Source organism: Impatiens glandulifera, chromosome 3, assembly GCF_907164915.1.
Source record: "Impatiens glandulifera chromosome 3, dImpGla2.1, whole genome shotgun sequence".
Taxonomy (NCBI): Eukaryota; Viridiplantae; Streptophyta; class Magnoliopsida; order Ericales; family Balsaminaceae; genus Impatiens; species Impatiens glandulifera.
The window spans coordinates 17334484-17449124 of record NC_061864.1 but is presented as its reverse complement, the minus strand read 5'-3'; the positions used below and the strand labels follow the sequence as shown (position 1 = coordinate 17449124).

General features: G+C 30.7%; 14 protein-coding genes, 1 long non-coding RNA gene and 1 other non-coding gene across 17 annotated transcripts in view; 12 read left to right on the top strand and 4 right to left on the bottom strand.

The window, feature by feature from the left end:
* Positions 1-7189: 7189 nt before the first annotated feature.
* On the top strand, positions 7190-8479 carry LOC124932454. Its single transcript, XM_047473084.1, has 2 exons — positions 7190-7808; positions 7939-8479. The coding sequence occupies exons 1-2, from the start codon at positions 7331-7333 to the stop codon at positions 8313-8315; spliced, it is 855 nt and encodes a 284-aa protein (XP_047329040.1). The 5' UTR covers positions 7190-7330; the 3' UTR covers positions 8316-8479.
* Positions 8480-9171: 692 nt separating this feature from the next.
* On the top strand, positions 9172-10259 carry LOC124930678 (vacuolar protein sorting-associated protein 28 homolog 2-like). Its single transcript, XM_047471013.1, has 2 exons — positions 9172-9240; positions 9436-10259. Exon 2 carries the CDS (start codon positions 9438-9440, stop codon positions 10065-10067), a length of 630 nt encoding a protein of 209 aa, XP_047326969.1. The 5' UTR covers positions 9172-9240; positions 9436-9437; the 3' UTR covers positions 10068-10259.
* LOC124930677 (anaphase-promoting complex subunit 4) lies at positions 9705-17345 on the bottom strand. The gene is made up of 19 exons (XM_047471012.1): positions 17137-17345; positions 16888-16999; positions 16195-16286; positions 15761-15844; positions 14977-15204; positions 14821-14901; positions 14475-14620; positions 13440-13600; positions 13253-13353; positions 13062-13136; positions 12782-12961; positions 12319-12401; positions 12143-12241; positions 11786-11890; positions 11469-11607; positions 10941-11162; positions 10708-10860; positions 10554-10635; positions 9705-10374 (listed from the first exon to the last, which is right to left on the bottom strand). Exons 1-19 carry the CDS (start codon positions 17203-17205, stop codon positions 10280-10282), a joined length of 2307 nt encoding a protein of 768 aa, XP_047326968.1. The 5' UTR covers positions 17206-17345; the 3' UTR covers positions 9705-10279.
* Positions 17346-18547: 1202 nt separating this feature from the next.
* Positions 18548-22033, top strand: LOC124932639 (bifunctional riboflavin kinase/FMN phosphatase-like). The gene is made up of 10 exons (XM_047473298.1): positions 18548-18912; positions 19025-19211; positions 19463-19593; positions 20179-20248; positions 20339-20404; positions 20681-20835; positions 20931-21026; positions 21117-21268; positions 21355-21438; positions 21768-22033. Exons 1-10 carry the CDS (start codon positions 18846-18848, stop codon positions 21891-21893), a joined length of 1134 nt encoding a protein of 377 aa, XP_047329254.1. The 5' UTR covers positions 18548-18845; the 3' UTR covers positions 21894-22033.
* A 3801-nt stretch (positions 22034-25834) lies between these two features.
* On the top strand, positions 25835-26661 carry LOC124932755 (F-box protein At1g61340-like). Its single transcript, XM_047473432.1, has 3 exons — positions 25835-26060; positions 26145-26219; positions 26317-26661. The coding sequence occupies exons 1-3, from the start codon at positions 25863-25865 to the stop codon at positions 26506-26508; spliced, it is 465 nt and encodes a 154-aa protein (XP_047329388.1). The 5' UTR covers positions 25835-25862; the 3' UTR covers positions 26509-26661.
* A 6466-nt stretch (positions 26662-33127) lies between these two features.
* On the bottom strand, positions 33128-46487 carry LOC124930996. The gene is made up of 5 exons (XR_007098687.1): positions 46354-46487; positions 46133-46249; positions 45949-46049; positions 35594-35639; positions 33128-33364 (listed from the first exon to the last, which is right to left on the bottom strand). It is a non-coding gene; the product is annotated as an uncharacterized LOC124930996 (long non-coding RNA).
* On the top strand, positions 36760-40349 carry LOC124930995 (external alternative NAD(P)H-ubiquinone oxidoreductase B2, mitochondrial-like). Its single transcript, XM_047471376.1, has 10 exons — positions 36760-37049; positions 37733-38012; positions 38102-38305; positions 38397-38647; positions 38732-38948; positions 39040-39144; positions 39218-39490; positions 39599-39720; positions 39795-39914; positions 40000-40349. The coding sequence occupies exons 1-10, from the start codon at positions 36961-36963 to the stop codon at positions 40085-40087; spliced, it is 1749 nt and encodes a 582-aa protein (XP_047327332.1). The 5' UTR covers positions 36760-36960; the 3' UTR covers positions 40088-40349.
* A 1146-nt stretch (positions 46488-47633) lies between the features above and the next one.
* On the top strand, positions 47634-52115 carry LOC124932170 (protein AUXIN SIGNALING F-BOX 3-like). Its single transcript, XM_047472785.1, has 3 exons — positions 47634-48447; positions 49715-50210; positions 50726-52115. Exons 1-3 carry the CDS (start codon positions 47900-47902, stop codon positions 51497-51499), a joined length of 1818 nt encoding a protein of 605 aa, XP_047328741.1. The 5' UTR covers positions 47634-47899; the 3' UTR covers positions 51500-52115.
* A 944-nt stretch (positions 52116-53059) lies between these two features.
* On the top strand, positions 53060-54817 carry LOC124929878 (sugar carrier protein C-like). The gene is made up of 3 exons (XM_047470261.1): positions 53060-53521; positions 53608-54237; positions 54332-54817. Exons 1-3 carry the CDS (start codon positions 53060-53062, stop codon positions 54815-54817), a joined length of 1578 nt encoding a protein of 525 aa, XP_047326217.1.
* Positions 54818-55512: 695 nt separating this feature from the next.
* On the bottom strand, positions 55513-55584 carry TRNAT-UGU. The gene has a single exon. It is a non-coding gene; the product is annotated as a tRNA-Thr (tRNA).
* Positions 55585-58635: 3051 nt separating this feature from the next.
* Positions 58636-60676, bottom strand: LOC124930811 (vesicle-associated protein 4-2). Its single transcript, XM_047471171.1, has 7 exons — positions 60115-60676; positions 59819-59889; positions 59636-59717; positions 59445-59566; positions 59267-59344; positions 59036-59155; positions 58636-58950 (listed from the first exon to the last, which is right to left on the bottom strand). Exons 1-7 carry the CDS (start codon positions 60371-60373, stop codon positions 58885-58887), a joined length of 798 nt encoding a protein of 265 aa, XP_047327127.1. The 5' UTR covers positions 60374-60676; the 3' UTR covers positions 58636-58884.
* An 8460-nt stretch (positions 60677-69136) lies between these two features.
* Positions 69137-73263, top strand: LOC124929584 (putative PAP-specific phosphatase, mitochondrial). 2 transcript variants are annotated; one of them, XM_047469989.1, is made up of 9 exons: positions 69137-69401; positions 69508-69604; positions 69779-69878; positions 70280-70479; positions 71003-71062; positions 71423-71793; positions 72092-72170; positions 72247-72297; positions 72913-73263. In XM_047469989.1, the coding sequence occupies exons 1-9, from the start codon at positions 69283-69285 to the stop codon at positions 73042-73044; spliced, it is 1209 nt and encodes a 402-aa protein (XP_047325945.1). In that variant the 5' UTR covers positions 69137-69282; the 3' UTR covers positions 73045-73263. The 2 variants fall into 2 exon arrangements, with proteins under 2 accessions (XP_047325945.1, XP_047325944.1); XM_047469988.1 differs by having other exon boundaries at positions 69138-69401; positions 70274-70479; positions 72913-73261.
* Positions 73264-84289: 11026 nt separating this feature from the next.
* LOC124932310 (probable serine/threonine-protein kinase abkC) lies at positions 84290-87734 on the top strand. Its single transcript, XM_047472928.1, has 5 exons — positions 84290-84469; positions 84740-85994; positions 86246-86515; positions 86621-86776; positions 87391-87734. Exons 1-5 carry the CDS (start codon positions 84462-84464, stop codon positions 87508-87510), a joined length of 1809 nt encoding a protein of 602 aa, XP_047328884.1. The 5' UTR covers positions 84290-84461; the 3' UTR covers positions 87511-87734.
* A 599-nt stretch (positions 87735-88333) lies between these two features.
* LOC124928885 (subtilisin-like protease SBT2.6) lies at positions 88334-92715 on the top strand. The gene is made up of 11 exons (XM_047469134.1): positions 88334-88584; positions 88659-88894; positions 88982-89126; positions 89220-89614; positions 89685-89780; positions 90065-90137; positions 90349-90634; positions 90722-91053; positions 91139-91406; positions 91503-91784; positions 92059-92715. The coding sequence occupies exons 2-11, from the start codon at positions 88713-88715 to the stop codon at positions 92478-92480; spliced, it is 2481 nt and encodes an 826-aa protein (XP_047325090.1). The 5' UTR covers positions 88334-88584; positions 88659-88712; the 3' UTR covers positions 92481-92715.
* Positions 92716-99284: 6569 nt separating this feature from the next.
* On the top strand, positions 99285-105818 carry LOC124931704 (oxysterol-binding protein-related protein 4C-like). The gene is made up of 4 exons (XM_047472230.1): positions 99285-99355; positions 101536-101700; positions 104622-105353; positions 105440-105818. The coding sequence occupies exons 1-4, from the start codon at positions 99311-99313 to the stop codon at positions 105722-105724; spliced, it is 1227 nt and encodes a 408-aa protein (XP_047328186.1). The 5' UTR covers positions 99285-99310; the 3' UTR covers positions 105725-105818.
* An 8621-nt stretch (positions 105819-114439) lies between these two features.
* LOC124929877 (zinc finger BED domain-containing protein RICESLEEPER 2-like) overlaps positions 114440-114641 on the top strand; it is a 1065-nt gene continuing 863 nt past the window's right edge. Inside the window, exon 1 of the mRNA XM_047470260.1 lies at positions 114440-114641. This exon is cut by the window's right edge and continues 863 nt beyond it. Coding sequence (XP_047326216.1) covers positions 114440-114641 — 202 coding nt within the window.

The following is a 114641-nucleotide window of genomic DNA, read 5'->3' as shown; positions in this document are numbered from 1 at the left end:
TTAATTATTTTAACTCTATATTTCGTTTTTTATATATATTTTTTTATATTCACATTAATTATTAATTATTTTAGAATTGTTTGATCCCAATAATTGAATATAACAATCAAAATTCTTTCAACAAAAAAAATCTTTTAACACAAAAATAAATTAATTAAGAATTGATAATAATAAAAACTTATTCATCAAACACTAAAAGAGTAATAATCAAATATTAGACAAAACAATTTTTTACTACTAATATAAGTCGTGAATAAAAATTAAATAAAAAATTATTAATTTCATTTTTATTTATATTAAACTAAATAAGAAAAAACTCTTTTACATTTTTATTATATTAAATAAAATAAAAAAAACCTTCAAAAAAATATTACAGTAAAACATAAAACTCATAAATAATTGTTAAATTTTTTTAAAAAAAAATAGAATTTAAGAAATATAAGAAATAAAAATTAATAAAAAAAAAGATAAAATATAAAAGTGAAATTAATATTAAAATAATAAAAATTTAATAATAAAATAAATTACCTTGTTTAATTAATGAAAAAGAAAGAGAGAAAATATATTAATATTTAATTAATAAATATATAAATTTAAAAATAAAAGTTAACCATGGTTATTAAATTAAATAGGCTAAATGAGCCAATTTTAGATAATACATATGTTTAAATGATCTTTTATTAGTTTAAGTGAGCTAGTTGTACAAGTATACGTCTAGTCTAATTGAACTTTTTTCCATATATATATATATATATATATATATTCTGTCAAAACTAATATTATTTCTGTATATATATATATTTTTTTTTTCACTCAAGTTTTTCTTAATATATTTATATATATATATATATATATATATATTATACATATTTTTATTTATACATGCCCAATTACGATTTGTGGCTTGAACCATGGAGCGTTTTTACCATATGTGGCTCGAGTTTTGAGTTTTTTTTACTAAAATATTTTTACTTTTAGGTTCGTCTATTTTAATTGATGTGACAATAAAATATTTTTTAAATGTCAAACACATCATTATTTGTCAATAGCTTCTCCCTTCTCCAAGATATTTTTTTCTTTAATTCCTTTCTTTTCATTAATCTGTTTCTTTGATCATCTCAAAAAATTCTTTATTAGACCATCAATAATTCAGGTATTTAAATTTTAGTTTGATTTAAGTTTAAATTTTTCGTTTGTTAATGTCGTTTGTTTTGATTTAGGGTATAGATTAAAGTTTTTTCTATTTATTCATTTATAGATTGGTTTGAAATCTAAAATGTTATCATCATCTTTCTCCGTTTTAGACAATTAGTTCGGCTGAAATTATATTCTTTGTTTGAGTATATACTCCACTAAATCTGTTTGATTGGGTTTCATCTTTAGTAAATAATATATCTAAAATTTAGATAATAATTTTTATATGTATAGATTAGAAAATAATAGTATATGTGTTTTCCTTTAGAATATTATTATTTTACAATCATTAATAATACAGTTAGTTTATTTAGTGTTTACAAGTGGTGGTAAAGAAAGTGATTATGAGGACTCGATGATGACTTAATATCTCATCAAGTAAAGAGACGATAATCTTCTCATTTAAAAGTCAACACTTCTGTTCAGAATAAACGATTGGATAAACAGTTGTAGACCAATAATTAGGGTTGATGAATGTTTTTTGAAGACTGCGTTTAAAAGGAAACTACTTTCTACTATTGGTTGAGATGCAAATGATCATATGTTCTTGATAGCATGGGTTGTGGTGGAAGGAGAGAGTCAAACAAGCTGGGAATAGTTTTTCAAACTTCTAATTGAGGATCTACATTTAGAAGAAGGAGATAACATTAACATCATTTCAGACATGCAAAAAGTATGTTATAAATTAAAATTTGATTTCAATGTAAAATTTGATACGTAAATTTGATCACATAGTTTATAAGAATAGTTGCTGAATTATTTGATTTCATTTTGTTATGGATTAATAAGAGAAGTTGCTGAATTATTACCAAATGCAGAGCATAGATTTTGTTATCGCCATTGGTATACAAATTGGGCAAGAGGAGGAAATATGGGTAAAGACTTGAAATTATTGTCTTGGAGGTGTGCTCGATCCACATATCTAGTACAATTTGATGGTAATTTAAGAGTACTCGAACAAACCAAACAAGAAGTCGGTACTTCTGCGATCCAAATTACTAAGAGAAGATGGCCAAAGACATACCTCAAAGAGTATCCAAAGTGTGACATGGTAGACAACAACATTTGTGAAACATTTAATTCATCGATATTTCCAAGTAGATCAATGTCTATCATTAACATGTTGGAGCACATCCGATTAATGATAATGAAAAGGGTTTGTCGCTTAAAAAAAGAAATGGAAATGAATTGGATGGGAGACGTTTCTCCCGTAGCAATGTAGAGACTCGAACTTGCAAAAGCAATGTATCATAGGTGCACATTGGACTTTAACGGAGAATTCAAATATGAGATCACTAAGGGAATACATAAACATGTCATATACATTAGGGAAAAAAGTTGCACATATAGACTGTGGCAATTCACATGTATACCTTATGCACTCGTTGATTGTCCTATATACCATTATGGTGGAAATCTAAAAGATTATAGCTCGAATTGGTATAAGAGAATAGCGTTCAAGAAGGCATGTGGAAATGTTATTAAACAATTAAGAGAATTTTGGAAACCCTATTGTGACATATTACCTTTGATTTTACCTCCTAATGTTCAAAAGAGAAGGGATAGAAAAAAAAATTAACAGAAGGAGAGGCATTGAGGAACCAAAAACAAGTAGATCTAGAGGGAGAGTTGGTCGAATCATGATTTGTAGCAAATGTGGTCAAGAAGGACACAATAAAAGAAGTTGTAGAGAAATTATGAGCGGTGAAATTGCTTCTCAACCGCCAATTAGAGGTATAATTTTATTTTATAGTGTTTATTCTTCATTCTTTATAATATATTTCATTTTTGTGTAGAATCAGAAATGATGGTAGATCCAAGTGAAGGTCCAATTAGTGCTGCATCTTGAGCACCTCCTCGAGCACCTCCCCGAGCACCTCCCCGAGCACCTATCCGAGCACCTCCCCGAACACCTATCCGAGCACCTATCCGAGCACCTCCCCGAACACCTCCTCGAATGTTTTGTTATTTTGGTTGATGTCAAAGATTTTATTTTACTTTATTGCTGAAGTAATTGAAATTTTTGTGGAAATTTTATGGTTTTAGAGTTAATTGATATTAAGTGTAAGTTGTTATGGTTTTATTAGTTTTATGGTTTTTGTATGGCAACAATTAATGTTGTTTTGTGGCTAAGAATTGGGTTTATATAAGTCTATTTCATTGATGTTGAAATAATGGATGTTTATAAAATTTTACGTCAATCTACTATTATTTCAATCTTAACCAGCTTTATGAATAGCATGATGCGAATAAATTGCTAAAAAAAACTTAAAAAACTTCTTACAATTATTTTTTGAATTTTGAAGGGTTGATATTCTAACTTATAATTTTGAACGGCAACAAGATTTTTCACAAAAGAATCAATATGAATTCTAAACATATATTAAAGGCACTAATTAGTTCATTTAACAAACTAATAATTAGTCACTATTGTCCATGCTCAAGTTTAAAGTTCAAATAGTAACAGAGAAATTACGTTATGCAAAAATAAAAGATAACCATTAATGACTTTCTTCCAAACTAATTGCTCATTTTCTTTTTCTTTCTGAGCTTAATTTTTACCATCCTCAACACACTCATTTTCTAACTCTGGTTCTTCAACTCTTTCAATTCTTGGAAAAGTTGAAGTGTCCGTCCAATTAAGTCATTGTTCCAATCAGTCAAAAAAATCGACAAACTCCTCCATTATGTAATTTACAGGAAAAAAAAACTATAATCAAAATTAATGAAAAATTAAACATATATAATCTGAAATATAATTACTTATATAAATTATCTCATAATTAAGACAACAATTGAATCTTCAACCAAGTTTAGGTTTTTTTTTTAAGTATGTCCAAATTGAACAAATTTCACCACATTGACAATAAACACTAGATAAACCTACATAATATTCTTGAGAAAAAGACATAATATTTTTTTATAATCTAAAAAATTAAACAATTTTAATTAGAGGATAATAAGGATAAAAATTAATGATATGTAAAAATAACTTAATGTAATATCCATTATCTATTAATTTTACAGTAAATATAAACAAAACTTAAATAATATACAAGAACATGAAATAACTTATTGTAATATTCATTAGTGATAGTATATTCTGATTCTTAATTAAAAACTAGGTAAAACAAAAGTTATTATGTCCATAAGTTGTGAAAAATAACTTAATGAAATAATGAAATAATCATTATCCATTAATATTAGGAAATGTAAACACTGAATAAACTAACTATAATATGAATGAATAATGATATTCTATACACATCTACTATTACTTTCTAATCCATATATATGAAAATCATTATCTAAACTTCAAATTTATTAATTACTAAAGATGAACACAATCAAACCTAATTAGTGGAATTTTATATATACTCAAACAAAGAATATAATTTCAGCAGAAATGATTGTCTAAAGAAATATGATAAGAACATTGTAGATTTTAAACCAATCTAAAAAGGAACAAATAAAAAAACCATAATCTAAACCCTAAATTTAACATATCTCAATCTAAACCATTAACGAACGAAGAATTTAAACCTAAATTAAACCAAAATCTAAATACATGTATCTTTGATGGATCAAAGAAACAGACGAATGAAAAAGAAATGAATTGAAGAAAAAGAAGAAAAAGAAGAAAGTACTTAAAAAATATTTTATTGACACATCAATTAAAATAGACGTATCCGTTTAGTAAAAACCCTATATAGTCAAAATTTTAAAAATTCGAACCTCGTATGACACAAATCAAAGTTCGAGCCTCATACTATAAAAACGCCTAATTTCGAGCCTCAAATGTAAATAGACCATATATATTATCTCTCAATATATTTTTACATTTCCTCGTTCATATTAATTTTTATATTTATATATTATCTTTTTATATTTTTTCTCACATATTTCAAATAAATAAATAAATATATATATATATATATATATATATATATATAATAACATCACAGATTCACAATATATATATATTTATAAATTATTCACACATTTACAAACTTAAGTCAAATAGAATATATAACTTAATTAAGATCTCATCCTCATTATTTATAATAATAATAATGTCCACAAAAATATATAAAGAAAAATCATATATTTTTTATTCTTCTCTTATATGGGTTGGTCTATTATGTAAAATAATTTAAACAACTATGCATTTTTAATACTATCATTTTATTTTGACAAATAAAATATAATATTTTAGCACTGTGATGTAAGCTTATGGAAAGAATGAGTTGCGTCTTTGTTTTCACTTAGACTATCCATAGCAGGGTATCAAATTTTTTTTCATTTAATACTTTGTCACGTCAGCTTAACACCTATTTTAACACCCACTTTATAGCATATTCTACGCATAGTGTTATTCAAGGTATCAAAATTAATTTTTTACTTTCTCTCACTTCCACATCATTTATACATAATTTCATTTTTTTAACCATAAACAAGGATGATAATATGGTGGAAAATTTCAAAAAAAAATTATATCCAAATGACATAAACCAAGTCTCTATTTATAGATCTCGAAAAATAAAAAATAATGATATATATATATATATTTTTTTTTTTGGATCAATTATTATGTAAAAATGTATTTTAAAAAAAAAAAAAAAACAAAAAAGTAACCACCGGCGCTGCCACTTGGCATGCTGTGATTGGGCCACATCAAATTTGGTCCATATCAAAATTGATACCCATATTTTAACACTTAATTTTGATGCTTTGCTGCACCATTTAATATTATTTTAACACCCATTTGATACCTTATTTGACACCCTAAGGTGGATAGTCTAAAACCCAAGTTTTCATAGCACAACAAAATTATTTAAATCCAAACAAAATCACTTCGAAAAAGAAAACAATTCTAATATTTTTAATGCTAAAAATAACATTATATTCCTATTATTATTATTATTTTTTATTTATGTAAATAGTTGACTATAAATTAAATTTAATTGTTATTTTTAATTGATTATTTTTTTTTAAAAATTGTTTATTAAAATTAATGACTCGTACATATTTGGATTCATATCTAGAATATATTTTTAAATAAAATATTGCTAACTTTTAATGTTAGACATAAAAAAATATTTTGTTAAGAATATATATATTTTTAAAAACATAAATTTACAATAAAAGTAATTTATAAAATCTTACAAGGGAAAAAAAATCTTTTTTAAAAAATTAAATATTTTAGTTTGATTATTTATATTAAAAAAATAATAGAGATAATGGATATTTTTTTTAATATTAGAAAACTAATATAAATCCCACTTCAATAAATTTAAAGTGCTTTTATGAAAATATTTTATTATTTAAAAAAAAACTTTTGTTACTTTTTAACTACCCTAAAATATTAAAATATTGACATATAGTATAAAGTTCCTAAAGTAAGAAAAAAGAAAACTTATAATCAAGTGGACCAAGTTAAATACTTATTTTATACACTTTTTTTTTTTTTTTTAATTTGATATAAAAAATTATCCAATTGTATATCTAAATTATTAATGATATGTGAATAATATAATAAAATAAATCATTTTATTTTTTTTTGAAAAGAAATGAAACGTATTACAAGTGTTAAAAGAGGGAATTATAATAAAATAACTTATATATTTTAAAATGAACTAAAAATATTATGATTAACTTTTTTTTCTTTTTTTTAATTTGCTAATCAGATATAGTTAAGTAAATTTTATCATTTTAGAAAGTGATTAGGATTACCTCCTCTGGGCACCGGCCGGCGGCGTCGGACTTTGTTTGACCCTATTAAGGGTGCTGACTGCCAGCAAAGCAAAGCAAAGTGGGTCAAGTAGAAAGCAGCCGTCCAAAGGTTGACTGTCAAAATGAAAAAGGAAGAACATTCAATAAAAGAAGGAAGTATTGGTTGTTGCCCATTGATAAAGCAACCTATGTAATTAAGATTCTCATACCTAAAAGGATTTTTAATGGAAGAAGCAAAGTGCAAAGAGGCTTAAATCCAGGATACCAACTTCCTTCTTTTCCCACTGTCAATTATACCCATCTCATCTCTCTTTCTATTTATACAGAAGAAAGCTCATGCATATCAAGTTTTTCACCTTCATAAACCATCTCAATTCTTAGCCTGTAAAAGCTTCTATCAATTATGGCTGTTCATACCACCACCTGGCTTTCCTCTCTAAAACTTCTCTTCATGTCTACTGGTGTACTGTCTATAGCTATGTTTATGAATTTCTCTTTTCCAATCATTCTAGACTTTATGATCTACCAGTTACCTTCTATTTGGTCGTTTATGGCTTCCTGGTTGAGGCCTCCGTATCTATATGTAATCATCAACGGTATCATTATCTCCATAGCCGCCTCTTCTTTCTTCCATCACAAGGACAGCAGCCAGATCCAGTCGGATTCGTCCGATCATCTCTCGGAGAACATATTGAAGTCTTCTCCGTCATTGACAGAGACTGAATTCGTTATCTCGAAGTCGAATTGGACGACGCTTATGAGAACGAACTCGCCGCCGGAGATCCAGAATTCAGAGGAGGAGGAAATGATTGTAACGCCGGAGAGGCCGATGGCTTTGTCGAGATTCAGCAATCGGAAACCTGTAAGAACCAATCAGGAAGGTATAACTAACTGATAGCAGAGAAATCGTTCGATCTGATTTTCATTTTGCAATTAATTAGTAAAGAAAGGGATTACAAAACTGGATTATCTATCTATCTATCTATCTATAACCTTGATTGATTGATACAGGTGGGAGGGGACTGAAAGTGGCGAAGCAGAGGAAGCATGAGACGCTGGAGAACACATGGAAGACGATAACCGACGGTCGTCATATGCCATTGACGAGGCATTTTAAGAATAACAGCCTTCAATGCTCCACCAACCTCGATGAATCTGTAAAGGACATGATGGTGAAGAAATCGGCGACGGTTATTGACCGAACGAGTAACTGTAACTCGCCGTCGATCATAAGGACGGGAAGGATACGAAAGGAGCCATCGGTAGGTCACGATGAGCTTAACCGGCGAGTGGAAGCATTCATAATGAAATTCAACGAGGATATGAGATTGGAGAGAGAGGAGTCTCTCCGGCAGTATAAGGAGATGATCAACCGTGGGGCAAGCTAGTAGAGGGATATGCCTCTGGAGTTCATCTTTCATTTTTTTTTTTATGAAGAAAGAAATAGAACCCCCATTGATTTGATTCAATTCAATTCCTTTGAAATTGTTATTAGTTCTAGGTAATTTTGCTTAAACTTACATTTACAAAAATAATGATTTCTGTTTAGCTTCATACTCTCAACCAAACATGAAAAAAAATCATGTAATTTTCTTTGATAAAGGTTTGTGTTTGTCAATTTTTTATTTTTATATGTTGAAAGATATAGATGTCGGTCGATCGAGTTGAGTTCAAGTTAGGTGTAATTAATCGAGTTGAGTATGGTCGATCGAGTTGAGTTCGAGTTAGGTGTAATTAATTGAGTTGAGTATGATTTAGGCCGAGTTCGAATTAAATACAAATAAACATGTTTAGGTTCAAGTTATAAATTTTAATCTGAATTACTAAACCTTTCATGTTTCATATTGTTCAACCCAACCCAAACAGTTACCACTCAATTTTAACTATCAAATCAAATTATAAATAACTTTTCTTAGAATATGTATATGATTTGGTGACAAATTTATTTTTAATAAAATAATCAAATATAGATTAACAATTTAAAAGATGAGATCTATTCGGTAAACTCATTAATCATTTTTTAAGATCTTCAAACTTGTTAATATTATATTTTATGTTACGAGATATTTTGCTCTTAATCTTGTAGTGTTTTGGTGACAAGATGAACACTATTGTTTTTGTCGATGCGATAAAACAACTATCCATTGGAAATTTAGGAGTAATTTGATCTTGAATGATAAGTTGAAGAGTCTATTTGATCTTCTCTCATTATTTATCTTATAAGATTTGCTGTGTTGTGAAGTCCAAGCTCGTCATCATCTCTCTCTCGAGCACCTTCCCAAATCAATAATTCAAAGCCTCTCTTACCTTCCTGTAAGTCTTCATCTCTCTCTCTCTCTCTCTCTCTCTCTCTCTCTTCTGCTATGTAATATTATCAGTGAATTCTGCGTTCCCTTGATGTACAAATTATGATTGTTCTTACTTATTGATCCTTCCGCCGATCGTATTGACCTAACTGTTTGAATTCGTTTACCTATTAACCCCCGATCGTAATCTCTTCTTCTGTAGAAATGGAGGTCAAGCTATGGAACGATAAGCGGGAGAGAGACATGTACGAAAGCTTCGCAGATCTATTTGCAATCATCAAGGCAACAGAGAAGCTTGAAAAGGCATACGTGCGTGACACAGTTTCCTCAGCCGATTACGAACCAGAATGTCAAAAGCTAATCGCTCAATTCAAAACACTCTCTTCTACCCTAAAAGACATCATACCTAGCGTCGAACGATTCCACGATACTTACAAGATGGATTGCCCCGCAGCCTTGAACCGCCTCCTCATTTCAGGTGTCCCCGCCACCGTCGAGCATAGGGTCGCTGCCGCCATGTCTGCAACTACCTCCGCCCCTGTTGTCGCCGAATGCGTGCAGAACTTTATAACTTCCATGGATTCGTTGAAGCTCAACATGCTTGCTGTTGATCAAATCCATCCTTTGCTGTCTGACCTCTCGGCTTCGCTCAACAAGCTTACGATCTTGCCTCCTGATTTCGAAGGGAAAATTAAGATGAAAGAGTGGATTGGAAGGTTGTCCAAGATGGGAGCAGCAGATGAGCTGACTGAGCAGCAGTCCCGGCAGCTTCACTTTGACCTAGAATCATCCTATAACTCTTTCATGGCAGCATTGCCATCTGCTGGGTCTTAACCCACCCCCCATTATCAATGTAAGCAAAGCTTGTAGGAAGGATTTGTATTTGAAAATAACAATTATTTTGATGAACTTTTCCCTTGAAGCTATTATAAAAACAATCAAATCTTTTACAAGACTGAACTTATGGCTCAATAAATAAAACCAAGTTTAAATAAAACCATTTTGAACCATTTACCACATACCAGTGATTGATAAAGAAAGAATGTTTATTCCTCATCTGATATTTCTTCTTCATCTTCCTCCAAGATAAATACCAAAGCTCGTTTTCTAATGCCAAACACACAAGCCACTCCTCTTGATGCTGCAAAAGGGTCAAAAGCAGTTCAACAACCCATTCTCATATGCCCATTTGGAAACACTTTCCAATTGAGCATTATAATATGCAGAATTGAAGTTTAAAAAACCTTTCTTTCTTGCATCTAGTTTTAAAATTGCAATCTTTCTCTTTTGTCAACTGGGTTGGCAACTAAAATCACTTACCACTAACCGCCAATGGAGCAATAACTGAATGAGGAATACTTCGAACTTTCTCATTATCCAGCTCCAGGTACATAGTTGTGTCCTAAAAAATGAATGGAATGCATTAAATCAAGAAAGAATACTTGTTCTATAAACTTGAAGAGTAAGATTGTACCTTTAATTCAGACACAGTCCAAAATTGTGTGATAGTAGATCTTAATAAAGGCTGAAAAGGAAGCTCAGTCATTTGCATAATCACCATAAACCCATTACCCGAGCATTCAGAATTGTCATTCATCTCATTCAACAGAAGAACAACTTGGCTGTCCTGTTTTACAGAACACAAATTCGTGTTAGAATTGTCAAATCCATAATTTCAATTATTTTAGGTTAAAAGTGGATACTTACCTTGTATAGGCAGATGTCAACACAATCATAGTAGTCAGGAAAAGACAACAAGATGGCTTCAAGAGAAGAATTATTCTCTTGACAGTCATTTTGCGTGAATCCCCTAATGATTCCGATGCAATTTGAGATGTTTGACATTGAATCATCTGGTATTCTGAAAGAGATGTAATCTGTCGCCCTTTGTTGACATGAAGGATAGCTTGAAATGGCTTCCGAAGATTCCTATATCGGCAAACATGCAATTTATGTCAAATGAAGACTGTCAACATAAATCATGGAATAATAAGTAGCAGGTTCTGAATCCAGGAAAAAGAAGCAAATGAACCTGTTTCAAAACTAATCTTCTGTTACTATCTGTGTTATGATCACAATCTCAATATAATCATCAAAGTTTTAAATGAAAGTACTGTTTTTTTGACCGTTTGGTATAAAAGATATTTATAATGATATCATCTATTTTTTGGCAAACATGACAAATTTAAAATGTTAACCTGAAAACTATGTATAACAAAACAGCCCAATATGTACCTGGTAGTGTGATATGGATACAGGAAAGCTGGAGTGCAATGAATCTGGAGAAGATGAAATGGGAAAGAGAGGCAGAAATTCTTTGAACTGTAACTTTTTCGAAATCATGGAGAAAGGCATCTCGAATGCCTCCTTGAAGCTGAAAAGTGAATAAGTGTTATGTGACAGCAATAAACCCAAAAGAACTGACAATCAACTCTGGAATATAGGAGCTCAAAAAATTGAAATGGCAAAAATAGTCCAAGTTCATGAAAACTCCATTGTTTTTGTTAGAAATATCCCGAATTAGTATTTTTAACATGAGGTTGTGTAATTACCATGATTCCATCTGCATAAATTCCTTAGCCAGCGTTCTTTGAAGGAAGTTGGTATCAGAGAATCCTCCGAATACGACAAGCTCTTTCAGTCTTTCCACTGTTTCTCTGAAGAATTGACCAACATTAATCTTTAAGCTTGCTTATATTAAGAATGGTATACTCTTACACTGTCCCCACTTGGATAAAAAAATTCTGGAAGAGATTATGTTTGGAAACTAAACGTAGTCAAATATTAAGAATTTATTGGTTATTTTTCATCTAGATTTGGATACAATTTGGATAAAAAAAAGTGTTTTCAAATGGGTCCAAAGTGTTCATGTGATTGTAAGCTTGTCAAGGATGATAATAATAACTTACGAATCAACTTCAATATTGTAATCAGCCCCGGACGAATCAATCAGTTGCTTTACAGGATCTTGGTCATAGAGGAACTTCAAAAATATTATGACTAATTCACTGCAAAATAAATAAGAGAACATAAGTTTGAAATAAGGTAATCAATAAAAGGCACAGAGAAGCAATAAAAGGCAGACCTACTGAAAGTGGGTAACTGATCAGTTGCTTCAGACATCAATATCTTTATACACTTCCGAAGCCAGCTGAAGAAATTTGAGAACTGAAATAAATGAAGGACATTAAGTTCAGTTGTGACATGAAAAAGAAAAAATGAGGTAAGAGCATACAAAGAATTGTATTCCTGTTTATTTAAACAAAATATTCAGAACATCCTCATAGCCATCTAAGAGCTTGTTTATTAGGTTATGTTGGATTATTTTCAAAAAATTCAATCAACAATCACTTCTTCAATCATTAACTAAATTTTAAAAATACCCTTATTTTATTTTTTTGTATAACATTTAAAATATTAAGAATATGTTAGTCAATTATCAAAATCATCCACTTTTACATCAAACTATGTCAGTCTAACAACCAACCATTCAAAGGATATCAGATCTAGTTAAAGATCAAAATAATGTCAGTATGAGCAAAACATACCTCTTGTGTCACAGAGGTTAAAACTCCCAAAAATCTTTCCACTTGAATGAGCAACAAACCAGCTTTCTCTGTAGCATTACTGATTAACTGTTCATCCAAGCCAATAGCTTGGAAACGTGCTCTCCATTTTGAAAACCCTCTAAGTTCTCCCATTCTAAACCCGATAATTTCTGTAGCAGGCTTGTTAAAAGAAAACGATATCTTAGATGTAACTCAAATGAAATTTATATAATTAAGACTTGAAATAAAAATGTAACCAATGGAAAGTTGATACACTCACATGTAGGTGTTCTAGGACAATAAGCTGAAGCTCTTTTCCAGCACCACATAGACTCTTTGACACACGTTTGAGACCCTATCAACAGATAAGCATATCTGATGAACACAGACCATTCCAATTTCTTTTCATAAACAAAAAAAAAAAAGAAGGAAAAAAAGAAGAGAGAAGATATCTCATATATCAGATTGTACCGGATCACCAAGAGTATTTACTAGAAATTGATGAACTGGTGGGCTTGTTCGTGCACCACCTAAAAGGCTCAGAAACTCCTCCTGAGGAGTTGAGTCTAATCCTGTAGATAAAAGATGGATCCATGTAACTAACGGAAACAGAGCAGAAAATGTAACTGCTAAAATCCCAATGGTGACAATAATTTACCATGGTCACTAATCAATTTAGGTAGGGAATCAAATTTATTATGAAATGTCTGCATGGCATCAGACCATTGCTTGAACATGACTGACAGTGATGCTCTAATAACTTCAGTTAGATCCTCAATACTGGAAGCCTGTTGAGCTACCTGGTGAAGCTCGTTTTTCCTGCATCAGAAAAAAGTTATGTTATATTTCTTATGAATGAACTGGAAATGCCACAATAGTTGCAATTGGGGTGAAGTTGAAAGTGACTAAGGGAGCGTTTGATTAGAAACTGAAAATTGAATGTTGAATACTGAATTTTAAATGTCAAATTAGTTAAGTGTTTAAAAAGTAAATGTTAAATAAACCAAATAAAAATATATATGAATTTTAAGTATTTGATATTAAAGTTGATTTGATAAAACGTAATGCTAATATCGGAAAACTACTTAAAGACTAATTACATTTTTTTTTTAAAAAGTTAACTTTTCTTATAAAGAGCGCAAGATGCGTTCAAACGTACCTTAAAGACTAATTACCTTATAATAACGTAATTTGATTAATTACCTTTGTTAAGTTTGTGTCTTTTGCATGCCCTTACTATTATCGAGTTAAGTCAACCAGATTTTTATCCAAAAATATTTAGGCTTAATTGAGCTAAATCTAAATAATTAAATGATTTTAGATAACAGTTATAAAAAATAAACTTAATTCAAATAAGTACTAAATTATTTAGATTAAGTGATAAATTGTGTTATCAAATATTTTCCAAGTAAATGAAGCATGCTCAAGACATTAAGACTACAAGAGGGACATGCAGAGGAAAAGCTACAAATTTTAAAGGGTGAGAAGCAAATACATGAGTCTGGATGAAAAACAATTAAACTGAAGACATGGAAAAGCATATGAAATAACTTAAAGCAAAGACTGTTTAAATAAGAATTAAAAATCACCTTTCTGTTGGTGGATCACAGAAAGCAAGAAGAAGAAAATTGAAGAGTTAGATATGAACAAAGATAAACTAAACATATTACTTTATATCATAAACAAATATTACCTCTTCTTGAATATTGAAGTGTCAATCACCAAGCAGCATAAGCCAAAATTATTTACAGGCAGTCTTTTGCTTGATTCAATGCCATCTCTGGATAGCTCACCTGAGCACATGACTATCAAATGGCACAAGTCTTTTGCCAAAGTCACCTGTGAAGGAATAGTTCTTTACCCCAGATTTAATACATTGAAGGAAAAAAAACTCTTAACAGCCATAACATAAGATATGTGATGATTCTCAATGTGGTGATAATGAATGATACTTGATAAATAAGTGGCTATGACATCTTTTTAAATTATAAGCATTCAATGAACAAACAAATCTCGGTTTTAGTAAAGACAAACATTACCTTATTGATTGAACCATTCAGAAGTTGGTAACTGGCGTTATCATCCACACGAGGATTGCAAAGAGAAAACTGATGGATATTCTGAAATAAAACCCAATAGTTAAATTTCCACACCCATATTCATCACCTAAAATAACTTGACCCAAATTAACTTACAACTTTTCCTATAGGAAATATGCCGAATAAACTAAAACAAATACTTCCATCTTTATCCCCACTGCATAAGATGTTAAACCGTTGATGAGTAGAATCCAATATCTCCCAGTGTGATCGTTCGTCATTATCTTCACCCAGTGCAATTCCAGGCACCCGAGGAGCCCTTGGAGCAGGCGGGAAAAAACGAGATGTTCTATCTTCATATGCAGAAAAGCTACTACAGTCATCCTGCATTACAAAAAATTATCACAACCATCTAAATGTTTCCTTCAACATATCCCTCTCCCTAGTAAATAATAATAAGTAACAATAGTAACATCAATTAAAATAAAATCTATTAATTCACTACATAACTACAATACAACAGATCCCACAAGTGCAGTAAGAATATGGAGACCTGAAATAGGCTAAATAGGGTGACCTAGCTGAGGGATAAATGTAATGAATGAAATATTAATAGAGTTTATATTCTCTCTTGGCTATGGAGGCTCTCCATGCTACTCATCTAAGAGCTTAGATCATTCCCTTCTCATCTTCTTCTCCAATATACTCTTACCTATTACAAAACCCTAACTCTAAACCTAAGTAGTGTAACAGATTGATGATGGGATAAGTGGTTATATGGATTAAATCTAAATAATCCTTCATCAAACAAACCTTTAGAGAGTGGAAGAGCCAGCTCAAATAGATTTCATACATAAGCATCACTCCTGTGCTTGTATAAGAATTATAAAAATTAAAATACATATTTCAGTCAAAACAAACACAAAATATGAAAAAATACCTCATTTTGTGTGCTATCTTCCTCCCAGTTAAGAGACACAACAGCAGAAGTATGGGACTTACTGCTTCGCAAGAGTTTGCCATTCTGTAAGAACAAATAAACAATATAAGAACAGAATATGAGGCACATCAAATAGGGCAGAAAAATAAATAACTCCCTTAGATTTCAATTAAGCAACATAAACATGCCATTGTATCTGAAAGCATAGTGCAACACATTTTAGCAATTCCAGATTAATTTTTTTTTGGAAAAATAATACAACAGATCAAATTATTACCCAAAGATTGAGCGAGTGCTGGATCTTCAGCCCTCAATTTAGTGTTTAGAAAATGCTCGAAAAATATAGAACTTTTCAAATTAAAGCACAATAGTTTGACAATGTCTCGTCTGCTTTTATTTCTCTAAAATTATTATCATTTCATGAGGCAACATACTTCAACATCATGTAATGAAATGGTCCCATCTTCTAACCCCGCCGCTATTGCTTTACCATCAGGCCTCCAGCATAAAGATGTTATACATTTTCCTAAAAAGCATCAAGAACAAATTCATATGAATATGCATAACAGCAATATTACAGAAGAATATAAATAATTTCAAATGATACAAGTCCTTTTTTGATAATAAAATAGGAACTATAATTACAAAACAGAAATGATCAACTTCACAAGTTTCAATACTTCCACTTCAGTTGCATCTATAGTTTACATTTGATGTTAACATTTCTAATCAAGATTAGATCTTGATGGAGTTTGCATTGACAATCAAAGAAAACAATTGATGATGACTTACTATGGCACACATAAGGAACATCAAAATAAAAAATCATCCAGGGAAGTTTATAGCACAAATATTAGAATTAACAATTATAACAGGTGGTCAGACATCACTTTAATTGAACAAACGTTATCCCTCAAATTACACCATTGTTTCTTTCCTATTGGAAAGTGACAGTCAATTCATCAAACATCTTGCATGCGAAAACTATAATATCATCTTTTCCATAGATATAATCAATAATTAAAGGCCAAAAGTCCAAAACTTGTTTGCTAAAACAAACTCGGACTGTCCTGAACAGAATGATATATTCTTAACATAAACTAACGTGAATAAGTAGGATCAGACACCTGGAGATATAGTCCACAGTCGCTGCCAATTGAAACGGTGCAGAATAATCTTGGAATCTTCCGTGGCCATGGCCAGTAAATCCTTCTCCGGGTTCCATTCTGCTATTTTAATCTGTCGGCAAAATGAAGTTTAGAGAAAACTATGAGAAAATGTACAATTTCACAAGTTAGTAAAACACTTGTATATCTTGCTAAGCCAATTGTTTCAAAATGGTCTATCTATGTATATATGTAAAGAGGCAGAGAAACCTGAAATGGAATAGGTTTGTCAAATTGAAGCTGGAACGGAACCACTCGTTGATCTTCGTCTGTGTCCATAAGAGGGTTTGAAGGCAGTCGAGAGAAAATCAGCACTCCTAGGCAAGATCAGCAGTGAAGCCAAGCCACCGGTAGAATTTTTCAATTTTCAGCAAGAACTGACTTCACATATCATTCAATTTACAGTTTCAGATCATTTTTCTTCTTTCTTTTTTAATAAAATTGGCTTTTATTATTCCAAAGTAAGGACATCAGTAAACATTCATCTCAACTTCACATGATTTTCTCAGCTTCTACTCAACCAAATGCATTGCAATCATCCTAAATTAGTTAGAACAACACATCGTCCATTTTCAACAGGATAACCTTTGAACTTTCCAAATTATTCGGAATAACTAATTATATTGAAAAGCAACAAATAGATCTAAGGTAATCTAATCAAAAAATCAAAATCAACAAACCTGGAAAGAAGGATAACGGGTCGGCGCTGGTCTAATGCGGAAGACGAAGTACTCCAGTCTCCAAATAACTTAGAATCGTCCTCCTTGTCGAGTCGTCCAGAAGAATATACAATAGAGAAGAAGAAACTAAAGAAGAACGCAGAAGAGAAAAGGAAAGAGAGTGAAGAAAGAAGCGCGAATAACACTTATTTAACTAAGGGTTTTACCATAAATTATTTTGTATACAAGTAAGCCGACTAAATTGTGTTCATTCTTTATCACCTCCAAAAAAAATATTATCTTTTCTTTTATTATCTTTAATAGCATTTGAACCCGACTAAATTGTTCAATAACGAATAGAAATAGTTCAAATCAAACTCAATTACCAAAACCAAAAACATTAAGCTTTATTTATACTAAGTTATATTTGTTTTATTTATACTAAGTTATATTTGTCGGTTCAACGTTATTGAGAAGACCCATATATTTCGATTAAAAAAATAATTAAACATTTCATCCTTATCGGATTGATGTCGCAAATCAGATGCGAAATTTTTTAAGTGAAAGTGAACGAATAATTTATTGTGGGAATAACCAAGATTAGCCGGAGGTTAGTGGGACCCATATACGGATTGGTTGTCGTCGGGGAGGTGATTTTTAAGGTAGAAGCAAGCTTTTCTAAATTCTTTTCTAGTTTTGATTACATGTTCGGAAACGAATGTTATTTTGATCATAATGCTATGCTAAATTTAATGTTTTAAATTATGAAATTATAAAAGTTCAATAAAAATAAATTAAAAGGTTAAAAAATAAAACAATAGACAATATTTAAATTAAAAAATATATATTAAGTAATAATTTAAATATTTGTATAAAATTTAGGAAGAAAAATATTAGTTACACATTTACAAAATGTTTAGTGATTTTGAAAGTTAAAAGATTTATTAGATATTTGACCAAACTTGGAGGAAAAGAAAGAAGATGAAGAGATAAAACTGGGTTTGGGAGCCGATGGAGCAAATGAAGATAGCTTACCAGCAGCGGCCAACCAGAGTTTGAAGTTTCTGGCTCAAAACCCATCCACGACGGTTGTCTCCGTTGAAGTTTTCCGGCGCCGGTATCCTGCTGTTTCCAGTTCAATATCACACAAATCTGTCTGTCTCAATCCCTCTCCGTCAGTAGTAGAAGAGATCATTTTACTTATATCGCCACCCATCTATATTTAGTTGAATTGCATCATCTCAACGATTCTCCCCTTATATGGAGGTTTCTTTGAAGATAGCATCATGTGTCATTTTTGACTTGGATGATACTCTTTTGAATACAGGTAAAAATGATTTCTTTAAGGAGTCAATTGAGATGTCTAGTTATTAATCACGATTCTATGAATAGCTCATTTGTGCTAGTATTCATAATACCATAGTTTCATCATTTTACAGATGGCATTGTGACTGAAGTTTTAAAGGTTTACTTGGCTAAGTATGGGAAGAATTGGGATGGGAGAGGAGCTCTTAAAGTTGTAGGAAAGACACCTTTGGAAGCTGCAGCCGCCATTGTTGAGGATTATCAACTTCCTTTATCCACTGATGAATTTGTTTCAGAAATTAGCCCAATGTTCCCTCAACAGTAACCAAACCAAACCTCTACTCTTACTTCAGTTCATCGTTTATTTTTATGAGAAAAGATAAACATTTGTTTAAATCTGATCAAATCCAAATTATGCACTGTTTGAGGCTGAAAGCTTCAAACTGTATTTACTAATGTATATATTTGCTTTGTCTAAAATGTTATGTTCATTCATTTATGTTTGGTGACTTAAGTAGTATTGAAATCTTTTGCTTTTTATTTAGAAGTCTGTTATTCCTCCTTCATTGTAGATGGAAAAATATCAAAGCTCTTCCAGGTGCAGATCGGTTAATCAAACATTTAAGGGGTAACAATGTGAAAATGGCATTGGCATCAAACTCCCCAAGGGCTGACATTGAAAATAAGATCTCCAGACATCATGGTAATCTATTCCAATAATTTAGCCTTTTAAGGATTCTCATAGAGTTCACTTGTTGGATGCTGACATTGTTTTCTTGCTGTTCCTGATGGATTTCGGCCTCTTCTTTACAAATGTACAGTTTTAATCAATTTCACTTTTATATTATAGTGGTAAGACATACTTCACTTCTTTAGTAGTCAACAGATCTGTCTAAAGCTTAGGCTACATAGCCAAACCCCTTTTGACCTAAAATCTCCAACACTTCGGGATTGTCTAATGTATTGTTATTTGAGTTGAGAAAGTAGACATTTGGGTAAAATGATCCAAAATCCCCTTGGTATTTGATATTTTAAAATGTTTTAAAGAAAAAAAAAAATGGGGGTATTTTGATATATGATGATTTGGTGGAAGAATTGATGGATGTTTGATTATCTGGATTTAATCCAAATAGCCCACGTCAAACAAGCCTTTGGAGATCCTAGATTTATTTTAAATTTTATTTTTGTATCTTCAAAAGTTTCATTAAACTAGTGAAATATTTAATACTGATGCATTTCACTTACAGTTAAGACTAACAAAATAATTCCAACTACTTGTCCAACTTAGGATGGAAAGAATCGTTTTCTACCATTATTGGTGGTGATGAAGTTGCATCTGGAAAGCCATCACCTGAAATGTGAGATACAACTTGATTTGACCTATTCTATTTTATATGTATGTATTTCTCATCAATGAATCTTATATACCTTTATTCTTGTTGTTTAAGGTTCACTGAAGCAGCTAAAAGACTGAATTTTGATCCTTCAAAGTGCCTCGTAATTGAAGATTCAATGTAAACTACCCTTAAAAGTTAAAACATTTGAATTATTTATGTTCAATTTCTACATTTAAAGCGTTTGGTTGGCAATTTTCAAGATGATAATTAACACAAAAAAAAAGTTTATTATATTGACCCTATTTGGTTTCAATTTCCTGTTCTTTTCCCCCTGAATGGATCATCATTATTGATTGACATGATATTGACCCTATTTGGTTTTGTTGGAATTGGTTGCTTAGAATCTCAACTACATGCATTCTATGGTGCCCTAATTTTCTGTAATGCTATTAGACCAGGTGTAACTGCTGGTAAAGCTGCTGGAATGAACGTGGTTGCTGTTCCATCTCTTCCAAAGCAGACCAATCTTTTCACTGCAGCAGATGAAGTGATCAATTCTCTTCTAGACTTGCATCCTGAGAAGTGGGGTCTACCTCCTTTTGAAGATTGTAAAGTCTATAGATTCATGAAAACTACATCTCATCAGATTTCTATTTGTCGTCTTTCTCGATCTTACTTGAAACATTTTCGCTGCCAATACCAGGGGTTGAAGCCACTCTGCCATTAGAACCTTGGCATATATATGGTCCTGTTATTAAAGGATATGGTCGTGGCTCAAAGGTTCTTGGAATTCCTACAGGTTCAATTAAGTTAATTGTTTATAGGATCGGATTTCTTTGAAATTAATAATCACTTAAAATTTAATTTCCATATTCTTTATATGTTTCAGCTAATTTGTCGACAGAGGGCTTCTCTGACGTGCTGTCAGAGCATCCCTCGGGTGTATACTTTGGTTGGGCTGGATTGTCGGGGCGAGGAATTTACAAGATGGTGATGAGTATCGGCTGGAACCCTTATTTTAACAATTCTGAAAAGACAATTGTGAGTCTTATATTTGATTTATGAAAATCATATTATACTCGTATCTTTTAAAAACATTATAATAGTGAAAACTGGACGAATTTCAGGAGCCATGGTTGCTTCATGAATTCAACGAGGATTTCTATGGCGAGGAATTAAGACTTGTGATTGTCGGTTATATACGACCAGAGGTAATATAACTACCGCTCTCTCTCTCTCTCTCGGTTTAACAAAATGGCTATAATGCCCATTTCCCTAAACAAACAAAATTATCTGCAACTCAATCATAGATTATGGGATGATCAAAGATTTGACCTTTATGAACTTTGTCTGTAACTCACTAAAGTCCCGGTTCATTCCACCCACCCAATGTAGCTCTTAGGGTACCCCAATCCAGTTCTAGCAACTTTGATTAAAAGGATTCTTAAAGAAAGAACTATCTTTCCATTTCTTTCTCTTTTTTCGCTTGTGTTCGATTTACTAAACGCTATATCTGAATTATTATTTTTATTATGGACAGGCCAATTTCCCATCACTTGAGAGCCTGATTGAGAAAATTCATGAAGATGGGAGAATTGCAGATAGAGCCCTAGGACTTCCATTGTACTCCAAATACAAGGAAGATCCATTTTTTTATGTTACTTGATAATGATCAGCTATAATATCATAATTGTGATGTTATTGATTGCTTTAGTTCCTAACTGGAAACTGAGAAGAAGCAATCTTTCATGTGAATAACACACCAAATCCTTCATTTTATTAATATACCCAGAATTAACGATAATATATTTAAGTTATGTCTCAAAATGTTATCTTATCTTGATGCATATCTGAATGAGATATTGACCGTGTCACTTCTTTTATCAAAGTAGAAATACAAATTTGTGTTGTGGTCTAATGGTTATAGTATAAGACTCATCCTTAGAAATACATTTATTTGAAAAACAAAAACTAGTTTATGATCTAATAGAATGGTCTCATTGTGTTTCTCATTCTTGCTTAATTTTGATTAAGTTGTTGGTTTTTCTTGGTTTGCTTAATACAAGGTTGGGTTAGGGTTGTTTTTTAAATAAAGTTGTAATTTGTATCCCTATGTAAATAAATTTTATTTATTTATTTTGAGATAAAAAATAATTATGTTTGGATAAATGGAGTTGAGGGATGTTATTGTTTCATTTGGTAATAAAAATTCTGGTTGGAATATGTCCACATTTAAAGAGACATTTTTATATGTTAAAACTTTCAAATTTAAAATTGAATGATGTGATAATTATGTGATTGACCTTTAAATAAATATATATTTATTTTAAAAAATGCAATCTAAAAAAAGATTAAGTTCAATAGAGTTGTTGAAGACATTAAAGTTATGAACATGTTGAATATTATATAAGGCTTGTTTGATGTGGATTATTAGGATTAAATCATAATTCATAAATCATATTTATTTTTCAAATGATAATTGACATCCTTAAGCATATTGTGATATGCTCTCTACAACAAGAATGAAAAAAAAAATCCACATAAATTAAAGTCAATTCAAGTCATTATCATGTACAATATTATTATATTAGCAACAAATCAATGGCTAGGAATACATGTCAACATCTTACAATTGGAGGTCATTGAGCTAGGCTCGATTTTCTTGTTTTTTAGGTCGTGGCAGGATCAAGAGACTTTTTTATAAGGGTCAAACACAAAATTACAAATTAAAAATTAAAAAAAAAGATATTGAACTTATAAATTAAATTAGAAACTAGTTTAATTTTTTGGTACTCAGGTAAGTGCATCTTATTTATAAGATATAATGTATTCGTATAATGTATAATAAGCAGGTATAAATTTAGGAATTAGAGTTGATGTGTTTAAAATAAAATTATGGATAAAATAAATGGATATGATGTATTTTTGTTATTTTTAAATTACATAAATAAATAATGAATTAAATTAAAAAAAAACAAAAATAAAATTATGAAGTTAAGTGTCAAGGTTTAGGATTTTATATTTAGAGAATATTAACGAGTCTGAATTTATAACATTTTTAAGATTTTACAAATTTATAAATAATTTCGATTTTACAATTTTATATTATTTTACATTAAAAAAACAAATTTATTTTACAAATTAAAAAAAGTTATTATTTATTCAAATAAACTAGTATAATTAATTTTATAAATATAATTATTTTATAGTGTAATTTACTTATTATTAATTTTTAATTAATTTTATATATATAAATATAGTTTTTTAAATTGGTTAGATATAAAATAATTAATTATATATAAACATAATAATATCTAATTAATATTTTTCAAATTAAACTTTTATAATTTTAAGTAAACTCTAAATTTTAGAAGTTTACAACTATTTAACGATTTTAAGTAAACTCTCGATTGTTAGTGATTTAGTCAGATCATATATTTTTTATTTTTTTCGGGATGAACTGAAACTTACTTAGCCAATAGCCAATCAATAGATTCTTAATTATTATTATTTTTGTATAGACGATAACTTATTCATTATAACTATTTTTGCATTTTATTACCAATTCGTGTAAGTAAATTATGCATAAAATTGTTAAACTTAATTAGTGTTGGTCTAGTCTATTTTCCTATTTTTTGTTAGTTAACACTTAGCAAATAGTTAACTTTTTTTTACTTAATTTTTTTCTTAAGAATTATCTTTATTATTTGATCAACTATCTTAATGGGGTTATTATTTATATATAATTTATTATTAAATATCACAACTATTTTTTATTTAATTAGATTAGTCATCATGATAAGAGACTTACAATAAGAATAAAGTATGATGATAAAAATATTTCATCATTTATGAGTGATCAAGAAGATAACTTGGGTAATTTATATTTTTAAGAAAAATATAAAGTTGGACCTAACTAAGATAACACAATATCTCATTATACATTACCTTAATGCATTTTTAGTATTGATTGTGGATCTCATCCATTATATTATTATTTTGCCTATAATTATGTGAGAGCTTGAATAATATTTTTATATATTTTTCAAGAAAAATATTGGTTATTTAGTTTGTATGGGTATTTGATGTTTTAGAATGGTTGTTTATATTGTTTTCTATTAATTTTTACTTTTTTTTTTGTGACTAGCATCTAATGAATTATATAGTATTTAGTTACATTTATTTTTAGATTTTTAATAAATAAAAAAATAGTTATAATAATCTAGAGAGTAACTAAAGTGTAAAAGTATTTGACTAAATGAATTTAAATAGTGTTGATTTATTAAATTTAAAAATATAGAAAAAAAATACAATAATCTTTATATAAAGAAAAAACCGTCAAACAAAACTTTTATTTTTTAAAGGTGAAGCAGCCAAGTCAGCCGCCAGTCACTGCGCAATACTTTTATATTTAATTTGTGGCTATTAATAAAGGATATCACCGTCCAAATGTTTTTAATTTTTAATACATTAGAAACAAATGACAATGTTGTTTGTCATTTGAAAATTAATATATATAAATGACAGTGTTTTTTTTGCCTGTCAGATTCTAAAAACACACATTGACAGCGTGTCTATCAACAAAATGACCCTCAAATAAAATAAAATAAAATTTATGTTTAGAATTAATAATTAAGTATTAAAATTATTCCATTGAAATAATTTAAGAAATAAAAATAGGTCTTAAAAGATAAAATATTAAGTTTTTGATCCTAAGGTGTCATGTCTTAGGGTTATTTTAACCTTCTATATTATAAATAAAAATAAATTTAAATATTTAATATATAAATTTGGATAAAATTAATATTAAGAAAATACTTTGATGATATTATACTTATAATTTAATTTCAGTTAAATTATTTAAACAATAATAATTTAATAAATTTAGTTTAAATAAAACACCACTAATTAAATGTTTAAACTCTCAGAGCACATTTGATTTTAGGTTTTATCTAAAAAAAAATAGGTTGTTTGAGATTTTTGTAATATAAAATTTTAAATAATTTTTTATATTTAAATTTAGTAAAAGTGAAGTAAGAATATTTTAATATATTTATTGATAAATTAAATAATTTAATTATTAAAATGATAAAATTATAATAAATAATTATTTTTAAATTAATAAAATCAAAATAACCCAAAATCAAAACATCTCTTATAGCCGCTCAAGTAGATCATTTAATAGAAAAAAATTATAATAATATTTTAAAAATAAATAATAAATGGTATTATTAAGTTTACTTCTAATATACGTAAGGAGTAGGTCATTTAATATAAAAGTATTAGACTGAAGCATGCTTTTTCCTTGTTTATTTACCTGTTTCTTAATTAAATTATTTTTTAAATAAGGAATTTAATTAATTAATTTTTTCTTTCTTTTCAAGAAAACTCCAGCGCTTTCGTGTTGTATTCCATTTTTTCCCTCTAAAAACCAAATTTTCAAAGCTTTCTTATTATTTCCTTATACATAACTCTCTCTCTCTCTCTCTCTAGTTAGTTAAAACTGAAAAGCGGTTCTCTGTATCTCTTCGTTTAACTGCAACCGTTGGATTTCTCAACCTCCTTCTTCTTCTTTCTCTCTCTGTTTTACGATTGATTGATTGAGGTTCTCTGTGATTCAGATTTGAGAAGTGATATGGCTGTATCTGGTAATGAAGGATTAGGGCTTGGATTAGGGTTTATAAGTTACACTAGATCGATGAGTGGTAAGAGGATTGCTATTTCTATCAATAATGAAACGGAATCGACGCCATTGTTGAAGAAACAGTGTAGTCAGAAAATGGATCTCAATTTCCTAAGATCTCAGCTCGAAGCTCTGCCTCACGATATCCTGGTTAGTACTCTACTATTGTTAATTACTCTGAATGTATGAAGCTTCGCTTCTCTTCTCTTATCAAATTTGGACTTCATTTTGCAGATGAAGATTCTGTGCGGCGTTGATCATGATGACTTGAAGCAGCTTTTTCATGTATCGAAAACTATTCGCGAAGTGGTAAGTTGTTGATTGATTTATGGAGTGATTTGATTTGTTCTCTGATTGAAATGAAATGTTAATGATGATGTTGTTTGGATTTGGATTTGGATTGTAGACATTGATTGCTAGGAAGATTCATTTCGAGTATAGTACGCCGAGGAAGATATTAGGTTTTCGTGATTTTGATCAGATTGGAGATTTGGAAGATGATTATGAAGCTCCGAATGCTCCGAAACGGATTAGGAATGGGCGGGCGATGATGAACGAGAAGAAATTGGCGGATATATCAGTGGCATTGTTTGCTTGATTATGTTATTCGTTTGAAGGTAAGAAGGAGTAGGAATTAGGTTTTTGATTTTCCTCTTCAACCTTTTCTCATTGAAGAAGAAGAAGAAAGCTAATAGTTTGCTTACCTGTGCTTCCTGTATTCTCTTCTGTAAAAGAAGAACGACCCTATTTTGTATATACATTTTTGTGCATTTCCCACTATTAGTTAATAAAATACACAATATATTGTTTGTTTCTTTCTTTCTTCTCACTTTTATTAATCATAGTTATAATGTATTATTGTGTTTTTTATCTGTAATTTTTGTGTTTATTTGGTTTTCAATGAATTTTTCTTTCTAAAAAGATATGGGAATCTTATTATTGAGCAACCATCCATTTATTTTAATGGATACAGAACAATTTGATACATTTTTTTAAGATTTAGAAAATATTAAAGGTGTTGTAAAAATGGGTTGTTGAATTTGTGTTTGTTTGACTAATGTAATTAAGAATATGCTTAATTGTAATTTGGTCTGAAATCTGAACTAAATTGATCTCAATGACTAATGTTTTATGAAATTTATAAACAAACGGGTTCGGTTGCGATTATGTGACGGTCAAATCGTTAATCTAAACAACCAGTCATGTTTAAAATTTAAAAAATATACATAATTTTTTATTATTTTCAATACTTTTGTGTAATGTCGTCTAAACTGAATTGATCTCAATGATTAATGTTTTATGAAATTCATAAACAAAACTAAACAGGTCGGTTGTCGATTATGTGGCGAACTAACCGTCCATTCCTGATTAAAATTTAAAAAATATACATATTTTTTTACAACTTTAATATTTTTCTTAATAACTAAGTTTTCATCTATGAAACTACAATATGCACAATTGAATATTTGTTTTCAAAGTAAATTTTAAATATAAAGGTTTTAGTAACTATAAGATCGATCGAACCAATTTACTAACGGATCAAAAATTTGTTTTGATTGTGCATTTCGATATACAAACATAAAAAAAAAAAAAAAAAACACTAAACACCAACATATTGAATGATGGTTGATAAGAGAGTTAATTTTGTAAGAGAATAAACTTTAATTTAAAAAGAAAATATTACAATTTATTTTAAATTTTAATATCCATATATAAACCCGGTTCATTTGTCCCTACCAAATAGGACCGTGTTTACTTCTAATCGCTGGTCATGATTTGTTTCCATTCAATTGAACATGTCTTTTATACTGTTGGTATGTTTTGCCTCTTTATTGGTTTGAATTCTCTTTAAAAAAATCATTTTTATTTTTAAATTTGAATTATAAATATAATGGTAAAATAACATTTTGTTAAGTATTAACTAATATTTTATTTTATAAAATTGATTAAATAATTTATAATAAAAATCAGAATATATGATTTACAATTTCAAATTTCACTTTGAATTCGAATTATATTGCCAAATCAAAGTTTGACTATGACCTTTGTCAAATATTGGCCCATGGAAACATTTTTGCATACTTTAGAAATATTAAATTATTATTTTTTTAAATAGACCTACTTTATTAATTATCGTTTATGTTGTATGTTAAAAAAAATTCTAAAATAGTTAGATTGGCCCATTGGTTTTGTTTATATTTATTTTGTTTAATTTTTTTATTCAATAAAATGTATTATATAGATTGCTATAATATGGTACCCTATATTAAAATAATATTACTATATTATTATTTTTATTTTTATCTAAATTCTAAGATTTTAATTTTTATTAATTTTTTTAAAGTTAGAACTAATTATTTAATATATAGATTTCTATAATATCAATTATCATATTAGTATTAATATAATATTATTACTATATTATTATATTATTATTATTATCTAAATTATATTTTTTTATTCATTTTCTTAAAGTTGAATTAATTATTTAATCAAATATATTAGGTAGATTGATATAATATTATTACCATATTAGTATTAATTATTAGTTATCTATATTTACCTAATTAATCTTTTATTTGATTTCACCAATCATGTAATCATGTAGTTAGTTGAGAGACCTAATGCAAATTTAAATTTTATAATTCTTACAAAATTAATTTTTTAACAATTATATATTTTTATTAAAAACATATTAAATATATAACAATATTAATTAGTATAAAAAATATATTTAAAATATTAATATATTAAGTTATAAACGAAAAAATACATCATAATAATTTCAGTTTTCAAGGCAAAATTCTAAATATTTTTTTTTCAATTAATATCTTTAAATATTTCAATTTTTTAATTATTTTAATAGCATTGTCTTTAAATTACTAACCATTTTAAATAATGTATCATCATTAATGTAGGTTCATTTGTTAGTTGTGTTTAATTTTTTTTAAAATTTAATATAATTATTTCTCTTCACTAACATTTATAAATTTTCAATGAATAAAAATCTAAAGAGTTATTCATATAGTTCAAATTGCTCAAACCGAGATCTCGAAGTAAGGTAAATAAATTTAAAGATATTAAAATGTAACCTTAAATATGATTTTAACATTATTTCTTTATAAGATATAAAATGGTAGTGATATAAAAAATTTAAAATATAAATATATATACATAGAATAAGTATAATATTAAAGATAAAAAATATTATAAAATATAATAAAAAAGACATAATATTTTATGATAAAATATATATTTTATAATATATAATTAATAATATAAATTTTATAATATATAATTAATAATATTATATACTAAAAATTTTGATGTGAAAAGTAAAGTTCAGCAGTTTGGTAATACCACCAATGGATACTATTACTAGACCCATTAGTTTTAATATCCCAAGTTCCCAACTTAATTTTTAGTAGACTTCAAAGACTTGATTGATATTTTGCTTTTATTTTAGTTTCATTTTGCAATTTAACAAGGTTTATGATTATACTTCAGTTGCAATTTATTTAATCAAAGTATTATCGCCAAATCATAAATAAAATCATAAATAATAGGTGACTGTTCACCCAAGGCAGCCAAAAAAAACTTTAAAATCACTTAAAAAATTATACTCTTTAAAATCGAGAGTTTAAATAAGATTGTTAAATAGCTAAGTATATTTTAGGATTTACATACAATTTTAAAAGTTTAATTTAAAAAATATTATTTATATATAATTATTATTTTATACTTAACTAATTTTAAAAATTATATATTTAAATATAAAACTAATTAAAAAATATTAATAAGTAAATAACACTAAAAAATATTTTAAAATTTTAATTATATTAATTTATTTCTTTGAATATATATTTTTTAATTTATAAATATAACTTTAAAAAAATATATAAAATAGTATAGTATTGTAAAATCTAAATTATATTTAAACTTGTAAAATTTTATTATTTTAAATTTTAAATTATAAATTTTATCTATTTAAGAATCTACATAAAATTATTGTTTAAAATCATAAAATTTAACATTTTAAGAGTTAATTCAAAACTTTAGTCCAAAGATAAAAAAATAAAATAATAATAATAATAAGAAATGGGCACGAATAATCATGTATACAGTATATATAAGAATTTAAAAAAAAATTATATTAATGTATAGTCAAGAATTACAAATTTTATTTATTATTATCAATTGTTATAAGTGGTTTTATTTTATGGAATACATGTATACTCATTTGTTTATTAGTTTAAAATATATATTATCCATATTTTGAAATCTTACATTTAAACTCAATTTATTAATTTTGCATCAGAGGTTAATGATATATAGTAATATATATTATCAAGATATTATTAAAAATATTATAATATTATCATAATTTAATACCAATAAAATAAATTTAAGATTTTATTTCTATTTAAAAAAAAAATCAATACAAGATTTTTAGCATTTCTAAATTCTAACAAAATAATATTCTTATAATATGAATCCCCTTAATTTGGTGGAATTATTAACATAATTTATTATTTAAATATATTTTATTTTCCTTCTAAAAATGAAGACGTAAGATTGGTGTGCTCAATTATAGGGGCTAAACTAGCCTAATTGATCCAAACCCAAATTAAATAGTTTTAATATATGATTGTATTGACAATGATTTTGTATTACAAATAAATAATTCTACAAATTATATTTGAACTAATTGAACCATTATTTTTGGGTATTCTTTTTATTAAGTGTAACAGGTATTTTCTTATATATATATTTCTTATGTATTAATTTGTTTGATTAAAAATTATATTTATATTTATATTTACATTTATTTTTATTTGATTTTATTCTTACATCGTCAGCACGGTTAACTTTTTTTTTTACTCTACACAGAGTCACAAAATACATATTTGTGTCCTAACAATTATTATTTTTTAATTAAAAATTAAATTCATTTATTTTTATTTTTATAAAAATTTAAACATAAAAAATTCATATTCCTTTTTGTCCTCTCTACCCTCTATATTTTTTTCATAATCAAAACACCAACAATACTCATATCACTTAATTAAGCTATCTCTTTAAAATAAAATTTTTAATTGGTTCCTTTTCAGTACCAACGAGTAGACGAAAATGAGAGGTTGCTGGAAAACTCTTTCACCAACTAATAGTTTGCTTTTCTAATATTTATTGAATAATCATGTATAATATTTCATATAATTTTTATATTTAATTAACTAGTACATAATAAAATAACAATGATTTTAAGTATAATAATACATAATTAAAGAACTCCAAATGCTAGAGCTAATTATAACCCTACAAATTATGAAAGTTTATGAAATTTTGATTTTGAAAAAATAGCATAGAGATATGTCAGATAAGTATTGTTAGTATTTTATTATGAAAAAACAAGGAAGTCAAAAAAATTGAGGTTTATGTTAATTTTTTTTTAAAATATTTTTTCAATAATAATAATATTTTGTTGATAATTAAAAAAATATGTGTTTAATTGTAAGGATGTGCAATTATTATGCACGATAAACTCAAATAAAAATAAAAATATAAAAAATTATATAATCAAGTTAATGGAGTAGAGAGAAATATTTTAAACAAAAATATATTGTACGGACAAAACTGCGAATTAGGGTTAAAATGAAAGAAGAAGTGACGACTTCAAATATTTTATATAAAGAATTATTACGTCTTACACCGAGAATAAAATTCACTCTTATTTTGTTAGGAATAAACGTATATACATTGTCTTCTTTCATTTTAAAAGTACGGTGACAAGTGAAATAATCTAAGTTAAACAAATCATTTAATGTCAAGACGCAGTAATAAGTGAAATGGACCAAGATAAACGAATCATTTTATGTCAAAACTCATGTTATCCTTTTTTATTGCCACAAATTAAATACTTTATAATAAAATTCCTTAAAAACTATCTTTAGTTACTACTCAGTCTTTTTTTAGAACAAATTTTTTATTGTTGGGTTCAGTTTGGGTAACAAAGAAGTTTACTCTTTTTTTTGGTTATGTTCAATTCAAATTAATATATTCTCAAACAAAATAAAAAATAATAATAATAAAAAAATTAAAGAATAAATAAAAAATTAGCGAATAGATAAAAAAATCTTATACTTAGGATATAGAGATCATCTCCTTCCAATTAATAAAATCATATCTATTTAAAATTAAATACATTTATCTAATTTTTTCCCTATATTATATATATATATATAATATTTCTTTACCATATGTATCATCTAAAATATTATTTATATTAATTCAAAAGTTTAAGTTATCCTATTATAAAATAAACCTAATGAATTCTCGTTAATTGAATTTAACATTAAATATTAATTATGAAAACTTACATTAATACAAATGACATGTTTTTTATAATTAATATTTAATGCTAAATTCAATTAATAAAATTTATTAGGTTGATAACTGAAACTCTTTAAATAATATTTAATAATACTCAATTAATATAAATAATTTTTTTTTGTATATAATATATGGTAAGAAATATAATATATATATATATAAATAAAATAAGGGAAGATAAAAATTAATTAAAAAATAAAATAAAAAAAAGAGAAAAAAAATATTTGTTGACATGGATAATTTTGGTGAACTTAAATTTTAATTATTATTATTATTATTATTATTATATAAAATCCAGCTAAAGAAGTAAAAATTTGAATTTAAATTAATAATTTAAGTTTTAATTAAAAAATATTGGGGTATTCTTGGTATTTTAGAGTTTTTATTTAATTATTTTGAACAAAGTTTAGAAATTGTGGATGATCTTAACCTATAAACATCTAACTTTTGTTCGAAATTTCCATTTTTCACTATAATCTAGATATATATTACGTTTTAAAAACTTATATATATCAAAGTTTTCAAATAAATTTAAGTATATATATATATATCTTAGATTCACAAATTTATAATATTCTAATTTAATAGTAAGAAGAAATGATTATGAATTAGAAGTTGTGATAAAACTATTAATCACTTCATTTTCTGAAACTTGATTTGTCTCCATAGATCATTCTAACTCAAATCCCTTTAACCTAAACCATCTAGAACTTCGCCTAACATGCTCACACATCATAAATTGTTTATAAACATTAAAATTAGAAAAATCTATCATGATTACTCAACAACAACCCATTGTGTACTTTCAAAATTTCAATGTTAACACATATTCTATCTCATTTAAAACTTCATCTAATCATAGTATCTAATAATCATTCGTCACAACAAACACAATCAATATAAAATATCTTCACCAAATTCTTAATTCATATCAAATCACCAAACATATAATCTATGTCATTAATCGTAAAGAAAAACTATTAATTACCTGGACAACTTGTCGGAGATAGCTAGCTAGGTTGCTTCTTGTGATTCCGTCGACCCAAAGATCAATATAGGCAAAGCTATGAACAAAAAGTTGGTATAAATTAATCAATTAGAAAAAAACTTATAATGTCAGAACCCTAATGCATAAATTCAAATAGAAGATCATCCATACTAAAAGCTGAAGACTTAAACTGAAGAAGTTTCATTAAAAGAAATGTCACCTGTCATCATTTAAATAAATATTTAATTAATAACTGTAATTAAGTAATAAAAACAAATAGTAAATAAATGTGTATATGGTTAAATTCTCCTAATATAAATAGAAGAAGATTATAACTTTTGGAGATATCTTTTGATTAACACTTTATCTTTCTTCTAATAAATCATATTGAACCTTTATTCTTGACATTTTTATATTCTCTTGTCTTCTTCCCTGCCCATTCTGTTATTTCTTTATCATCTTTTTCTCTACCCATACTGTATTCTATTCTTATTTGAGTTACTTATAGTTTGCTGGTATCGTGAACTGGTGGGTCACGACAATTGGTATCAGAGTTAAACAATCCTCGGCAAAATCTGTTTACAAAATGACAAGATCACAAGCCATGTATGCACGAATCATAGTCAAATGTTTGTGATAGAAGGTCTTGATGAATTAGAAGATAAACTAAGGAATGAGGAAGTTTCAGATGAAGAAGTGGTTGCAGAAGAGGGAGAGCTATCAGTACAAACCCTAAATGGAACAGCTAACAACTCTACACTCAAGATTCTGGGACAACTCAAGAAGAGAAAAATCTCAATTCTAATCGATAGTGGCAGTACACACTCATTTATTGATGAAGACACGGCTAGACAATTGGGTTGTGATCTCAAAGAGACAAATCCACTGACAGTCACTATTGTAGATGGGGGAATTCTACATAATCGACATAGTATTCCTAACTTAACTTGGAATATGCAGGATTATGAGTTTTCACTCACTATTAGAACACTCAAGTTGGGGGTTGTGACATGGTGTTAGGTGTTGATTGGATGAAGAAATTTGGACCAGTCAGCCTAGACTATAATAAAAGGTGTATGAAAACAAAAATAAACGGACTGAAAATTCGACTATAGGGCACTACGGAAAATGGTCTTTCAGGCTTATGAGCAGTGAGACGATGCGTAAAAGTATCAGGAAAGGTTGGGATGTTTTATATGACAATTATATCACATGGAGGCAATTAACTCAACAAAACAGATTAATATGCAAAAGGGGGAAAACATAGTTGAAAGAATACCTCGCTTAATCCAACAATATCAATCCGTATTTGAAGAACCCAGCCAACTACCTCCTATTCGAGCTACAGATCATGCAATAAACCTCAAAGTTGGTGTTGTTCCCCCAAATCAAAGGCCGCATCGCTATCCATTTATTCAAAAGGGAGAGATTGAAGCTCTAGTGGCAGAAATGAAAAAAATCAGGTTTTATTAGAAGTAGTACCAGCTCCTTTGCTTCACCAGTAATATTAGTCAAAAAGAAAGATGGAACTTGACGATTTTGTGTGGATTATAGACAATTAAATGAAATTACTATCAAGGACAAATACCCCATACTTGCAGTTGATGAATTACTGGATGAACTCAATGGAGTCACGGTGTTCACAAAGCTAGACCTGAGAGCGGGATATCATCAGATAAGAGTACGAAAAGAAGACATACACAAAACAACTTTTAAAACTCACTTGGGACTATATGAATTCAGAGTTATGCCATTCGGTCTGCTGAGTTACTTATCGGAGATACTCATTCTGTATTCTATTCCTATTTGAGTTACTTACAATTTGCTGGTATCGTGAACTGGTGGGTCACGACATATAATATAGATAAAATATATCCAACTAATTAATTTTAATCTGCCAATTATATAAAGATAAATATGAAGGACAAAAGCTCACAAAAGGATATTGTCAATTATTTCTCTATATAAATTTCAATAATCTGTATTATGGGGAAATGGGTTATAATCATGTGGGAAATGAGATAATAATCCAGATCAGTTCTTTGGAGAACAACAAAACCCTAAATCCAGCAGCAACAGAACACAGAACATAAATATATAATCCCTAAATCCTCAACAAAATCAAGCAAAGGGAGTTTCTAATCCCTTAATCCAGCAACAACCAAATGAAATATAGTTTCTAATCCCTAAATTCAGCAACAACAAATCAAATATATATAGTTTCTAATCTAGCAGCAACAAATTATCAAATATATATAGTTTCTAATCCAGCAGCAGAATAGACTACGCAAAGGGAATATATTACCTTGTTGCTTCTTCTTCTTCTTGGGCGTCTAAAGGGAGTTTGTATTCTAATCCAGCAGCAGAATAGAAAGAAAGAAAAAATAGGAGTTGCTTAGGGCAAAATTAAAAATATGCTCTCGATAATTTTAATAACTATTCAGAGTAGGCTTTGAATTTTGGACTACCCTAATTACCTGATACAAATAAAAGTTCATTTATTATTAATTTTTTTCTCTAACTTTAATATTAAAAATTGATAAAAAAATTATTTTTTAAGTTTGTATCCACTATTTTAAAGTATTTTATGTTTAAAAACATAAATTTATTTAAATATTTTATATATTTTATTAAATGAGCCGTAAGCAGAGGATGGTCGAACTTATCCAATTGCAGGCTTCTAATCAAACACTTTAAATTGAAACAGAAATTCATAATATTTGGGTAGTTTATACTATAGATTTCTAAATTAAAACAAAATAATAATAAGTGTGTCATCATTAATTAATACATAAACACATTTTAATGAGTTTGTTAATCCCATAATCATACATACCTCTAAAAACTAGATGTTGAAAAAAAAAAGTAGTTAAAATTAATTTATCAAAATAATTAAGGCCTTATTCGGATTGGGGTTTTTTAAAAACCTAGAGGGAGAAAAAAATAATGATGGGTGATGATTTTGAAGAAATGATGATTATTTTAGGTAAAAAGACTTAAAAGATATTGATATATGTGAATAAAATAAAAAATAATAATTTAAAATAGAGGGTATTTTAGTATTTTGGTTAATGAAATGAGTGATGTGATTGTTAAATGATTGATTGAAAAATTGGTTTTTGTTGAGTTTTTTTTAAAATCCAATGAGAAAAAGCCTAAAATAAAAAAAAGGCCAATGTTTAGTGGGGATATATATTAATAAGTTTTCAATGGCGGCTTGCTTTAATAAAGTATAGTTTGACGTGGCAGTTTGTTTGTTGGACTTGAAGGGGTAATTGCTGAGCTGGACATTTGATGATTGGGACACGCGTCACACGGCAGTTGGGGGTTGATGACGTATGACTTACGCCATCTCTCCTTCTTCTTCTTCCCTAGTGTTTTCTTCTGCATACTCCAAAGTCCAGATTGTAGTAGAAGAAATCATCAGTTTCTTCTCTTTTGCAATTTCAACTTAGGCGGAAGAAGTTACGTACAGTTGTAAGTAAGTAAGTAAGCACTCGCCACTCTCTCTCTTAAATTACTTTTATTATAGCATATAGGTATAGCACCAGTAATCGGTGCTAGCGGTAGAAGAAGCAGTGGTGGCGTTGACTCTTAAATTTACTTTTATAGCATATATCTCCCTGGTCAGATCTAACTTTGAGGCGGTGGCGTTGACTCTATTGACAGACCATGCGTACTTTTACTTTCTACGATAGAATCTCTCGATCATTTCATCAACATTCATCTCTCTCTAAGCTACTTGTCGTCCTCACCGTCAGGTAATACTCAACTCCACTTTTTATTATGAATTATGTTCCAGATCATCGTTTTCTTCGTTTGTTTGTTTGTTTGAGAATTTGATGATGTTACTGCTGAGCGAGCGGAATTTGACATTTCTCATGGATGATAGGTGATGTTGACTAGTAGTTGGATGTTGTCAAGTTCTGAATATTTGTTCTTCTCTTTAATTACTTACTTGATAGAGAGAGTCTCTATGTTTCATTTAGGCTAACGATTCCTTTGCTATGATTTGGAACGAATAGTTTGATGATTGTTGCTGGTTGGTTCTTGGAACTCAATGATGTTAATAGCTAGCTAGGAGTTGTAAATGTGCGATTGGCATGAATAATCAATTTGTAAATCTACTGTCTCTGTTTACACGCCAAGCTTATTTATGATCCAATGTACAATTATGGATAGAACATATTTCCAGCACTACTAGGGTTATGATTTGTTTTGTTGGAAGATTGTATATAGAGTTGCTACTCATGTTCTTGATCTGAAGCTTTTGCCATATGGAGACTGTTGCTAAATCGAGTGTAGTTGTTCTGACAACAGAAGCTAGTGGGGATCATTTCTAGACATTTCAGAAGATTTTAGATAATTTTATTTGAACCATATAAAGTGTATAGCTGTTTTCTTGTATTGAACTCTCAAGCTATCTGAATTTGTTTGTGAACAGTGGTGGAGGCATTGCTGCTTATGCAGAGCCCAAATCACCTGGAGTAAACCTCATCAATACCACAGAGGGAGATGGAGATGGCAAGAAAAAGAAGGTTGTGGTACTTGGAACTGGCTGGGCTGGAATTAGTTTCTTGAAGAATTTGAAAAATCCATCATATGATGTCCAGGTGATTTCACCTAGAAATTATTTTGCATTCACCCCTTTGTTGCCTAGCGTCACGTGTGGCACAGTGGAACCTCGCAGCGTTGTAGAACCAATTCGGAAGATTGTTAAAAAGGTAAGAAGCTACGGATCAGGAACTATGAAAATAGTATTATTTCTTGGGGTGGTTGGTTTCAATAAGGGAACTTTATATCCTCCTTCCAGAAAAATTTGGACGTTGTATTCTCAGAAGCTGAATGCATTGGCATTGATGCACAAAATAAAAAGGTATACTGCCGGTCTAACCTTGACAGCAATTTAAACGGGGAAGAATTCGCTGTGGACTATGATTTCCTTGTGATAGCTGTGGGAGCACGTGTTAACACATTCAATACACCCGGTGTTGTTGAACATTGCCATTTCTTGAAGGTGATTCATACTAAAATATTGTCCAGTTAATCCAAGCATATAATTTAATTGATGTATATATACATTGTTGAATGCACATCTATCTGTTCAGGAAGTTGAAGATGCTCAGAGGATCCGAAAGACAGTTATTGAAAAATTTGAAGAGGCTAGCCTGCCTAGTTTGAGCGATGAAGAAAGGAAGACGATTCTTCATTTTGTGGTTGTTGGTGGTGGACCGACTGGTGTAGAGTTTGCAGCAGAACTTCATGATTTTGTTAAAGAAGACTTAACCAAATTGTACCCTAAGGTCAAGGATATTGTAAAGATAACACTTCTCGAGGCAGCAGATCATATTCTTAACATGTAAGATATACAATTTTGAATGACTTGTGTGATACACAATTGCAATTTCTTTCACATTCTTATGGGTACCAAGTGTTTTGGCAGGTTTGATAAGAGAATAACTGCATTTGCAGAAGAGAAGTTTCACAGAGATGGTATAGATCTAAAAACAGGGTCAATGGTTGTTAAAGTGTCTGATAAAGAAATATCTACGAAAGAAAGGAATGGGGAAATCTCTTCAATGCCATATGGAATGGTAGTGTGGTCAACTGGTATTGGAACTCGGCCTCTCATAATGAATTTCATGAAGCAAATTGGTCAGGTGTGTATTCTATCTATTTTTGTATGTCCAACAAAAGTTGTTAATCTACTAAACACCACCCTGTTTGTATTTTTTTGGTTGTTAAAAGCAGACAAACAGACGGGCCTTGGCAACAGATGAATGGCTGCGTGTTGAGGGATGTGACAATATATACGCAGTTGGAGATTGTGCGACGATTAATCAGCGAAAAGTCATGGTATACTTTCATTTGTATTGTTAGATGTTGTTTTGATTGGTATTATTGTTAATAAGAAATGGGTAAAATTCAGGAAGATATAGGTGCAATATTCAGCAAAGCAGACAAGGACAAATCAGGAACACTAACAGTAAAAGAGTTCAAGGAAGTGATTGATGATATATGTGAAAGATACCCTCAAGTTGAGCTTTACTTGAAGAGTAAAGATATGGGAGGTATAGTTGACCTTCTGAAGGAATCCAATGGGGATGTAAAGAAGGAAGCCATTGAACTGAGTATAGAAGAATTTAAGAGTGCTCTCTCCCAGGTCGACTCCCAGATGAAAAATCTTCCAGCTACAGCTCAGGTTTTGCTTTCTTTCTTTCTTTCTTTCTTTCTTAATAACAATCAATTATTATTATTATTATTATTTATTTTTATGTTTTGAAAAATGAAGATGGATAATGTACTGTAGGTGGCTGCTCAACAAGGATTATACCTGGCGAAATGTTTTAATCGCATGGAGGAGTGCGAGAGAGATCCAGAAGGACCAATTCGGTTCAGGGGAGAAGGTCGCCATAGGTTTCGTCCATTCAGGTGGGTGGGTGGGTGCTTGCTTAATTTAAAATCAATAAATAATTGGTTTAGAAGATGCTTAATTAATTATATAGGTACAAGCATCTTGGGCAATTTGCTCCTCTGGGAGGAGAACAAACAGCTGCACAACTTCCAGGAGATTGGGTCTCAATTGGGCATAGCACTCAGTGGCTTTGGTATTCTGTGTATGCAAGGTATATACGTAGGTAGTCTCTCATCACTATTTTCCCCAATTACTGTACTTAAACTAGTCACATTTTCTTTTTTATCTCGTTTCAGCAAGCAAGTAAGCTGGCGTACAAGAGCATTGGTGATATCAGACTGGATGAGACGTTTCATATTTGGAAGGGATTCAAGTGGAATCTAATTACCTAAAGGGGTGGTGGTGGTGGTGGTTTGATATTACTATTATTATTGTATCACACACATTATTGACGTGTGTTCCTCCCTCGCAGGTACATGTTTTCTTGACCTAATTATACTAATACTACTACTACTCTAATAATAATTGAGTCATGTGTAGATGATATGCATAAAGCTGTCATCATACATATGTGCTAGTAGTCATGTCTTGTCGAATAATAATAGCTTTGCTTGCTCCCACTTTTATCATTTTTTCAGGTGGTTAATCATGCAGCACAAAGTTAGAATTTACAAAATATAAAACAGATTTACACCTCTTTTGTTTTTATCCCTACTTACTATAAGAGATCATTTACTCAAATCTCCTTTTAGGTGAGAGAGCTATTCTTCATCATTTATTCAAAAAGAAAAGAAGCAAATAGAAAGTAATGATGATGTCTTATAATTTCTTATCCTTATCAAGGCCACTTTCGTTCCCCAATAGCATGAGGGAATTATGAATTATCCAGAATATTAATTTTGGCTTTTGAAATGTGATCAAACTTTTACGTACCCTTTTTGATATACATTCCCATCATCCATTTAATTAATTATGAATTTTGTAGTAAGAGAGGGGTAAGACCCAATATGCCACGTGTCGGATCCCTAAAATTCCCCCTCCTCCTCCGAACCTGCCAAACTCATGATCTCTATCTATCAATCTATTCAATAAATAAAAATCAAAGTAATAATGGAGTGAGTGGGGACCTGAGGTGGTGGTGAGCAAAAGATGGTTGGGAGAACATGGGGCTTCTTATTTTCTGGAGACAACGAGTTTCATTTCTAATCTAATCACAATCACTTCTTGTACTCCCCCCACACCCCCAATATATTTAACATTATTCTTTATTATAAAATAAATAAATATATGTTAATCAGAGAGGTGATTTATGAGAATGAAAATGGAGTTATGTCCCTTAATGATCAATACACTGGCATTCTAACATTTTGAAGTGAGTTATTTTGGCTATTTTAATTATAAATTTCATTAACAAACAAGATATAGTTCAAAATATATATGTTTTATTTTATATATAAATACAGCTCATACACAAATTAATTAACTAATCATGTTGAACTTAACATCATTCTCTTTATTGGCCTTCAACATATATATATATATATATATACTTTAATTTGAAGGGATTGAGCTATTTTTGATGACATGCAAAATATGTCCTTAAAATATTATTTATTAATTTCATTAATAAATAAGAGAATATATATAACTAAAATACGATACGAATGAGTACGAGAGTCATAATATTGTGAGCAGGTAAAAACACGACACATAAAAATAGTCGAACATGAAAGTATATATACTATGTTGCATTAAAATATATTAGTGAGAATTCAACCGAGACTTTTAATATATTAGGCAAGAGTCTTGTCAAACTATGTGTGAGATTTCCAAAATCAGTAAAACCTCTATAAATTAATATAATTATTATATATCGATAAATTAATAATTTAAAAAGAGCTTTTATCTTAAAATTTCAAGTTCTACTAGTTTTAATGTATATTAGTTAGAGATGAAACTAAAATAAATTACAAAAACAAGTTTCAAGTCACATTCTATTAATGTATTATTTTTGAATAAGTAAAAAGTTAGTTTATGGTTAAAAAAGTTGCTATCATGTACCAACGTAGTACATTATGATTAAAATCACATTAACTATAACTTCTAAATTATTTAGAAGGTGTTCAAAAATTAACCATAACCAATCAAAAAAAAATGTTATGGAAGTATAAGAGAGATCACCAATGATGCATTCAACAAGATTTGGTGTAGTTGGTTTGACAAAACTTTTCAATCAATTATAAAAACTACTAAAATGCTTTTATCAGTAAAGAAATATTAGTTTTAGTCTTTATCTTTTATCATTTGGTTCCAAAGCTAAAACCAACCAAACATGAACAATTTGAAAAAGAAAAAAAAATCAAGAAAGGATATCCAGAAATTCAATTGAGAAATGAGAGAAGAGAAGAGTTGTTCAAAGTATTCCTCAATTCGATATTATGATTACTCAATAAACTTAAGGGAAATCTATTGCGATCTAAAAGAGCTTGTGGACTTTCGTGCAAGTTGGACTAATAGAAGAAACTCGGACTGAGCTCAAATTGAACTCCAAGGGTGATCACTTGTCACTATTAAAAGATTTCTCACTATGTATTTATTTGTCATCCAAAAGTGTGATATTTGGATGGTTGAACTCTTTATTTTCCTGAGTTCAGATAAGATTAAATTGATAAAAAAAACACAATAATCGGGCATCCAGATTTTGTGGCTTTCAATAGTCTTAATATCCAAATTGGAACCAATTGGTACTAATTTAAATTAAGGGAGCTTTCACGTAAAGCAACTAATTGGTATTAATGCTTCATAAACGCACCAAAAGATAGCGCAGTTTTTCGTGGTGTTTTATTGGAGTATACTAATTAGTGTTTAAACCAATCGATGAAAATGGTCTCCATGTACCTTTTTTTACTAATAAAATGATATAGTAAATTTGGTTGGAACAAGATAGTACATTGATGATGATATAAGTATGATGATGATGGTTATGGTTAGTTCATTAAGAAGTATTCTAGGTAGATGAGACATAACATTTGGGATGATATATATGTCACATGTATAGTTTTTTATTTATTTTGTTGATTAGACACTCATCATAAACTACAAACAAATTATAGAGAGTTTGAAATAATTAATTATGACAAGGTTTGATGTTTGTAGTTATCTTATTAATAGATATATGAAACTTCTCAATAAAATTGATTTGAATGTTGCGAGAGAATATTAAGATATATCAAGTTATTTTTGGAATTATATATTATAAGGTATTGAGAAAAATGAATTTTATGGATATATTAATAGTGGCTATGTCAAATACATAGAAGATAGAAATAGTACATAATACTATGTGTTTTAAATGGATAATGATGCTATTGCTTGGTCATCTAAAAACAAGCTATTGTTACTTTATTTTAACTGAGCCTTCTTCCAGCAACAACAAGTGCTTGTCAAGTGATCTAAATGAAGAAAATTTTGCAAACTTTTAATTACTCATTTAAGAAGTATTATTCTTTATTGTGATAATGTTTATATTAAGAATGTTATCTTACACCATAGAAACAGGCATATACATTTACGTTATCACATTCATTCGAGATTTGTATAATATATATATATATATATATATATATATATATATATATATATATATATATATATATATATATATATATATATATATATATATAATTTTTTTATCCAATTGAATGACAAAGATTCAGAAAGTGGATAGTTTAAAAAAATTAAAAAAGATGATACGAAAAGGAGTTGTTAATTATTTTTTTATTTAAAGTTTTAATAGATTATTTATTTATATATATATAAAGTAATTTAGAAAATATGCAAATAATTGAAGAGGAAACAAGCTCCAATAATTAACGTAAAACACGGACCAAGCTTTGTCTTTGTGAATGACAGAATGAGACATGAAGCAGTGGTAGTTGTCGAAGTGATAACTAATCGTGTGGAGCTTTCCGTTTTAGACTAACACATATCCATAGATTTGAGTTTGACCCGTTTGGGCTGCTCCAAAAAATTGAAATCCAGACTTCCTAAGCTTGTAGATTCTTCTAGCTAGAATGGCCTTTTGTTTTGACCATTTTTCTTGTCTCCCTTAACTTCTCTTATTATTTGGTGGGTGGGTGCTTATACTTAATGATACTACGTGACAGTATTCTTATACAAGTTTTAACTTTTACAAAAAAGTATATATATTATTATGTACTTACCCTTTCATTTATGCTAGCTCGTTTAGATAAATCTTATTAATGGAAAATAATTTATATATGGAGGGACCTCTAATGTATATTATTCTCAACAAATATTCAAGTTTAATGTAATAAATGGACACTTTAAGTTGTTGCCAATACAAGTACTCCCCATCATATCTAATATGTCATGAGTCTTGACTACCCAAAAATTATAGAATTTGTTTTTCTAATTATTTTTAAGAAAAACTAACAATGCTCAAAGTAGTTATAGGGATTTTTAGTCTAAATCAAATCAAGAAAATTATTTTTTCACTTAAACTACCTAAATTATCAAGACTCAATTAGCATGCCAAAAAATTGGAGGACCAAAATTTTAGCCTAACTTGCTAAGCTTGTGGGTAACATATCCATGAGTGATGAGTGTATACTTACTTGTAGGGCGTAGAAATTAATATATTCAAAGTCATGGTTAGAATATTCAAACTTAGACCACTATGTCCATAAAACAAAACTCTTTAGAATTGTTCCTTTTAGCCAAGTACTTCAATACAAGATGGGTACATAGGGTTAGGTTCCTTTCAACTTGGCTTTTGCTTTGTCATACAAAATAGAACTAAAATTCATTTGTATAGTATTTTTTTGGTATGTGAACATGGGTTAGGTTCCTTTCAACTCGGCTAGCTTTTGCTTTGTCATCCAAAATAGAACTAAAATCCATTTGTACAGTATTTTTGGGTATGGGAACATAAAAATGATTCGGACTGAGTTTCGCTCTATTATACAGAGTGATTCTTCGCTTTCCGTTATTCAAATGTTGTAAACCTCTTAAATGCATGTCTAGACCACATTATTGTGTCAATGACAATTGGGAAGGGAGTGATCAACACTCACTAGCAAAACCTTGTGCATCCCTCCCTTGACAACATGGAGTAACCATATGACATAAACATTCACATAACGGGGGAGAGGGTGCAATATTTAGACGATTTACATGTTGTATCAAGTTTTTTTGTGGATAATTTTTTGGCAAGAGAAGGTAGGAGAGGTTCCTCTAAAGGGGTTCTAACTCCTAAGAAGGATCATAACATGATAATCTAGTGAAAGATTGGCATGCATAGTTATTTTCAATAAATGATAATGATTTCATCAACTGCCAAATAAATTATTTTAAAATTTTTAGGAGATGAAAAAAGAACGATGTAAAAACTGCTAAGTTAAAACTTGACAATGAGTAATAAAGATTTTTAGCAGTATTTATCATGAAAGAAATGTCAATCCAAATGAATTATCCTTTCTATCAAGATAAATCTTTTTAATAAAATGATATTTTAATAAAATAAAAAGTTATGATGAAAAAAGACATAATGAGAAAGGCTCAATGCTAATAAAGTCCAATTTCATGTTGAGGAGATGAGAAAAAGACATAATGGGAAAGGTTCAATGCTAATAAAGTCCAATTTCAAGTTGAGCTAACATTTTGATCTCCTTAATTTTTTTCTAAACTATCCCAAAATAGATTGATGCCCAAGAAATCAATTAAAGAGAAACATCAACCCTTGGCAATTTGAGAGGCCATGGGTTGGTTGTGTGTAAGTAGATTAAAGAAAGGATGTCAGATGATACTGTACAGCAGTTTTCTTGAATTTGGTTACAAGAACATGGGACTGCCACGAGTGGATCTGAAGAACTATTGATCCATCCAGCTGGAGGCATTATACTAGTAGTGGGGTGGGGGGAAATATTTTAATTAGGTTTTAGTGAGTAATGATCACTAATAAGTATCTAATCTTAGTTTAATGGTGAGATTCGGGATCATTAGCTGTCATGAATTAGATGCCTTCTTAGTTCTTACTCATGGTGGTGATTCGAGCCAGCACACTCGACTGAGTGAATCACGTGTTCCTCATTTCTCTTTCATACAAACTAAATCTAGCTAGCTAGGGTTTAGACATCAAATTTCGCAGGCAAGCATTGAATCGAATACTATTAGACGAATTAAGCAAATTAATTAACACAAGGCCAGAAATCATACATACATACCTCTGTAATTTTGTTCGATTCATCTCTGAACCAGTTTATACGCATCTGATGACTTTTGATAGATTCCGAAATCACACGATCTTGCAGGACTGTAACATAATCTGCGTTTCAGGAAAAGCATTAGGAAATTGAAACGCCGTATGAATTCGCACTTTTCAACCGTTTCAGGAAAAGATGTTCTTACCTAGACCGGAGAAATCGCCTTCTTCAGATTCCTAGAATCATGCATCCGTAGGTTTGCCTGGCTTCACGTCTGTTGACTGAGTTTCGAAATGCCGTAATCTTCCAGGCAAAACAGAATCTGTATTTCATGAAAATCATAAGGAAATCGAAACGCCGTATCATGAATTCGCAATTTGCAACCGTTCATTTGGAGAAAACGTAGCAGTGGGAGAATATTCTTACCGAATGGAATCAGTCAATTCCGATACCGATGGAATTCGCCTTCGTCAGATTCGACTGCTTTGAATATGGAGAGAATTTTCTCCCTCACCCGATTCCCATTTGGCTCCTCCTTGGCGGTTGCCATTTTCAGTCCATAAAAGTTTATGTATTTTTCAATAATTATATTTTTTAAATATATTCAAATTTATTTACCCAATTAAATCAAATTATAGCAAAATAACAAACGATTACAAGAACAAATAAGAAAACATTCTTTAAGGTCATTTTTTTTTAAAGAACATATATATTAAAAATAAAAAAAAAAATCTTTAAACACAATAATCAAGGATTACATATAAAGAAAATAATAAATAAATAAAAGTACAAAATAAATTATAGAGCTCGTAAATACTAAAGAAAAACGACAAACTACCCAACTCTCCTGATTTATCTAAATTAATCTCAGTAAACGTCATAATAAATATTATGAACTAAAATCATTAAAAGTTTGACGATTTATCTCCAACCAAATAATTTACTAAAAAATAATTGAGATGATAACCTAAATATGTAGGTTTATCAAATTAGCCGTATCAATTCAAAATTTCTAACAACTACTCAAAAAACTCGAACATCACTTGATAAATCTTAGTAATACTAAAAAAAAACTTTAAAATAAGACTAATTGTTTTAATGAAAAAATAATTGAGTTGTTAATTCAACATATTTGTGACACATACGACTAGCCATAATATAACATTTAAAAAAAATATATATTTATGTAAATATATATATTTAAAATAAGAGAAATTATAAATATATTTAAATATTTTTTTTCTCTTACAAATAATTCAATATCAACAAATTTCTAATTGAATTCGGCCAATCTAATATTTTCGGAATCATCCAACAAAATTTTAAGCAAAATTGACTAATTGAGGTAAATACGAAAATATAAAAATAGTTGAAGGACCTAATTTTCATTTGAGCGAAATTTCTTTTTATAATAGATATAGATCCTAGATGGAGAAAGGAAAAAAAAAAGAGCAGTAATCATGTGTTGAAGGGCACATGATGCACAAAGCACCCCCCACTGGGGGACTAACTGTTTGGGGGTTACATGTGAAAGGATAGCACGTGGCAGATTTTTAGAGGCGTGCGCAAATCACACTAGTGGGGAGGTTAGTTGTTCACTGACATTTCTGTCAGCTTCATCTGTTGTGGTGGGACCACATTATTATTTAAAAATTACTATTTTATTTATTATTATTTACCGCTATAAGACTCCAAGCCCTGCCCTATCCTCTGGCTCTTCGGGCACCTGAAGATAGAGAGAGAAAGAGAGTTTTCTGATTCGTCCATGGCTTCCAGAGCTCTTAAAGCTCGTCTAAGGTCAGAATCAGATAGTCAGATGTAGATTCGCCGCGTCATCATCATCATCCTTAAGTGTTTCAAGCTTTCACTGTTTCAACAATGGCGGATCTCTGTTCACTCTGTTCACAGTTATAGCTTCGTTTTGTAAGTGAACTGTTTTTTGTTTGTTTGAAGATTCACATTTCTAGTTACAATGAGATTTGATTCAGTTATGGATCGAAAGAGAAGCAAGGATTGTGTGAGCTCTATTGAATCATCCGATTCCAATTCCGTTTCCGATTCAACTCGTTCTGCTCCATTTCCTGATGAAGTACTGGAACGAGTTCTCTCTCTAGTGAAGTCACACAAGGACCGGAGCTCCGTCTCGCTCGTATGTAAGGACTGGTACAACGCTGAGAGATGGAGTCGTACGCACGTGTTCATAGGTAACTGTTACTCTGTCTCGCCGGAAATTGTAGTCAGGAGGTTTCCGAAAATCCGTAGCGTGACTATAAAAGGAAAACCTAGATTCTCGGATTTCAATCTAGTGCCTAAGAATTGGGGTGCTGAAATTCATCCTTGGCTTGTACTTTTTGCTTCGGCTTATCCTTTTCTAGAGGAGCTTAGGTTGAAGAGGATGACCGTGACTGATACAAGCTTGGAGTTCATTGGTACGAATTTTCCAAATTTCAAGGCTCTTTCTCTTTTCAGCTGTGACGGATTCAGTACAGAGGGTCTAGCCTCCATTGCCAAACATTGCAAGTAAGAATCTCGAATCTAGTTTTGATTCTCTTATTATTCCAGTTAATTTGAAAGGAATATTCACCTTCTAGCGATAGAAAATCAGCCAAATTTTGTTCTGTTCATTATGTTGGAGAAAAGAACAAATTCATCTTGATGATTTAACAGTATTACTTACTACCTCTGGTGGAAAATTGAAGTGCTTCTGCTTTATATTCATCATCCCCCACTTGTTTTCTTGATGTGACATCTCACCTGTCATTTTAAATGATAGACTAGCCTATTCTTCCCCACTCCCAAAATTTTATTGGATTCCTATTTGATTATTTTGAAAGGATTAGATTAACCAATGACAATTCTCCAATAGTTTCTCTCTATGGATTTGCAAGAACAACAGTGAAAAAGTCAGCTGTATAACTGGATTCTTGATTTGAAGAAATAAATTGATTAGGTTCAATGTCAATAGAAGTGTTTGTTTGATTGATTAATATTCCTCATAATTACAATTCAATTGGGTCAACTTAGATCAAAATTTCAAGAATCTTTCTTATGAGATCAAATGTCTTTATAAATAAAGTAAGAAAAGTTATAAATCCTCTGAGATAATAAGATCTTTGAAGTTTCTATTCCGAAAACACTATTAAATAACATATTCATTAATAAATTAGATTACTTTGCTATTAACTTTTTAGCCACTGCATTATGCTATACAGATGGCAGTGCAAATATTTTATTTACTAATTATTGCCTTTTAAGTGCTTGAAGGATTTTAAAATTCTATGTTTATGCTTGTAGATTGCTTCAAGAAATGTATCTTCCATTTAAAAATGGCTACTACTTTTAGGAGGTTGATTTTTTTTTTTTCTTTGAAAAGTGTTTGAATTATTTTCAATAAATCACAGCCCTGTGGAGATTACTGATACAGTGAGTCAAACACATAAACCATTATAAACTAAAATCATGACATAAATTGTCACAAGTTCATCAAAATCATTAAAACTCAAAATATAAAATCGATTCATGATTCTAATATCATATTCAAATTGACCCAGCTTAGTTATTTTTTCAGTCCTGTTCTTCTCACAACTCTTTTCAGATCCCTCAATAACTTTCTCAATCTGATTAAGAACTCTTTTAGGAGGTTATTTGATATGGGTTTAATTCAAAATGACCAAATATTCTTAATATTTATTATTATGAAAAAAATGTTTGATGATGACAAGCCCGCCCAAGATCTGGGTCATTCCATCAAATTTCTGGTTTTAATTACAGTTTATTTATTCGACAGGAACTTGACTGAACTAGACATACCAGAGAATGGGATGGAAGATTTAAAGGGTGCTTGGTTAAGCTGTTTTCCCGAAAACTTTGCATCATTAGAAGTACTGAACTTTGCTAGCTTGCACAGTGATGTCTGCTTTAATGATCTAGAGAAACTTGTGGGTCGTTGCAAATCATTGAAGGTATTGAAGGTCAATAGTCATGTGAGTCTTGATCAATTGAAGAGGCTTCTAGATCTGGCTCCACAATTGACTGAACTTGGAACTGGTAGTCTCTTGCAAGAATCAACCATCCATCAGCTTCCAGAGCTTGAACGTACATTTGCAAAATGTACCAACTTACATACACTGTCATGTCTATGGGAAGCTTCTCCTGTCTTCCTTCAAGTTCTATACCCTGCTTGCTGGAACTTGACGTTTTTGAATTTAAGTTATGCAACTGTTCGTGGTGGTGAAGAACTAGCTAAGTTTCTTGCACACTGTCCAAGATTAAAGCGACTCTGGGTAAGTTTTCTTTTTTCTTGAATTTATTATTGTTCATCTTATAAGTTAGCCTGCTAATTTGTTAGTCATCAATTTCATAACAAAAATTGAGCATGCCTTGCATATTTGGTCAAAATAATGTAAATATAATGACAAATATACCACTAGAAAGTTATTGAAACAATACAACAATCAGGTCTGAGACATCCAATGTGCCCAATTACAAAGGTGGTGGGAAAAATTCAAAAGGTGTTACATCTTGGGGTAGGAATGTAATTTAGGGATTTAACAATCAATTGATATTCCAACTTATATAAGAAAAGTCACCCTCTTATGAATGATAATAGATTTAAGGCATCGAGATTTTTTAGAAAAAAGATCAAATATCTTAGATTCGATTCTGACTATTGGTGTTAGATGGACCGTGTGTAAGTTCTTGTTATATTCCTCAATATCATTTTAATTGAAATTCCTTCTATTTGTGGCTAAACTGAAAAATTATATTTATTCTTTTTTTTTTGTGTGTGTGTGTGTAGCTACTCGATAGTGTTGGAGATGTCGGGCTGGAAGCAGTAGGATCCCATTGCCCTTTACTCGAAGAGCTTCGTGTTTTTCCAGCCGAACCATTCGAAGACAACCAATTTCATGGCGTCACCGAATCAGGCTTCGTCTCTGTTTCTCGCGGTTGTCCCAAACTTCACTACGTTCTCTATTTCTGCCAAAGAATGACAAATGCAGCTGTCTCAACCGTAGTAAAAAACTGCCCCAACTTCACCCATTTCCGTCTATGCATTATGAATCCACACCAACCCGACCACGTAACAAACAAACCGATGGACGAAGCGTTCGGTGCGGTTGTGAAGACGTGCAAGAGCCTGGTGAGACTATCTGTCTCTGGTCTTCTAACTGATCGAACGTTCGAATATATAGGAAAGTATGCTAAGAACTTGGAGACTCTATCGGTTGCTTTTGCGGGTAGTAGCGACTGGGGAATGAAGTATGTGCTCTCTGGATGCCCGCGATTGAGGAAGCTCGAGATTAGAGACAGTCCTTTTGGGAATGCAGCTTTACTTTCGGGTCTGGAGAAATATGAATCGATGAGATCTTTGTGGATGTCGGCTTGTAATGTTACCATGAAAGGATGCAAGTTGTTGGCTAGCGAGATGCCTAGATTGAACGTCGAGGTTATGAAGGAGGATGAACGAGAGTTGTCGAAGAGCGATGATGGTGATCAGGCCGATAAAGTTTATGTTTATCGGAGTGTTGCCGGAAGGAGAAGTGATGCTCCTCCATTTGTCCTCACTCTTTGAAAAACTACTTGTGTGAAGTCGGTACAGTAAGATTCTATATTTTTATTAACTTCTTAATATCAAAGTTTATTATCTCGAGAAAGCTAGCATAACAGTTTATCATCGTGATCTTAATTCAATAATATTGTTTTCAATAAAATTGAACTTGAGATTTCAACCAACTTGTTGGTATGGTGAGAGGTCTCAAGTTCAATTTTACTTAAAACAAATGTTTTAGAGCTTACCCGACGCCATATATGAACTCTAAGTTTTAGTTTCGATTCTCATTAAGAATATATTATTACAATGATTGTTTTTATAAAAACAAGTAAAATACTATGGAAAATAATGAAATAAAAGTATTTTTGATTATGATTAGATGAACAAAGTGATTAAATTGTCTTTTGCAGGTTTTTTTCTTAAGGATGAAATCCAAATGGATGGATGAAGAATCTTAAAGATGGTGATAATAGAAATTGGATGTCAAATTTTCTTTAAGGGAATGGCTGTGATTGTCTTTATTTCTTTTTTGGGCATGTAATTTTGATGCTCAATTAGACAATACCTTTCATTTTAAAGGCAATTATGCCCTTTTCTTTTCGTGTAGTAATAAAGGATAATTATGTATTTTTCTAAACTTGTCTTATTTTTTAGATCAATAATTAGTACTTGTCTAATATGCATATTAATTATTGAAAAACAAAAATCATTGGCTCATAATCCTATACTTGTATTTGGGTCTGGTTCGGTTTTATGTTATTTAAATAAAAAAATAAAAAAATCAAACAACATCTCAGCCCTTGGATAAGATGGGATGTAAGTTTTTCTAAAATAAAAACAAAAACAAATGTTTTCTGTAATTATTTTCATTTTGTTGCAAAAATATTATTAAAATTTAGAAATGCTTATTTTACTAATTTTTATTTATTAAAACGGTAAAATTAATTTCATTACACAGTACTGAGTATTGACCATAAGTGTAAGATCACTCCTCATATAGTGGGACAAAATTACAAATAAGACTGAGCTTATCCTGTAAAAAAATTGAAATAATCAAAAATTAAAATAAAAGAAGATAAGAATAATTTAAAGAAATAACGAGTCTTATGTGACATGTTGTGGATGAAAATTTTACCATTTAAAAAAAAATCATTTGGGAAGAGAATCATGACCATTCATTATATAATTATTTATATATTTAAAAAAACAGAAAAATTAAAAGTAATAATTCCTTTTTTATCTCAAAAGATGTAGTAAAAGAAGAAAAGGTAAAAGGTAAACATTTTTTGCTGTTAAAAGATAATATAATTAGTCATGCTAAATTTTATCATCCCTATCTTATCTTGTAATATATAAATATTTAAAATAAAATTAGTCAAACTAAGAATAGTTAGTTAGAGCGAAACTCTCTCTTTAATTTAACTCTGTAATTACAAATTTGCACGCCATTTATTTCTCAAAAGAAGTTAGATTTTCCTAAAAATTAAACTATAAATACTAATCTTAATTGATCCAACTATCCCACATTCATTTATCTCTCTTTCTCTTCATCTCTTTCTTAGGTAACATCTATCATCAACAATGGCGGCCGGTGGTATTGCTCCTGGTTTAGCCACCGGAAAAGCTTATCCGGGAAGACTGACCGCATATGTCTTCATGGCTTGCATGATCGCCGGAATGGGTGGTCTTATTTTCGGTTACGATATCGGTATTTCTGGTGGTGTGACATCCATGGATTCTTTCTTGAAGGAATTCTTTCCTCATGTTTATGAGAAGGAAAAGAGCACGGCTGTATCAGTTGATCAGTATTGTAAATTTGATAGTCATACGTTGACTTTGTTCACTTCTTCTCTTTACTTGGCGGCACTTGTCGCGTCCCTTACGGCCTCGACGGTTACCAGGAGAATGGGTCGGAAGTTTTCCATGCAATTGGGAGGAATACTATTCTTAATTGGTGCTGTTATCAATGGTTTGGCTATTAGAATATGGATGCTTATTGTTGGTCGTATTTTACTTGGTCTTGGTATTGGTTTTGCCAATCAGGTAATTACTCTAAATAAGTTTTTGTGTTTTATATGATGTGTCTTTGTATATAGAAACCCTAATATTGTTCAATTGATTGATTGTAGTCTGTGCCATTATACCTGTCGGAAATGGCGCCATACAAGTCTAGGGGGGCGTTGAACACTGTTTTTCAACTGTCGATCACGGTTGGTATTTTGATCGCCAACGTTCTCAACTACTTCTTTGCACAAATCAAGGGCGGTTGGGGATGGAGGTTGAGTCTCGGAGGTGCGGTGTTCCCGGCTTTGATAATCATCCTCGGATCGTGTTGCCTACCCGAAACAGCCAACTCCATGATCGAGCGTGGACAATTAGATCAGGCTAGAGTCCAGCTCAGAAGAATCCGAGGTGTGGATAATGTGGACGATGAATTCAATGACCTAGTGGCTGCTAGTGAAGCTTCCAAGAAGGTGCACCATCCATGGGCGAATCTTCTAAAGCGGAAATATAGACCTCATCTTGTCGTGGCCATCCTCATTCCTACTTTCCAACAACTTACCGGAATCAATGTCTACATGTTTTACGCGCCTGTTTTGTTCAAGACAATCGGATTCGGAAGCAACGCCTCCCTCATGTCGGCGGTTATCACTGGAGGAGTAAATGTCGTCGCTACCCTTGTTTCGGTTTATGGTGTCGATAAGTGGGGACGAAGATTCTTGTTCCTCGAAGGTGGTGTACAAATGCTTATTTGTCAGGTAAGTAATATCAAATTGTTTGTTTTTATTTTTTGTACTTTGTACGTAAGAAGAATATTTTGATTCATACAACCAACCATGCATGTGCATGCAGATCATTGTCTCGGCTTGTATCGGATTGAAGTTTGGATTCGACGGAAACCCCGGTGTACTAGAGAAATGGTACGCCGTAGTGGTGGTTCTCTTCATTTGCATCTACGTCGCAGCTTATGCATGGTCTTGGGGTCCACTCGGTTGGCTAGTTCCAAGTGAGATCTTTCCACTCGAGATTAGGTCAGCGGCTCAAAGTCTCAATGTTTCGCTCAACATGTTTTTCACCTTCGTCATTGCTCAAATATTCCTAAGTCTATTGTGTCGCATCAAGTTCTTGCTCTTCATTGTCTTTGCGGTTATCGTGTTGATTATGACCGTTTGGGTATACTACTTCATTCCCGAGACCAAGAACATACCTATTGAGGAGATGCCCATTGTGTGGAGGAACCATTGGTACTGGAAACAATTCATGACGGAGGAAGTTGCTAAAACTGGTGAACCGAATGCTTCGGAGATTGAGATGTATGATCCTGTCAAATACACTTGATTCGATAGTGTGTTTTTAGATTTTTATCTGTTTGATTTTTTATTATCGTCAATTAGGATTTCGCTTTTGTTTATTTAGATAGGCTAGCTTAGCTTATCGTGGTTATGGTCATTGAAAAACAACAAATAAAAAGGTATTATAGTTAGGCAGGCAGCTTAGCTTATTCCTAGTTTATGGCCTTTGAAAAACAATAAATAAAAGATGTTATGCATTGGTTTTAATTCTCTTCATATGTTTCCTCTTAGTTTGTTTTTGTTTGTGGGTAACCCTTTGATTATGTCACAAATGTAGCTTTTACTATTTCCTATCATTATTGTGTCTTTTTTTATACTTTTGTGTTTTTGTTGATATGGTGTATCTCAAAAAATAATTCTAAGTTTAAAATCAAAATAATGAGGACATCAACTTGTAACTTAAATTTCTTAGTAGCTAACATAATTCATTGGTCACCTTTTTAAAAGAGCAAATAACCAAAACCCTTTTATAACATACATCATGAACATCACCCATTAATTACAAACCTAAAATTAAGGGTATTTGTTGCGTCCAATTTACTTTTATGTTACAAAAAACAAAAAACTAATTGTACACTCTTATCCTAATTAAAAATAACAAAAATATAAACCTTACATTAATAAACAATATTGTGAAAGGGATAAATAAAAACATTTAAAGAGTAAAAAATAAAATATATATGCCCCCATGCAGGATCGAACTACAGACCTCCAGTTTACAAGACTGGCGCTCTACCACTGAGCTATAGGGGCTAATTTGATATTAAATATTTTATATTTTAATTAAACCAATGTAACGTAATTCATTGCACAAATTTGGCTTTATTGCAAGGTTAACCTAATCCATTCACAATCCTTTTTAGAAATAGCATTAGATCATTAACTTATTTAGAAAAAAAAAAAGATTTACATAAATTTTAAAAATATATTGTTCAAACCCAAATCCGAACAATCTTGGGTTTCTTACTAGCCTAGCATCATTAGCCATAGGAGAATTCTTTACAAACTTCTTGATGTGTTTATGTAATTTTTTTAGATAAAATTACATATATATTATAGTATTAAAAACTAATTTGTGTAGTTGGTTAAAGAATTTAAGATTGAATCTTATATCTCAAATTTTAATTCTAGAAAATATGTTATCCTAGGCCACCACTTAAATGGCCTTGACTATAACCGGATTCCAAGAATTTTTTATTTTTTTAAATTTGGAAAGGTTATAATATCTCACATTTCAACTTAAAATATTTATAGTTAGAATTGAACATGTGATTTTGCTCTCATATTATTCTTCTCATTTGAAAACATTTAAAATTATGGTTATTTTGTTTCGTCCAATTTTATATTAGAAGACAACTAAATATGTGTTAGAAATAATTGCATGGGCTTATCATAGTAAAATATTAATACAAAATAACATGTTTATAGTGGTGTTACATTGTAACAATCGTGATGGTTGAGAATTGTACAAGATGTCCTCAAAGTAATTTAATGATTCCATCATCATTGTTCCACTTATTAAGGATTGGATTTCAGTTATCCATGGGCATCAATCAATTTAGTTAGCTCTTTAACCTTAAATTAAAACATAATTAAATAATTTTATAAGGATTTATTTTCAGATTATTGATTAATCATCCATCATATGTATGACCCCCTTTAAATTAAATTAATATTATTATGCTTACATAGTCATCGATACGAAAATTATTATTTATCATGCAAACAATTTCGAATGAAACGAAGTTCAATGTGTTATATTATCAATACTAGTGGAAATTCCTATAAAAAAGCCAAATTGCTCATGGTTTTCGGATTTGTATAGAATCTCCTAATTATATTGAGCATATTCTCTTGTATGTTAGATTGAACACATTTATATATAAGTCCTTATACCCACTTTTGACCTTAATAATTATTGGTGTATCTTAATTATAATAGATCTCTATTGATCTTTTTATTTCTTAAAACAAATTGAACAACTTGTATAAATAACGAATTACGACAATCATTAATGTAATTCGTAAACAAGGAACAATTCACGAAACACGACACTATATCGAGCTCTTATTCATTATAGTGCAACATAACTTTTTTTCGTGAAAATCATTCGGCACCGCCTTCAACACATAGCCATTGACCCACAAAGAGTTTGTCGCAGTTCATGTTAGGGTTTATGGCATCAAATGCGGCGGTTGTCAATTTCGCAGCTTGTGCGATGGAAAAACATGTGTCACCTTCATTCACACTAACCACCGAGAAGCAATCTACAGTCTTCGCCGAGGGGATAGACTCATGCTTCCACACTGTAAATTAATAAATAAGTCTATGTCTATTCTATAAAATTGAATTGAAATTTAAGTTCATAACTAAGACATTCGAATAAATCAAATAAAAATATCTAAATTTTAAGTATTTGATATGTATATTGATTCAATAAAATTGCTATTAATGTAAAAAAAACTTGTTTTATATCCGTTTGTACATTTTTTATAAGATTGTATTAACGAGGGTGAAACATGCAAGTAATAATAATAATTAGGCATAAAATAAATTAGGGTTACAAACCAGATGTTGGTATGGCAGCATTGGTCATGATGATAATATTGATGAGAAAAAGAGAGACAATAAAGGCCATGGCTGTTAATTTGTTTCCGACCGCCATTGTTGTCTTAACAAGTTCTTGCTGTGTGAGCTCTCTGCATTTCTACATTTCTATTTATAATGCAATTTCTTCGAGTGAAAGACAACATATAAGACAAACTCGTTTTAAATAGGAATCGAACTTGAAATGTTTGATATTTTATGTATTACATATTAGAAATATTATTTGATTTGTGAAATTTACAATGCTAGAATGAACACATTGTATGCACGTCAGTCACTATCAGTAATCCATATATGATTTGTAGTGAATTACAATGTTTAACAATGAATTATTAATTATGTTATGAACAATGAAAAAAAATTGAGGTTAAATTTGATACTATTCAAATTAATTAAACAATTATGATTGTATATATAAAGATGTTACTAATTAATAAGCAATAAGCAATAACCAAGATTTGGATGACAGTTGAATATAAAAAAAATGTGTATATATGAATGGATATAACTAATGTAGGTATTGATTTGTAAAATGTTATTGTAGATTTGTTTTGTGTATGATTTTTTTTTTTTAAATGTTAGTAAGATTGTGTGGTAAACCGTTGCAAAAGAATTAAAAACTTTCGATGTAAAATCCGTCTATAAATTTGCTTATTTTTGCCAAATTGGTTATTGAATACTTAGTAAATTCTTCGTTTTCAATCAATTTCTTCCTCTATTTAAAATACCATTTTACTCTTACCAATTTTTTTAAATTTTAAATTATTAAACTCTATTACCCAGTGGCACGCTCCGTAATTTTTAACAACAGGAGGGACTTAAATGTCCTAAAATTCATTCTACCCAAATAAACTGATTTTTCTGACACTTTAACCAAAATAATCCAAATAACCCTATTTAGGACAAGCCCTAAGAATCGATTACGAAACTTTGATCTATTAGTAAAAAAAGAATAAGAACAAGCATGAGCCCTAACAAAATTTAAACTTATATCTTCTTAGGCTAAGACATTTTTGAAAGGAGGATCACAGTTAATTTAAGAAACAATTAAATTTCTATTTAGTAAAAATGCAGTTGAATTTTGGACAATTATTCAAATAATTTTCTAAATCAGGAAAGAACATACCAAATGATAGCCAATTCTAAGTACAAATAAACAACCAATGATTAAGATTACCTCATATAGAACCTGGCTTATAAATGGTGTAATGAAAATCCAATTTTGACCAACAAACCAATAATGTACCACATTGTACAACCATCAAAATAAATATTTTAACAAAAAAAAAACTCAATTTTTCCTCTTTTACAGTAGAGAATAGAAGTTTCAAACTATTTGAATTGGGACATCCTTGGATTTTTACTTCAAACGATGAAGAGTACAAATGAATCATCCATTAAGTTAGACAAACATACAGCAAACAAACAAACAAACAAACCTTGTACTTAAACGGAATCTACTACTCCTTCGACCACCTGTTGTTTCGCAAGATACCGTTCCCTTCGTTCTTTCTACAAAAAGAAGAACATAATTCGTTTAAAAAAATGACTCGCGAAAAAATAAATTTAACAGGTATTTCGTAAACTACAAACTTACCCATTCATCTATTACCAGCCCTTCTCCAATAATCTTAGGACCTGTATCTTCTGGTGGCTTCTTTCGCGTTTCTAGCTCTGCCTCAGCATCTGCCAACTGCCGTTTCAGTTTTTCCATAGCCTAAAAGAGATTGAAAACACTTTCTGAATTTGTGTTTGGATCGAAATAAGAAACTATCTACAATAAATTTGTATGTCAGTTGTCTCATCTGAATCTGAATGTACTACTCACAGGATTAGGCCGCTCAGGGTCTAGGAAAATAACTCGAAGAATTTGCTCAACCGCGACGTCATCCTTATGTTCATCAAACTGCATCATGAATATAGAAATAAAACCAAAAAAGCCAAAAAAACAGAATGGTTTGGTGATGAACAAAAACAATAATATATGACTTCAGATATGCACTTACAAGTTCAGGTGCATAATCCATTGCTCCTCCTTTCACCTTTAAAGACATTATCTTAAACTTCACCTTACTCTTCTGACCAACTGGTTTTTCATTGTTTTCAGGAGGCTCAACAAATTTGAACACTAAAATAGCCAAAAGAGAGATCGATTATATAACCGTATGAACGCATCTGACATGTAAAATCGACATACCAGTAGCGATTAGACTCTCTCCAGGAACAAGAATTGCTCCGGGTGGACGCATGAAACAACTTTTAGGTGCAGTTGTTTGAAACTAGAAAAACACAAAACAAAACAAAACAAAACAAAACAGAGATATCAATCAATTCACCATATCCATCAATGTCAAAACAATACAAGATCAAACTTCAATACCTTGAATGCAACATGTGATTTGCTAGTGTTTTTAATCCTAATTGCACTTTGAACTTGCTTCCCAGGTTCATCTAATCAAACATGTTGAGTAATGACATAAGATTCTAAGAAAAACAAATGGAATTCAAGATAATCTCATTCATCTACCATTGATCCATGTTTCTACCAAATGAAAAGGTGAAATGTGTTAAACTAGATCGACATTATCAGTACTGAAATTACTAAAATTAATCTGAATTTTGTAGATGCAATTCATCTTTTGAAAACCTAAATTAACAAGGGTAAACGATACATACATGGAAAGTAGAGCTTATTAGCCGGATCCAAACTGAGACGACGACGTTTGGGAAGAAGAGATTTGGCGACGGAAGATACCGAGTTAGAAGAACTTCCTTGCGAGTTCGATCCTTCGAAATGAGAGCTACCCTGTTGATTATGGTGGTGAGATGAAACCACCGAAGCACGGCCGCCACCGCTGCCACCGCCGCCGGCGTTTCTGAATCGCAGCTTCAATAAACCCCAACCCTTTTTATCTTTCTCATCAACCATCGCCATCAAATCTCTTGTCTAATCTCCGTTCATCAGCTTCCCTTGATCTGTTTGGTCGCTGTGGATTTCAGGGGACGGATCCTACGAAGGGGATTAAGGTGAATTCAATTGGGTTCTTTAAAGAGGTTTCGGGCAAAGCAAAGGAAAGGAAAGAAGAGAACTTTTCTCGATCAATATCGCAATTGGGTCAAAGAAGATGACACGGTTTCACTTCCACCCGTCCGTCCGAGTCCATTACTAATAGCACAAGTGTTAGAATTCTATCAGTGGTCTCATTAATGGCGCAAGATCTTAATACCTATTACAGTGAGAACCCTTTAATAAAGTAAGTAGAACAAAGTTGAAAAAGGGAAAACCTTTAATCACAAAACACACTAATATTCACACAATCCTATGCTCTAAAAACCAGTAAATAATGTTTTTTAAGATGCAACAAAAACATTACCTATCACACTTCTCATCACAAAGACATCAAATGTCACAATATATCTCTATCTTTATCTTGTCCTTTCAAACTTACATTTTATCTTGTTTGAAACAAACAAACAAGATAGTTAATATTTTGTGTGTCGTAAAATTATCGATTAATGTATATTCCTATCTTTTTGGGCACAAATTATTCATAACATTAACCCACGTCATTTTACCATGTAACTTATTTTCAAATGGTCAATACAAATCTTATCTTCAACTATTTAACGCAATATTTAGTTGTCCTCTTCTTTGAAGTAACTACACAAATAATTTTTTTTTTAAATGTAGAACTCTTTTTGAATGTTACCCTACAAGAGTGAAATTCAATTATTTAAGAAAAAATGTAAAAATTATGATAATATTTTGTCAATAATCATAGAGATTTGAATTATTTAAATAATCAAAATTAATTAAATATCATTTTATTTTCCTCTCATCCATCACATCATTTAATTAATTAACTAAAATATTATAATACTCTTTATTTTAAATTATTATTTATTATTGGACAAATTACTTGTGTGACTCTCTAATTATTTTGACCGCTTACTTTTAACTTTTAAATTATTTTTTAAAACAAATCGCCTCTTAAATTTTCAGAGAGGGTCACCAATGTTCTTTCTGTCATTTTTTTCGTTAAACATAACAACCCTTCTAACTAAAAGTCCCTTTAACTATTCTAATCGTTGAATTTTGACTCTCCAACTATTATAATCGTTGATTTTTAACCCTTAAATTATTTATTTACACTAATCACCCTCAAAACTATCAAAATGTTCACTCGTGACACTAGTGAAAATGTGGTCTTTATCGAAAAATTATACCGATAGATATATATATATTACCGATTTTGACAAAAAAAATCTTTCGTTAATAAGAATTTTTCCTTTTTAAGTCAATTTTAGTGACAATACCGAGAGATAATAGATCATTTCTCGGTATTTTACACGAGAAAAATACTAAGAGATAATAAAATAATTTTTGATATTTTCTCTCAAGAAAATATCGAGAGATTTTCAAATAACATTCAGTATTTTCTCTTGAGGGGAAATAACGAGAGAATCTAAAAGTACCAAGAGATAATAGATCATTTCTCGATATTTTACACGAGAAAAATACTAAGAGATAATAAAATAATTTTTGATATTTTCTCTCAAGAAAATATCGAGAGATTTTCAAATAACATTCAGTATTTTCTCTTGAGGGGAAATAACGAGAGAATCTAAAAGTACCGAGAGATTCCTCTTGGGCAATATCGAGAGATTTTCGAATAACCTTCGGTATTTTCTTTTAGGGGCAATACCGAAATCTTTTCGAATAACCTTCGGTGTTTTCTCTTGGGGGCAATACCGAGAGATTTTCGAATAACCTTCGTTATTTCCTATTGGGAGAAATACCGAGAGATTTATGAATCTCTCGAGAAACACCTAATTTTTTTTACTAAAAGTCTTTATACCGACGAATGCTGACAATTTTCTAATATTTTGGTATCGAGTTATACCGACAGATATATGGTCAATAACGACAATTTTTACTCCTGGTAATGACCCTTTTTCATTAGGGTGACTCTTTTATATTTTTTTTATGAATGATGTGTAATATATTTTACAAATAGAATATGTAATTTATGGGCAAATTTAGAGATAATTTGCGATAGTGTAGTTATTAATATATATTTTTTACAAGTAATGTCAAATTACTCGAGTGAACCTCAAATTATTTTTTAAAATATTTTGTCTTTCAAACTTTCAGAGATAATCTTAAAATTTTAAAAAAGGGTCACAAATTATCATTTTATCACTTTTTTCATCTTATTAATAATTAGAGGGCTAAAAGTAAATAATCAGAATAGTTAGAGGATCACCCAAGTACTTTATTTTTATATAATAATAGTTTTAAGTATTTTTATCAAAAAAAAAAAAATCATCTTCTTAAAATCATCACTAATCAATTATAATTTTCCCAACAAAGCCAAAATTTGAAAATACATATAAAAAAACCTAAAAGAGAAAATATATAAAAGTACAATCATTGAAATAAAAAACACAAATAAAAATGCCAATATAAAACACATTGCTCATCTTAATATAAGCAAATATCAAAATCTACACTAATTTTTGAATTGGATAAATATCTATTTAAGAAATCTCAACAAAATTGTATACATAACTTTATAACATTTTTATAATTTAAAAAAGTTATATAGTTTAAAAATAATAATTAATTATATATATAACTAATATACTAAGACATTTTGATAATAAAAATAGAAAAATTAACAACATTTAAAGTTGGTATTTTTTTAATTAAAATATTAAATAATTTATAAACAATCACATATTTATTTTTAAATTTTTTTATGAAAAATTAATTCTTATTAAATCAAATAAGGAATTACGTATTTACATCAATTTGTAAATAATAGAAAATAACATTTAAAAAATCAAATTGAAACGTTATATAATATAAATTTACAAAGATTAAGATTCTAATGAAAGTAATCTATCAATTACCCAATTCCTTTTGGGTAACTCTAAAGACAAACTAATTTGGATTTGGTAACAATGAGTGATGAAAGAGGGCAAGCCAAGCAAATCAATTAAGCCGTGTCAGAAAATAGAATTATAAGCTGTAATAAAATTGATCTTTATCCAATGTCTCTATCAAATGATAACTAACTATTTACAAATATGGTCAAAATAACGAGAAATTCATAGAAATTATTATAAGATATATATAAAAGTGTCTCCATATAAAACAAAATTCAAAAAACTCCTTAAAAGACAAATAAAAAAGAACTCTATAACACTATTTCTTTTGCTACAAAGAAAATAAATAATTACGGACTCGAGAAATGATCACCAGCACAATTGGAGGATTTGAGCAGTAGACGACCCCATCAAAATTGAAAATATTATTCGGATCACACAAATCCGAGATGACAAATCCGATCTGGCTAAATAGATTGTCGTACCAATACAATAAAAACTCAAATTTAAATGATGAAAAAATAAAGTCATCTTCTGATCTAAAAAAATTTAGGATCATGACCGTATCACTTACTATTCAAATGTTTTAGAGTATTTTTTCTGGATAGAGAAAATTGTAACTTATAACTCTCAAACTTCTTTAACACTATTTTGGTTGTGATGTATAATATAAATTGAAGCTAACTATTTAGCTATCTTTATAATTAATTACACTATTAATATATGATATTTTTGTCGCCTGACAGACTCGAACTCAGGAATTTATGGTTAGTATCCATATTTTATTGTCAGTAGGTTAGAAAAGAGAATTCATTAATGTATTTATTAAAATTTTACCAATCGAATTTATAAATTTTAAAATAATTATTTGAATAAATAAGTTTAAAATAATTAAAATTAAGACCAAAATATTATTAAACAAATTAATTGAAATAATTATTGTAGTAATTAAACCCCAATTAATTAAAATAATGTCCAATAAAAATAAATAAAATAATTTGAGACAAAAATGTGTATTCATTTTTTCTCAAATTAATTTCAAGGGTTAAAATAAATTAAAATAAATAATTTAAAATAAATGTGGTATCCATTTTATCCAAAATAAATTATTTATAAACCCAAAAAATAAAAATAAAAATAAATAGACAAAATAAATATTATGTCTATTTAAAATATTTTATGTATTTTGTAAGTTAAAAATAAAATAAAAATAATTAAAGAAAAATAAGTTTCAAACAAGCTCGAAGCTGAAAAATTGATCATAATCTGCTGCATCTGAAATTATAAGAATTTAGTGCAGCAGACCTAATTAGCCCGAAACGATGTCGTTTCAGCTCTGATTTTTCTTCTTCCTCGCAGCGAACAACCATGATGATCGGCCAAAACTTTTTTATTTTTCAAAAATGGAACTTGACCGATACTCAACAAAAACGACTGATTTGAAAGTTGAAATGATCACCCTAACTTGGTGATCATTTCACCTGCGATCATAGGTTTCATCATCGCCTATATTGATCAATCAGATGAAGATTAGACAAAAGTCATTAATGATTAATCGATCAACCGGTCTTGTGAGAATATAAATAACTCCCTCTATGCAAACCAAAGGTAATGATCACAATCTTAAGCCCTCAATCGATCTCATAAATCCACCATTAAAAATTTCAAACTTTTCTTGAAAATTTTGAAACTTTGCATAAGGTTGTAAAACATGGATCTAGGCATTCTTAAAGTTTCTAAAAGAGTTCTCCAACACAAAGTAAGCTTCCAATCATATTGTAATTCAATTTACGAGTTCAAATTGAAATTTTTATATTTCAGGTCGACCAGTTTCATATACTATTGTTTGTTTAATTTCTTGATTGGAAAAGGATAATGAGATCATTTATAAGCTTTCTATCGAAACTAATTTGAATCAATCGATTCAAATCAAAAGTACCGAGTTTCTAAACAATAATCCTAAACCCTTCTCAACACGTTTTAAGGATGTTAAGAGCACATCCTGACCAATTCCAAGCAATCCTAATCATGTTTGATAAAAAATAGTCAGTATTCATGTTTTGGTTTCATTCAATCCTATGAGGTATAAGAAAGTTATTGACAAACTCCTTACACTTTATTAAACCTTAAAAAAAATCAAAAACACGTTTTTGCTTTAAAACTGTTTGACTTGAATGAAACATCATCTTGATCGAGTGATGTATCTAGATGATGTTATAAATGATCATTGGGACTAGACAAAGCTCCTCATACCTTTTGATTGAAGGATTATGGGCCTAGTCAAAATATCAAACGTGTAGTTTGATGTTCTTAACGTCCGATTAAGGGCCTAACCTAAGTTTGATTTTCAACCTAGATTACAATCCCGACATGATTTTCGACCGAGAAAGCAAGCCTGACATGATTTTCGACCAAGGATTTTTAGCCCAAGACCGAGAGCGTCCCTCACCTCGACCAATGACTCTCTACACCTGACTGAGGATTCCTAACCCAGGATCGAGAGCTTCTCGCACCTCGACCGAGAACTAATTTCCGTTTTAGAAGATCGATATGCGTATAAATAAAGTTTACCTTCCTAATATTACATGAGTTTCGACATGGAAATTAAGCTGACAGATCCGTTTAAAGGACTAATTATTGTTTTAGAATATCTTTGCACACGTTAATTTTATAATATTTGTGTGATTTTTCTTCACAAATATAATATTTTTGTCGCTGCTTAAATTTCATATTATCATTTCATGAATCATTTTAAAAAATAACTCTAAAGCTTACATAATAATATATAATAATAATATATAATAATAATAATAATATGCTTATATAATAAATTCTTCCATAACTATTATCAAAGGCGAGGCATGTTTGAAATAAATGGTGCGAATAAACTAGTGGTGTGAATAATCTGAATCAAATTAAGAAAATAAAAAATGAGTTAAACCCAATAACTGAAAAGGAAAACAATTCAGTATTGAGATGACAAATAGGATGGATTCGGTCATTCCGTCACAAATAAAAAAGCAAACAATTTTTTTTATAAAATTATAGGAACAGATCGATTATATTATATTGTAATATAATAAAAAAAAACTTAAAAAAAAAATATATTCCAAATTTATATTAGTATAAATATATATATATATATATTAATAAAATTATATATTTAAATGTGTTTATGATTATTTCGATAAAAAAAAATGATACAAATATCATCTATGAAGTGAACTAGCAACTAGCTATGAGATGGATTAAAATTATCTAATTATATTGGTATACATGTCTAATTGTCTGTAAAGCTGAATCAAATTAACAAATAAAAAAACAACAAAAGAGTTGCACCAAATAACTGAAAAAAGAAAGATATATATAATACATGTCTAATTGTCTATAAAGCTGAATCAAATTAACAAAATAAAAAATAACACAATGAACAAATGTGTTAAACGAAACAACTGTAAAAAAAAAAGAAACGATGTGTATATACGAAAAAACAATTAAAAAAAAAAAAAAGGAAGAAGATGTGAACTAGCTAGTTAGGTCCCCAACAGCTCAAGTACAAGACCGTCCTAAGAGAGTCCTCCGCCTGCCTGAGTTTGTCAGTCTTGGCCTTTTGAAAGGCCGCCGCCGATTCGATCGAACCGGAGAACCTCCGTGCCGGCGCCTTGGAAGATGCGGCCGAGTCCTTTATCGTCTTCAAGGTGGTGGAGTCGCCGCCCCTCGCCGCCGCCTGATCCTTCATCCCCCTGGCCTCAACAAAAACCCGATTAATATATCTCAAGCTCATCTACTGATTTACAATTCGCCGCAAACAATTTATAATATATTTATATATACCAAGGCCGGTGTCATGATATTATATATATAGAGTAATTTAAGGAGAGAGAGATATATTTTCATTTCTTTCTGTGGAAATTGTTGAAAACAAGCGGCTGCTCAGGGGATGACCGGAAGGAAACCGGAGGTTGCTTAATTACAAGGGACGAAAGCGGTATTTACCGGTTGTGAGTTAGGGTTTATTAGATAAGGACAAAACCCTGTCCTTTTTATAACACCTCATTTGATCTTAACTATTTTTTAGTTTTTTATTTTATTTAATAACTATAATATTTATTTAAAATGTATCAACTAAAACATCGTTATTTAATATATATTTTTAATAATTTATCTTAAACCAATCTCAAATATATTCTTGAAAGAAAAAATAAGATTAAAAAGTCCTGAGAGATAATGTTAATTTTTTTAATAATTATTATTTTCTTTGTTAACTTATATATATTTTGATCTTATCCTTTCAGCAATTATTTTATATTATTTTTATTAATGTTCTAGAAAGTATTAATGTGTTCATTTTTCTTAGTTTGAAATATTCTCTTGTAACTTTTTTAAAAAATAATTGAAGTTCATTTAGATTGATTTTTATAGTTTTTCAATTATTATTGATTCATGTTAAATTGTTAAATTATTAAATTACTTTTGTAAGGATTTAAAAAAAAATCAATCCTTCATTATTTGTTGGAAATGCTTATTAAAACACTAAGTTACTTGTACTAATAACTTGTTTGATGGGTATTTGTAATCATTTTCAATCATCTACAATCCTATCATAATATTATTTTTCAAAAAGTAAATAATTCAAATAATTAACTAAATTACTTATATATATTTTTTAACTTTATTAATTATGAGTATAAAGATAAAATGATAAATGAATTTAAATATTATATTTTTTTAATCAAACATCAACATAAAATACTTTGAATAATCAAAAGTTTTTTCTTTTTCTATTTTGTTAAATTTAAAAATAAAAAAATTATATAATTATGTATATGAAACTTATATTCGAGCCTAGTCATTTTTAGATCCATAGATAGGTTGGGGATGTAGTCCAATATTCAATTGGTCTATTATTTGAATAAATTTAGTTTGATTTATTTAAATTAAATCAATGGGTACTCGTATACCCGATATCCGTGGATATCCGATAATTGAGTTTGGGTATTTTAAACCGGGTACGGGGTTGGGCATAGGGAGAGAAAAAAGTATCCGATTGAGTTTGGGGATGAGGAGTGTGCGAAACCCAAACTCGATACCCGTTTAAATTAATAACAATTTTTTTATTAAGAATTAATGCGACCCTTCAAATAAACAAACATTATTTTTAATATATCATCTATTTTGATTTTATCCACACTTTCTTCCAACTTTATTTTTTTTTATATTTCTAAAATAGTTAGTACTCTATTTATTACTCTTTAATTCTCATTTTCAATTTTTCTTTAAATAATAAAAATATATTTCTCACTCGATTCCATTCATCTTCGTTCTCTATTTTTTTTTTCAAACTTAGCTTTAACATTTTTTTTCAACTCTACGATAAAGTTTTTATCCTCTTCAATATTTATAACATAAAGATGATTTATAACATAAAATGATGTAAAAATAATGTTTTTATTTGTTTTTTTAAATATTTTAATTTATTAATAAAGTTATATTTCTTACTTTTTTTTTTTTTTTTTTTTTTTAACTTATATAACCTTATAAAAAATTAATCGGGTAAATGGGTATTTGTCAGGAATCGTGTACAGCGAATCGAAGATAGGGATATAAAGAGATACCTGTCGGAATCGAGTTTGGGAATGGATACTCCACTATCAGATAGTTAGAAACCCATCCACAAACACGATTATTATTTTCAATGGTGTATTTTTTTCACAACCCATGTCTGACCCGACCTGATTTAAATTACCCGAATCCTATTAACCATTGCCATCCAGCCATCCTATACAATACTCTTGTACTGACTGTTAATTACCCGAAACTTGCACTTAGCAAACGAGAACGAAAGGAAAGCCTTCGCCACCCAAACCACACCTATAGGCTCCATCACAGGAATTGGGATAGAGAATTTATTCTCAACTCCCAACATACTCGATCATTTTGGCGCCAATCGCCATGGATATCCTGAACTTAACCTCTCGATTCTCAGTAGGTGGTAACTTCATTCATCGTAATCACATTTCCTCCACTTCTGTTCGCTCTCATCCTAGTCTCTTCTCCGGCTTTATCGTTAGGTATGTCATTACCTGTAACCTGATCGATTCGTCTATTCATCTTCTAAGCTAGAGATTTTTCTTAAATGCATTTGTTATCTACTATACATTTTCTAATCATTTTCAGATCGAGTCTTCCGTTTCCAGAAGAGAAGGCGAAGTACCACAGAGAGCTAAAGTCTGCTGTAGATGTCGTGGAGAGAGCTTGTCATCTCTGCGTCGATGTAATTCCCTCCGCTTCATTTCACTTCCTTATTGTTTTCGCATTTTGTTTTAGCTCGCCACTTTGGAAAATTTCACAGTGAGAAGTCAAAAATCGCATATGTTATTTAGTTGAGCATCTCTATGCCTGACGATAATTTTGAAGCTAACATATCACGTCTTATCTCCATTGTCAGGTTCAGAAATCATTGTTCTCCAGTGGCGGAATTCTCGAGAAGAATGACAACACACCGGTCACTGTGGCTGATTTTGGAGTTCAGGCACTTATCAGTTTGGGTGAGAATTTAGGATCATTGACTATGCTACTTGAACAAATTTCCCTAGATTACTCGGAACCTACTGTGAATTGTGATGAGAAAGGCAAGGGCGGCACTAAAGCCCTACCCTGAACTGCTAATAGACCGATTACTTTGATTGAATCTCCATGTTTGCTCCATAATGCACTTATACTTTTGGATTCATTATCATTCATCACATACTGTGTTTTATCTGACTTCTGCTTTAAATACATGTTTCTATACATGAAGGGCTATCACTGTCAAGCATCTGACACATCAGTAATTCATTAAGATGACTAGATTGTTCTCTCTCATTAATCTTTATTATATTTATCGTTCTCTAGCATGAAGTTTAGTTTTTGAGATGTGTATTTTTTTCCCCATTTGTGACAGAGTTAGGCAAGTTATTCCCTTCAATTCCTTTGGTGGCTGAAGAGGATTCTGCATTCTTGCGGGCAAACAATTTAGGGAACTCTGTAATGAATGTTGTTTCTGATAAAACGATCATAAAAGACTTGACAGAATCAGATGTACTGGAAGCAATTGATAGAGGTGGGAAAGATGCATTTGTATTTGGAACAAAACCAGCTACTTATTGGGTAAGATACTAAGATGGTTTTTTTAAATGAACCAAATTGGTACAGTTGGAACATTCTGGACAATTGCTAATACTCTGCTGATAAAATAAATTATAGTCATAACAATTAAATCACCTCCAATGAGAAAATTGTTCTGAACTATTCAACTGTGTGATTCTTGTTTTGTGTGTGTTTATTCTTTCATGTAGATTTGCAATATACCCTAGAACAGGCCTCTATATCTTCTAATTATGATCTCTAAATAATTTGATAAACTACAGTCAAGTTGAAGAAAATTATCCTTGTTTTATTTTTTCATATTTATAGCTTGTGGAAACCATTTTTAAGGTTCATACTTAATTTCTTATAGTTGTACTTTTTATTCATGAACATAACAAAAAAACCAATAATCTACATCCTAAGTGACTACACGAGGGCTTTAAATATGATGTTGTTATAATCAACTAAAACACAAGCATGTACTTGGCTTGAGCTTCGTATTGACAGAATCTTGTGGCTGCCAATGGGCTTATTAATTATGCAGGTGCTGGATCCAATTGATGGAACAAAAGGATTTGTAATGGGTGGTGATGCTTTATATGTGGTATGGTTTACTTCCAACCTCTTAGACTAGATTGTCATATTGCTGGTATACTTGGATGCTTTTTTATCAGAGCACATAGGATTTCACTTTAATTTCATTATTCCACATCTACTCCAAATTGCATATCTGCTGCATAGGATGATGATATTATGTGGCTTCATATAATAAGCTGGCTGTCCTTTTTTCCATCATGAAGTTGATCATCATATTATAGTATTTTACTTACGAACGGACAAGTTTAAAATAATGACTTGATGCTTCTCTTCTATTAGGAAGCTCTTACACTCTATGCTTCCATTTTTATCTTACTTCGTCACTTTACATTCATCTAAATCTGTTTTTGGGCCCAAAAACATTTAGGTAGGTTTGGCTCTTGTAGTTGATGGCGAGGTTGTGGGAGGAATCATGGGTTGCCCAAACTGGCAGGACGAAAATATCAGCAATTCAGAAACTGGACTGCTATCTGAACGAGGGATTGTTATGGTTGCTCATGTTGGCTGTGGAACATGGAGAAAAAAACTATTTGGTATGGGAAGGAGTGCTACTGAAGCTCCTAGCTATTGGTCCAGATGCTATGTTGACAAGTATTCCTTAATCCATCAGGCACACTTTTGTACTTCCGATAATCAAACATGGGAATCGTTACCTCTAACCGCTTCACTGGATGCTACTACTAATCCTGAGAGTACAAATGAAAATAAAGTTCTCTTTCTTACTGCCTGCTGCGGAAGGTTTGTTTTTCCTCATCTTTACCATTAAAGTAGTTGTAGACCACTAACTGTAACTTGAATCCAGTAAATGAAACTTGAAATATCTAGTTTGATTATTGGATTCGGAAAGTTTATTTAGACCCTAAATGCATGGTGGTGAAGTCTATATATTAACTTCATTCAGTTGAAAGATTACTATGAACTACAGTTATATAGGTTAGAAACAGTGGATAGATAAAAAAAAATGAAAGGAGAATCACCCTTAAGATTTGTTTCTGTCTTATGTATGTTATTGATTCTTTGAATTGAACCTCTGTAGCTTGTTTAAATACTTAATGGTGGCATCTGGTAGAGCAACTGTATTTATTATGCGTGCAAGGGCACAAGTTGTCATAAAGGTTTGATTCTATTTATTTCCTTTGGCTTACACAGTTGCGACCCAAACTTTAACTTTTTCCATGTAACTGAAAACAGTCTTGGGATCATGCTGTTGGGATGATATGTGTCCATGAAGCAGGGGGAAAGGTATCCATTTACTCATCTGCAGTATTTTTGGACATTTTGTTCATTTTTTCTTTTTATAGGATGTCTCTGTGTTAAGTGTGTTCGATCTGTTTCAATGTGATATTAGGTGCATTTATAAAAATGAAAATTAAGTGTTCAATGTTGAATACTGGATTCTAAGTGGCGAATGAGTTAAGTCTTAATAAAAATGTTGAATAAACCAAATGATTTAAGTACATTGTAATTTGATTTGAAAATATATGGAACTAATGTTGGAAAATTACTCAAGTCTATTTTACCTTATAATAACGTAATTTGATTAATTTTCAGCGATTAAAGTTGTCTTTTGCATGCTCTTACTGTATTACCTAGTTTAGTCATTCATAACTTACGAATTAAGTCTGATTTTTAAGCTTAATTTGATATGAATCTAAATAATTAAGTGATTTTAAATAATAATAATAATATTATTATATTAAGAGGTCTCTTATATTAATTTAATTTAATTCAAATAAGAATTTAATCATTTGGATTGCGTGATAAGTTGTGTTATTATCAAACATCACTGACTTAATCTATTGGTGGGAGCATGTATTATTCACATGTAGTTAACTTGAGGTTTTGACCTGTTTTAAGGTGACTGACTGGAGAGGTGGGCAAATTGATCTGGCTGCTGATGAAGTTGAAAGAAGAATTTTATACCCTGGTGGTGGCTTTCTTGCGACAAATGGGTTGTTACATAGCGAAGTTCTCCAGATGATCTCTTGATTCACTAATCCAATTTGATTATTCTATTTGTACAATTCTTTACCCAGGTTTAGATTCTATATAACTTTTGGCTTGGGTGTTTCAGAAGTTATTTGAATGGGAGGGTTTTGAAAGCTTATTACTATTTATGTAAACTAGTTGTACTGTGTAAAGCTTTATGAGAAATATATAGACTCTATATATACACATATATAAACTCTTCAATAATATGATCTGAGTTCGATTCGACAAATATGAGATGCTAATTGATTGTTTTAACATCCAGATACTACTGTTTTTGCTGTCTTTTGTTACAGCAGATGGTGAATCTTTCCAAGTAGTCAGAAATGGTACTGTCAAAGTCCTGATATTGAGTTTTCAGGTACACACTAATTTTTACTTGATGATGTTAGTAGTTATATATTCTAGAATAACAGAGAGTTAGTTTGTTAACTGTGGGAGTTACTTATTTTGTTTAGAACTGATATATAAAACAGATTAGGTTTGTAATCATTATGACCCCATTTCAATACAATTTAAGATTAGGTTATGATACCATGAGAAGATTTGAAGAAGAAGAAGATGTAGAAAATTGAAATTGTATTGAATTGGGTCACAGTGATTATAAGTCTATTCTGGTTTAAATAGCAGTTCTAAACCCTAAACAATAAAAGTAATTGCTACAGTTTAAACGTTGAATACCACATCTATCTCTTCTTGTTTATCTGCATGATGTGCATAACACATACTGATTCTTGCAAAAAGTTGCATTTATACAGAACAAAAGTAAAGCTTTTGTGTTCATCTTGAAGATCAACATTCAAGAGGATTTGCATGTGCAGTGATAGATTGGAAGTAAAACACACAAATTTACCTTGGCAAGTTCTCACATTCATCAAGGCCAGGTACTGAATTACCTTTCATTGCCAGGGAATAAAAGGGATTACTACTATACTTTTTCTGTGAATTTTGTTTCATGGTGTTTAAAATCTTGTTTGGAATCTTTAAGCTTTTTGCATTCTGATCAAAACCTGATGTCTCTGGGAAGGATTTTTATGTGCCTTAATTTAGGATATTTTTTTTTTTAACTTTTAGGCCTTGCCTGTTGTTTGACTAGGAGCCTGGTTAAAATTGTAATTTTATTATTTTTTTTTATCTATTTTACATAATATAGATTTAGATCAACCTATCATCTTAAGTAGTTGGGTACTTTATTTTTATAAATCTTATTACTATTTGAAAACATTTTTAGATTTGGGTCTGATTCTAAGTCTAGATGGTTTGAGTCTAGATGAGAAAACATCAATAAATTTATAAATATACATTTAATTAAGTTGTGTTTAGAACATTATCTCATTTAAATCAACATTCAAATAAAAATTTTGATAAAAAAAATTGTTTTAAATGAATTTTTATAGATGTTTCTATTAGCACAATGAAATAATTATTCAATCATAATAATTTTTTTATTGTGGCTTGTTTGATTTTTAGGTTTTTTTAAGATCTTTACATTTTTGTTATTTGAAATTTTGTAAGATAATTTATTAAATGTTTTTTCTTAATTTAAATTTAATAAAAGTAAAATAATTGTATTTTAATATTTTAATTAATTGATAGGAATGATAATGCGAAAAAAAAAGAACTTTGGTTAACTCATTGAATTTAGGGAAATGGCGCTGCTTATTTTGTGACCCTTTTTCCTCTATGATTGGAGCTCTCAAATATATATATATATTTTGAGGAGTGATAGAGTGAGGGAATTTGGTGAGAGAATGACGTGGCATCACCTTTATTGGTTGGAAAGTGTAAAAGTAAAAAGAAAGAGAAAAAAAGAAATTATTTGATTTTTTCAGCGAATAAAATTATGCCACGTCATTCCCTCACCAAATTCCCTCACCAAATTCCCTCACCTAATCATTTCTCATATTTTTTTATGTTCAATCATTGTATTGCCTTTGCGTTAATAAAATTTTGTAGACAGATCCGTCAATATATATTTCAAAAGTAGAGAAACAGAAGAAATGATCTATGAGACTTGATAAACACAACGAAGAGTTAGCGAAAGTAAGGCCACGAATCCTACGTGGCCTTGCCAGCTATGAGAGAGAAAAAAAAATTCGGTAAGTATCCTCTTTCACTAATAGGGTTTCATATTTCTGCATTTCTTTCTCTCTCTGAAACGCATCATTTATTTGTCTTCTCGGCCGCGTGTATTTATTTCTTTCTCCGGTTGCATTTATTGCTTTTTTCCGACTGCATTTACTTCTCCATGGTATCTTTCTTAAGGATCTTTATTATTTTTTTTTTTATAGATCTAAGGTTTAAATTTTACAGATCTAGGGTTTACATTTTACAGATGTATTTATTTCAGAACTGTTTGAACTTTCAGGAAACCGAAGCACTGAAATGAACAACCCAGTAGATGAAGAACATAACCTGAACAGATCCACCCCTGTTGAACCCGAAAGGTATCCAATTTGTATAAAAAACCTACATTTCAATGTGTCAAAATGTCCTGAAATGGGTGGTTTCGGGACAAGAAATGGTCTTTTCTTGTCCCGAAATAGATGGTTTCGGGACAAGAAATGGTCCTTCCTTATCCCGCAATGTGTGGTTTCGGGACAAGAAATGTTGTGTTTCGGGACAAAAATTGTTGTGTTTTGGGACAAAAATTGTTGTGTTTTTCGGGACCCAAAATGGGTGGTTTCGGGACAAGAAAGGGTCATTCTTTGTCTCGAAACCATTTCGGGACAAAAATTGTTGTGTTTTTCAGGACCCGAAATGGGTGGTTTCGGGACAAGAAAGGGTCATTCCTTGTCCCGAAACCATTTTGGGACAAAAATTGTTGTGTTTTCGGGACAAGAAAGGGTCATTCCTTGTCCCGAAACCACCCTTTTCGGGACTAAAATTGTTGTGTTTTTCGGGACCCAAAATGGGTGGTTTTGGGACAAGAAAGGGTCATTCCTTGTCCCGAAACCACCCTTTTCGGAACTAAAATTGTTGTGTTTTTCGGAACCTGAAATGGGTGGTTTCGGGACAAGAAAGGGTCATTTCTTGTCCCGAAACCACCTTTTCGGAACATATATTGTTGTATTTCGGGACCCGAAAGTGTGGTTTCGGGACCTGAAAGTGTGGTTTCAGGACCCGAAAGTGTGGTTTCGGGACCCGAAATTAGGGACTTTTTTCTTACTGTTGCACTTATATTTTGCAGTCACAATCCTAGTGTTGGAATGACATTTTCCTCCGAAGAACAACTTCTTGAATTTTACACATCATATGCCCACTTAACTGGATTCGGCATTACCAAGTTAGGGAGCAAAAATGTTGGTGGTAAGAGGAAATACTTCAGCGTTGATTGTGCCAAAAGTTTTATGAAAGAATCGAAGTCCAAAAATAAGTTTCATCAGCCTAGACCAATAACGAAGACAGATTGTAAAACAAAGATTAATGTTGTTGTTCGAAATGAAGGGGAATATGTGATAACAAGTATTTCTCTTGAGCACAACCATACATTAAGCCCTAAGAGAATACGTCATGTTAGATCCTACAAAGTAATTGACGGAAATGTAAAGAGAAGATTGTATACAAACGATGAAGCTGGAATAACTGTGGCCAAAACATTTCAATCACTTGTAGTTGAAGCTGGAGGGTATGAAAACATGTCTTTCGATGAGAGGACATGTAGAAATTATGTTACAGAAGCACGAAGGTTGAGGTTAGGGAGTGGGGATGCTGAAACACTCACTAATTATTTCTTAAGAATGCAAACCAGGAACTCAAACTTCTTCTACCTTATTGATTTGGACGAGGAATCCCGAATTAAAAACGTGTTTTGGGCAGATGGTAGGTGCATGGTAGGTGCAGGGCTGTCTTTGAAGATTTTCATGATGTTATCTCTTTCAATACAACCTATTTGACAAATCGCTATGACATGCCTTTCGCTCCGTTTGTTGGTGTTAATCATCATGGTCAATCCATTTTGCTTGGATGTGGGTTATTGTCAAGTGAAGATTCAAATTCTTTCACATGGTTGTTTAGAACTTGGTTGGAATGTATGCATGATAGACCTCCAAATGCCATAATCACAGACCAATGTCTATCCATGGCGATTGCAATTGCAAAAGTATTTCCTAAAACTCATCATCGATTTTGTTTGTGGCATATAATGAAGAAACTTCCTATAAAACTTGGAAGCCTTACTGAATACCATCTAATAAAGAAGAAGCTAAAAAACATTGTATACAATTCCATAAATATTCAACAATGCGAAGAGGATTGAAATAGACTAATTGAAGATTATCAGTTAGAAGATAATGTTTGGTTGAAATCTTTGTATTTGGAAAAATCTAAATGGATACCTGTTTATGTCAAAGGACAATTTTGGGCCGGGATGTCAACATCTCAACGGAGTGAAAGTATGAACGCCTTCTTTGATGACTACGTGCAGTCCAAAACATCCCTCAAACAATTTGTCGAGCAATATGATAGGGCTCTGTTGAGAAATATTGAGAGAGAAAAGAAATTGGATTTCCAATCGTTTAATTCTTTGATACCAACTGTTAGTGGATTTGCCTTCGAAAGGCAATACCAAAACTTATACACTCCAGATATATTTAGATTGGTTCAAGAAGAAGTTAGAGGTTTGATATTGTGCGACATCTCAGCCATTGAAGAGGAAGGTTCAATTTGTATATTTAGAGTTGAGGAAATCATGTTGGGGGTTAATGGAGAACATGTAAGAGATGTTTCTTACAAAGTACATTACACCGAAAAGGATTGCAATGTGAAATGTCAATGTCGATTGTTTGAGTTCAGAGGTATTTTGTGTAGGCATATCATGTCTGTGTTGAAAAAAATGAGGGTGAATGAGGTACCAATGTGTTATATAATGGACCGGTGGCGTAAAGATATTAAGCGTGAGTATCAAAATATCACCAACATTTATGATTCAGATATGTCCGTGGAAGAAAAAAACCGTCACAATAGTCTAACTCGATTGATGCAAGAGGTTCAACAAGTTGGAGTAAAATCGGAAGTCAGTTGTTCTTTTTGGATGAACGGAATAAAAGGCTTGATGGAACAGTTTATGTCACTTAATCATGGAAGCACTAAAACATCTAAAGACCAAAACACAGAATCATCTCCATCTCCATTTCAATCTCCCGCTACATCCATTTTGATACACTCTCCCAACAAAGTTAGAAGTCGAGGACGACCACCAACAAAGAAGAAACAATCTTTAATTGAAAAAATCCCCAAGACTTCGAGATCAAAAAAGAAGGGAAATACGGCCACAACATCTACAGTTTTGGATTCAACACAACAACAATGGAATGATCCACTTTCAACTCAATTATCCTTCACATCACTTTTGTCCTCTCAAGTATATGTGGAAGATAATGCATGTGGGGATAACATTCAACGAAGATAGTACTTATTTTGATCATGTTGTAACTTTGAATATTTTTACATTTTTATCATGTTGATCATTTTTAACGAAGATAGTACTTATTTGATCATGTTGTTGTCACTTATTTTTAACAAAGTCTAACCAAGTTAAAACAAGTTAAAAACCAAGAGAAAATAAGTTAAAAATCTAAATTTCGGGTCCCGAAACACCCTATTTTGGGTCCAGAAACACCCTATTTCGGATCCCGAAACACCATTTCGGGTCCCGAAACAACCCATTTTGGGTCCCGAAACAACCCATTTCGGGTCCCGAAACAACCCATTTCGGGACCCTTTTGCATGTTTCGGGACCCGAAATTTAGATTTTTAACTTAGTTTATACTTGTTATAACTTAGTTTATACTTGGTTTTTAACTTGTTTTAACTTAGTTTATACATGATTATAATTGAAGACTATAAAATAATTGAAGACAAAAAATGTACTAAATTAATTAAGATTTGCTCTTTATATACATCTTATACGTTTCAGGACAATCTACTTTTAAAATGTCTACAAACTTCTGTAAGATGTTCTTGATATTTTTGTTTAAGTTTGAACGGATGATCATTGAAGTGTATTTGACTCGCAATGCTTCAAGCATTCCCCTTGCCTATAGAAAATTATAATTCAGCGGTTATTAAAGATTTGTAAAACAAATAAAATGTGAAAATATGTAACTTACATTTTCTATCGTTATACCACACTCCCAATTTGTTGCATCGCCCATGTAACAATGAATATGTCTCATACAGTATATTCTGCAATCCGTTTTATTTGAACTGTCTTGCTAAGGTAATTTCAAAACATTAAACGGGAATTGGGCAATTTTAGATGCGATCCCTTGGTCGATAGTTTGGAAGTAGTCCACAACATTTTGTACCTGTTTTACCAAAGAAGTTAATAAACACTTTCAAAATATGTTTTGAAGTCAATACATTATGTGTAAAAAAGACTTCAACATTACCAGTTGCCGAGTTGTGACATATTTATCATCCCATTCTATATCTGGGTCCAGTGGGAGGTTGTCGATGACTTCAATTGCTTGGTTTCGCATATTGATGACAACCAAATAATAGTGATTTTCATATAAAATCTGGAAACATATCTGCAAGAATATCACCAAGATTCAGATGACACATATGATAAAAATCAGATAATATAAAAAAAATTGGACTTACAAGATTAACAGTTTTCATGTCTTCGGGAGTTAATTCGAAAATTCTCATTTCTTCAATCATTCTTTCAATAAAAAGGTCTTTCGTTCTCCAAAAGTCCTGCAAATGAAATCAACATCACAATAAGAGATAATTGGTTTAAACAACAATGAAAGATATAGAGACTTACAGAAACGACTGTCGAAAAAACTATTTTTGCGTCGGAAGTTGATTTGCAGTGATGAGTGAGCATGTTTGCCCACGCATCAATAATCCCACTTTCAACATGGAATTCATTTTTCATTGATTGAAATTGCTCTATGTTGATATTGGTAAGCTCGGATACATAGAATACTTCCTTCCTGAAACCAGATAAAGAAGAAAACAAGTTAAAAATCAAACTTGCAGGTCCTGAAACCACCCTTTTCAGGTCCTGAAACAACACATTTCGGGTCCCGAAATGACCCCTTTCGGGTCCCGAAATGACCCCTTTCGGGTCCCGAAACACCATTTTGGGTCCTGAAACCCATTTCGAGTCCCGAAACCACCCATTTCGGGTCCCAAAACCACTTATTTCGGGTCCCGAAACCACACTTTCGGGACCATTAATTCAGCCGAACATGATTTAACAAACATGAAAATATAAAATCTTGATTTACCTCGCATTCGAATCACCTGCATAAATGAATCCCACAACGACTTCATCTCGGTATTCTAACATGACACAATCGAAGAACTCTTTATTTCTTTGTTTGTTCTTCTTCATATATTCAGATTGAAGCTATGCTAGAAGTTCCATGATATGTATGGGATATTTCTTATGTTTTTTGGAAGCAACCAATTCTCTTCCCGCGACATCATGAATTTGGGCAGGCTCGATGATCTTCGTCGGCTTGTTCTGCGTCATGTATGGAGATTTAAAGCGTGCTGGAATTTTCATAAGTCGCACGGGATTTCTCCTTCTTTTTCTTGGAGACCCATCTTTTTCAGGTACTTCATCTTCATCTTCATCTTCCTCTTCCTCTTCGAGAACACCCTTTTGACCCACCTCTTTTTCAGGAATGACCTCATTTTGACCCACCTCTTTTTGACCGGCCTCATCTTTTTGACCGGCATCAGTGTGAGCCCCCTCAGTGTGAGCCCCTTGATCGTTTACCCCATCATCTTCAGTGGGTGTTCGATTTTTGAAGTATCAGTGCATGACATCCCTAAAAGGTTTATTCCTGTCCATTGCTCTATAAATTATATGGATGGCGTTGTCATACATTGGCGTTGCATCCCAGCCTGAAGTTAAAGATTCCAGTCTTCTCGTGGCTTTTTCAATAAACAACGTACATTTAGCAATCCATGCCAAATTCTCTGTAAAACTCAGTTTATCAATGTCCGGAGCTGACGTGTTAATAGGTGTTATATTCATAGGTGGTAGGCCTTCATTCGTATATTTCGTTGGTGGTGACCTCTTCATAGGTGGTGACCTCTTCCGAGGTGGTGACCTATTCCTAGGTTCTGCTACTGCTGCCGCCGCCTTTGGGGTCTCAGACACCTCCTCGTTCTCCCCCACATCATGATCCTCCTCATCGTTCTCCCCCCACATCCCCGGTAGTGGAATTCGTCCCACAACGCTTCCGCGTCCAAATCCTCCATTTTCCAACTCCGTATCCAGCCTAAACTTCAACGTCGTGTCATTCCAACATGACAGTATTGGAAATCGACGGTCATTAACTCCTCCCAGTTGAGGGTTGCTCACCCTATACACGTAGCACAATTGAAAACAAACATATGTTAATTAAAACCAATTATTTTTGTAAACAGAGAACTTAATTAGTGATAACTTACAATAAGGAACGTCTGTGGTCCTTGGAAATGTCGTTTTTCAATCTCCCTCACTTTTGCGCATGATTGAACTAATCCTTCAAGTACAAGTTTGCACCAATTGAACTTCTTGATATTATGAACATCTGAAATAGATTTCAGAATTCTATACCTGCAAGTGAAAAAAACATATTTGAGGATTAATTAACATGTCATATAAGTTGTCATGCAAATGAAATAACAGAAATGAGATATACCTGGATAGTTGACCTAGGTGATCACACCAGAGAAAGCAGCTGGCAACAAATAATACGAAGTCTATCTTAAAATTGTTGTCAGCAGCTTTGTTCTCAATCATTTTTGTCGGCATAGCAGTCACTAAAGGAGCGCCATTAAGAGGGTTACCCCATCGAGTCCTAAATGCCTTCAGTTTGTCATCAATCTCGTTATTCTGATATTCTACAATGTCCAACTCCCCTCTGGGGAGACCCAATATCATTTTAACATCTTCTTCTTCTTCGATTTTTACTTCCTCGCCATTCTCTAGAGTGAAAGAACATTTATCACAGTCAAACTGCTTGACTAGATAACGAGATATCTCCCCGAGGCATTTTGAAAGCGATAATGAAAGTAGATGGCCAAAACCTATTGACTTCACAGCCTCCTTTTGATCATTAGACAGTAGTTGCAGAATATTGAAAAGCCCAAAAGAAGATGTCCTAGTTAAAAAAAGGTTGTGGGGGGCTGCTTTGGGAGCTGCTGCTCTGGGGGATTTCGGAACAAATTTGGAAGCTTTGGGGGATTTGGGAACTTCTTTGGGAGCTGCTGCTTCTTGGGTATTCCTTTTACGTTTATTTGCCCTACAAAAACAAAAGATAAACATTTAAAAACCATGAAGCAGATAATCAGATAAAGATAAACATTTAAAATCAAATATCTACTCATTTCGGGTCCCGAAACACCCTATTTCGGGTCCCGAAACACCATTTCGGGTCCCGAAACAACCCATTTCGGGTCCCGAAACAACCCATTTCGGGTCCCGAAACAACCCATTTCGGGTCCCAAAACAACACTTTCGGGACCCATAACAGCTAATCAAATCAAAATCCCATTTTCGGGTCCCGAAACCACACTTTCGGGACCCATAACAGCCATACATTTAAAAATCCGATTTACGGGTCCCGAAACCACCCATTTCGGGTCCTGAAACCACACTTTCGGGACTCATAACAGCCAAACATATCAAAATTCAATTTTCGGGTCCCGAAACAACACATTTCGGGTCCCGAAACAACACATTTCGGGACCCTTCATTCAAAAAACATATCAAAATCAAATTTCTGGACTATATATTCATACTTTCAAGTCCCCGAAATAACACTTTCGGGACCCATAACAGCCAAACATATCAAAAATCACATAAATCATCACATAACAGCAAATACACACAAAATAATCAACCATTTCTATCGTTATTTTAATTAGAATCAGCAGAATCATAAAAATCCATAACTCTAACCCTAACCCTAACCGCAAAAACCTAAACGGTCTTCAAATCATCAAAATGTTCTAGGATTCTAAAGGAGAAGATGTTATTTACCTTGTCCTTGGAGATTTTGGAGTCTTGCATGGAGATGTACCTGGACCACCAGCCTGAAAAAAAGAAATGATATTCACGAATGCAGACAGTGAAGTGAACGGAAATATCCGAAGGAGAAGACCTACCATTTTCGATCGAAAGAAAGAAGATGAATAAAGTTGAAGAAGTCGGGATGCCGCCGGAGAGAAAAATCGCCAAAGAAAAATTGCCTGAGAAAAATCGCCGGAAATGGTAAATGAAAAGAAAAAAGAGAGAGGAAAGAAGAAAAAAGAAACTGAAACGTTATTTTTTTGTTTTTTTGACTTTTTCTCTCTCCTAGCTGGCAAGGCCACGTAGATTCGTGGCCTTACTTTCACTGTATATTGGTTGAGAATATCATTTTCCATGATCTATATATCACTATTGTTCTTATTTATTTGTTACAGAATGAATTTTCTTCTTAATTTTCTTTCATTTTATAGGGTAGACTGTTTCGATATTATTGCTTTATATATTTGAAAAATAAAGGATAATAGTTACTAACTTTTCAAAATTAAAAGTGACTTCTTTTTTTACTATTTTTTTTATATTGGTTTATAATTAAATTGATATTTTTTTAATCTCAAAATTTAAAAAAAAAAAGAACCCCATAGCACTTAGCTAACAAGTATCTATCACAACATGTATTTTGGGTAAGCCGATTTTATTGAAAACTTACTATAAATATAGTTGATTTGCTCAATTATAGCAGATAAAATTAAATTTTAAAATATCCTATCATTTCTCTTTTTTTATTCACTCAAATTGTCTCTTTTATTTTAATATCTAATAATCAAGCTGGTATAGATTTTATTTTATTTTTTGCGACCATATATATAGAGAAATGATTAGGTAAGGGAATGACGTGGCATAATTTTATTCGCTGAAAAAATCAAATAATTTATTTCTTTTCTCTCTTTCCTCCTACTTTTACCTTTTCCAACCAAGGTGATGACACGTCATTCCTTCACCAAATTCCCTTATTAAATTCCCTTACTTTATCACTCCTCATATATATATATATATATATATATATATATATATATATATATATATATATATATATATATATATATATATATATATATATATATATATATATATAATACAGTGAGCTGTCTTGCAAGTTTGATTTATTTGAAAAGAAAATCTATAATATAAGGAGTTATGTCTATATTGTGACCAATTTGACTTTGATAAGCTGACCAGTTTATAACGTTACGCGCCTCCTTCTCCTTCTTCATCTTCCTCGCTTCTAGGTCTTACAATCCAACTTCAACTTAGAAGCTTTCGTTGCAAGCAAGATTCACGCCCCTGCGAATCCGAGCTACAGATACGACGGCGGCGGCGGCGGAGGTTTATAATCTCCCATGATTCGCCATTCCACAAAACGTTAGTCATCGCAATGTCCAGGTTTGTACCTTTCAGATTATTCTATCTACATAATAATAATCATAGTAATATGATATTTAACTCTCTCTTAATCCTAAAGTTTCGTATTCCTAGTTGAAATAGATTTGCCTCCACTGTTATTATACGTAGATTCGAGAAATTACTCAACCTTTTGCATACTTCTCAACCATAGAACTGTTAGAGTAATCATCGTCGTTTACTTGAAGTCGTTATCTGTAAGGTTGCAGAAAAATCTGTATTCAAATTATTGACAATTTAGTTTGGGTGCAGGTTTTTGTCGCTTGGGAATATAAGGAAAGCTGCTCACTCCGTTCGTGTAAACCCTCTGGCCTTGTACTGTGAAGGAAAGAATTATACTGGATTAAGTTCTCCTCATTATAGATTTTACTCTCAGTATATCTCCCCTAACTCTATACATGCATCATCTTCTGTACAAAGAGTCGAAAACATCTTTTACAGGACCACTTTTGCTTGGAGGAGGCTAGCACAGATAACCCCTAAATATTCAATCAATGTAAATAAGATTGCCCAAGCAGTTAGTTTGGCCCTTACCCGATCTTATATGGTTGTTCCTGGCATATTCGCCCTCACATGTGGTAATATAGCCTTAACAAAGTCCTCGGCTGAGTTAGATCCGTTCCATTCTAGCGATAGCTTATACACACATGCTGAAAATGGACACATCTTCATTGCATCGTTATTGTTTTCTGTTTATGAAGGAGTTATCTTATTGCTTAGAGCTATTCACTTGACAATTTTGTTCACACCTTTCATAGTGATGTCTCCCTTTGCAAATTCTTTTGGGCTTTCGTTTCGAAAAGTATGGCTTTCGACATTGCATCTAACACTTGAAAGAGCTGGCCCAGCATTCATAAAATGGGGTCAATGGGCTGCTACAAGACCAGATCTTTTCCCACAGGATCTATGCTCTGAATTGTCTAAGCTTCACATGAAGGCCCCTGAACATAGTTTCTCTCACACAAAAAAAACAGTTGAAAAAGCTTTCGGACGTAAGCTTTCTGATATGTTTGACCATTTTGAAGAGGCACCTGTAGCATCAGGCAGCATTGCTCAAGTTCATCGAGCCACTTTAAGGTATCGTTACAAGGGTCGAGAGATGAAGCCGATGGTGGTAGCGGTTAAAGTCAGGCATCCTGGAGTTGGCGAAACAATCAAACGGGACTTTGACATAATTAATATAGTAGCCAAGGGCTCAACATTTGTTCCTACACTTAAATGGTTAAGATTGGACGAGAGTGTACAGCAGTTTGCTACTTTTATGATGTCTCAAGTTGATCTTGCTCGTGAGGCTGCACATTTGAGTCGATTCATTTACAATTTCCGTAGTTGGAAGAATGTCTCTTTTCCGAGGCCAGTTTATCCGCTTGTGCATCCGGCTGTTTTAGTTGAATCTTTTGAACAAGGGGAATGTGTTTCGTACTATATTGATGAAGTACAAGGGCATGACCGTCTAAAAAGTTCTCTTGCTCACATCGGAACTCATGCTCTTCTGAAGATGCTTTTGGTAAGATGAACCTTTTATATAGTTTTTTATACTGCAATACTTTTTTCCCGTGCCTCTCTGTGACAGCTTGTAACAATTTAGGGCTGTGAAAAGCTCTTCTTTTGCAATAATAAGAATCAATTTGATGAAACTAGCATTGTCTTATGTTAACTTAGAGCTTGTATGATGGTCAAACAAGGCCTTAGTATCTCATATGCTATGCAATTAACATGACAATATAAAGAAGGTTTAACATATATTTTTTCCTTCAGGTGGACAACTTTATCCATGCAGATATGCATCCTGGTAATATCCTAGTCCGTGTGCCTGAAAACAAGCCTGCGAGGAGAAGACTGTTCAAAACAAAGCCTCATGTGATTTTTCTTGATGTGGGCATGACTGCTGAACTTTCTAAGAGTGATCGGGTGAATTTACTTGAATTCTTCAAGGCTGTTGCCCGTAGGGATGGAACAACTGCAGCAGAATCAACTCTCAAATTATCTAAGCAGCAGAATTGCCCCAATCCAGAGGCTTTCATAAAGGTAATGTCTTTCATTTCAACCTGTTATTAAATATTTGAATAAATCTGAATTAATATATTGTTTTTCTTTCAAAATTAATGCTATTATAATGCATGTTTTTAACAGGAGGTGAAAGATTCATTTGATTTCTGGGGATCAAAAGAAGGTGATATAGTCCATCCTGCTGATTGTATGCATCAGCTACTTGAGCAAGTTAGGCGTCATAAAGTTAATATTGATGGAAATGTCTGCACCGCCATGGTTACCACATTGGTCCTTGAGGTAACATTAAGAATTTGCTTGATGTTTTTTTATTTTTAAATAAACCAATTTTTGGAAGAAAAAAATAGTTCAAGTTAATTTACTACAATAGTATTTAATATTTAAAATGTTATAAAAAGTTAAAGTAAGTTTAATTTATGATTTAATTGTTGAAGTTATTGTCAATGAGATAAAGAGCCTTGTTTGATAGGGTTATTTAAAAAAAATAATATTCTCGCATCACCTATTCTTTAAAATATTGTGACATTTTAGCAATTTAATCATAAAAATCCCATGTTTTTTTCACCAAAGGAAATTTTAATTCCAGAACCCCTATTTCTTTTTCCAAATAACCCCACATCAAATAAGCTCAAAGAGTTATTAGGGCCTTGTTCGGTTTTGGGTTATTCCAAATAATCATGTTCGGTATAAGTTATAAATAGATATTATTTGAGAGCAATGTAGCTATGGATGAAGAGTTATTTGAGATTAAAAGTCAAATAACCTTAAATAACCCTTCATCAAACAACGCTTAAATGATGTGCAATCCTTAACTTGTTTTAATTGTAAGTTTGTTATATTCGGAAATGATTGAGAGAAGATAAATTTGAAAGTGGGATTGATAATTGTTATAGGGTTGGCAAAGGAAGCTTGATCCGGACTACAATATTATGCATACATTGCAATCTATCCTTCTTAAAGCTGACTGGGCAAAATCCCTTTCCTACACAATCGAAGGAATCATGGCACCATAATCATCATCAACTTCTTCTTCAAGCAATTGCTGAGTAATTTTGGATACACTAACTAACTAGTATACACATATGATGATGATGTCTATAGAATATCATTTTCTTCCCCTAACCCCCACAAAAAAAAATGACAACATTCCAATCTTTCTTGGTATTACAATATTGAATTCCATTTTTTGCTTTCAGTTATATAAAGTATGTTTTTGTTGTTGTTGTTGTTGAATAATTCTTTGTAAGATGCAGAGATTTCATCTTCGATTCTTACCTAAAATATCGAAAGTTGGTTGTGTGGTTTGACTGATAAGAAAAAGGGTGTGTTTTTTTTATTGTTATTATTGTTCACATTTTACTAGATATTTTTGGTACCAACCAAATTGGTCTGGACCCTCTTAAAACATATCATATGTTGTCATTATACAGTTTGTCAACATTTGCTTTTTCTTTAATCAAATGGCTATTTGTTTCTTTCGGCTCCTTTTCTCTCTCTTAAATGATTATTACGCGCTTGTAGTTGTTTCTTTTGCTTGGATTTTTATTTATGTTTTTCAAATCATTATTCCAATTTCATTTTTCTGTAAATGTATTGATTGGTAATTATCAAATCATTTTTTTCTCAATACAAATTTAAATCTAACATTGGAATACAATATATATATATATATAATAAAAAGCATTTTTAATGCTCTAGATTAAGCTTGCTTTGTTTCGCCATCATTTCATTCACTCTATCGTCGTTAATGGAAAAAACACAAACCACAACAATATGGACTTCAGACACTTTCAGTTCCAAACAGACCCTCCATCTCTCTTCTTCTTCTACTAGTCTCACTCACTAAAACACACACACACACACTCTACAGCTTAAGGCAGTGGTCACGGTTCTGTTAAACTTATATGATAATAAATGAAACAACTAATCACACACCGTTAGATTTGGTGCCCACTTTTTTCTGGGTCACGGATTTCGAAAATGCTTTTATGCTATTCCTTTCTTGGATCATGATCGAGCAATTCTTGTTCTACACATGCACATTCTGATACCCAGTGTGTTTTTATACCGATCTCTTACTTACCCAGGTATTATGTAATAGAAAAACTGATTTGATCATTTTGGCTGTAGTGGAACTTATCATAGTTTTTGCTTCTTTTAGGACTGTTTTCTAGCCTATGCTGATTTCCATTCAAGCAGGGTGAATAAATCTTCAATGGGGAAGATTAATATGGTCTGGTGTGGAGCTTTAATGTTATTTGTAGCTCTAATTGTAATGGGGAAGGCAGAGATTTACATAGTAACAGTTGAAGGAGAGCCAGTGATAAGTTATAGAGGGGGTGTAGATGGTTTTGAAGCTACTGCTGTGGAGACTGATCAACAGATTGATGTTCACAGGTATATGTTATACTTCTTCCATGACTGAAAATTCAATATTCAAACTTAATTTTCAATTTTATCGAACTAAAACAAATTATTTGTCAGTGAGACTGTGACATCTTATAACCGCCACCTAAAGAACAAACACGATATGCTTCTTGGAATGCTCTTCGAGGATGGAACTTACAAGAAACTCTATAGCTATTGTCATCTTATAAATGGATTTGCAGTTCATATATCTCCTGCACAGGTTACATACATATTTGCTAATTGATGTTCAAATCAGTTTCATTTTTCTTTTCTTTTACTTCTTTCAATTTGGTTAAATAACGTTAAAAAGTAGGCAGAAGTTCTTAGACAAGCCCCGGGTGTGAAATCTGTTGAAATGGATTGGAAAATGAAGAAGCTAACAACACATACACCTCAATTTCTTGGGCTTCCTACTGGAGTCTGGCCAAGTATGGGTGGTGGCTTTGATAGGGCTGGAGAAGATATTGTAATAGGATTTGTGGACTCGGGGATTTATCCACACCATCCTAGCTTCTCGATAAACAATACTGAACCGTATGAACCAGTTCTTAAGTATAGAGGAAAATGTGAAGTGGGTGATAATGAGATGAGTTTTTGTAATGGAAAAATTATTGGTGCTCAACATTTTGCTGAAGCTGCAATAGCAGCTGGAGTATTTAATCCTGATATTGATTTCGCTTCTCCATTGGATGGAGATGGACATGGAAGGTTTTTCGGTTTCCTTCACTTTTCATTTTTCTTTCAGTTTTCCTTGTGCTTATTTTTTTTTTCTCAACAGTCATACAGCAGCTATTGCAGCAGGGAATAATGGGATTCCTGTGAATATGTACGGATTTGAATTTGGGAAAGCGAGTGGAATGGCTCCTCGTGCTAGGTGGGGATGGAGTCTTATATTTCCAAATTTACAAGAATTGGAATTGAATTACAATTCAATTGAGAAATAATTGTAATTCTGAAGTAAGAAGGATGAAATGTAGAACATGTAAAAATAGTCTTGTTTGAGACCAGTTTAACGTTCAATTCCCCTGGGGAGTCATGCTATCTTTCTCGAGAAAATAAACTGGTTTAAAAAAAAGAACAAGAGGATGAATGTGAACTTAACTTTTCTTTGTGGTTATATTGTAGTATGGTCAATTGAATACCAATTGTTTGTTTCAGGATTGCAGTTTACAAAGCACTTTATAGGCTTTTTGGAGGTTTTGTTGCAGATGTTGTTGCTGCTATTGAGCAGGTAAGTGTTGTTCATAAAAAAATGAAATATTGATGCATTTAGAAGTTACACCTCAGTTATTTTGAGTTTTAGGGTAAAGTTTCAAGACATATTTGATATTTTAAAGATTCTTTAACTATGTATGGACAGTAATTCAAGTATTAAGAGTCTTAAAAGTACAAGGGTGAATTTGGGTTTCACTAATACATACCATATTGTTGAATCATATCAGGCTGTTCATGATGGTGTGGATATTATAAATCTCTCGGTTGGACCAAACAATCCTCCAGCCGCAACAAAAACAACATTCTTAAATCCATTTGATGCAACACTTCTTGCTGCTGTGAAAGCTGGAGTTTTTGTTGTTCAGGCATCTGGGAATGGAGGCCCTTTTCCAAGAACCGTATTATCATATAGCCCATGGATAACCTCAGTAGCTGCAGCAATTGATGACCGACAATACAAAAACCATCTCTTTCTTGGAAATGGAAACATTTTGCCCGGACTAGGATTGTCACGTAGGATTTTACCTTAACGGGTATTTTTATTTATTTATTATTATCAAAAATCAAAAGCTTAGTTTTCTGTTTTTGTTTTTGTTTAAGCTGCAACACATGGAAACAAAAGCTTGACTATGGTTGCAGCCAACGATGTTCTTCTAGATTCATCATCGCTGAATAACAAGTACAGTTCTTCAGACTGTCAGAGACCGGAACTTTTGAATAGAAATTTGGTTGAAGGAAACATTCTTGTTTGTGGCTATACATTTAATTTCGTAGTTGGTTCTGCTTCAATCAAGAAGGTTTCGGAGACAGCCAAGAATCTTGGTGCTGCTGGTTTTATTCTTGCTGTTGAAAATGTTTCTCCAGGAACTAAGTTTGATCCTGTACCTACTGAAATTCCTGGGATTCTTATAACGGACGTCACCAAATCAATGGTATATATAAACGATTTTGGATTATTTTCGTAGCAGCGAAATTGATTACATTTTATATTGGGATTTGATTTTCCAATATATATAGGAACTTATAAATTATTACAACATCTCAACGTCAAGAGATTGGACTGGACGTGTGAAAAGATTCAATGGAGTGGCGAAAATCGGGGATGGATTGATGCCTATATTACACAGAACTGCACCTCAAGTGGCACTCTTTTCTGCAAGAGGGCCTAATGTCAAAGATTACAGTTTGGACGATGCTGATCTTCTCAAACCGGATATACTTGCTCCAGGATCTTTAATTTGGGCTGCATGGTCACCCAATGGAACCGACAATGCTAACTATGTAGGTATGACAAGCCGAAGAGGGCCTAATATCAAAGATTACAGGTTTGTTGTTGTTTTAACTTTGTTTCTGAAATTTGGAGCATTTTTTTCTGTGTTAGGGGAAGGATTTGGAATGATATCTGGAACGAGCATGGCTGCACCTCATATAGCTGGGATAGCTGCTCTTGTGAAGCAAAAACATCCTCATTGGAGCCCTGCTGCAATTAAATCAGCCTTAATGACAACTTCCAATACGATGGACAGAGCTGAGAGACCTCTTCAAGCTCAACAGTATTCTGCTTCACAGACTATCACACTTGTTCATGCAACCCCTTTTGATTATGGGAGTGGTCATGTCAATCCAAAGGCTGCTCTAGATCCTGGCCTCATATTTGATGCTGGTTCACTTCTCTCTTTTTCCTTTTTTTTCTTTCTTTAATATAATATTTGCGGTGTTCCATATCCGAAGATTACAAAAAAAATGATGTCTCATGTTAGATTCTCGATGAAAACACATTGATGATAAGACTGTGTTAGCCTAATCCAAGGGAAAAAAACTATGGTCTAAAACTTTGAGAAGAAAGTCTAGGCTAAAATACATAGTGTACATTTTATGGGATTTCCTGACGTGGGACATGACAGTTTCTTCCCGTTAACAAAAATGTTATTGTGTAGGTTATGAAGATTATTTGGGATTCTTGTGTACTACACCTGGAATTGATGTTCATGAGATAATGAACTATACAAATTCACCATGCAACTATACACTTGGCCAACCGTCAAATTTAAATACACCATCCATCGCTATCTCTCATCTCGTGGGGACTCAAACCGTGACTCGGTCAGTTACAAACGTGGCTGATGAAGAAGAAACATATGTGATCACAGCAAGAATGGCACCGGAGATTGCCATTGACACAAATCCTCCAGCAATGACACTCAGACCAGGTTCAACGAGAAAATTTTCAGTTTCTGTTACTGTTAGATCGGTTACAGGTTCTTATAGCTTCGGAGAGGTGTTGATGAAGGGAAGTAGAGGTCATAAGGTCAGGATTCCAGTTGTTGTTATGGGTTATAATTATCATCATCGTCGGTAAGGTCAGTTTTTGATATATTCTTTATGGTTTTAGTTGAAGATGGGAATAAAAAATAAAAAAGGAATTTTGTTGAATTATTTGGCTTGTCTTATTAATGTCTATCTATCTATCTATCTCTTTACACATTAGTCTATTGTATTTGTTTCATAGAATTGATGTATGTATGTATGAATGGATGGATGTTTTTGTAACATTAATTAAGAAATGTATTTAATGGCCTTCATATTAGTTATTGCCTTCAAAGTCTTTATAATATTAATTAGTCTTCTCAAAAATGTATTTTCCTCCACATATTGAAATATTCTTGATAATAGAGCCGAGTCTCCGTAGGTTGACTCTAAATAAAATAAAAGTTATATTTCTCTTATCGATTTAACACTTTATCTATACCATTAAACTTATTTTAAAAAAATGGTTAGCTACCCTATCCCCGGGCCATCGATATTGTTATGTTTAAATCACTTTTGTCGTTACACTTCTCTAATCACTTTTATCGCTAAGAAAATATGAGCAAAAGTACGAGTTCAATTACTATAAGAAACTTTTTTCGAATCTGTTTAATTTGATTTATTCATAAATATTTATGCGCCTCGGCCAATTATGTGTGTTGACCTAGTCTTGTAAGTGTGTCTCAATTTAATGTTGGACACTCAATTACTCTTGTAGATAACCAACCAATTATTAATTTTTTCAAGTCTAACACATTTATGGCATGCTTGTTGGAACAAGTCCTTAAATAAATATTAGTTATATAAATTATTAACATTTAGTTAGAAGTATAAAAAATGAATGAAGTATGATTTTATTAAAAACCCGATAAATTTAAATGGAGGGTAATACTAGTTTAGTAAATCCAAATAAAATAAATAAATGTTGTATATTATTTTTATTTTTGCAAATTGATGATTGGAGCTTCAAATTGTTTTTCTTTATCACTATTCTTTTAATTTATTTATTATTTTGTACTAATAATTATTCAATACCTTCTATCAATATACATCTCTCAAGTAAAGTTATTATGAACCAAACATATCAAAATTAAAATATTTATATAGAGAATCACGTATCAAAATAGCAGACTAAACATAAAAAATCAAAGATGGATCTAAACATTAAAAGAGTTGTTAAAGTTAAACCCTCTCAAAATAATATAGAAAAAAAAATTATATTTAACAAATTTAGAAGCTTTCAACAAAAATCCCAAAGAATACATTTTTATAAATCTTAAAAAAATAATATATATATATATATATATATATATATATATATATATATTAAATTTAAGAAGATAACACAATTTTATAAAATTTTCACTTTAATTTCTATATCCAATATATAAATATATATATAAAAAGAGTAAAGAATATTAAAATTATTATATAATTGTTTAAATAACAATAAATAAGAACTAACAATATAATATATTTAAGAATATTATTATTATTCTTTGATACATCCTAAAAAGGTTTTAACATAAATATATTATATTGTTGGAAAATATTATGCTAATATTAATAATTTTAATATTCTTACTCTTTATATATATATATATATTATATTGTTGGAAATAGTGACTCATGTAAATAATTAATAAGATTAACAGTTTAGGTCAAAAAGTCCATATTGCATTTATTTCAACCTCCAACTACCATCTTCCAAGTTGATAACACAAAATCAAATTGCTGCACAATTAAAAGTTATTGGAACTACATTTTTGAAGGAATGTTTCTCTAAGCTCAGTTTGATTCTGCTCAAATGTCACAATTTCAAGGATTTTTTATATATTAATTTTAATTAATACATTTACAATCTATTAATCTGGCTCTTATAAAAAAAATATATATTTAAATTTTACAAGTGATCCAGTCACATTTTGTTTATATCACCGGATCGGATATCATTTCCTTAATGACATGTGTTTTTAGTTATTATGCTCTACCATAAGAAAGTAAAATATCTTTATAGAACTGTTTTTTTTTTTTTTTTCTTTCAAAAAGCTAGTCTGATCTTACAATTATTACTTTTACATGAATTCTTGACATGTGTTCTCACTTTTCACATATATGGGAACTTAGTAATGTAATAATAAAAGTACTTTTAAATTAAAATATTTTTTTCGATTAAAGGCCGGTTCGAAAATGGATTTTGTTTTAAAACATAAGAATGAAAAAATGTTATTGTTTGGCAATGATTTTAAGTAGGTGTAATTTTATTTTATTTTGGTAAAATGAATTAAAATGTATTAATATATAATAATAATAATAAAATAAAAAATAATAATTTAAAATATAAAGTATTTTAATATTTTAGTTAATTTATTAAAATGATATAATATGTAAGAGAATGAGTGAAATGATATTTGATTAGTTTAAACTATTTAAAATAAATTATTATTTATATTTTCAATAAAAATAAGTTGACATCAAAAGAATAAAGAATAACAATTGTGTGTCGTGATGTCCAACGAGCAGAAGAGCGTTAGAAAATCATATCAGTCAATCCTGATGATGGCTAAAAGAAAACCTAATGGGATAAAAAAAATCAAAACTCACTCATGGAACATGCTTATAGCTGACTCTCACGTCTAATAAACAACCACAAACATCTAGTGAACCGAAACAGACTGACTAGAAACTAAAACAACAAAAACATAAAATTCGGGACAAACCAATTAAACACATGTTTTCAAAAAAACAAAAGGGAGCAACCTCAAAACTTTACTTTATTCCAATCTCATCAAGAAGATCCACAATGCATCTAGCAGAATCAACGATGTTGTCCATCCTAATCTCCGTGAGAGTGGTCAAAAGAAGGCTCTTGAGAATTCTGTTGGGCCTACTTCTGTTGTTAAAGATCATCATGTCTTTTTAAACAATATCGTCCACCAAATGATGAGTGAAATATGAATTCATTTCTTTTCAAGCCCAACGTTTTTGCATTGATCCACCCACTTAGACCAAAAATTGTTGATGGTTTTTTACATAACTGAATTAAACCCGAGAATGCTTCACAATAAACTCTAAAAGGATTCAACGTTAGGGCAATGCAAAAGAATGTGTGAAGTATTCTCCTCCGCCTCCTTACATAAGTGACATTTGCTTACAGTGACGATCCCTATAAATTAAAATTTATTGTTCGTAAGGATACCACCATAGTGGGCGCACCATCCAAAATAATAAATTTCGGAGGGTGTACCATTGTGTCAAACCATATTCCATGGGTAGTTATTCACCTCTAATTAGTTTATTGATTCATAGTATTTGTTCACGCTAAACTGATCTAACTTTTTTCCACACAATTTTATCATCAATGATAGGGTTTAATCTTGTCCTTTGATTTGATCTTTCAGTTTCTCCAACATCTTTTTTTCCATCTTTTTTTCCACATTGGTGACTTAGGACGAAATATGATATTAACATTATAACCATTATCATCCTGAACAAATATATCTCTAACATTACTTTGAATGCAAATTGTTGCTCCTAACAATGTGGAAAATTCTTTTGTCATGCTATTATCTCCGCCAGTTATCATGCCAAAAGGTGATGGAATTACCTTTGTCCACAATAAACCTTAATTTTTCTCTAAAATGTCTCCAATTATTGCTAATCCATTTTCACAACTCACATTTATTTGTAGCGCTGATATTCTTAGTGAACCACACAGACTAATCATCTCTATAATATAGGGATAACATTACCCAAAGGCTCTCTTTTTTAGTCGTGTACTTCCAATACTACTTAGACAACAAAACTTGGTTGAAATAAAACATGTCCCTAATTCCAAGACCCGATCTTTGGTGGCCTTACTCCATTTAACTAAATGAGTGATGTTATAATCGATTGATCCCCATAAGATCAACCTTTCAACTTTTCCCTCCACTACTCTCGGGAGACTAAAGATAGACATCAAATACGTCTCCCAATGCGGTGCAATTTTTTTATAAGAACCAACCTCACTACTTTAGACAGCATTTTACTCTTCCACCTTCCTAACTTGATTTCAATTGTATTGAAGGTCGGGTTCCAGATTTATTAGCTCCTAGCATAGCCCCAAAGACAATCCAAGGTAAGTTGTCGTCATTGATCCAATCTTGAAGCCCAAAATGTCAACTAAGCAAGTATGCGCATTAGAACTAGTGAAGATAATTTCACACACTTAAAATTTGTTCAAGATAATTTTTAGGTTTGTGAAAATATCTCTAATAGCCTTCAACGTTCAAAGGATATCGTCAGCAAATAGAATATGAGTAATTCCAACCTCTGTTTTAGACCTCCCACATATAATCCCCTTAATTTGACCATCTTTCTCGACCTTTTTAAGCAATCCCGAAAGGGCCTCCATCACGATGGCAAATAGGAGAGGGGATAACGGATTCCCTGCCTCAAACCTCTCGAGCTTCAAAAAAATCTAGTAGCTTCCCTATTAATAATGACTGAGAACTTAGCCGTTCAAATACAAAACTTAATCAATTTAATTCACTTACCGCCATGCCCAACCGCCCATGCCCATGCCCATGCCCATGCCCATGCCCATGCCCATGCCCATGCCCATGCCCATGCCCATTTGCACCATCACTTAAAAAGAAAATTCCAATTAACATTATCATGTGTCTTTTTAATGTCAAGTTTAACGAATGCGTTGTCGACAACTTATTTCTAATGGCCGAGTCTAAACAGCCGTTTGCGATAAAAACTGCATCATAAATTTGTCTTCCACAGATAAAAGCCATTTGATTTTAGAGATGACCGTCGAAATCAAATTTCCCAGTCTAGCCAAACATTTGGCAATGATCATGTATACCGTCGAAATTAGTCTGAAATTGTGTAACTCAACTGCTTTGGAGGCTTTTCTGATGAGAGCAATATGTGTGAATTCCAATTCTTTTTCAATGTCCCATTATCGTGGAAGTAATGAATGTATTTTTAAATCAAAATAATTTTGGTAAAAAAAACTTGTAATTCGATTCTCACTTTAAAAATATATATATTCGCACGCGGATAAAAATATATTATTACAACGTCACGCGTTTATCGAATTTGGTGTTGAATTTAAAATATAAAGTGTTTTTAACCTAGTTGGTTAAAGAGTTGTACTTATTTTGTTAGGTTGCGAGTTCAAAACATACCTATAGTTTTTTTTAATTTTATTTTTAACCGTTTTAAGTTTATGGACGGGTCAACCTAGAATCCGACCCAAGTATTTATTTACTCTCACATATATATTCAAATTAACTACAGGTCTCGAATCCGACCATCCGAACACTTTCAAAATTAATTTAATAAAAGAAAAAAATATATAAAAAGAAGCAATGATTCTGAAGCATTTACACCATTATATGATGTCTTTGCATTAAAGTGTATCGCTGACATTGCTGGCCAATCCAACGGTTAAGATGGTCCTTCCTTTAATACAAATTATTGTTCTCTGTAGTAAAAACTCTTGAATCATCCATATGTTGTTTTTTTCTTTTTCTTTTATTGGAAAAACTTTTCCTTTACCAAAATTCAATAATATCTATCTAAATAGTTGATATAGGTATAATTTTATTTAGATAGAAATTAATATATATATATATATATATATATATATATAAATAACTCGTTAATATAGCTTAAAGGATCAATATATTATATAAATATTAAAAGAATTATATTAGATTCTCACTATTAACAACTTTAATGTTTCTCAAGAAAATTTATAATAGTCTGATCTAGTTTAGATATAATCTAATTATTAATAAACATATATATTGTTGATTCTTTTATTTAAAAAAAATAGAATTAATTTTAATTTAAAGAGTTTTCAAAAAAAAAAAATTAAACTTACAAATCTTTTTCTCTTAAATATAACTTTTGAAAATTAAGCTGACATAATAATTTTATATATCTTTTGTTATATTATAAAATATCTATTGCTCAGGTGATGTGAGGGTTAGATTTGAATGTAATCTTTTTTATTTGTAATATCTATTTTTTTAGAATATATGAATGTTATTAATCAATTTTTTAAGAGTTTTTTTTATTATCATCTTTAATCATAGTTAGAATTTGTTTAATTTTGATTTTAATTAAATGATTTTAACTGTTTTCCAAAAAAAAAAATATCTATTATTTTTATTTTTTTCTTTCTAAAAGTAATTCTTAACATCTTCCTCATATCGTAGGGGATAACATTTTCCTTATATTCATTTATTATAAAAAAAATTAATAATTAATAATTTATGATAAAAAAAAATATAGCAGAGTTTATATTTCCCCTTAAATCTTATAAAATATTATAAAAATCTCACCTAAGCTCATAATTATATATTGGAAAATTCATCAAATCCATTGAAACATTAATTAATTATTATGCCCTACCAGCAGACATATCCATCAAATCCTTAAGCTTACGTGACCTGGCAAATTGGAATCTATATACTAATAAAATAGCGTAATTAAAACAATTAATTATATATAATTGATAAAAAAAAAACTAAGACATAAATTCCTGCTAAAGTATAATTAATATCTCACACTTTATAACTGCAAAATAATAGAATTTTTACTACAACAGGTAAAGTGTAAACTATATAATTATAAAATCAAATGAAAATTAATATAAAACACTTGCATAAAAAGTAAAGTTGGAGAAAAATATCATAGTTTGTAAAAGTGGGTTGTTTTGCGTATTTAACCAAAGTTGAGGAGGTTATTCAGTTATTTAATAAAATAATAATATGATTGAGATATTATATATATGTATTATTGATTGATTGATTCCTATAAATAGACTCTTTCCCATTTGGTCGATGAAACCGCCCCCAACAAAAACATTATCTGTTCATCATGCAGCTTCCTACACCAGTCTATCCATGTCCTCTAAATCTCCAGGTTTCTCTCTCTACCTCTAATTATTTAGGTTTTTCATTTAAAGATTTAAAAATTTTCATTCACAATATTAACAAACTAAATACAAGGAATTTATACAAATTTGTGATTTTTCATCTATTGGATCGATTTTGATTTAAGTTATTTATGATATATATATATATATATATATATATATTTATTTATTGTTATTATCGGGTAGTTGATTAAATATGTTTGGACAATGTCCTTAACTCGGGGATATGTCGCATTCTTGAGAAGGAGCGAAACTAGCGTTCCCACCCACAATAAATAAATAAACAACTATATATATATATATTTTTAAAACGGTTATTGTTATTTATTTTTTATTTAGAAAACTAAAATTTTAATTTCTTATATCACTTCAATAATCTATAATTCATAACTCTTTTCAAACTATATATATATTTTTTTTAAATATGAACTTTTTTTTGAGTTAAATACTTGATTTATAAAATTTTATAGTTAAATCATATAATTTAATTTAGAAAAACTTAGGCCTTGTTCGGTTGTGGGTTTTTTAAAAAACTAAGAGAGAGAAAGATTGGATAATGGGTGATGATTTTGAGAAATTAATGATTAGTTTTAGTAAAAAGACTTAAAGGATATTGATATATATAAATAAAATAAAAAATAATAATTTAAAATAGAAGGTATTTTTGTATTTTGGTTAATGATATGAATGATGTGATTGGTGAGAAGTGATTGATTTGAAAATGGATTTTATATGAATTTTTTAAATAACCCAAAGAGAACAAGGCCTTATAAATTTTGTAAGATGTGTAGTTAATAAAATAAAATTAAAATTTTCTCTTCCTATAAAAATTGAGATGTATTATCACTCTTTAATTTAATACAAATACCTCCAAAGTCACAAACCAAACAAATTATTTTTACAGTTTTTGCCGTAATATAAATAAACGTCACCCAATCTAATCTTTCCACGTCCCGGCCTATTAAATGCATTCAAATCCCAATAAATATATATTATCTGTATCAATAATTTAAATATTATCCTCTTTAGTGCCCTCCTAGGAAAATAAAAAAACATTTTGTGTTAAAAAAAAAAAACTGATATATTTAGAACGATTATTTAAATTTATATAGATATATAATACACTTCATTTTTTAAAGGTTAAATTATTTAATAAAATTTATTTAAATTAATTAAAAAATCAGCACACTTGTGAATTGTGTAAATTTCATTTTAAATGATTTAATCAGCCATTTGAAACATGCATGTTTATTTATTTGAATTTTAATAATTCATATTATATTAATACAAAGTGAAATAATATTGTGTGACATATATATGGAACACTTGAATGAACATTCAATGTTGGTTTCGGTTTCGTGGGTTAGAATATCGATTTAATCTATTTTATTCGCCTGTAAATAATCATTGGTAAATTTTTAAAAAGAACTTTTTATTTTATATAAATTGGTTTATGGTAAAAGTTTTTTCCTTTTATGAGATAAAAAACTTTATAATTATTTCTATATATTTTTCAAACATAAGATTTTTTTTCAGAATTTAAATATTAAGATGTAGATCTAGTTATATATTGATTAATTATTGACAGCAAAAGAAAGGAAGTTCTATATATTTTTAACTTTAATTATATGTGTTTGGTATATAGTTGGTAGAGTGGATTGACAACCACTAAACCGACTAACCTAAACTGTAACGTTCAATTTAACGGTTTTAAAATCGTCGGTCTTTCGATAGGGGTGGATAAGTTTTCCTTCGATAAATATAATTGGCTGCAATGATGTGCAATTTGTCCCTTTTCCCTTAATATATATAGTATTAAAACCGTGACATATAACATTAAGAAAGGGCTACTTAATAATGAATGATATGTAATGGAACCCTCACCATATGGGCACCCATCAAATAATGTCAAGCCTTCATGTGAAGGGCTTGGTCAATTCAAACTTAGCCGGACAGCTATCCTTTAGCTATTTTAGTCTTCGAAATATTTATTATTACCAAACATTTTGTGAAGATAATGTGTCGGGACGCCTACCATATCATTCATGAGAGGTCATTTCGTTATCGACAATAAATGTATACCAAAAGAATTTGAACTTTATATTAAACTATTTTTTCTATCAGTGATCGCGCATGTGCATTTATTTATATGTTACTTGTTTAACAGGTAACCGGATGCAACACTTCGCTAAAGAATATCATTATAGCTGCACCACTAGGGTTGGTTGAAGAAGATTATGACGATAATCAGTACAAAGCTCCTAATCTTCTTAGACGAGTTCTTAGCTTGATGACGAATTTGAAACCTGGAGCAAGTCTTATTAGTTTTCAAGTAAGTTATATTGTTTTTTAATGTGATTATGAATGTCAAGTTTTAACTCGAGTAACTTAAGATTGAACTAATAGAGCAAAAATTTTAAATTCGATTATTACTTAATAAGTTTTAGGTTGAATCGGGAGAATGCTATTGGATCGTTATAACTTTCTAAAATAAAATGTATAAATATTTATAATTAGGATTTTGGGGAAAAATAACTTTCAATTTTTTTTTATCCATAGATCACTTTCGAATTAAAACAAATGGTGGATAGAGATAGATGATGCAATTGAGGAGAGTTATATATTAAATGCTAGTGGATGGTTGTTGAAGAAGTTAATAATAATAAATAGTTTGCGAGAAATTGCAATGATCAAGATGTCTTCATAATTGGTTATTTAATGAGGAGCCGTAATATATGGAAATTTTGGAAAATGAATAGAGAATTGATAATGTATCACTGTATCACTGAAAAATTGATAAAGTGGAAGAAAAAAGAGAAAATTTATTAAATTTTCAGTGAATTAATGACATATAATTCTCTCCCAAATTATCTCCACAATAGTAATACCGTGGCCTTAAAGGATTTTATATTGGGGTTGGAAAAAAAATGTAAATTATTATTTATCAAATCTATATATCCTAACTTTTCAAAATAATAATAATAATAATTATATTTGTTCACTGTTTTTAGTGTGTTAATTTTTAAAATTATACTCAGTTTTCTATATTTATGAGCCAAATCAAAAAAATGTTTTCCTAGAAAAATAAAATTCTGGAATTTCTTTTAACCTTTTTAATAAAATAAATAAATTACTAATTTTTTTTATTGAATTATATTTGTGTGAAAATCCCAAAATTGTGGTGAAAGTGATTGAACTTTTATTTTATTAAGTTTCAATTCTACATTATTCTTAAATCTGATTTGGTTTTGGGTCATTTAAATAATTTAAGCCATTAAAACATAATCTTACTTCCTTCACAACATGTCAAAATAATCCTGAATTTGGTTAGAGGTTTAAACCTTAAACCCTAAACTCGAAAAAAAATAATATATGTGAGTTTTTAAAAAAATTAATACAAAATCAAACATTATTTTACTCTTTTTTATCCATTACATCACTCAAATCATTAACCAAAATACTAAAATACTATATATTTTAAATTATTATTTTTTATTTATATATATCAATATCCTTTAAGTACTTGTACAAAAAATAATAATTATTTCCTCAAAATCATCATCAATCATTATTTTTTCTTCCTCTAGATTTAAAAAAAAAAAAACAATTCGAACAACCTCTAAGTCCTTATTCGGTTTGGATTATTTAAATAACTCAAATTCAAAAAAATAACTTTTTAATCTCTCTCCTCCGTTACATCACACAATTTATTGATAAAAAATACTAAAATACTTTTAATTTTAAATTATTATTTTTTATTTTATCGTTATATATTAATACTTTTTAAATTTTTTATTCAAAATTATCCTCACCTCCTCCAAATTACTATTTTTCAAATAACTCGAATTCATTTAAAAAAAAAAAAACCTTATCCAACCAGTCATGAGTGAATACTTATCCCGAAACTTGCAAAAAAAAAAATAAGATAGAAGGCCAAACCGCCTACTACCAAATCCATTGGTTTGACCGGCCATTTCCCCATCTACCTAGTTTCAATTCATTTTTCTAATAATAACTACTTTTTCGTGCACTTTTCTAAAATATTCATTTTCTTTCTAAACTTATTAATAACTCACTAATTACTCAGGTCTTTCTCTAATCCTATTAATTATATCTCTTTATTTAAACTATTTAATTACTTTATTTTATAAATATAAAAAATATATAATTAAAATTATTAAAACTTAATTAAATAATTAAAAATAAATATTATATATTAAAATAAATTATATATAAATATTAAAATTAACTATATTAAATTAATATACATATTTACATAATTTTATACGTATAATATATATACAATTAAAACTACATATACTAAATTAAATTATTCAAATAAATATTATAAACTAAAATAAAAAATAATTACATAAACATTAAAACAAATACGTTTATATAGAAAATAAAATATATAATAAATATTATATAAAATAAAATGTCATTCAAATTTTTTTTTTCTTTTTAATTTTTTAATTAGGAATGAGAACACCATACATTTTTCAATTTTTAAGTTTGAAACATCAAATATTCATGATTAAGAATTGGGTTAAACTCATATCTCTAAATTTCACAAAATGTTTAATATATTGTTTCTAATTTAGGTAAAATATCAAACAAACGGTTATAATATGTGAAAATGAAAAATTATATACCAAAATTTTATATATATATTTTTATTTATATATAATATATTTTGTTTTAATTTTTATTTATTATATATATTATTTTTAAATAAAATATTTTGTTTTAATTTTTGTTTATTGTATTTTATTTTAAAATTGATGTAATGTATTTTTATCTCAGTGTATACTATTTTTTAAATTTATAAGATTTAATTGAATTATTTAATTTAATATGTTTAATTTTAATTAAATATATTGTATTTATAAAATTAAGTAAAAATAAAATATGTTATTTTAATATATTTTAATTAATTAAATATTATTAATTTTAATTATATTTTATATTTATAAAATAAAGTAATTAGTGGGGTTAAGAGAGATATATATAATTAATAGAATTAGAGTAGAAGAAAAATAATTAATACGGTTATTAATAGCTTTAATGAGAGGATGTAAGTATTTTGGTAGAGTGAATGAAAAATAGGTTATACGATAAAAAAAAAAATGAATTAATTCATGTGTCTTGTGTCTGTCTGTCATAATTACCTTTAATAGTATCTAGGCTTCCAATTAATTAATACTCTAATTTGATAAAAATTAATGATAATTATTATTAAAACTCTCACAGTTGCCGCCAGAGTTCAACATCCCAAAATCAATGCTTCAAGTCTACGGCGAAACAACATTTTGCGTCGGTAAAGAAATGCTAAACCAATGCAACGCCGGTAAAGATCCAATCGAAAGAATGACGGCAATTCTCGCCTGGAAATTATCAACTCTCCGATCACTAGCATTCGGAGTTGCCCCATACAATCCAATCCTCGGCGAAACCCATCACGTCTCACGTGGAACTCTCAACGTTCTCCTCGAACAAGTTTCTCATCACCCTCCAATCACCGCCCTTCACGCCACCGACTCAAAAAACGGCATCGAAATGATCTGGTGTCTTTATTCCGTCCCAAAGTTTGTAGGAAACGGAGTAGAAACACATATAAATGGAACTAGAGAAATTAGGTTATTAAACAAGGGAGAAAACTATTTAATGAACCACCCAAAACTTCTCATAAGATTCTTACCTGTTCCTTCTGTTTTATGGTCGGGAAACATTACCGTTTCTTGCGCTGAAACTGGTCTTGAAGCATGTTTAACATTTGGTGGTAGTTTTCTTCTGGGTATAAACCCTAGATCTGTAAAAGGTAAGATATGTCTTCCTCCTTCTAAGAAACCACTTTATGAGATCAATGGTCGATGGGATGGAATCGTCACGGCTAAAGAAGTCAGCACTGGAACGGTGCGGGTTATTTATGATGCTAAAGAGGTACTTTCGGGTCTCAAACCACCATTCTTGGAAGATCCAGAGGTATGTATAGATGGTCATTTTGTTTATTGAAATAACTTAAACTCGAACAAAATTATATGTTTTTTAATCTTTTTTGAAAATTTCAGGGGATTTGTGAAAGTGATTCAGTAATTGTGTGGAAAGATGTGAACGAAGGGATAATGAAGAGACGGTGGGAAGAAGCGAGAGAAGTAAAGAATATGGTTGAGGAGAAAGAGAGAGAGATTGCTCGGGAGAGAAAAAGAAAGGGAGAGATTTGGAAGCCAAAGCATTTCTCACTTTCATTTAATAAAGATGATAACACTTGGAATTGTTCACCTCTTCATCAATCTGTCCCAAGAGCACCACTTGTTGTCCCAATCCAATCTAATTTCCATCAAACTTTCAATTAATCTTTTTATTACAAACCATAATCTTATATATAATCACTTGTAATAGTGACTTTTTATTTTTGTATGCTTATGTTTGTCTGAGGTATTACTTGTATCGTATCGTGATCAAATATTGTAAAACGTTTCCTGATAATAAAAGAATTTTCGATTTTATCTATCAATTATTTGCTAAGAAATTGATTTGAAGTACTTGAGTTTATGGAAAAGATTATGGTGATTTCATTATAATTATATCATATTTTTGTTTGAAATAAGTCTTGTATTAAAATAAACATAAATAATAATATAAATATCCTAAAGAAGTACATTAAAACATAGAATTCAACCAAATGGGAGCAAAAAGACAGCCATTTTTTCTTAAAACTTAATTTAAGAAGTTATGACATCATTGGTCCAACTTAAAAGTAAATTTTTTAAAGTGGAAATCAAAATATATATTTTTGATATATTGGATGAGAATCTTTACAGTTGAACTAGGATTAAAATATAATATGCATTAAAAAACATAATAATCATTAATAGAATTAGGGTTAATAATGACCGACTTTGGCGACGGCGAAGTTACGCCTGTTGGTTAATAAATATTTTTAGCAACGGCGACCAAGGCGCCGTGGTTAATAAATACTATTGGCGATGGCGATATTACGTCGATATAAACAAAATTAACAACGGTTTTCGTTGTTGACACCAACGCTAATAGTATGGCTTTCCCGCCCATCTCCCGTCATTATTATTGGCGACGATTTTCGTTGTCAAAGCCATCGCTAATAGTACGGTTTCCCCGCCATTTTAAAAAAAGATTATCAGCCACGACAAAAGCATAATGCGGTGGCTGATATTATAGATTATCAACCTCGACATTTTGCTATCGCCGTGGCTGATAATCTAAAGACTATTAGGGACGATCTCTATCAAGACAGATAGACAATCTCTGAGCTCGTACAGATGATGTACAGTCTGGTGATCATATAAGCTATATGAGATCACTTCCATACATTGAGGGATTGGATAATCCCACCATTCTCGAGGTGTCTGTCACCCCAGATGAGGATTCTCCCGTTCCCGAGACTATAGGTAGTTAATTACAACTTATACGTGATATTTAAATGATTATATAAATTTTAACAGATGTTGTTTCACTATTATTTTGTAAGGTCTTCATCGAGGAGGAGAGGACGGAGGAATAACAAAAACACAGTTCTTGGGAAATTGACAACTGGGCAGAAGATGCGTTTAGAATTCAGAGCGGTGGATGGAAGCCCATTTACGATAACGCCAACTATTGGTCTCGACATATTGACACAATTGTCTAGAATCTCACGGTAGTGCTACATCGTCTAAAAAATTGGTCTAATCTCTCACATGCCCAATTAGACCATATATGGTAGTTCATCTCTGTGAGTTTGATATTTTTTTAACGTGTTATCTTATAATTTAAAGTTTTCATAATCATAAAATATGTTGTTATTTTTCAGGATCTTTTCGAGTCTGCAATAACCGATCTCATTGACTCCTACAGAGATAAAGTGATGTCACAAGTGAAGAAAGCATGGGATATGTGGAGATATACGAACAAAAAGAACTACATCCAACCACATAATGGCAACGAGGAGGTAATTAGGATAAACCTTCCTCCTAAATTCGACTACGAAGATTGGAACTATCTTCTTGACCATCACTAATTCACTGCTGAATTTAAGGTATAATAGTATTTTTTAATTCATTATATGTTTAATCGACTATTACTAACAATTATAACTATCTTCTAATTGTAGGGAAAAAAGTATGACCAATGCCGACAACATATCGAAACTAGTATACACCCACCACACTGACAACAAAGCATTTTCGCAAATGGGGCGACAAAAGATAAGTTTTAGTAAGAGTATTAAATTTTTATAATATCTAATAGATGATATGTATGTTATTTGTACAGGAGAGGGAATGGACATGCCCCTAGTTATGCAAACTTTTTCCTACATACGTATACTAGGAGAGCGACCGCCGATGATCCGACTTTTGTGCCTTCTCCGAATGTTTAGCAGGCCGTCGTAAGTTCTAATCCTTTTAATCCTTTTAGTTTGCATGTCTAAGTTTAAAATTGCAAACAATGTTGTAATGATGGTAAATGGTGATGCGCAAGCGGCTACAAGCAAACCTTGATATGTCGTCGTTTGACGTGTATGAGGCTGTTTTGGGACCACATGGACACAAGAGGGTGACCGTGATGGGATCGGAACCGGGATCGGAACCAACACACTTTAGATCAGATCAATGGGGAAGTTCTTCCTCGAGCATCAACAGCTCACCTGTGTCTCAACGTTAATAGACGAAAATGCTGATCGAGGAGAACGAGAAAATGCAAGAACGAATGGAAGAGATGCACACACAATAGGGACGTGAAATTAAAGAGAAGCAAGCGATAATGCGTGCACAACAAGAGGCTATATAGACGCTTATGTCTAGGATGCCCTCTCCTCCCGGATCAGTAGTGATTGACATACGATTTGAAATTTTTGTATTAATACGATTTGAGATTTTTATTCAAAAATTGGAATTGATTTTTATTTATGAATGGTCTTTTTTGCTAATAGTAGTACAACACATATGAAACATGTTTAATAAAATTCAAAAAAATGTCAAAAAACCCGAGAGCAAACATTATCAATGTCGGCGTTAAGGGAGCGCCGGCATTGATAAAGAACAATATTAATGTCGGTGCTAGGTGAATGTCGACGTTAATAAGAGAACCTGAAATGTTCCAAAAACCCAAGAGTAGTCATTATCAACGTCGGCGTTAGGGGAGCGCCGATGTTGATAAAAAACAATATTAACGTCGACGTTAAGTGATCACCAACTTTAATAAGAGAACTTGAAATGTTTCAAAAACCCAAGAGCAAACATGATCAATGTCGGCGTTAGGGAAGCGCCGACGGATATAAAGAACAATACTAACGTCGACGTTAGGTGAATGTCGACGTTAATAAAAGAATCAGAAATGTTCCAAAAAATTGAGAGCGTTGATTATCAACGTTGGCGTTAGGGGTATATCGACGTCGATAAAAACCGTTATATTTTAACGACTAACATTTTAGCGACGACGTGCGACAATTATGTTTGCCAGCGCTAATAAGTATTAATGTACTTATTAGTGTCAACATTATGCATTTTAGTGATGGTTTATGTCGTTGTTAATGATGTATTTTCCTCAAAACCTATTTCAATTTAAAATAAAATCTATGAACAAACTAACTCCACTTTTCGATTATAATGTGAAAAAAATGAATTGCATTCATGCAGGATTGAACTACACACCTTCAGTTTGCAAAATTAACACTCTACCACTGATCTATAAGGGCAAGTGCAATTAATAAATCGAATAACATTATCAACAAAATCAAAATTAATAAAGATGCGTCATTTATTCATTCATCTATTTTAAATACTCAAATATTTTTGAAAACAAAAGATATGTATCATTATCACGAGAATTTTTTTTTAACAAATAACATCAATTTTTTGTAAGTTTGTTTTGTAAAATTTAGAAAAACTAGCATGACCCACAAGTCATAACCCTATTTCAACATATATAAAAGTTTTTTTAGAATTTACAAGACTGATGCTCTACTACTAAGTTATAAGAGTAAGTGCGATTAATAAATAAAATAACATTATTGTACAAGTTTTTTACGGTTCCGTTTTACATTCAACGTTTTAACACATCTTTTCTAAAAGTACCTCGTCTTTAAGGGCGGTTCGTGCGATCTGAAATTGGTCAAGCCCCATGACTTACCTTCATTATGTGCTCTCGCAGTAGGAGATGATGAGTTTTTACCCGTGCACTGTTTTAAAAAAGAAAATGTGTTTGTAAGTTATGTTAAAAAACCCATTGATCACTTACGTTTCTCTCAAATCTCATAAAAAAAAATCTGAAAGACTACTCCTTCAAAAGTTGTCTTGTCTTTTAAAATGAGAAGAGGACCAAAATAGATTTCTATAGCATTAACCTTTTGTTTGGCCAGTACAAGTTTTAGATCGGTCGCGCTTTTGGGCGAGTCGACCTAATTGATTTTAGAGTCGCCACTTTAGTTTATTTCTCGAAAAAAATAAAGAAAGAAAATCAGAGATTTATTTTTAAAGGTTTAGTGCTTTGTGACGTGTGGGAAAGGACCTCGGTGCTATGGCACACACGCCCGTACGGATGAAGTATGTCTACTACGAAACAATTGACCTTTCGAAACGTGAAGAGTTATTACACTTTGTTTGATTCCAAACTTGAATTGTTCGTCTAAGAATATAGCCTACTTCTAAAGGGCTACACTTATTATGTACCTAATGATTTGTTTTTAGTTAGTTTAAACTTAAGATAGTTGCTCTTGAGTCGAGGCTCAAAAACAACCTTTACTAATGCCTATAAAACTTTTGACCTAGATTGAAAATTTTAATCAATGATTATTCTAACTAGCATTCACAACTCAATTAGTTAACAATTCTAGAGTAGTAATACAAACAACATACACACAATCACCAAACAAAAAACGCAACTAAAAAATAACACACAAATCAAGTTTAAAATCAAAATTATGTATACAAAGGAAGGATGAATTCAACTTATAATGGCCTAGAAACTTTTTATGCGAGCTTTCAAATATTTAATGGCAATCTCCTCTCTTGATATATTTTTACATAGAGAAGAGTGTTAACAAAGTAAAAAAAAATAACTTCTAAATTCTCTCTCTTCTAATAATGTTGGATGCCCCTTTTTGTGAAGAGTTGTTTCTTTATTTATAATTGCATTGACACTTGGAGATTCTTCTCATTTTCAATTCGGGACAAATAATACATTTTTTTTTCATCATTATATTTGCATCGGCACTTGAAGATTCTTCTGCTTTCCAATGTGGGACAATTGTCTAGACTCCTTATTCATCGTTCTTTCACTTTTTTTTTTGATTTTATATATATATATATATTCTTCTTCTCCGGAGTATTTTTCTTAAAAACATAAAAATACAATATTATATTCAAAACAACTAATTTGGATGCTATTTACATCGTTTCGCATTTTACGAACAAATTGTGCTTGACTTCAAAGGATGGTCCTTGGAAGGACCTTTCATCGAAAATGTCGAACAACAATATTAAACACAAACTTCACGATTTTTCGAGACAATCATCGTCGAGAGATCTATTCTCCCAAATTTTGAGTAATTTTAAAAAATAATATTTGAATCAACCCAAAATAGGAAAAAAAAAAGCCAATTTGTGAATTAATTATTTTTTCAAGAATTCCAATCTATCAATCAAATATGAACATCATCCTAGAACATGTATATTTATTTGGGTGTAGAAATGAGGTGTTTATAATTATCAACAAAATCAAAATTAGTAAGAATGTGTCATTTTTCCTTTATCTATTTCAAACACACAAATACTTTTGAAAAAAAGTTCTTTGTATTAAAATCATGGAACCAAATTTAATAAATAACATGTCTTTCTTTGTATTTTTATTTTTTAAATTCAGGAAACTAGCACGACCATAAAAAAAGTCATAACTATATTTCATTTTAAACTAAATCTATTAACAAACGGGACAACAGATTAAGTATGTAGCTCACAAACAAACTTAATATTTAACTAGGCGCAGAACTTGTCGCCTTACGGACTCGAACCCAAGAACTTAGGGTTAGTATCCAGGTCTTATTGTTGCTAGGTTAGAAGATGGGATTAAAATGGAACAAATGATTAAATATGTTACCCGCAAACACACTTAACCATTTAACCTGGCACAGAAAATGTCATCTACCGGGCTCGAACCTAGGAACTTAGGATTAGTATCTGGACAAAAAGCATCAATGAAAGAATGGCATGGTCATTGAAGAAAATCCTAAAAACAAGAAAATATATATTTCAAATGGTGCAAACCACAATTAGAAATGGAAGAGGGGTACTATTCTGGCATGATCCTTGACTGGATAATATTCTCATTATGTTCAAAGAAAAATGCAAGGAAGCAGAGTTAGAAAAGAATGAATCAAGTACTCATTTAAAGACGTCTATGAAGTTAATGCGATTCAATTCTTAGGCGTATTCCAAAAGGTGATAGAATTTTAAACTTAATGAGGCAGAAGCAACTCAATGAAAGATATGATGAAATATGCTGGAAACAGAAAGCAATGAGAAGTTCATTACAGAAAAGGTATGAGAAATGGTTAGAACAAGAGGACAGGAGGTAGATTGGAATAATGTTGTAAAGTCTCCAAAGATTATTCATCGTCACCAATTTATTCTCTGCCTGGCATACAGGAAAATATTGACAACAAAAGACATAATTCAAAAATACATAACACATTCCTGATATCAATCGTGTCCTATGTTCAGGAGTTAAGGAAAGTATAAACCATTTATTTGGGAAATGCTCTTTTGTAATACAAATCTGGAGGATGTATACTGCAAAAATAAATATTATCAACTTTCCAGTAACATTGGAAGAAATCCATAAGTGGATGAAGAATAAAGCAAAAAGGAAGATTCGTCTATGTAAGTATGCTGAAATACTACTTTGGAACAGTAATCTACAATATCTAGAAAGAAATTCAAAAACTCAAAATGGAAGAAGTAGAACTGCTGAAGATATTTGGGGAGATATAACTTCAGATGGAAATGCACTCATTCAATCTTGAAGAGAAATCGAAAGGAATGAAGAGAATAGAAAGCTCTGTCAGATATGAGATATTTCGTTTGAGAAAGTCACAAGTAGAATCAAAATAAAAATGCTATAGGCACTAATTAATTATTGTTGATGTCGGTAATTCAGTTCTTGTTTCACTGTCAAATCTAGAAATTGTCTAAATATGATTTTAAATTTTTTTATTTTTTCCCTCTTTTGTTTTTTTTTAATGAAATAGGCACTAAGCTGTATTCCAAATAAAACAATCTATTAACAAACTAACTTCATTTCGATTATAATGTGAAAAAAATGAATTGTCCTCCGTCATGTAAGATTGAACTATAGACCTTCAGTTTATAAGAATGAAGCTTTACCATTAAACTATACAGACAAGTGCAATTAATAAATTGAATAACATTATTAACAAAATAAAAATTAATAAAGATGTGTCATTTTTCATTTATATATCTTAAGCACACAAATGTTTTTGATAAAAAAAAAAAAAAAGATCTGTGTATCAGAATCATGGTCGATTATAATGTGAAAAAAATGAATTGCCCTCATGAAAGATTAAACTACATACTTTAGTTTACAATACGGACACTCTAACACTCTAACACTGAGCTATAAGGCAAGTGCAATTAATAAATCGAATAACATTATCAACAAAATAAAAATTAATAAAGATGTGTCATTTTTCTTTTATCTATTTTAAACACACAAATGCTTTTGAAAAAAAAAATATGTATTAGAATCATGGGAAACAAATTAAACAAATAACATCTCTTTCTTTGTAATTTTTTTAGAATTTAAAAAATTAGCATTACTCCACAAGTCATAACCCAATTTCAATTGAAAATAAATCTACGAACAAACTAACTCCACTTTGATTATAATGTGAAAAAAATGAATCAGCAAGATTTAAACACACAAATGCTTTTGGAAAAAAATCTGTGTATTAGAATCACATAAACAAATTTAATAAATAACATCTCTTTCTTTGTAATTTATTTTTTAGAATTTAGGAAACTAGCACAACAACACAAGTCATAACTAGGGATGTAAATGAACTGAGCTGCTCGCGAGCTATTCGAATCTCGGCTCGGCAAAAAGCTTGTTCGAGCTCGTTCGTTAATCTTAACGAGCCGAGCTTAGGCTCGTTTAAAAGCTCGAAAATTTAAACGAGCCGAGCTTGAGCTTCTCGATATTCGGCTCGTAAGCTCACGAACATGTTCGTTTATAGGCTCGCTTATAGGCTCGCGAACAAGTTCGTTAATAGGCTCACGAACATGTTCGATTATATAAATTATAAAAAAAAAAATTAAGTAATATATATATATTAAAATAATTAATATAATAATAATCTTTAATTAAATTTAAATTAATAAATATATATTTTTTAAAAGAGGGTCATTCATCCTTCTATCTCTCATAACTCTCTCTTCTCTTCCGTCTAGGTTTTCAAGGTTGCAGCTCACAAGGAAAAAGAAAAGAGTTTATTATTCCCACCATTCTCATCATGCTCTTAGTTGACTAGAAAGAGAAGGGATTGACTAGATTGCGTACAAGATTTCGAGACACTTTGCTAGGAATCTACACTGTGTATTGATCTCTTTGCTTTTTCTGCTGTCCAGGTTTTCTCGCTTTTCTTTTCTCTCCACGGACGTGTCTTTAATGTTTTGATATAAGATTTCAATCATTCCATGTTTCAGCTTTGTATGAATTTTGTAGATCTACATGAATTCTATACTGATATTAGGGTTTGAGGTAATTTATTTATAATATATGATTTTTGCTGTTCAGATTCGATCAAGTAGAATGATCTGTCTAGTTGATCCGATACCTGTCTGAGATTTAAAAATGTTCTTAAAAGAATATCATATATATACCTGTCTACATTATTGTTTTGTTGATTTCTATTATACTCTGTTTTTTTAGTCTTTTGTTTTGATAACTAGACTTAATGTGTTTCTTCACTTTCTTTTATAGAACTATTTAGTGGGTATATATGGTAGTATTATGTGGAATTGAGTACAACACCAACTATGGAAGAAGTTCAAGTTCAACCAAATGAAAGCAATAACACTGAATCTTCTCAAAACAAGGAGGTGATTGAATCTGATAAGGTGGCTGAACTTGTGGAAAATGAAAATAGCCCATATGATACGAAGAAAAGGAAGCGTACATCTAAAGTTTGGGATGATTTTAAAGTGATCACACTTATAGACGGGAATACAAAGGCTGAAT

What these genes read in the sequence shown, in the direction of transcription:
- LOC124932454 (XM_047473084.1), top strand. Translation starts at nt 7,331, where the DNA reads ATGGCTGTTCATACCACCACCTGGCTTTCCTCTCTAAAACTTCTCTTC. An exon ending in TGTAAGAACCAATCAGGAAG is followed by an intron (nt 7,809 to 7,938) that starts GTATAACTAACT and finishes TGATTGATACAG; the next exon opens with GTGGGAGGGGACTGAAAGTG.
- LOC124930678 (XM_047471013.1), top strand. Translation starts at nt 9,438, where the DNA reads ATGGAGGTCAAGCTATGGAACGATAAGCGGGAGAGAGACATGTACGAA.
- LOC124930677 (XM_047471012.1), bottom strand. Translation starts at nt 17,205, where the DNA reads ATGGACACAGACGAAGATCAACGAGTGGTTCCGTTCCAGCTTCAATTT. An exon ending in TAAATACTCTTGGTGATCCG is followed by an intron (nt 13,137 to 13,252) that starts GTACAATCTGAT and finishes ATCTGTTGATAG; the next exon opens with GGTCTCAAACGTGTGTCAAA. An exon ending in TATCCATATCACACTACCAG is followed by an intron (nt 11,163 to 11,468) that starts GTACATATTGGG and finishes TTGCCGATATAG; the next exon opens with GAATCTTCGGAAGCCATTTC.
- LOC124932639 (XM_047473298.1), top strand. Translation starts at nt 18,846, where the DNA reads ATGGAGGTTTCTTTGAAGATAGCATCATGTGTCATTTTTGACTTGGAT. An exon ending in TAAGATCTCCAGACATCATG is followed by an intron (nt 19,594 to 20,178) that starts GTAATCTATTCC and finishes TGTCCAACTTAG; the next exon opens with GATGGAAAGAATCGTTTTCT. An exon ending in CTCGTAATTGAAGATTCAAT is followed by an intron (nt 20,405 to 20,680) that starts GTAAACTACCCT and finishes TAATGCTATTAG; the next exon opens with ACCAGGTGTAACTGCTGGTA.
- LOC124932755 (XM_047473432.1), top strand. Translation starts at nt 25,863, where the DNA reads ATGGCTGTATCTGGTAATGAAGGATTAGGGCTTGGATTAGGGTTTATA. An exon ending in CTCTGCCTCACGATATCCTG is followed by an intron (nt 26,061 to 26,144) that starts GTTAGTACTCTA and finishes TTCATTTTGCAG; the next exon opens with ATGAAGATTCTGTGCGGCGT. An exon ending in CGAAAACTATTCGCGAAGTG is followed by an intron (nt 26,220 to 26,316) that starts GTAAGTTGTTGA and finishes TTTGGATTGTAG; the next exon opens with ACATTGATTGCTAGGAAGAT.
- LOC124930995 (XM_047471376.1), top strand. Translation starts at nt 36,961, where the DNA reads ATGCGTACTTTTACTTTCTACGATAGAATCTCTCGATCATTTCATCAA. An exon ending in ATCTTCCAGCTACAGCTCAG is followed by an intron (nt 39,491 to 39,598) that starts GTTTTGCTTTCT and finishes AATGTACTGTAG; the next exon opens with GTGGCTGCTCAACAAGGATT. An exon ending in TGGTATTCTGTGTATGCAAG is followed by an intron (nt 39,915 to 39,999) that starts GTATATACGTAG and finishes ATCTCGTTTCAG; the next exon opens with CAAGCAAGTAAGCTGGCGTA.
- LOC124932170 (XM_047472785.1), top strand. Translation starts at nt 47,900, where the DNA reads ATGAGATTTGATTCAGTTATGGATCGAAAGAGAAGCAAGGATTGTGTG. An exon ending in TCCATTGCCAAACATTGCAA is followed by an intron (nt 48,448 to 49,714) that starts GTAAGAATCTCG and finishes TTTATTCGACAG; the next exon opens with GAACTTGACTGAACTAGACA. An exon ending in CAAGATTAAAGCGACTCTGG is followed by an intron (nt 50,211 to 50,725) that starts GTAAGTTTTCTT and finishes GTGTGTGTGTAG; the next exon opens with CTACTCGATAGTGTTGGAGA.
- LOC124929878 (XM_047470261.1), top strand. Translation starts at nt 53,060, where the DNA reads ATGGCGGCCGGTGGTATTGCTCCTGGTTTAGCCACCGGAAAAGCTTAT. An exon ending in GTATTGGTTTTGCCAATCAG is followed by an intron (nt 53,522 to 53,607) that starts GTAATTACTCTA and finishes GATTGATTGTAG; the next exon opens with TCTGTGCCATTATACCTGTC. An exon ending in TACAAATGCTTATTTGTCAG is followed by an intron (nt 54,238 to 54,331) that starts GTAAGTAATATC and finishes ATGTGCATGCAG; the next exon opens with ATCATTGTCTCGGCTTGTAT.
- LOC124930811 (XM_047471171.1), bottom strand. Translation starts at nt 60,373, where the DNA reads ATGGCGATGGTTGATGAGAAAGATAAAAAGGGTTGGGGTTTATTGAAG. An exon ending in TAATAAGCTCTACTTTCCAT is followed by an intron (nt 59,890 to 60,114) that starts GTATGTATCGTT and finishes ATGTTTGATTAG; the next exon opens with ATGAACCTGGGAAGCAAGTT. An exon ending in AATCACATGTTGCATTCAAG is followed by an intron (nt 59,718 to 59,818) that starts GTATTGAAGTTT and finishes GTGTTTTTCTAG; the next exon opens with TTTCAAACAACTGCACCTAA.
- LOC124929584 (XM_047469988.1), top strand. Translation starts at nt 69,283, where the DNA reads ATGGATATCCTGAACTTAACCTCTCGATTCTCAGTAGGTGGTAACTTC. An exon ending in CTTGTCATCTCTGCGTCGAT is followed by an intron (nt 69,605 to 69,778) that starts GTAATTCCCTCC and finishes CTCCATTGTCAG; the next exon opens with GTTCAGAAATCATTGTTCTC. An exon ending in TCCATGAAGCAGGGGGAAAG is followed by an intron (nt 72,298 to 72,912) that starts GTATCCATTTAC and finishes ACCTGTTTTAAG; the next exon opens with GTGACTGACTGGAGAGGTGG.
- LOC124932310 (XM_047472928.1), top strand. An exon ending in ATCCAGAGGCTTTCATAAAG is followed by an intron (nt 86,516 to 86,620) that starts GTAATGTCTTTC and finishes TGTTTTTAACAG; the next exon opens with GAGGTGAAAGATTCATTTGA. An exon ending in TTACCACATTGGTCCTTGAG is followed by an intron (nt 86,777 to 87,390) that starts GTAACATTAAGA and finishes TAATTGTTATAG; the next exon opens with GGTTGGCAAAGGAAGCTTGA.
- LOC124928885 (XM_047469134.1), top strand. Translation starts at nt 88,713, where the DNA reads ATGGGGAAGATTAATATGGTCTGGTGTGGAGCTTTAATGTTATTTGTA. An exon ending in CAACAGATTGATGTTCACAG is followed by an intron (nt 88,895 to 88,981) that starts GTATATGTTATA and finishes ATTATTTGTCAG; the next exon opens with TGAGACTGTGACATCTTATA. An exon ending in GCCCGGACTAGGATTGTCAC is followed by an intron (nt 90,635 to 90,721) that starts GTAGGATTTTAC and finishes TTTTTGTTTAAG; the next exon opens with CTGCAACACATGGAAACAAA.
- LOC124931704 (XM_047472230.1), top strand. Translation starts at nt 99,311, where the DNA reads ATGCAGCTTCCTACACCAGTCTATCCATGTCCTCTAAATCTCCAG. An exon ending in CAAGTCTTATTAGTTTTCAA is followed by an intron (nt 101,701 to 104,621) that starts GTAAGTTATATT and finishes AAACTCTCACAG; the next exon opens with TTGCCGCCAGAGTTCAACAT. An exon ending in CATTCTTGGAAGATCCAGAG is followed by an intron (nt 105,354 to 105,439) that starts GTATGTATAGAT and finishes TGAAAATTTCAG; the next exon opens with GGGATTTGTGAAAGTGATTC.